Here is a 144,179-nt window from a genome sequence, read left to right on the forward strand (position 1 = left end):
GCAATCTGTTCCCTAAGTTTCTCACCTCTTCTGTAATTCTTAGTCTATCAGATCCTTGGCTGATTCTTTTACAAATTAGTATATGATACTTTACTCCAATTGGAAAACAGCTATTCACCTATTGGGCATCTTCTCCAATGATCCTCAGAGGCTGGGAGACTTCCATCCTAAGATCATGTACAGAACTACTTCCCTAGAGCAGAAATATAAAATTATAAATAGATGCCTATGAACTGTTAAACTCTTAAAGCCTGGCTTTTACTTTGTGACTGAAAAAGTGTTTTTGATGAGTCAAAAGGAATTGCAATATTCAAAGATGAGTGCTAAATGAATAATATTCAATAGAAAGTAAAAAAAAAATTGAAGAGCATTTTTTACCTCTGAATAGCTTTTCAGTTATATTACTTCTTTTTGAATTAAGAATTAGCATTCAAAAAATCTTCTGTTCATATGAAAAAAATAACTTTAGCTGCAAAGCAAACCTCACCTGCAGAATATCAAGTGTGATGCATGAGGTTGGCAGATTTGATTTTGCCTGAAGAAATGTGGCTTTTTCCTTTCTGAACCTCCATCAAGTAGGGTAATGGCTAAAATCATTTCTAAAATCCACATAATTATGGTGCTACAAATTATATTCACATTAGCATGAGACATTTTTACACAGATGATAAAAATGAATTAGGAGTATTTATACAAAACAAAAGGAATTGCAGTACTGGAATGTCAGATCCAGTAATTCTTCCATCAAACATTCATTCAAAACAGATGTCTGATCTCAAAGAAGCAGACAAAGAAGGAAGCCAGCAATTCTACCAGTATTAACAGTAAATTCTTTGGCAATGCAAGTAACAGAAGTCAAATTAAAATACAAAATAGAAAATAGAGGGGTGACAGATTCAACATGGAGTGTGGACCACAGAACTCAGAGAGGGACTGAGGTAAAATCTCAGGAAATTTCCCAACCCAGCTCTCAAAACCCTTCAGAATTCTGTTCTATGTTTCCATTTTTCTTGCTTCCCTCACTCTGTAGAGAACTAGATGTCAGAAAGCATCACAACAGACTATTCCAATTTTTAAAATAAACTGAGTTTAGCATAAGTTCCCCCCAGATGACAAAATCTGCCCTAGATTGGGTTCTGTACTGTCCAGTAGAATAACGTTGTCTGTCCAGGAAACCATACTACATAAAGATGGTATCCATGGGGCCCGGAGAGATAGCATAGCGGTGTTTGCCTTGCAAGCAGCCGATCCAGGACCTAAGGTGGTTGGGTCGAATCCTGGTGTCCCATAGGGTCCCCCATGCCTGCCAGGAGCTATATCTGAGCAGACAACCAGGAGTAACCCCTGAGCACCGCCGGGTGTGCCCCCCCCAAAAAAAAGATGGTATCCATGGAGAAAATGAAGAGATTATGAGGTTCCAGGAAGACAGTAAGAATATGCCATTCTCAGAGTGACCTGCTGAAAAAATGGATACCATCTTGTCAAGAAAGCTGCCCTTTGGGGCCGGGCGGTGGCGCTAGAGGTAAGGTGCCTGCCTTGCCTGCGCTAGCCTAGGACGGACCTCGGTTCGATCCCCCAGCGTCCCATATGGTCCCCCAAGCCAGGAGCGACTTCTGAGCGCATAGCCAGGAGTAATCCCTGAGCGTCACCGGGTGGGGCCCAAAAAACAAAAAAAAAAAAAAAAAAAAAAAAAAAGAAAGCTGCCCTTTGCCACATCAAAGATGTTCCCAGAGTTAAACTATGCTGAATGCAATAAACCAGGAGGTAAGACAAGCATTGCACAATCTCACATAACTGTGATTTGTGAAGGAAATGTGTCACCTAAATAAACAAGTTTTCAACTATAAAATCAGAGAGGTAGGAGAGCAGTAAACTGGAACAAAGAGAACTCACCTGTTGACAGGTTTAAGGAGTTGTTCTTAGTAATAGTCAAAATTACTCTGGCTCTACACTCATGGATCATGCCTGTTTGAGGCTTGGGAGACCAAAGGTTGCACTGGGAGTTGAATCCAGGGCCAGCATGTGCAAGACAAGCGTCTTTGGAGTGTGCCATAATTTAATCTAATTTTTATCAATATAAAAAGAAATTTGTTTCTATAGAGAAGTACCACATGGGGCCGGAGCAATAGCACAGCAGTAGGGTATTTGCCTTGCACGTGGTTGACCAAGGACAGACCTCGGTTCTATCCCTGGTGTCCCATATGTTCCCCCAAGCCAGGGGCAATTTCTGAGCACATAGCCAGGAGTAACCCCTGAGTGTTAACTGACAATACTCAAAGATAAACTTAAAAGAAATCAAAGATCAAATATGAGGCATCAAAATTTTAATGTAATCAATGAAAAAATACTTCATGTCATTAGATCATCAAAAAAAAATTACTTGCCCTAAAAATATCAAGAACAAGCAAAAGTAAAAAGAGAGTTCACTGGAATAGAGTGCAGGAGTGCTGAGCTAGACTGCAGGGTGATTCACAGGCAGAAGACCCCAGGTTCAATCCCCAGCACTGCATGATTTCTCAGGGAATCAGAATGAGAAACCTACAAGCACTGCCAATTGTGCCACTCCTCCCAAAAATCAGAAAGATAAAATCAGATTAATAACATTAAATCAAAACGTGTCCAAGAATAGGGTAAAGAAGGCATGGTACATAAATACAATGGGATACTACTCAAACAAAAAATAAAAGAAAGTCATGAAATTTGCTGTCACATAGATGGATGAATTTGGAGAATACTGTGTTACATGAAGTTAGTCAGAGGAAAAAGGACAGACACAGAATGACCTCACTCATATCACATGTGGGATATTAAAAAGCATAGTAGGGGAAAACCAAAGCCCAAAGGCTATAGAAACAAAGCAGTCCATAGTAAGAAACAAAACTGGTCCATAGTAAGAAGTTTACCACTAGGGAGTGATGGATTATATCAGGGGAAGAGGCCATTATGACAATGAGAAAAGGAAATGACCACTATGAACCAGGACACGTGCTGACAAGAGTTAAAGTGATATTCATGATATTCTATCAGTAAAAGTGTGGTAAATTCAATCTAATTTTTATCAACATAAAAGAAAATTTGTCTCAAAAGACAGGTATCATATGGGGCTGAAGCGATAGCACAACAGTAGGGCATTTGCCTTGTATGCGGCTGACCCAGGAGGGACCTGGTTTCAATCCCCAGCATCTCATATGGTCCCCCCAACCAAGGAATGATTTCTGAGTGTATAGCCAGGAGTAACCCCTGATTATCAATGGGTGTGGCCCAAAATTTAAAAAAACTTATTTTTTTTGGGGGGGTGCATATCCAGTGATGCTCATGGGTTACTCCTGGCTATGCACTCATCAATCGCTCCTGGTTTGGGGACCATATGGGATGCTGGGAATCGAATCAAGGTCTATCCCCAGTTGCCTGCATGCAAGGCAAATGCCCTGGCACTGCTCCAGGCCAATTGGGAGTAAATTTGTAGTTCATTTTGATTCAGTTGAATTGATTGATTCAACAATTGATTCAATTTTTAAAAAGGGGGGGATATCTACTGTGCATCAAAGAACACAATCAAGAGTAAAACAGGCAACCTTGGGGACCAGAGAGATCCTTGGAAATGCTGGATCACATGATTGGTCCACCCAAGGTCATGAGGCACTTCATATCACCATATGGCTGACCTTCTGACCTGAGTGACTGAGTATTCCTAGCAACGTATATGCCCCCAAATTAATTTTTTTTTTTTTGGTTTTTGGGTCACACCCGGCGGTGCTCAGGGGTTACTCCTGGCTGTCTGCTCAGAAATAGCTCCTGGCATGCACAGGGGACCATATGGGACACCGGGACTTGAACCAACCACCTTAGGTTCTGGATCGGCTGCTTGCAAGGCAAACGCCGCTGTGCTATCTCTCCGGGCCCCCAAATTAATTTTTTTATTTTAAAGAAATCATGAATCTGGGGCCAAAGAGATAATACTTGCATGCACCTCGTTGGGGTTGAATCCCACACCACATAAGCTTTCTAAACTCTGCCAGGAATAAGCCCTGAGTGCAGAGCCAGGAGTAAACCCTTAGTATGACCAACTGAGATCCAAATCTTCTTCTTCAAAAAAAGAGGAGCCAGAGCAGTGGCACAGCGGTAGGGCATTTGCTTTGCAAACAGTTGACCTAGGATGGACTGCGGTTTGATCCCCAGGCATCCCATATGGTCCCCCAAGCCAGGAGCAATTTCTGAGCACATAGCCAGGAGTAGCTCCTGAGCATCACCAGCTGTGCCCCCCCCCAAAAAAAAACAAAACCAAACCAAAAAAAAAATAAGAATGAATGTCAGAACTAATAGAAGCATTTGCCATACAGAGCAAAGCAACTTGCTTTAGAGATTGAAAAACAAGGTATGAACTAAAGCTATCTAAATGGTCAAGCAACACAGAATAGATGGTGGAGATCAATGATGAGTAAAATGCAAATCAAGATGAAAATAAAGGCCCCCACAGCCTCCCTCCAAAGGCTTCTTTCAACTTAGCAGAAAAAAGTGGCTTTGCCAAACTGTATAGTAACTCTGCACAGTAGCTGTGAGGTTGTCAGACATAACCCTGGTCCCAGCTGTAGCAAAAACTTTATTCAAGTTCAGCAGGTCCGATCTTCACTGCCAAAATTCATAAATGAGGGAAATAAGCATGCATAACTCTTAAGGAAATGGAGACATTTTAAATTGTTTTGATTTCTTAAAAAGTAACAAACCCTCAGCCAACTACAAGCCATAAATCATGAGTGATAATGGGATTTTTCCTGTTTCATTCACTTTCTATACATGAGCGTCCAATTTTAATCTGACACAATACCAAGAACATAATGCATAAAACCATCACTTGTCACTTTCTATATGTTGAATATCAAATCACCGGGCACTTTTGGTGAAAGTTTCATTTAATTCCAAATATTTTTCTTTTTTGATGTATCATCACATCATTCTTATCTCCAGGCTTCTTTCCTGCTATTATCTATATGCTGAAAATCATACATACTTACTGAATGGTAGATTTTTCCACGAAGAAAGATGTCTCACTTCCTGCAGCTAGGTAGGAGAATAAAAAGAACAAAGTATTTCCCATATACAGAACTGACAAAGGCCAGAGAAACAGATTAATGAATGAAATGGTGGCTGTGCTATTGGTTTAGGCACCCCAGGCCTGTCAAGAGTTGAATGCAAAAAGGCACTTACTGAAACACACTAAAATCTCCAGAAAAAAATCCCACTGAATTGAAGAACAGATGTCAGGCCTGTGAGCAGTTAGCAATCAGTTATAACTGTTGGCATAAATCCTTGTAATATACTTTTGAAAAAACTTTAAGTTGGGGCAGGAGAGATAGCACAGCAGTAGGGTATTTATCTTGCATGAGGCCAACCAGGAGGGACCCGATTCAATTCCCGGCATTCTAAATGGTCCCCGGAGCACACCAGGAGCACATAGCTAGGAGTAATCCCTGAGCGCCACTGGATGTGGCCCAAAAGCTAATCAATTAATATAAATAAAGTTTAAAAAAAAACTTTAAGGGGCTGGAGCAATAGTATAGTGGTAGGAAACTTGCCTTGCACGCGGATGACCCAGAACAAACCAACATTTGATCCCTGGCGTCCCATATGGTTCCCCAAGTCAGGAGCGATATCTGATCTGAGTAACCCCTGAGCATAAATGAATTTGCATCCCCCCAAAAAATCCCTTTACACTTACTTTTGCATTGAGAGGGCATGTAACTAGGTCCTCACACATGCAGGTTTCTACCACTGAGCACATACTAAGCCACTATAAACCAATCAGTTCTTTAGCATTAAAAAAAGGACATGTTTATATATGAGAAGAAAGAATCCCCTCCCCAAGTTCAATAATCTAGAGCAGGTGGAAATACACGGCACTGGTCCAGGCCTGAGGACTCTTCATTAACATTCCATAATAATACAAAAGGTGGCAGTGAGGAGAGAACTCAGGAGGCTACATGACAAACTTGGGTGTGGGTGAAAGCAGGCAACTAATTCATCCAACTGATCAATTTTCACTGGGAAACTTCATGTACCAGGGTGCATCCTGCACCATGTGAGTGGCCCTGTGAGATTAGAGCAGCCACAGAGCAAAGCGGAGCAGCTGAGCATTTCTTCCTGTTAGTGAGCCACAGTTCATCACTTAAAAAAAAATCACTAAACTGCAAAGGTCACATGGCTATTAAGCAATGCAAAACTCCTCCAAATTTAGTGAACACAGAAGGTAGTTATGAAGATCCAACCTGACACTTAAATAGCTTCTCTGAGAAGGACTTTAGAGAAGAAATACTAAGGATGTTCAAAGAACGCAAAGAAACCATGGAACAGGAGGAGGTCAATAAGATTTAAGAGGATATAAAAGTAGAAATGAGAAACCTTCAAACAGAAAAAATAGAAATAAAAAACTTGGTAGGAAAATTAAAAACTCACTGGAAGACCTCACCAGCAGAGTAAGAGCTGCTGAGGACAGAATCAGTGAGCAGGAAGATGAGCAGTACAACACTACCATACAAAAAAAGCTGAAAAGAGCCTTAATAAATAAATAAATGGTCATGCTGTTTTCAGCTGCCTGAGACTGGATTTCATCAGGGTTCCTGATGGTGATCCTGCCTGCTTCAGAGGTGGGTTGGGATATACACACACTGATTCTTGTTGATTTCGGCCAAGAGTCAGAAGGGCGCAGAAGGTATCTTGGGCCACATGATTTCCAGCTGCCGGAGACTGGATTTTATCAGCGTTCCTCCCGGCGATCCTGCCTGCATCAGAGGATTAAAGTTCTAAAGAACTTCTGGGAACTCAGATGCCAGCACCCCTATCTGCCTGTCTTCTGTGCTGTGCTGCATATTCGGCCTGATTTCACCCTGTTGTGGCTCATTTGCAGATGGCTTGCCTTCCCTGGAGCATTCCCTGGAGGTGAGTCTACATGCCCAGAAAGGGAAAGCCCCTGAACTCTGTTGGAACTCAGATGCCAGTATTCCTATCTGCCTGTCTTCTGTGCTGTGCTGCATTTTCGGCCTGATTTCGCCCTGTTGTGGCTCATCTGCAGATGGCTTGCCTTCCCTGGAGCATTCCCTGGAGGTGAGTCTACACGCCCAGAAAGGGAAAGCCCCTGAACTCTGCTGGAACTCATATGCCAGCATTCCTATCTGCCTGTCTTCTGTGCTGTGCTGCATTTTCGGCCTGGTTTCATCCTGGGTGTGGCTCATCTGCGGACAGGACAGCTTGCCTTCCCTGAAGCCTTCCCTGGAGGTGAGTTCACAGGGCCAGAAATGGAGGAGCCAAAGGAGCACGGTTGCTCCGCTTCACGGCCTTGCACATTATTTAGCCAGTTAATACAACCACAATGCATAGGAAAACCCACAATACAAGAGTGACAATGGGGAAACAATGCAGGCCATCGCCAGACATAGAGAATGACGATGGCAACTCTGATGATTTGAACATGACCAACCAACTAGTCAGTCTCTCAGATAAGAAGTTTAAGTCAAAATATAGAAGATGTTCAAAGAACTTAAAGAAGAAAACACTAACAAGAATCAAGAGAATATGAAGATAGAAATCAGAAAAACTCCAAACTGAAATTTCAGCTCAAATATCAGGTCTGAAAAACTCAGTAGATGAAAAACATGGTTGAGCTTTCCCACAGGTTAGCAGCAGCTGAGGATAGAATTACTACACTGGAAGATGAGATGAATAACAATTCCATACTGCAGAAGAAATTGGAAAAAAAATCCTTAAAGCAAATGATCAAACAATGGAAAAATTACTCAAAGAATGGGAACAGATGAAAATAGAAGTCAATGATAAGCTCAACAGAAACAACTTAAGAATCATTGGCGTCCCAGAGACTCAGCAAGAAAATCTCCAGAAAGAATCAATGGTCAAGAACATCATTAAAGAGAAACTACCAGAGCTAAAGAATACATGCGATCAAATCCTGCATGCCTGAAGAGTACCAACTAAAAGAGGCCGCAGAAAAAACACCCCAAGACAGATCTTAGTCACAGTGATGAATCCCACAGATAGAGACAGAATTCTGAAAGCAGCAAGATCGAAAAGAGAAATTACATTCAAGGGAACATCCTTGAGATTTACTGCAGACCTGTCACCGGAAACACTCAAGGACAGAAGGCAGTGGTAAAACATAGTGACAAAACTCAATGAAATAAATGCTTCGCCTAGAATACTGCACCCAGCAAAACTCACTTTCAGGTTTGAAGGAACAATACATGGTTTCACAGACAAACAACAGCTCAGAAACTTTACAGACTCAAAACCATTCTTAAAAGAAAAACTGAACGGACTACTTTAAGACAAGGCTGACCAACAGACACACCAAACTTCGATATAAAGATGGCACTAACTCCCAGAACAAAACTTTCTCTCAATGTCAATGGACTAAATACACCAGTTAAGAGACACAGAGTGGCTAAATGGATCAAAAAAACTCAACCCAACCTTCTGCTGCCTACAAGAAACGCACCTGAATAGTCAGAACAAACATAGATTCAAAATAAAAGGTTGGAGGAAAATCATCCAAGCAAATAGCACCCATAAAAAAGCTGGAGTGGCCATACTAATATCAGATGATGCAAACTTTATACTTAGGAAAGTTGTAAGGGACAGAGGTAGACATGTTGTATTAATCAAGGGATACATAGAGCAGGAAGAAATCACTCTCCTAAACATATATGCACTGAATGAGGGGCCAGCAAAATATTTAATAAAATTGTTGACAAATCTAAAAAATAATATCAATAAAAACACAATAATTGTGGGAGACCACAACATGGTATTGTCAACACTTGACAGGTCAACCAGACTGTAACCCAATAAGAATATACTAGACCTGAAAAGAGAAATAGAAGAAAGAGGCCTAGTAGATATATAGAGGACACTCCACCCCAGAAGCCTGGATACACATTTTTCTCTAATGTACATGGGACATTCTCCAGGATAGACTACATGCTAGCACATAAAACATACCTCCATAATATCAAGAGGATAGAAAGTTTGCAGGCTACCTTCGCTGACCACAAGACCCTGAAATTATATGTGAAGTACAAAGGGACATAGAAGAAAAACTTTAATACCTGGAAGTTAAACAGCCTAATACTGAATAACCAGTGGGTTCAAGATAAAATCAAAAAAGAAATCAAAACCTTCCTGAAAACAAATGACAATGGAGACACAAACTATCAAAACCTATGGGACACAGCAAAAGCGGTACTGAGAGGAAAATTTATATATAGCTTTGCAAGCACACATCAGGAAAGATGGGGCATACCTGAATAGCTTAATGACACAGCTCATAGAATTAGAAATTACTCAACAAAAGAACCCAAAAATAGGGAGACAGAAGGAAATAACAAAGCTGAGAGCAGAAATCAATGAAGTGGAAACCCGAAAAACAATCCAAAAGATCAACGAAAGCAGAATTTGGTTCTTTGAAAAAATAAACAAGATTGATAGACCACTGGCAAAACTAACAGAAAAGAGAAAGAAACTTGATAACTCGTATTAGGAATGAAAAAGGAGAGATCACTACTGATATGGTAGAGATCCAAAGGGTAATCAGAAACTACTTTGAGAAACTCTATGCCACTAAAAATGAAACCTGAAAGAAATGGATAAATTTTTGGACTCTTATAATCTTCCACGGTTGAAGGAATAGGATGTAGCATAACTAAACACACCCATCACTACTGAGAAATTAAGACAGTAATCAAATGTCTGCCCAAAAACAAAAGCCCAGGCCCAGTTGGACTTACAAATGAATTCTTTCAAACCTTTCAAGAGGAACTACTACCAATCCTGGCAAGACTCTTTCATGAAATTGAAAAAACAGGAACACTTCCAAATAGCTTTTATAAAGCCAACATCACCTTGATACCTAAATCAGACAGAGATGATACCAAAAAAGAAAATTACAGACCAATATCGCTGATGAATACAGATGCAAAGATCCTCAACAAAATCCTGGCAAATAGGATTCAATGCCTCATTAAGAAGATCTTCCACTTCGATAAAGTAGGTTTCATCCCAGGAATGCAAGGCTGGTTTAACATCCGTAAATCTATCAACATAACACACAACATCAACAACAAAAAATATAGAAATCATATGATCATATCAATAGACGCAGAGAAAGTATTTGACAAGGTCCAACACCCATTCTTGATCAAAACTCTCAGCAAGACAGGAATGGAAGGAACCTTTCTCAATATAGTTAAGGCCATCTACTACAAGTGAGAGGCAAATATTGTCCTCAATGGAGAAAAACTGAAAGCCTTTCCTCTAAATTCTGGCACAAGACAAGGCTGTCCTCTCACCACTCCTATTCAACACAGCACCGGAAGTACTTGCTATAGTGATTAGGCAAGAAAAAGATATCAAGGGGATCCAGATAGGAAAGGAAGAAGTCAAGCTCTCACTGTTTGCAGATGACATGATACTCTACCTAGAAAACCCTAAAGTCTCTACGAAAAAGCTTCTAGAAACAATAGACTCATATAGCAAGGTAGCAGGCTACAAAATTAACACACAAAAATTAATAGCCTTTCTATACACCAATAGAAATAAGAAAGAAATGGACATAAAGAAAACAACCCCATTCACAATAGTGCCACACAAATTCAAATATCTTGGAATCAACTTGACTAAAAATGTGAAGGACCTATACAAAGAAAACTATAAAACTCTGCTCCAAGAAATAAGAGAGGACATGTGGAAATAGAAGCACATACCCTGCTCATGGATTGGCAGGATTAACATCATTAAAATGGCAAACTCCCCAAAGCATTGTACAGACTTAATGCGATCCCTCTAAAGATACCCATGATGTTCTTCAAAGTGGATCAGGCACTTTTGAAATTTATTTGGAACAATAACACCCTAGAATAGCTAACGCAATCATTGGGAAAAAGAATATGGGAGACATTACTTACCCCAACTTTAAACTGTACTACAAAGCAATAGTATCAAAACAGCATGGTATTGGAATAAGGACAGGCCCTCAGATCAGTGAAATAGGCTTCAATACTCAGAGAATGTTCCCTAGACATACAATCACCTAATTTTTGATAAAGTGTCAAGAAATCCTAAATGGAGCAAAGAAAGCTTCTTCAACAAGTGGTGTTGGCACAACTGGCTAGCCACTTGCAAAAAAAAATTGAACTTAGACCCCCAGCTAACATCATCTACAAAGGTTAAATCCAAATGGATGAAAGACCTCGATATCAGACCCAAAACCATAAGATATATAGAACAACACGTAGGTAAAACACTCCAAGACATTGAGACTAAAGGTATCTTCAAGGAGGAAACTGCACTCTCCAAGCAAGTAAAAGCAGATTAACAGATGGGAATATATTAAACTGAGAAGCTTCTGCACCTCAAAAGAAATAGTGGCCAGGATACAAGAGCCCCCCAACTGAGTGAGAGAAACTATTCACCCAATACCCATCAGATCAGGGGCTAATATCCAAAGTATACATGGCACTGACAGAACTTTACAAGAAAAAACATCTAATCCTATCAAAAAATGGGGAGAAGAATTGGACAGACACTTTGACAAAGAAGAAATACAAATGGCCAAAAGACACAGGAAAAAAATGCTCCACATCACTAATCATCAAGGAGATGCAAATCAAAACAACTATGAGGTACCACCTCACACCACAGAGATTGGCTCACATCACAAAAAATGAGAACAAGCAGTGTTGGGCGGGATGTGGGGAGAAAGGAACTCTTATCCACTGCTGGTGGGAATGCCGTCTAGTTCAACCTTTATGGAAAGCAATATGGAGATTCCTCCAAAAACTGGAAATCGAGCTCCCATACGACCCAGCTATACCACTCCTAAGAATATAACCTAGAAACACAAAAATACAATACAAAAATCCCTTCCTTACACCTATATTCATTGCAGCACTATTTACCATAGCAAGACTCTGGAAACAGCCAAGATACCCTTCAACAGATGAATGGCTAAAGAAACTGTGGTACATATACACAATGGAATATTATGCAGCTGTCAGGAGTGATGAAGTCATGAAATTATTCTATACATGGATGTACATGGAATCTATTATGCTGAGTGAAATAAGTCAGAGAGAGAAAGACGCAGAATGGTCTCACTCATCTATGGGTTTTAAGAAAAATGAAAGACATTCTTGCAATAACAAATTTCAGACACAAAAGATAAAAGAGCTGCAAGTTACAGCTCACCTCATGAAGCTCACCACAAACAGGGATGAGTTTAGTTAGAGAAATAACTAAGTTTCGAACTATCCTAATAAAGAGAATGTACGCAGGAAATAGAAAGCCTGTCTAGAGTACAGGCAGGGGTTTGGTGTGGAGGAGGGAGATTTGAGACATTGGTGATGGGAATGTTGCACTGGTGATGGGTGTTCTTTACATGACTGAAATCCAAACACAATCATATATGTAAAAAGTTGTTTAAATAAAAATAAAGAAAGAAATGAAGAGATTAAAAAATTGAAATAACTAAACAGATAACAATGGAACTCTGGAACAAATTTAGCAGAAAAGACATAAGCAGCATTGTGGTCCCAGAGTATCAGGAAGAAATCACCATGAAGAATCAACAGTTAAATATATCATTGCTAAGAAGTTCCCAGAGCTAAGGAGTTTATGCACCCACATTTTGGATACCAAAAAATAATTAGCTAAAAGAGATCCAAACAAAAGAATCCCAAAACACATTCTATCACAATGATAAAACTACAGACGGAAACAAACTACTTAAAGCAGCAAGAGCAAAGAAGAAAATACAAGATAAGAAAGTATTCTTAAGATTTACAGAAGACTTGGGCTGGAGTGATAGTATAGCTGTAGCATGTTTGCCTTGCAAGTAGCAGATCTAGGATAGACCTTGGTTCGATCCCCAGTGTCCTGTACCGTATCCTGAGCCAGGAGTGATTTCTGAGTGCATAGCCAGGAGTAACCTCTGAGCATCACAGTGTGTGACCCAGAAATCAAAATAAAAAAAAAAAAGATTTGTAGCAGACTTATCACAAACAACCCTCCAGGCCTGAAGGCAGTGCTGCAAAATAGTGAGAAAACTTAATGAAATGAACACCTTACCAAGAATATTTCACCCAGCCAGACTTTCATTCAGGATTCAAGAAAGTATTCACACCTTCACAATAAACAGCAGCTAGGGAAGTTTACAGACTCAAATATAAATTTAAGGTTTAGGTTTAAACTAAACTGAAGGGGTTACTTTAAGGCAAGATAAACTCCAAAATCACACCCAAGTTTTACAAAAAGATGACACAAAATCTAATGATAATAATGTCTCTTAATGTCAATGGACTAAATGCAGTAATCAGGAGAGACTGGGTGGTGAAATGGATCAAAATATTGAATCCAAAATTTTGCTGCCTGCAAGGAAAATATTTGAATAGTCAGAGAAAACATTGACTCAAAGTCAAAAGTTGGAAAATAGTCCTTCAAAAAAAAAAACCCTTAAAAAAAAAAAAGGCTGGGGTAGCCATATTAATATCAAGCAAAACAGATGCCAAGCTGTAAAGTTTATAAGAGACAGTAAGGGTCATTATTTAATAATCAAGGAATAAGTACATCAGGAAAAAATCACACTCTGAAATATATAAGGACCCAATGGCCAGCAAACATTTGCGGGCCAGCAAACAACTACTAATAGTGTTAAAGAAAGATATCAGTAGCAACATAATAGTAGTGGGGGGCTTCAATGCCATCTTATCACTGGTTTTGAAGAAAGAAATGGAAGAGAGTGGCTTAGTATATATCTATAGGGATTTTCATCCGAAAAAAGCTGAATATACTTTCTCCTCTAATGCATATTGAGACATTCTGCAAGATAGACCACATGCTATGTCATAAAACATAAAATCAAAAGGACAGAAGTTGGATCAATTATCTTCTTTGATGCACTCGAAATTGAAGTGAATTGATGCCAGAGCAATAGACAGTGGGTAGGGCATTTGCCTTGCACATGGCCAACCTGGGACCAACCTGAATTCAATACCCAGCATCCCATAAGATCCCCTGACCCTAACAGGAGTGATTTCTGATCTTAAAGACAGGAATAACCTCTGAGCAACACCAGGTGTGTGCTCCCTTTCACGCCCCCTCCAAAAAAAGAAAGAAGTAAATTACAAAGAGAAATGGAGAGACAACTTTAACACCTGGAAATTAAACAGCTCACTACTGAACAACCAGTGTGTCAGAGATGAATTCCTGGAAACAAATGAAAATGAAGACACGTAACACTCTTAAATAGTTTCTATGAAGCTGACATCATTCTGATACCTAAAACAGACAGGGACACCACAGTCAAACACACACACACACACACACACACACACACACACACACACACACACACACACACACATAGGCTGATATCTTTGACGAACACAAATGCAAAGATCCTCAACAAAATACTAGCAAATAGAACCCAACACTCACCAAGAATGTTACACACCATGAACAAGTAGAATTCATTCCTGGGATGCAAGGATGATTTAACATATGCAAGTCAACCAATATAATACACCATATAAATAAAAAATCATGATTACATAAATAGATGTAGAGAAAGCATTTGGAAAGGTCCAGTACTCGTTCATGATATAAAAAAACTTCAACAAGATGGGAAGTGAAGAAACTTTCCACAATGTTGTCAAAGCCATTTACCATGCCTCTCCAGAAAGCATTATACTCAATGGGGAAAAACTAAAAGCCTTTCCTCTAAGATCTGGCAAGACAGGGTTGCCCCTCTTGCACTTCTATCCAATATAGTACTGAAAGTAAGCAAGAAAAAGATATCAAAGGCATCTACAGAGGAAAGAAATTATGTTCTTGCTCTTTGCAGATGACATGATATTGTATCTACAGAAGCCTAAAGTCTATCAAAAGCTTCTAGAAACAACAAACTTATATAGTAAAGTGGCAAGCTACAAAATATGCAAAAAATCCATATACACAAATAATGAAAGAGAAGAAAAAGATATTAACAATAATCCCATTCAAAATTGTGCCTGAGAGAATCAAGTATCTTGGAATCAATTTAACTAAAGAGTTGAAAGAAAGACCTATACAAAGAAAACTATAAAACACTGCTTCAAGAAACGAAAGGACACTTGGAAGTGAAAAATATATATCCTGTTTAAAGATTAATATAATTAAAATGTCAATACTTTGCAAAGCATTGTACAGATTTAATGCATTCCCAATAAAAATACCTATGGCATTTTTCAAAGAAGTGGATAAAACATGGAGCCAGACCAGAGCGGTGACACAGTGGTAAGGCCTTGCACGTGTCTGACCAAGGACAGACCACAGTTCGAACCTCTGGCATCCCATATAGTCCCCCAAACCAGGAGCAATATCTGAAAGCGTAGCCAGGAGTAACCCCTGAGCATCACAGGGCATGGCACGAAATGAAAAAAAAAAAAAAAAAAAAGGTGGATAAAACATTCTTGAATTCATTTGAAATAAATGATCATAAATAGCTAAAGCAATCCTTGGCAATTGAAATATGAGAAACCACTTTCCCCAACTTTATATTACAAAGCAATAGTCATTAAAACAGCCTGGTATTGGCCTAAAGACAGACTGAGATCAATGGAAAAGAGTTGAATATTCAGGACTATAGGTTTCCTATCAATTAAATTTTAATATGGAGCAATAAATACAAAGTGGAAGAAGGAAAAACTCTTCAATAAGTGGTGCTGAAAAATTTGCCAGCTACATGCAAAAGAGTTAACCCAGGCTCTCTTAATCCCATACACAAAGGTCAAATCACAATGGATTAAAGACCTTGATATCAGACCTGAAACTTTAAAATACATAGAAGAAAACATAGGCAGAATACTCCATGACATTGAAGCTAAGGGCATCTTCAAAAATGAAACACCACTGGCCAAGCATGTAGAAACAAAGATAAACATATGGGACTACATTAAACTGAGATGCTTTTGAACCTCAAAGGAAAAAATGACTAGGATACTAAGACTACCCATGGAATGGGGGAAACTATTCATCCAACTTTCCTCAGATAAGGAGCTAATATCTAAGATATACCAGGTACTGACAGAACTTAAAATAATCTTACCCCATCAAAAAAAATGGGAATGAACAGACACTTCCTCAAAGAAGAAATAGATGGCCAAAATGCACATGAAAAAATTTTCCACATCCCTAATCAACAGGAAATGCAAATCAAAACAATAATGCAGTATCATCTCATACCACAGAGACTGGCACACATAACAAAGAACAAGTGCCAGAATCAGTGCTGGCTTGACGCAGGGAGAAAGGGACTCCCCTTCACTGCTGGTAGGAATGTAGACTGAAAAAACAAAATGGATATTCCTCAAAAAACTAGAAATTGAACTTCCATACGATCCAGCAATAACCCTTCTATAGATATACCCTAGAAACCCGAAAACACCATGTAGTAAAGTCCTCGGCATTCCTATATTCATCACAGCACTATGTACAAAAACCAGAATCTGGAAACAACTCAAGTGCCCCAAACTGATAAGTGGCTATAGAAGCTGTGGTACATTTCCACAATGGAATACTGTGCAGCCATTAGGGAAAATGAGGGCATAAAATTTGCTTACACATGGATGAATATGAAGATTATTATGCTTAATGAAATGAGCCATAGAGAGGAAAAGACATAGAATATTTTCACTCAATTGTGATATATAAGATAAAAAATAGTACAGTAATAATATCCAGAGACAATAGAGATGAGGATCAAGACCAGTCCATGGTAGAAATCTTGTCACATATAGTGAATGTGTCACTGCAATTAGGGTACAGAAGGGACCACTATGACAAGGAAACTTGGAACTGATCACTCTGGACAAAAATGGGGTACTAAAAGGGATTAAGTGATATGCATGACCCATACTCCTTCATTAACAGTAATGCAAATCAGTGTGAAAGGGGGGAAATAAAAGGAAGAGAAATAGAGAAGAACAGAGAGAAGTAAGATGTCTGCCTAAAGGCTGGCAGGGGAGGGTGGGACACTGGGACAATGGTGGAGAGAAATGTGCGCTGCTGAAGGGTGGTGTAAATTATATAACTAAAACTCAATCATTAAACATTTTCTAAACACAGTGATTAAACTAATAAAAATAAAATTCTATAAAATTAGAATATAAAATAACAGAAAGCAAAAAAATAAAAAAAAAAAACTAATACAGAGGATGATGGAGGAAAATGCATGAGGCGTAAAAAAACCCAAATAGAAACTACTACAAAGGCACTAAAGTGTCAAAAATGGTATTAACATGGCTTTTTAAATCCTACTAGAACATATTCCTATTAAATATTAATGATATATTAAAATGTATTATATATTATAAAGTGATACAGGAACACTATTACAATTTCAGCAAAGTTTTTACAGCATTCAGATTTTTTTTTTGGTTTTTTGTTTTTTTTTTTTTTGGTTTTTGGGCCACACCCGGCGGTGCTCAGGGGATACTCCTGGCTGTCTGCTCAGAAATAGCTCCTGGCAGGCACGGGGGACCATATGGGACACCGGGATTCGAACCAACCACCTTTGGTCCTGGATCGGCTGCTTGCAAGGCAAACACCACTGTGCTATCTCTCCGGGCCCCATTCAGATTTTTTTTAATGTCTGGCCGATCTCACTTCTATGTAGTCTATAATGAACCAAAGCTGGTCCTAGAGAGACGACAGTAGGGAGGGTGCTTTCCTTGTACAGCCAACCTGGGTTCTATCTGCAGCAACCCATATTGTCCCTGAGCACCACTAGGAGCAATTCCTGAGTACAGAGCCAGGAATAAGCCCTGAACATCACTGGGTGTTGTCTAAAAATCAAAAAAGCAACAAAGCCGTGCGATGGAGCCTAATGATAAGCCCTTAAATTTTATTTTTTGGCTCAGCAGAAGTGTAAGTTTTTTCTTTTTTTAAAAAAATATTATCTTTATTTAAACACCGTGATAATGAACATGTTTGTAGTTGGGTTTCAGTCATAAAAAGAACACCCCCCCTTCCCCAGTGCTTTTGAACCTAGTGAGTGGGGACAAAAATGAATTAGAAGTGACTCTAATCAAGTGGTGGACAGGTTGGGTGCTCTAGGCAAAGTGAGGGGCTATTGTAATGCAACTTATATGGTCACTTAATTACCAATGGCCTCAATTCAATTTTTTTAATTTATATGTGGTATATATTTTAAGTGGCTTCTTTGTATTTCCAAAATAAAAGATTAGGCAAAAAATACTGATCTATTAACACATTTTTTTACTTTTATTTTCGGCACCACATCCTCCACTTAAGGATTTGTTTCCCACAAACACTACAGTCCCAGTGTTCCTCCTAAACTCTCCCAGTCTCTTAAGATTCCTCCTAAGGACAAGTTTTCAGATTCATAACATTTCTGAAGCAATTAAAACTATATAAGGGCCAAAGTGACAGTACAATCAGTAGGTAGGCCTTGGACCTGACCAACTCAAGTTCGATCCCTAGCATGCCATATGGTCCCCCAAGCAAGTAACCCCTAAGCACTGATGGTTGTGGTCCAAAACAAAAACAAAGCACCTATATCAATTACATCAATCAGTGATTTAAGTGGCACGAGTAAAGCTACTCAAGTAAAAATCTGATGATTTGTTCTGTAAGTCTTATTAAAATCTCCTAGAGTGGGGTTGGAGAGATAGTATGATGGATAGGGCACTTGCCTTGCAAAGGCTGTACCGGGTTCTATCCCAGTACCAGGAGTAATCCCTGAGCACAGACCCAAGAGTAAGTAAGCCCTGAGCACCACTGGGTATAACCTCCCAATCCAAAATTAAATAATAAAAATAACCCATGATATGAGTTATTGGTGGGGGTAAGCGGCACCCGGGTGGAGGTACTGCAAGGTTGCATGTACGAACTGTGTGGTAAGTCAAATAAAAAGCACATCCTAGAGTCTTGTTTTCATTTAAGCTGGCACCGAGTTTTTCTGCAGTAAAATATCAAAACAAAATCTGACACAATAACAAACACCTATTTCTTTTATTAAATACAAGCCTGAAATGCTTAGTAGCTAATACAGGTTCCAAAAAATGAGATTTTTCAGACTCCCCCAATTCCTGCTGGTGTTTTGACAACTAAAATGTTGCTTTCCCAAAGTCTTGAAAAAAATAAAATAAAATAAAATAAAAAGGCAACCAGAGGAGGCTAGAAAATGCAGACAAATCCCCAACAGGGAAGTTTCTTCTCCCCCCCAAAAAATATCCTTCTGAACCCCCAAAAGAGAGACTGTAAACAGTTTTTGTTTTCACGTGTTGGTAGCTTAAAGGAATGTGGAGATCACAGATTTCAGTGGTGGGACATGTCAAGCCTGTACATGCCCCCCCCTGGTACATGCATCCACGCTCCTACACGGTGGTTTCGTGTTTCCATAATCCAGTCCGCACATGGCCAGGAGTGCTGTGCATGCCCAAAGGGGGTCCATCCTGCGCCCCACTTTTGAGGGGTCCATTCTGAACGGCTAGATTGAGACCATAGGACTTCTGCTGCTCACTCTCTAGCCCCACGACAGTGGGTTTACGCACAGAGTCCTTTTTGCTGCTGGTGGACACGGGCTTTTCCAGGCTCCTGCTGCTTTGGGGAAGGGTGCTACAGGCATCACTGCTGTCTGGGTGCTGCTGGGACTGTGGCTGCGGCTGTGGGGGGTTGTAGGGTCGTTCTCTATGTGCCAGATAGGCCCTTCGAGTCCTCGAGTGGCCTTCGGTGCCACCTGGCCGGCTCTTGGGTACCCCATTCTGCACGCTGCCCTCCACACTGGTGGGTACATCATAGGCATATTCCCGGAGCACCGTTAGACGGCTAGCCCGGTGCCCTTTGCTCCTGTTCTTATGGTGGCGGTTGGGGTGCACGTTGGCACGAAACTGCACCTCCAGGGGAGCCACATGCATCTTGATGTCATTGTCCACCGAGTGCTCGGTCAGGCTGTTGTCCAGCTGTGGCGTGGCATGCAGCTGGAGCGAGTTGCTTTGGCATTGCACCGCTGCGGCCTGCAGGTTGGTCAACTTGCAGCCCTGTGATGATGAGTTCTTTAAGCTCGAGGCACTCTTGTTGGTGCCCAAGGATTCTGCGCTGCTGTTGTGGCACTTAGGGGCCTCCCCATTGGGTCCCATGGCAGAGGCCGGGGGAGGTACCGAGTTGACCCGCATTGAGTAGGAACTGCCACCGCCTGGGCAGCAGGTCATGATCCAGGCCAGCCTGACATCCTCACGGTTGACACAGTGTTGGACCACAAGGAAGGCACTGAGGCTCAGGCATGTGGCCCCAAAAAAGAAGCTGAACACCAGGTCCAAAGGGTAGTAGAGGGCCACAGCCAGGGCCCCGAAAAGCCACAGTGTGACATACAGGGCCAAGGTGAGGCTTGCGGCCAGCAGCTGGGCCTGGAACGTGTGTTCATTCTCCAGGACTGACGTGGAGATCAGGGACAAGGACAGCGAGTCCTGGGCATGCGTGTCGCCGTTCTCGGTGGCTGCCAGCCGCAGCTGCTCCTCCGTGGGCTCCTTGAGCTCGTACTTGCGCTCTGGGTGTCGTTTCAACTGTATGAAGATGCTCAGGAAGTACATGCAGTTGATGAAAGCGATGAAGCCGGCCGGCCCATAGAAGGCGCCCAAGGAGGGTTCCCATGCCATCCAGCAACTGGGGGAGACAGAGAGAGAGAGAGAGAGTAGTAAAGGCAGTCAGGCAAGTACACGTTTCTGCAAAGTTGCTTAGGAAAATACAGTGAATTTCCCATGCTAGGGAGGGAGGGAAAGTGGGAGGGAGGAAGGAGAAAGGGAGGGAATGAAAGAGGAAGTGAAGGAGAGATGGAAGGAGGAAGGAGAAATATAGGAAGTGGAGAGAAAAAGAAGAAAGAACAGAAAGAAGAAGAGTAGGAAGGAAGAAAGAAAAAGAAAGAGGAAAAGGGAGAGGAAAAGAGGGAAAGAAGGAAGAAAAGAAAGAAAGTGGAAAAGAGGAAAGAAGGAAACAGAAGAGAAAAGAAAGAAAATAGAAAGAAGAAGAGAGAGGAGAGAAAGAAAGAAAGAAGAAAAAGAGAAAAAAGAAGAAAAGAAGAAAGAAAAGAGAGAGAGAGAAAAGAAAGAGAGAGAGAGAGAAGAGAAAGAAAGAAGAAAGAAAGAAAGAAAGAAAGAAAGAAAGAAAGAAAGAAAGAAGAAAAGAAAGAAAGAAAGAAAGAAAGAAAGAAAGAAAGAAAGAAAGAAAGAAAGAAAGAAAGAAAGAAAGAAAGAAAGAAAGAAAGATATAGAAAGCAATGGGGGTCAGGTGTTCAGAGAATACAAAATACTCACTAGGGTGCATTTGGTCTGCTGCCATAATTCTTGATGTTTGCTGCAGCTGTTATTCCACAAACGATGATGGGAATGCCGCCACCGATGAGGTAAAACCTAGGAGGAGTGAAGAAATAAAAGCTCATTGCTCCCAGTCACTATAATTACGGACGGACACACACACACACACACACACACACACACACACACACACACACACACACACACCTCCCCTCTCTCTCTCTCGATTTTCATGGCACTCCCTGAACAGAATTATTCCCAAAATAATCATTTACGCCTAACTTCCCATTTAACACCCACCCCATGTGCTCCCCTTGTTTGCATTTCATTCCTTTCTTTTCTTTTGCCATAAGGAGAAAAGTTTGATCCACGTCTGCCACCGTGTGGACAAGCGAAGTCATAGCCAGGACAGGTAGGTTTGCATTCTACTTCCGGGGAGCTGCTAGAAGGCAGCTGTCAAGCCAGAAAACTCATCGAAAATATTGCTCACACATAATAGGTGATGAAATATTAATAGTGTACTCGTGTCTGGCAACTGCTGCACATTACAGAGCTACCAATAAGAGTGGCTTCTACTCCAACAAGATGAGAAGCTACTGACTTGGCAACTTCACACAGCACCAGGGGGGTGGGATCCCTGCCCCCTTCCTTTAGAATCCTTATGAAGAGGCAGAAAAATGACAGGGCGGTTAACACAGAATGGTGCCTCATCACCTGGAGGTAAACTGCTTTGATCCAAGTTGCTTTGAGCTTTCTGACAAGTCACAGGGGAATTAATTTTCCGGCTTGGTGGGGGGCCCCCCTCATAAAATCAGTATCTTAGTTCTGCATTTGCCCCTTTCTAAGATCCAGCCCAAATGCTGATCTGGCGTCATTAAGAAAATCCTCACTTTTTTTTTTTGCAGACCCTGTTTGAGTTATGCTTGTTCAGTCTCTAGACTCCTAAGACGTATCCGCATTACTGAAAAGTGGCTAATTCTCCCCCAAATCCAGAATCCCTATCTTCTATTTTTACAATTAAAGGAAGCTCAGCATAGAAGATAACCCCCCCCCCTTTTCCTGAAATGCTAAATCAGAGATGCTTTTGACTGTAAAGTTAATATTGTTTCCAAAATTGATCTTAAGTCTGCTGCTTGTACTTTAAGTCTAGAGATACACTCATCTCCCCCTCTTCTGGAATGTTCCTCATGCTGCACTTCTTTCTCACTCCCTCCAAGGGATAATTGGAAGCATCAATGCTTTTAACACCTTCCACGAAAGCCTTTTCTTCCTGCTTAAAATTCACTTTTCCATGGTCCAAGCATACGATCTTGGCAACTCTCAGACACCCCCCACAGATTCTGTAGTAGGGGCCCCGTAAGCTCTGGGGCACGAGGATGGAAGAGGTCTGGAATCTAAAATGCCGAAAGCTAGATGCGCAGTGGATCACTTGGGACTGACTGGCAGGGACCTTGGCAGCCAAACTGTTTATCAGCCATATGTGTGTACAAGTGTTTTGTTTGTTTGTTTGTTTTCTTAGCACTGCAAAGGGAAGGGCGGGTGCTTGAGGAAGGATCTCCAAGTGTTTCACTCAACTCTTCATAAGAAGGAATGAAGATCTCCCATTTCTTGTCCTATAGTCTTACTGGGGTCTAGCATACCTAATCCATTATATAGACCAGGGGACAACTGGCCCATGCATCTTGCATGTTTTTCATTCTTTCTAGCCACGTCTCCTATTTTCCTTCACTGATTCCTCTAGGAGACTGTGATCTTTATCATTGCATCAAAAAATGTGAACAGGGGGTCGAGGGAGGACAACACTAGTGGTGGGAATGCCCCTCACTCATTGTCCCTATGTACCTTAAATATTACTGTGAATGATTTGAAATTCACTTTGGTCACAATAAAAAGTCAAAAAGAATGGAATGTGTGATGGAAAAAGAAAAACATGTCTACAGGGAGCTGGAGAGATAGTCCTGCATGTATATAACACATATGACTGGACTCAACTTTGATCCATGGCTATTTTAGAGCCCAGTCAGGAGTAATTCCTGTGCAGACCCAGGAGTAAGCCCTGAACAGCTGGGTGTATCCTTAATCCCCCCCCCACACACACACAAATACACATATACAAGTGACTCCTGTGGTATTGGAGTAAATCTTTACCTATTGTAGATTTGTTTGGGGTTTTTGGGTGTGTGTGTGGAGTACTTGGTCATACCCAGAAGTGCACTTGAGACTCTAGGCTGTACCTAGCTGTTGGAAGCAAAGGGTTAAGACAGATTGACAAGAAAACAGAATTGGCTGGTAGCAGAACCCCAAAATCCTGTTGGTGCAAATGCAGAAAGCTATAGGGCCTGGGTTCTATGACTGTTTTATTTCTGTTCTTTCACTCAGAGGAAGCAACATTCATAAAAGTCCTAAAACCTTTGCCTCACAGAGCAGGTACTTAGATATATGAAATACCTTCCCCATTCCCCACCTTCCCTGTAATAATTCCTTAATCTAATAAATACAAAACATAAAGGAGAGTTCACAAGACTATTAACCCCTGACCCCCAACTTTGTTTCTGTCTTGTTTCCTTAATCCTCATTGGCCATGCAGCGTCAATCCTGGTCACCAGGACTGCTTTCTGGCAACTAGTAAAGCCAAGAAATCATGTGCTGGGGATCAATGGGGTCAACCCTGTGTAAGAGACGCACATTAGCCCCTCTCATCTCCCTGCAATCCTATAGCTCACCTCTGTCAATATTCTACAAAGGCATAGAGTGGCCAGAAGAACTAAACAAGTCACCAGCATGTGGGTACTTCCGGTTCCACTCTCAGCTTTTTTAGGAAGAGGGAAAAGGGCTGGGGTCTGAAGCAGCATACAGAAAAGCAAAAGCTTCATCAATCAGGCTTGTGCAGTGAATCATTCATAAAAAACAAGTTTGGAAAGTTTCTGAGAAGGTAAAGGAGTGAGACTGGAGCACTGAGGTGACTTCAAAATGTCTGTAAATTCCTTGTCCCTTTTCTCCATTCCTTACTGGCTCTTCCTTGTAGAATATATGGGTAAAGCAGTTAGTAAAGGGTTTCCTGAATTCTGTGAGTTGCTTTAGCAAATTCCTTTCACCCAAAAAGGGAGCCCTGGTGTAGAGTCAGTTGGTCAGGATTGCAGGTAACAACCCCAGAACTCAAGTGGCAGCTGGAAGTTGTTTGGAGCAAACTCTGATAGGAGAAAGCCTTGACCCACCGGTAGACTCTAATACTATCTCTGGGTAAATGGGATGAGAAGCAAGCTAAGCTAGACACCCAGCTGGCTCTGGATAGGAAGGTGAGGGACTCTACCCACTCACTGATCTAGGGTGCTGGAACTCAGGATAACACCCTCCCATGAGGTCAAATCATTCCCAGTTTATAGAGAAGGTGGGCAAACACAAGTCACAAGCCAAGGTCAAGATTCAAAGCCAGGTTGTCTCATCTCTTTCTGACACTCATGCAGCACTTTTGGTTAAGACCATGATCCAATCAAATCAACATGTGAACACTGAAATGAAAGCAAGTAAATGAACCCCCATACCTGAGCATGGGTCTTGGGGGCGGAGGTAGCTCGTCGGGGTCCTGGCAGCGTTTGGACTTTTTAGTGACTTGCTTATAGATATTGCGCGCGGTCACTCCCACCCAGAGCACTGTAGCAAGGGTGGAATAATGAAGAATTATTCCCACCTAGAAAGATGAGGGAAGAATACATAACTTAAAAGAGAAATAGAACTATTTTTTTTCAACCACAGTATCTTTGAGTCTGTGCTCAAAATTTGTCCCCGTCTGTGAAGGATCTCTTGAAACCCCAAGACCCCAAAAAGATAAACGTATATTCTTACTGGACAACACTATTTCCTGCTAATATCACAGAAATCTGGGAAAGATGAATAACAGAGAATTATGCCCTCAAATAGCCAAGCCATGGATGGATACAGAAGGCCCACCCAGTAACTTATACAACTGGGTTCCTAATATCCCATAAACTGGCTCCTGAACATGAAACCAAAGGATTTAGGGAAAAATAATACCCAGAGACAATAGAGATGAGGGCTGGAAGGACTGGCCCATGATATGAAGCTAATCATAAAGAGAGTTGAGTGCAGTTAGAGAAATAACTACACCAACAACTAGCATGACAATGGTAGTGAAAAAAATACAGGCAGAGGGTGAGAAAAGGGAGGGGGGGTTAATAAACAAAAACCAAAACCAAAGGTGTGTTCCCCATCAGGGAAATGTTACAAACTCAAGCTTAGTTGTTAAATTCCATTTTAGGGAGGAAAATAAAAGGAAAAGGTAAATAGAGGGTGAAAGTCACAGCTTTTAGAGTAGGTGACCTTAAGAAACCTTATAGACTGTCATAGGCAGGAGCCACTAATGGCTCTACAATAGGAAATGGTCTGATTTTCATGGTAGGACCCATCTTTGCCTGGATTCTGATTCTGGATTCAGTATGAGTTCATAAACCTTCTTTGTAAACTAAAATGAAAGTACTAATGACTGATTGATATCAAAGCACTGTTGAGTTTAAATAAAAGTAAGTATGTAGGGGCTGAAGAGGTGGCACAGTGGTAGGGCATTTTCTTTGCATGCAGCTGACCTAGGATGGACTTTTGTTTGATCCCTGGCATCCCATATTGTCCCCTAAGCCAGGAGCAATTTCTGAGTACAGAGCCAGGACTATCCCCTGTGTATCACCGAGTGTGCCCCCCAACAAATAAAGTAAGTGCATAGGCACTAGAACAAAAGCACAATGAGTAAGGTGTTTGCCTTGCACACAGTCAACCTAGATTCAGTCATCGGCAACACATATGATCCCCTGACACTGCCAGGAGTGATTTCTGAGCAGAGCCAGGAGTAACCACTGAGCGGTGCCAGATGTGGCCCAAAAAAGCAAACTTAAAAAAAGTATATATACATATATATATACATATATATATGTATATATATACACACACATGAAAATTATGTGGCATGTAGTGAATATTAATAAAAATTACTCGCTTTGTTTTTTGATTAAGATACGGTTCTAAGAAAATCATATCACCTCTTTGAGAGCATTTATACCATCTCCACTGCAGAGCAGATATTTTTTTGTCACCATCTCTAGGGATTTTTAGGGTTTAGATCACATCTCAGCATATCTGAGAGCTGATTGGTCATCAATCAGCAGGGGAGGTTACTGTGACCAATGTAAACATGGACAGTAATGAAGTATCTTCCCAGGGGGTGATGGCAGGCACACTTAGCACGTGACCTGTGCTTACACCAAGAGTTGGACATAAAACTTTCAATAAAAAGGGCCCAGAATGAAGAACAGCATGAAGAGTGTTTGCCTTGCATGCTACCATGACGGGCTTTGAGCTATGATTCCCAGCATTCCATATGGTTCCCAGAGCACCATTAGGTGTAATTCCTGGGCACAGGGTCCCCTAGTATTGATGGGTGTGGCTTAAAAGGCAAAACTAAATAAATAACAACTCTCAATGAAGACAGAATGGAGACTCTTTTTTTGTTTTGTTTTTTGGGGGGGCCACACCCATTTGACGATCAGGGGTTACTCCTGGCTATGCGCTCAGAAATTGCCCCTGGCTTGGGGGGACCATATGGGACGCCGGGAGATCGAACCGCGGCGGTCCGTCCTACGTTAGCACTTGCAAGGCAGACACCTTACCTCTAGCGCCACCTTCCCGGCCCCTGGAATGAAGACTCTTAAAAATTCTTTTCTTTTGTTTGCTTTTTGGGCCACCCATGATTCAAAGCTCAGCGTTTCCCTCTGGTTCTCTGGCTCAGGGGAGAATATAGTGTTGGGATTGAACCTAGACCAGCTGCCTGCAAGGCAAGCGCCCTACCTGCTGTACTATCACTCCAGCCCCAGAGGCTTAAAATTCGTGTGTGTGTGTGTGTGTGTGTGTGTGTGTGTGTGTGTGTGTGTGTGTGTGTGTAGATATGGGAGTGATAGGCGAGAAAACAAACTGGGACAATGGTGGTGGGAAATGTGTATAGGTGAAGAAATGAACATTGGACACTGTATAATTGAAACAATAATGAACACCTGTTCTGTTATCTCACAGTGACTCAAAAATAAATTTTTAAGAATTATTTTTGTTGTTGTTGTTTTGTTGGTTTTTGTTTGGGGATCACACCCGGCAGCGCTCAGGGATTACTCCTGGCTCTACACTCAGAAATCTCTTTTGGCAGGCACAAGGGACCATATGGGATGCCGAGATTTGAATCACAATCTGTCCTGGATCGACTGCTACTTGCAAGGCAAATGCTCTACCCCTGTGCTATCTCTCCAGCCCCTTTAAAAATTCTTTTATATGAAAAGAATGCATGTGTTACAGCACACCAAGAAAAAGGATTGTTTTCTTAGTTCACTGGTATAGATCATTTTGATGGTTTATTCTTTCAAATGATTATTAAATAAAATCCTCTTCATGAAAATCTCCTATTTTTTATTTTTTAATTCTAAAGAGATGACTCTCCAAATCAGGAAAATCACGCTGATTGACATTAGGAAAGCCATGTAAATATTGAAAACACAGCTGCAATGCAGAGTTCATTTGAATGAGAACATCTCATTTTCAGGAAAAACTTGGCAACCTGATAACAGTCTTACTGTGCGAAGTGAAAAATCCAAAGAAGTCACACTCTAGGATTATCTGGCCATAATTCTGGAGCTGCTGAGAGGATGGAACCAGCTTAGACACACTGGGAGAGTCAGAGCTAAAGGCTAAGGGGAGAAAAGGGACCCCGAAGGCCCTGTGAACTACACTGATTACACTGAGAAAACAACTTCACAGAAAGAAATGAAGAGAAAAAACATAAATTAATCTTTGAAATAACTGGACTCACCCCATTCACAGTACATAAAAATAGCATTTGGTGAGTGGAAACTCATAAATTCTAGGTAAATCCTCATATTGACTCCAAATGGTGGGTTCTATTTTTCTCTGAGAATGAGGTAAAAGATAGGAAAGGGGCTAGGGGCCCAGATCCCGGTTTGATCCCCAGCATCCTATATGGTCCCTTAGCCTGCCAGGAGTAACCCGAGTGCCACCAGGTGAGGCCCAAACTTCCCCCACCCCAAAATGAGGGGAGGGAAGGGAGGATGGGAAGGAAGGAAGGAAGGAAGGAAGGAAGGAAGGAAGGAAGGAAGGAAGGAAGGAAGGAAGGAAGGAAGGAAGGAAGGAAGGAAGGAAGGAAGGAAGGAAGGAAGATAAAGGACTAAGAGTAAAATATCTTTAATCCTTGGGCCATAGTGACAGTACAGAGGCAGGGCATTTGCCTTGCATAGAGAGGACCCGGGTTCAATCCCTGACATACCATACGACCCCACGAGTCCTGCCAGGCATGATTCGTGAAAGCAGAGCTAGGAGTTACCCCTGGCCATGACTGGCTGAGGCTCCCCAAAATAAATAAACCTTTCGTTCAGGAAATACAAGATTAAAAATTATTCTTTTGTTTTTTTTTATTTTATTTCAAGTTTGTTTTAATATTACCTATGATTTAAAAAAAATAATTTTTTGACTAAATCACTGTGAAATACAGTTATAAAATTGTCCTGATTAAGTTTCAGTCATACTCTATCCAACACCCTTCACCAGTGCATGGTTCCCACCACCAATGTCCCACTTACCTCCACCCTCCCCACTGTCTACATCTGTGACAGACATTAAAAATTATTTTTACATTTTTTCAGGGAGGGACTTCAGAGCATAAAAACCGGCTATCCTTTGCAAAAGCTGGCTCCCTGTGTGTGACACCAGGCGGGGAAAATCCGCGAAAGTACACCGGCCCAGTGGGGCTCAGCTGTGAAAGACTGTGAGTGTGACCTGTCTATGTCTGTCTACTGTCCTCTTGCGTGAAACTCTTGCGAGTGGGGCAAAAAGAGCCTCCAGAAACCTCGCTCGCCCAGACGCCATTTTCAGGGAGGGACTTCAGAGCATAAAAGCCGGCTATCCTTTGCAAAAGCTGGCTCCCTGTGTGTGACACCAGGCGGGGAAAATCCGCGAAAGTACACCGGCCCAGTGGGGCTCAGCTGTGAAAGACTGTGAGTGTGACCTGTCTATGTCTGTCTACTGTCCTCTTGCGAGTGGGGCAAAAAGAGCCTCCAGAAACCTCGCTCGCCCAGACGCCATTTTCAGGGAGGGACTTCAGAGCATAAAAACCGGCTATTCTTTGCAAAAGCTGGCTCCCTGTGTGTGACACCAGGCGGGGAAAATCGCGAAAGTACACCGGCCCAGTGGGCTCAGCTGTGAAAGACTGTGAGTGTGACCTGTCTATGTCTGTCTACTGTCCTCTTGCGTGAAACTCTTGCGAGTGGGGCAAAAGAGCCTCCAGAAACCTCGCTCGCCCAGACGCCATTTTCAGGGAGGGACTTCAGAGCATAAAAGCCGGCTATCCTTTGCAAAAGCTGGCTCCCTGTGTGTGACACCAGGCGGGAAAATCCGCGAAAGTACACCGGCCCAGTGGGGCTCAGCTGTGAAAGACTGTGAGTGTGACCTGTCTATGTCTGTCTACTGTCCTCTTGCGTGAAACTCTTGCGAGTGGGGCAAAAAGAGCCTCCAGAAACCTCGCTCGCCAGACGCCATTTTCAGGGAGGGACTTCAGAGTAAAAGCCGGCTATCCTTTGCAAAAGCTGGCTCCCTGTGTGTGACACCAGGCGGGGAAAATCCGCGAAAGTACACCGGCCCAGTGGGGCTCAGCTGTGAAAGACTGTGAGTGTGACCTGTCTATGTCTGTCTACTGTCCTCTTGCGTGAAACTCTTGCGAGTGGGGCAAAAAGAGGCTCAGAGGAGCACGGCCGCTCCGCTTCGCTACGCGGCCGTGCACTCTTTCTAAGGAAAGAACTCCATTGCAACAAGAAGGAAAAATCACACTAAGAACGGCGCTATATCACAGAAGCAAACATTTCTCTCTGGACTGTCTTCTCTGTTACATGCTCGGGCCTAAGATTTGACCCAGTGTGAGGCTTCATCCACGGAGGACTCCCCTCCCTTAGAGGCAAGTCAGCCCATCCAGAAAGGGAGGAGCCAGAGGAGTGTGCTGCCTACATCATATAGACAATGAATACCACTACAACACGTAGAAAAACCCACAATACAAATGTGACAATGGGGAAACAGCGCAGGCCAGCATCATAGAGAATGAAGATGACAATTCTGAGGACCAGATAATGACTGAACAACTAATCAACCTCTCAGATAAGGACTTTAGACTAGCAATATGGAAGGTGCTCAACAGACTCCAAGAAACCATGGATCGAGTTGAACAGAACACTAATAAGAACCAAGAAAATATGAAGGCAGAAATGACAAAACTCCAAACTGAAATAACATGTCAACTAACAGGCCTGAAAAACTCAGTAAACGAAGTGAATGACAAAATGGATAAGCTCTGGGACAGGGTATCAGAAGCTGAGAATAGACTTGGTGCTGTGGAAGATGAGATACATAACAATTCCATACAGCAGGAGAGATTGGACAAAAACTTAAAGCAAATGAGCAGACAATGGAAAAATTAGTCAAAGAATGGGAACAGACGAAAATAGAAGTCTATGATAAGATCAACAGAAACAACTTAAGAATCATTGGAGTCCCAGAGACCCAGGAAGAAAATTTCCAGGAAGAATCAATGGTCAAGAACATCATTAAAGAGAAACTTCCAGAGCTAAAGAATATATGTGATCAAATCCTGCATGCCCGAAGAGTACCAACCAAAAGAGACCCCAGAAAAACCACCCCAAGACACATCCTAGTCACAATGACAAATCCCACAGATAGAGACAGAATTCTGAAAACAGCAAGATCAAAAGGGGAAATCATGTTCAAGCAAGCTTCCCTGAGATTTACAGCAGACCTGTCACCAGAAACGCTCAATGCCAGAAAGCAGTGGTGGGATATTGTGACAAGACTGAATGAAATGAATGCTTCACCCAGAATACTATACCCAGCAAAACTCACTTTCCGGTTTGATGGAAGAATACATGGTTTCACAGACAAAAAACAGCTCAGAAACTTCACAGACACAAAACCAGTCTTAAGAGAAAAACTGAAAGACCTAATCTAAGACAAGACTACCCAAAAGACACACCAAATTTTGAAATAAAGATGGCGTTAAATCCCAGGACAATTCTTTCTCTCAACGTCAATGGACTAAATGCACCAGTTAAGAGACACAGAGTGGCTAAATGGATCAAAAAACTCAATCCAACCTTCTGCTGCCTACAAGAAACGCACCTGAATAGTCAGAACAAACATAGACTCAAAATAAAAGGCTGGAGAAAAGTTATCCAAGCAAACAACACCCATAAAAAAGCTGGAGTGGCCATACTAATATCAGATAATGCAAACTTTATACTCAGGAAGGTTGTAAGGGACAAAGACGGACATTTTACATTAATCAGGGGTACGTAGAGCAGGAAGAATTCACTCTCCTAAACATATATGCACCGAATGAGGGGCCAGCAAAATATTTAATACAACTGCTGACAAATCTGAAAAATAATATCAACAACAACACAATAATTGTGGGGGACCTAAACACGGCTTTGTCAACACTGGACAGGTCAACCAGACTGAAACCCAACAAGAATATACTAGACCTGAGAGAGAAATGGAAGAAAGAGGCCTAGTGGATATATATAGGACACTCCATCCCCAGAAACCTGGATACACATTCTTCTCCAATGTACATGGGACATTCTCCAGGATAGACTACATGCTGGCACATAAAACATACCTCCATAAGATCAAGAGGATAGAAATTTTGCAGACTACCTTCGCTGACCACAAGGCTCTGAAATTATTTGTGAACTCCAAAGGGACTCAGAAGAAACACTTTAACACCTGGAAGTTAAACAGCCTCATGCTCAATAACCAGTGGGTCCGAGATGAAATCAAGGAGGAAATAAAAAGGTTCCTGGAAACAAATGACAATAAAGACACAAACTCTCAGAACTTATGGGACACAGCAAAAGCAGTACTGAGAGGAAAATTTATAGCTTTGCAAGCACACATCAGGAAGGAAGAAGGAGCTTACCTGAGTAGCTTAATGACACAGCTAATAGAACTAGAAAATGCTCAACAAAAGGACCCAAGAATAGGAAGACAGAAGGAAATAACAAAGCTGAGAGCAGAAATCAACGAAGTGGAAACTCAAAAAACAATCCGAAAGATCAACGAAAGCAGAAGTTGGTCTTTGAAAAAATAAACAAGATTGATAGACCACTGCAAACCTAACAAAGAAAGAGAGAGAGAAACTTGATAACTCGTATCAGGAATGAAAAAAGGAAGATCACTACTGATATGACAGAGATTCAAAGGGTAATCAGAAACTACTTTGAAAAAACTCTACGCCACTAAAAATGAGAACCTGGAAGAAATGGATAAATTCTTGGACTCTTATAATCTTCCACGGTTGAAGGAAGAGGATGTAGCATATCTAAACACCCCCATCACCATTGATGAAATTAAAACAGTAATCAAATGTCTGCCGAAAAACAAAAGCCCAGGTCCAGATGGATTCACTAATGAATTCTATCAAACTTTCCAAGAGGAACTACTGCCAATCTTGGCAAGACTCTTTCATGAAATTGAACAAACAGAAACACTTCCAAATAGCTTTTATGAAGCCAACATCACCTTGATACCTAAACCAGACAGAGACGCTACCAAAAAAGAAAATTACAGACCAATATCACTGATGAATGCAGATGCAAAGATCCTCAACAAAATCCTGGCAAATAGGATTCAATGCCTCATTAAGAAGATCATCCACTACGATCAAGTAGGTTTCATCCCAGGAATGCAAGGATGGTTTAACATCCGTAAATCTATCAACATAATACACAACATCAATAACAAGAAAAATAAAAACCACATGATCATATCAATAGATGCAGAGAAAGCATTTGATAAGGTCCAACACCCATTCTTGATCAAAACTCTCAGCAAGATGGGAATGGAGGGAACCTTTCTCAATATAGTGAAGGCCATCTACCACAAGCCAGTGGCAAATATTATCCTCAATGGAGAAAAACTGAAAGCCTTCCCTCTAAATTCTGGCACAAGACAAGGCTGTCCTCTCTCACCACTCCTATTCAACATAGCACTGGAAGTACTTGCTATAGCGATTAGGCAAGAAAAGGATATCAAGGGAATCCAGATAGGAAAGGAAGAAGTCAAGCTCTCACTGTTTGCAGATGACATGATACTCTACTTAGAAAACCCTAAAGACTCTATCAAAAAGCTTCTAGAAACAATAGACTCATATAGCAAGGTGGCAGGCTACAAATTAACACACAAAAATCAATGGCCTTTCTATACACCAACAGTAATAAAGAAGAAATGGACATTAAGAAAACAACCCCATTCACAATAGTACCACACAAACTCAAATATCTTGGAATCAACTTGACTAAATATGTGAAGGACCTATACAAAGAAAACTATAAAACTCTGCTCCAAGAAATAAGAGAGGACACACGGAAATGGAAACACATACCCTGCTCATGGATTGGCAGGATTAACATCATCAAAATGTCAATACTCCCCAAGGCATTATACAGATTTAATGCCATCCCTCTAAAGATACCCATGACATTCTTCAAAGAAGTGGATCAGACACTTTTGAAATTCATTTGGAACAATAAACACCCTCGAATAGCTAAAGCAATCATTGGGAAAAAGAATATGGGAGGAATTACTTTTCCCAACTTTAAACTGTACTACAAAGCAACAGTTATCAAAACAGCATGGTATTGGAATAAGGATAGGTCCTCAGATCAGTGGAATAGGCTTGAATACTCAGAAAATTTCCCCAGAGATACAACCATCTAATTTTTGATAAAGGAGCAGGAAATCCTAAATGGAGCAGGGAAAGCCTCTTCAACAAGTGGTGTTGGCACAATTGGATAGCCACTTGCAAAAAATTAAACTTAGACCCCCAGCTAACATCATGTACAAAGGTAAAATCCAAATGGATTAAAGACCTCGATATCAGCCCCAAAACCATAAGATATATAGAACAGCACATAGGCAAAACACTACAGGACATTACAGGCATCTTCAAGGAGGAAACTGCACTCTCCAAGCAAGTGAAAGCAGAGATTAACAGATGGGAATATATTAAGCTGAGAAGCTTCTGCACCTCAAAGGAAATAGTGCCCAGGATACAAGAGCCACCCACTGAGTGGGAGAAACTATTCACCCAATACCCATCAGATAAGGGGCTAATCTCCAAAACATACAAGGCACTGACAGAACTTTACAAGAAAAAAACATCTAACCCCATCAAAAAATGGGGAGAAGAAATGAACAGACACTTTGACAAAGAAGAAATACGCATGGCCAAAAGACACATGAAAAAATGTTCCACATCACTAATCATCAGGGAGATGCAAATCAAAACAACGATGAGATACCACCTCACACCCCAGAGAATGGCACACATCACAAAGAATGAGAATAAACAGTGTTGGCGGGGATGTGGAGAGAAAGGAACTCTTATCCACTGCTGGTGGGAATGCTGTCTAGTTCAACCTTTATGGAAAGCGATATGGAGATTCCTCCAAAAACTGGAAATCGAGCTCCCATACGATCCAGCTATACCACTCCTAGGAATATACCCTAGGAACACAAAAAATACAATACAAAAACCCCTTCCTTACACCTATATTCATTGCAGCTCTATTTACCATAGCAAGACTCTGGAAACAACCAAGATGCCCTTCAACAGATGAATGGCTAAAGAAACTGTGGTACATATACACAATGGAATATTATGCAGCTGTCAGGAGAGATGAAGTCATGAAATTTTCCTATACATGGATGTACATGGAATCTATTATGCTGAGTGAAATAAGTCAGAGAGAGAGAGAAAAACGCAGAATGGTCCACTCATCTATGGGTTTTAAGAAAAATGAAAGACACCCTTGTAATAATAATTTTCAGACACGAAAGAGAAAAGAGCTGGAAGTTCCAGCTCACCTCAGGAAGCTCACCACAAAGAGTGATGAGTTTAGTTAGAGAAATAACTACATTTTGAACTGTCCTAATATTGAGAATGTATGAGGGAAATGTAGAGCCTGTTTAGGGTACAGGCGGGGGTTGGGTGGGGAGGAGGGTGATTTGGGACTTGGGTGATGGGAATGTTGCACTGGTGATGGGTGGTGTTCCTTTTATGACTGAAACCCAAACACAATCATGTATGTAATCAAGGTGTTTAAATAAAAAAAAAATTAAAAAAAAAAAAAAATTATTTTTATTTTAGATTTAAAAAAAACGGGGGGAAAAAAACCCAACCTTTAGATTCTGAAGTGTTATTTAATGGCATTTCTAAGTTTCCTGAGAAGTGTTTAGACTTGAAAAATAATGAATCCTTCCAAATAATTATACTGAATCTGATTAAAGAATAAATTAAGGTCAATTTTATTTGAAATAAAGAGTTGAATAACTTTAATTTTTCCCACTTATCAAGCCAAAAAAGTTTCTTCTTTTACTATCTCAGAGTTAAATATTTTTCTAATACCAAATGTTTTCATTAATAAATAAAATAACTATTTAAAACCTGTTATCAGAGAAAATCATTTCTCTTTCTACTAGCATCAGAATTTTATAAATAGTTTACATTCATTAGACATTATAATGCATGTCTGGAGCCCTAAATTCCCAAAGAAAAAGCTTCTTAAAGTCAAAGTCCTTAAGAATATATTCCAATTGTAAATTATAATTTTGCAAAATTTAAAATATATACAAAATATATATCACATTTAAAATATATATCATGAATATATTCATGTTGTAAAATGTTAGTGGAAGTATACATTTGTCTGACTTTTATTTGCATTTTTTGATACTTGGACCACAGTCAGTTCAGGGATTGTTACTCCTGGCTCTGCACACAGGAGTAACTCTGGGGGACCATATCGGATGCTGGAAGATTGAACCAGGGTCAGCTGCATGCAAGACAATCACCCTACCCTATGTACCATTGTTCTGGTCCTTTTGTTGACATTTAAAGGAAAAAAAAATAAAAGAAAGAAAACCAACAAGCAAACAAAAACACATTAAGCTAACATTTTCCCTTTCATATTTAACCTAAAAGATCAAATGCTTTTCTGAAACCATATTTTCCATCCATTCCAAGGTCTCCCTGCAACGTACCGCTTGGCAGACTGTGGCGTTCCTGGTTTGGGTCACTCCTCCCACAAACACCACACAGGTCAGGAAAATATGAAAACATAAGTTCACAAGCATGTGCCAGCCCTTGAGACTGATTCTAATCAAACTGTCAAAAGAAAAGGGGAAATATTCATATGCAGGTAAGCCCCAATGAAGCAAGACAATGTCAAATTCATCTCAAGTTAACCAAGCCAGTTGCTTAAGCAATCTAAATTTCAAGAGTTCACCTTGGAGCATTTTATTTTAAAAGCCACACACACACACACACACACACACACACACACACACACACACACACACACACACGAGAATTTTAACTCTAAGCAGCTTCTTCTCACAGTAAGTTGTACCACTAACAACATCAAGTAAGTCATAGATGAACCATTACACCCGCTAAAAGTTAAACATATTTAACATGATGAGAAACTTGAACTGTGCAGATGCTTGGTCACAGTTGAGGGGTTTACTGGAGTTTCCGCAGGAGCCAAGGGGATCTCAACTTCTGACTTTCTGGGATAACACAGTAGCCCAAATGCTGTGCACACCTCTCCTGGCCTCCCCAGTAAAATGCTAAGGTCTTCCCTCCTTTCCTTTTGTTTTTAATATCAAAACCTCCTTTTGTTTCTTAACTAAATGTCAATAAATGTCACCAATGTGCAGTTTAAAAATACATTCTAGCAAAAAACCTCTTTTCAAATGCATTTCGGCTTAGTGAACCCTTTCAGTTCATTGACTTTCGACCACAAAATAAAATTTTCTCTGGCTTTGCCTCCAATTGACAAAAAACCGCAGCATTTTCCATGCTCATGTGCCAGTGATTTTCTTAAAAATGACATCTAGAGGGTCTGGAGAGAATGTTATAGGGGAAGGATTTGATTTGTATGCAGGGGCCTGATAAAGGTCAGTTTCTGGCACCTGTGCGGTGACCCCCTCAAACTCATAGCCTGAGTAACAGAATACTGTGTCCCCCACTACCAAAATAACTTTTTTAATGTCATATGTAAAGTATCTCACAAAACAGAATATAGCTATAAAATAGACATAATTTCAAGATCTGAATTGGAAGTGACCCTTACCTGGGATATCTTACCTTCCCTCTCTTCCTTCCAAATACCCAATTATCCATTTGAAATGGCAAATTACCAGATGCAATAAAAGAGAAAAAAAATCCATTTCCCCTCCCATCTACCAAGAATTTATGGATTTATGGCTGCAATTGAAAGAAACAAAGGCTGTGTAGATGATATTGGGATTGTTATTTGCTGTGTTTCTATCTTGGACTAGAGTAGGTGGTGCCCAAGGCTGCTGCAAACGTGTTGTCTGGAAAGCATGAGGTGACAGGAATTAAACCCACAATTTATGCACTCCAGCTATTTGGACCATCTCCCTATCCACACCTTGAAAGTAAGCCTTCTTCTCTGGGGCAAAATAGCATAGCAGCAAATCCTAGTTAAAGCTAAACAGAATGAACCTCCTCCATCTCCATGAGCATACAGCAGGATGTTTGCCAGTCAATGGGGATTCCTGACCTGTGATGGTATATGTAGCTGACGATGACTGCCAGGAGACACAGGAGAAGAATAATGGCGGTGGTGTAGACCACAGGGTGTAGGAGATTGGCCACAGGGGTGTAGATTTCGGATCCTGCCAAATCCTATGGGCAGGAAGAAAGTATTATTCTACTATGCTTTTTATTTTATTAGCGAAGTTATAAAATATATTCAAAATATATATCATATAAATACATAACATGAATATATCTATATAGTAAAATGTTAGTTGAAGCATACACTTGTCAGACCTTTATTTACATATTTTTGATATTTGGGCCACAGTAAGGTCAGGGGTTGTTATTCCTGGCTCTGCACACAAGAGTAACTCCTGGGGACCATACTGGATTCTGGAGATTGAACCTGGGTCAGCTGTGTGCAAGGCAATCACCCTACCCTTTGTACTTATACTTCAAGCCCTTTTCTGACATTTAAAGAAGGGAAAAAAAGAAAGCATACAAACAAATAAGCAATTCTTGAGTGCAAACTCTTAAGACAGTTTCAAGAAAATAAAAGACACTGATTTAAAAAAATAATAATCCTGGTCCTTGCTTGTCCTTGTTTTTATTCAAGGACTAATGTTCATGTATTTTCCTAACTTCCATTGTGATACTGTGAAATACTAATTCGGTTATTTCTCCTTCTCCCACTCCTCTTTCCTCTTCTCTTCTTTTTCATAGCTTCACTCCCACATTTGCTTTCTAACTCTCTGTCTTTACTCTGCAAGGAGGGTAATAGAGAGGAAGAGTCATGCACTTGAAATCCAGTGAGAAAAAGTTCAGATTTATCTGATCCAATGAGAATTCAAGCATGCAATATGACATAGATTAAAAAAAGGTTTGAGACAACTAGTATGAAGTTGATGGATTTTTCTGAAGTTTTGGATTAAGAAAATAAAAGATGTGAAATTCAAGAAAAAATATTTTTCGCAATATTTGGACCATACTGGTGATTTTCCTGGCTTACTCTGGCCTTTTTCTCAGGGATCACACCTGGGGGTATTCATGGAACCAATTATGGTGCAGGGTTTGAACTGGAGTAAAAGTAGAAGTTGATTATGTGCCATAATTTCTATATTCTCTCTTATCCCCATCCCTGAACTTCCCATTTTTACAAGCTATTTCTTCTTTCACATAATTTTATTCAAAAGCAGGTATAATTTTTTTTTATCAACTTTGCCTTTATGTTATATGGGGATTTCTTTTTTCCTCCAAAGGTAAATTTTCCCAAAGGCTTCCTTCTTTCAGTGGGAGAAAATGTTTTCCCCTGAGCATGAAAGAGCTGAAACTCCATTTACAATCCCTGCCTCTGTAGTTAAACTAGGTCTTTTATTAAGCAGACCTTAGAGCAAACATCTTTTTTAGCATATTTTAGAAGTGCAAAGCTTCTATTTGGAGGTTTGCTTTTTACTCACCACTATAAAGTTTCCAACTCAGATTTCAATGTGTAAATGCCGTCTTTGATCCATGCAAATGTTAGAATTAGCCAGAGTTCCCAAAGATAAATATTTTTCTTCTTTACTGAAATTACGGTTTGTAAAAATGACTTACATTTCATCTAGGACAAATTTACAAAGTTCATCCTAACTTCTTTCTCAGGAAGTGCCTGAAAATGCTCAAATAATCAAAGCACTATCTTTTATCCAAAGTGCAGAAATAACTTTTAAGATGACAATGTTTAAAGGCCAAGTCTAAAAATTCTCCCTTACAGTCCTTTGCACGCGCGAGTTCACATGCATTTCATTTTTCTGCCTCTAGGTGGCACTATTATATTTAAGAAAAGTTGGAAGGATATTCATAGAAAAAAAATTCACAGTACAATATTTTAATTTCAGAGAATTGTATATTGCCTTTTTTTTAAAAAAAAAGATTAAAAGTATAGAGGATAAAAGAATAGCTTATTTCTCCTAGAAAAGGATTATACTAATTTAAATTGCTGTAGAACAGCAAGAAGTTCAAAAATAGATATTTTAAAATAGCATTCAATTAAATAAAAATAAAAGTTGGAGCTTAAAATGCTTTGAAAGACAGGAGGGCGGTAGACTAAGAATGCAGGAGAGCAAGCTATGTTTCATTTTTCTTGGTCAACTTATTAATAATCATACATTTCAGACAATCTTACTATCTATTATTTCTCCCTCAGAACTTTTTAGTTCCAAGTTTTTCATAATCACTTTCAAAATGAAAGGGAAAATGATTCCGCAGCTGAACACTTTAATTTGAAAGGTGACTATAAGATGATAAAAATGGGACCTTGCAGACCCCTGGCTCAGATGTGAAGAAATCAAACGTCTATTTGTGAAGAGACAGACAAAGCAGAAGATCCAGAATGATCCGCCCAAGGGAATACTGGTTCTCCTTAGAATTGCTTCACAGATCAAATCAAGTGGGGTGAAGGCTCTTTTTCAGGAAGAAAAGACTATTCACCAAAAGGTAAAGTACATCTTGATTAATAGACTTGGATAAAAAAATACTGTCTACATTAGAAATGCTGAAATGGAGGCAGGAATAAAATGTTCTTCTCTCAAGTACATTTCGAACCATCCAAAGACATGTCAGACTCATCTGTGCTAAATCCTTCTGCTACAATCTAAATGGATGCCTATATCTTATAGAAATTCTAAAATAAAGTAAAAACAAGAAGCTTGGTGTGTGGTTTGATGACCAAGAACATGAACTTTATGGTTGAGGTCCCGGGATGAGTCCCTGGTACCAAAAAGAACCTCAGTAACACCAATTGTGACCCTCCTAACAATAAACAAAAATAAAAACTAGCATGACTCGCAGCTTAATTTTCCAAATTCATTTAAATAAACCATCATTGGTTTTCCTGGCTATACAAGAATATAGGTCCAAACAGGTAGGTAAAATTTTGAGCCTCAACACACTATTCATGGAAAATTGTCTGAATATTCCTTGACTCAAATAAAAGTCTACTTCCCACCCCATCATATCAGAAAATTGGCCATGGATAAAGTTTGGCAGTAGAATACAGGACTTGCATGTATGAGGTATAGGGTCCAATGCCCAGAAGTAGTTTTAAGAAAAATTCATGCCAAGTAAGAATGTTCTATTTTTAAATAAGCAGGGGTAATCTGAAATAAAGGACTATTCTTGTGCGTTAATAACTAGTTACTTTTGGGACCAGAGTTATCACACAAAACGCAAAGCATTTTTGCCTTGCATGAAATGGAACTGGGTTCAATCCCTAACATCCTATATAAGTCCCAAACTTGCCAGGAGTGATTCCTGAGTGCAGAGCCAGGAGTAACTCGTGTGCAGAGCCAGGAGTAACTCGTGTGCAGTGACCGGTATGGCAAAGAACAAACAAACAAAACTAGTTACTTTCTCTAAATAAACAGGCCCGATTAAAGGTTAAAAAGAAAACAGATAATATGGAGCTGGAGTGATAACACATCCATAGGGCAATTTGCCTTGCATTCAGCCAATCCAGGTTGGATCCTCAGCATCTCATATGATCCCCAAGCCTGATTTCTGAGCCAAAAGTGTGGCCCCAAAACAAGCAAGCAAACAAACAGATAACAGTAATATGGCATTAAAACTGAAGGCTTTCTTTTGTGGCTCTGATATCAGAAGGAGGAAACTAAAATGACTGCAGCTACTCAGACTTCTAAAGGAACCTATAACTTACGATAAGACACTGGAAATGACTTCATGTGTTGAAGTCTGAGATTTGTCTCTGTGTATCTGACCAGAAGAAGCAAATGAATCATCTCATTCTAGGGAGATGGATGGAAGAGATCGAAGATGCCTCTAAGTTTAAAGAAGTCAGAGACTCTCTAAACAGATTCACTCAGAAGTTTTACTAATGATCCCTAGATCCAATTGAATCACAAAATTCACCTGGTGATAAGTCAAGCTCTTTGGAAACCAGTTCTACATCAAACATCACTCCCAGAATTAAATACATGTGCTGGAAAGATAGCACAGTGGATAGGTGATTTGCCTGGCGAGGCTGACCTGGGTTTGATCCCCGGCATTCCATATGGTCCCCATAATTTCTGAGTACAGAGCCAGGAGTAACCCCTGAGCTCTGCCAGGTGTGGCCCCCAAACAAACGAAAAAAAAAAGAGAGAAAAATATATTTGGCATCAGCAACTAAGGTAGGTTTTCTTTACAGTTAAGTAATTCTATTTAACTAAAACAAGACTGACTGACTATACATGAACTAGGTCCTATGTAAGTAAGAAGATCACTCTGAGACTGGAGAGACAGCACAGCATTTGCCTTGCACACAGCCAACCCTGGACAGACCAGGGTTCAATCCCTGCCATCCCATATGGTCCAGCAGTGGCCTGCCTGAGTGATTTCTGAGCCCAGAGCCAGGTATATAACCTCTGAAACACCGCTGGGTGTGGCCCACCCCCCAAAAAAAATAAAAATTAAAGGCCATGATCTAGATTACATAATTGAAAACAAACAAAAACCCCCAACATCTTCAATTGGGCTTAATGATGCAGACGTAGAAAAATGAGAAGAAGCCTTAGTGAGTGAGTGTTCTGCATGCAGTGTGCCAGTGTTGTACCATGAGAACGGCGTAGTTGCTCAGCGAGTAGCACTGGATGGTGGTGATATTCTCATCCGAGTAAGAGGATGTGGCACCCGATCGGATTTCCGAGCCTCCTTGTCCATTCAGCAAGTCGAAATCCCACTGGGGCAGCCACCGCATCTGCACCATGCGCAATCCGCCGCAGTGTCACATTCACCCGGGATGTGGTTGTGTGTCTACATTCACGCCATCTGGGAAAATGGGAGAAGAAGCATCTTTCTCAACCGTCAGACACGAGCATGTGCCCCAGCAAGCACATGCCAGAGTAGATCTAGTGCAATGACCCTTTTTTTTTGGGGGGGGCAGGAAGGGGGCTACTAGTGCTGGAAACAAAAGCGAGGATTTGCAGCTACCTTCGAGGTCAAATGCTCACCCCTGCCAAAAGCAACAGAGGCAACTGCACAACTCACCTATCTTGGTGAGGATCACGGGGGTCACCACTGTCCGCCTTTTGCCATCATCAGCCAGTTTTGTGGAATTGCCTGTGGCTGGGAAAAGCTTCCCATTGCGGAAGGCGATTAGCTGGAGCTTATAGAGAGACTCGTCTGTGAGCCTGACTTCTCGCTTCTGCTTGGTGAGAAGAGGGGATGGGAGGAGCTGGATGGATGCTTCCACAATGGTATTCTGCAAAGGCATTGTGAAAAACAAAAGAGTGCCAGATGAGCAAAGACTATGTTAGACCGCCATATTCTAATCATCTGCCAATATATACGTATATATTGTGTATATATATATATATTATACATATATATATTAAATGCACATATCCAAAATTGAAGAGTTCAAACCATCTCTCATTGAAGGGAAATATCTGGACCACACAGAACAGAATAGTTTCAAATAAAGAGAGATGCAGAAAAAAAAAAAAAGAATCTCAATCTTCAAGTCTTAAATCCAAGCATCATTTTAATTTTCCTCTGCTCTCATCTTTTGCCAAAGCAGATGTACCGCGCAGTTCGGAAGCTTATGACTACTCTCTCGATCGATTTTTACAATGATAAAATATGGTAAATAAGCACAAATGCAGCATATCACAAATGGGAGTATAATTAATTTGGGGTTTCTGGAACTTTAAGCTGATTTATGATGGAACCAACTTGTCAAATGACAAAAGAAAGAATTATGCGAGCTCAACAGAAGCTTCAATTCAGCAAAATCAGATGTTAGCAGAAGTTTCCCCAAGAGTAAGACACACTTTCTGTTTAGGAAAGAAAATGTACTTATGAACAGGAACAACAATAAAATACTGGCTGGTTTTTTTCATTAAGGATGTGTAAGTTACTCAGCATTTAATAAAAATAAAAAATAAAAAAGTCTCCTGAGGTTGGAGAAAAGTACAGAGGGGAGGGAAGGGTATTTGACTTGTTTTTGAGCACCCGACTCAGGCATCCCATATGGTCCCCAAGCCTGCCAGGTGTAATTCCTGACTACAGAACCAGGAGTATTTCTTGAGTATCACCAGGTGTCACCCTCAAAACCAATATAAAAATGTAGGTAAATAAACCTCTATATCAAAAAGGGGGCAATAATTAAGTTTTGTGGGTTTTATTTTTAATTCCTGATTTTAAGAGCTTTTTGCAAAGTCCTATTTCCCTGCTATCGCTCATCCCTTTCTCTCCACTGGCAATGCTGCCAACAGAATTCCTCTTCACAAACACAACTATCCAATCCTATTATCTCAGCTTAAATAACACATGGGTTGGCCAATGTTGAGTGAATACTGCTCCTCCCCATCTTAAAACATACTATGTAATTTTGACTACTATATGCATCCCAGATTCATTTTATTACTCTCCCTATACCACAACCAGCAATTTAGGGAAGCGAGATTAACGATTTTTTAAGAACCTCTACCATTTATGACCATTGCTCATAGAACATTCCAGAAACCCCAGCTAAAATATTCTGTCAGTCTTCTTGTCTGGAAATCTTGTGAGCTGGCTTGATTGGATTTTTTGAAAAATAAGTCTGTTGGTGATGTAAAAGGAGGGACCAGAATAAGGGTGGCTGACAGACAGGAGGAAGATTTTACAAAGTATTTGAAATAAGGCTTTAGGGGCACATAATTGTGTCTCCACAGCTGCTCCCTCTTTTCTTTTGAGGCAACATTTTGCACAATTCTATCATAACTGACACCTGCGCTATCACAGAGAAACCTACCATCTACTGATCTAACCAGATTAGGAAAATATCTTTAAGCACAAATAAGCTCATTTTCTTTGCATGACCCCAAGGTTAATAATAGTTTCAGACACTTGTATTTGAGAAAAATAGCCCATTGTCGAGAAAACTAATGAAAAAATCTGGGTGGCATGTTGAAACTTTAAAAAAGAACTTCATTCAAATGAAGAGTTAACTTTAGAACTCAGTTTTGACTTCTATGAGCACATTGTAGATATGCTGAATGAGAGTTGAATAAAAGTATCCATTGAATAAAAGTACTCTGGAGGTCTGTATGTTGACAGTTTGCATATTACTGTTTGGTTAGAAAGAAAAGTCCATAGAAACACATTATCCAAGGATTAGCCAGAGAGATGGCTCAGTTGACTGAGCACATGCTTGGCATGCAGAAAGCCAAGTAAGTCTCTCTCCATATGAGTGACCAATCCTCCACAACATGGAGCTGAGAGTAGCCTCTGAGAACGACCAAGTGTGGCCCCCAAACCAAACACACATGTACTGACACACAAAGAAAGAAAAGGGGATAAGAAGGAAGGGAAAGGGGAGGGAAGAGGAGAAGAGGGGAAGAAGAAACAAATGAGAAGAGAAAATAGGTAATAAAAGAAAAGGGACCAAAGATCTAGTATAAGTTTTAAGGCACTTGCCTTGTACAAGGCAATCTAGCCCAGTTCAGTCCCCATCATGACCAATGGCTTCCACCAACCCTATGAACAAGTGAACCCTGTTGAACAGTCAGGAGGAGTTAACCCTGAGCACCACCACCCTCAAAAAGGAAGAAAACAGACAGAAAAATATGTATCAACAAAACAAAATATGTGATGAGAAAATAAAATTTGCTATAAACTTCCTCATGAAGTTTCTTTGAAGCATATGAATTTCTCTTCAGCATGCAATCTATCAACATTAACTGTTACATAATGAATATCTAAATAGAAGCCCTATAAAACTCATAAAATAATTCTCCGTTGAACATAAAATCAACATGAAAACAAAGCTAAGCTTCCTGATAAGCATTACTTACAATATATCAAATTGATTTATAAAGATGTCACACCTAGTCTAGCATTTTCAAGAAGATAAGAAAGTGACATTTATCATTTCTAGTAGGCAAAAAAAAAAAAAAGATCTTCTTGTGAAGAAGTCTATAAAAGTTACCAACAACACATTTAAGAACTTGACCTATGGATAGACCATTGAGAGATGCAAGCTGTTAAATTCAAGGCTATTCTATATTAACAACTTCTAAAATACCCTGTAACATCCAAGAATATTACTAAATAATAATTATAGGTTCCCTGGTATAGAGTGGCCCAGGGGTGTTGCAAAGCAATCTTCAGCAATGTCAATCATGCTTACATCTTTGTACTTAAAAAGCAATCCCTGTATATTCCATTTAAGAAAAATGTTAATCATTTATTGTGGAAAAGTTGTAAAAAGAATAAAAAAAAATCACCCCAGGAGGAAGCTAGGATGTAAACACTAGTGAGGGATGAGTACTGGAAAATGGTATGATTAAAATGGAACCATCAATAACTTATTTTGCTCTGTATTTCATGGTGATTAAATTTAAAATAAATCACTCAAGAATACATACTGAATGTTACATTTATTATGATTATATGTTTTCTGCCCCTTGGCCTTAAGCAAAAACCATAAAAATGATCATTTCATTTAAATCTATATTTGATTTGAAAGTACAAGGATGAGAGCAAAGGAAATGGATTTTAACCCATACATTGTGGTCAATACATTCAAAGAATCTCTCTCAAAGCTTACTGTGAAAGCTATGAGTAGTTTTGTTTGCTAGGATGTTATGACTAAAAATCTCAACAAGCATGGGAAAGGAATGTGGGCTCTAGAATGATGCCCAGCTTAGCACTCAACAGCTGAGGAACCTTGCCATTCCGCTGACATTGAGTCTTACCTGGCATCTTTCTAGCAAATGTCACAGAGAATCAAAGGGATTGCGCTCAGGAAACCACAACCAGCTATTGAGCTGTGGGTGGTATTCTAATTATTATTGCAGCCATGTAGCAAGGAGTAGGCAGGAGGCTGAGGAATGAGGAAATACCTTCAAGTACTAATAGACCATAATCTCCACAGACCCTTACTCAGCTAACTCTACACTGATGTTTTAGGATCGACATTCATGCTCAAAGTGGATCCATTAGGACCATACATGAAGTGATCAGGATCAAAGGTCTTGGATTATTTTTAGGAGCCAAATCTGTTATTTTATGTGTGTATTTAAATTTGTGTATTTCCCTAATTTACAATGACATTAAACTAAGAAGCCCCAAGGTTCTTAACTCAAAAACGTCCTCTAGGTTTTCGTATCCTTCCTATAGCAAGTTAGATGTGAAACACTCTGTAATTTAAATGATTAAAATGCCCTAATGTCCTCATTTTGCTTATACCCATAGATTTCTAACACAAAAAGTAGAATGAGTCAAGGTATTCCCAAGAGCTGACTCCTCTATATTTTCTTGACTCCTCCATTTTAAACAGGCAGATGCTACGATACTCGCCAGGCCTTCCTTACCCAGCTAATCAGTTCATTCAGTTCATACCATCGTTTGATTATTAAACTGCTAAAGAATAACATGGAGGTTCATATTTACCTGTAGAAATCATTTTGTTTTTGTTTTTGTTTTTGTTTTTTTGTTTTTTGGGCCACACCCGGTGACGCTCAGGGGTTACTCCTGGCTATGCGCTCAGAAGTCCCTCCTGGCTTGGGGGACCCATATGGGACGCTGGGGGATCGAACCGCGGTCCGTCCAAGGCTAGCGCAGGCAAGGCAGGCACCTTACCTCTAGCACCACCGCCCGGCCACTAGAAATCATTTTGTAACTAAGTTTCATCATACATTAATCTTGGCACACAATGTGTACTGAATAAACACTTACTGAATATGTCCCTATTCTGGCCTGACACTACAGAGTCCAAACATTCACCATGAAATAATCATAATCTCTACATTAAAATATTCATCGTTTAACAAGGAACAGATAATAAGACTAAACATGAATAACTAACATCTATCAGCTGCTTGCTGTAGAGAAACAGATATGAATACTGATTTGCCTTATTTAATTCTCAAGAAATTTTGAGTTCAGTCCCATGTCCTGATACTCAGGAAGCAGAAAGAAACTGACACTTGGGTAAAGATGCACCTCTTAGGTTGCATGCTTTTAGTGGGGCAGCTGAGAATGAACCTGGCTGAGCATGAACCTGATGTCTAGGTAGAGAGATCACATTCCTGTGCACGGAACCCTAAGGCGCTTCATCAAATTCAACTCACCAACCCATCAGCATCTCCTTATTCCAGAAATAAAATAAAGATCTCTTTAGTATCAAATTCCAAGCATTGTCTTTACTGCTCCAGGGGCCCTAGGGCAGGACTGGATTGGCCATGGCTGGCCCTGGAATGGCTGGGCCTGAGCAAGTACCACAGCCTTGACCTGACATGGATTTGCCAGCCAACCTGGCTAGTAGCACCAGGAATGCCCCCTGCCCACATCTGAAATCACCCTTCTTCCTAAAGTCAAAAAAAAAAACCAGACTTTTTATTTTGCCTATGATAACCAAATACACCTTTTCGAAAGACAGAATCATTCACATTTCTGCATTTCTTGGCCAAACGCTGTGATAGATCTTGCCTGACCCAAAGTTCTCTTATCTGAAATCTCGACTTTGTTAATGGGTCCACTTGGGGTACAAGTATCTGGAACCTCAGAAATCAAGAGGACAATAAAGCTGAAGGCTACTGATGCTGTTTGAACATGCAATATCCATCTAATCATTCTTAGAGCACTACGTAATGTTTACTCTGTTGAGCAGAGCAAATGATTCAACAGCCTTGGGCCTGTAAAAGTCATTCCAGAGCCCTTCCAGGGTTGAAATTTCTTTTCAACTACAGCAAAAACAGAACCACTCTGCTCTGCAGTAACTTGCAACACAGTTTTTGTTTGTTTTGTTTTTAGTTTTTTCTTTTTCATTTTGTTCTTTTCTTTTTTTTTTCAAACAGAACCATGTAATTTGAATCATCTTGTTCTGCCTCATAAATTGAGGGCGAAGAAAATGGATGGTACCAGAATCAAACATTTGTATGAACATTGAGTAGAAATTAAAAAAAAAAAAAAAAAAGGTCTTAAATGCCAAACCCAAAGCCAGCGACAACAGCATCAATACCCAATCTTCAACAAGCTATATACAGAGGGGACCAGTTATACTAGCAATCTGGGGGGGGGGGGGCAAAAGAGGGGGATCCTGGGAATAGGGTTGGAGGGAGGACAACACTGATTCAATGTCACAATGTACCTTAAATATTATTGTGAAAGATTTGTAATTCACATTAGTCACAATAAAAATTATCTAAAAAAAAAAAATCTTCGAATACTCAGAAGGTTCCTAAGAGACAATGGTCTGACACGTACCTTTAGGGCCAGACTTGAAAACGTGTTGGACACATTGCATTTAAAGCTCAGCTGCTTGTCCAGGGTTCCCTCCGGGTCACGTCTTCCATAGTCAGAGAGTCCAGAGCGGTCCGAGGTGGCCACTTTCTGGAACACGGTGCATGTCATCCCCGTGAAGCCAGCAGCCTTGATGACATAAGCTTCCAGAGCAATATTGGGTGAATACTTCAAAAGTCAACCAAACAGGAGTGATGAAAGTCACAATATGGAACATGAAGCATTTGCAAAGCACTTTTCAGATCCAGAAATATTAAGTTCTGAGAAAACACTTTCTACCCAAGGACAAGGATTTTTATTTGTTTGGTATGGGCGGCTTGTGGGGTGCAGGACCCAGGCTGTGTCCTAAGCTTACAACTGGCTCTGTGGTCATCAGGAGTCACTCCAGGCAGTGCTGGGCAAGGGGAGTGAGATGAGGTGCAGGATTCTAGCCAGGACCTCTTGCTTGCAAAGGCAAAGGTTTGTGCTGAACAAAGACATGGTGGAATGAACAAAATAAAAGAGTAAGAGGATGGAGAAACAAAAGGAGGTTTTGAAATAGGAAGAACTATCAGGTGGAAAAGAAGTCAGGAGGCTCTGACTCTAATTACAATTCTAATTGATTTGAAAAAAACTTGGCTAGAAACTTCAAGCTGAAAGTAGAAGTGGACAATGTCCTTTAAAAAAAGAAAACCAGGGGCCGGAGAGATAGCATGGAGGTAAGGCGTTTGCCTTGCATGCTGAAGGACAGTGGTTCGATCCCGGCACCCCATATGGTCCCCCGAATGAGCCTGCCAGGAGCGATTTCTGAGCATAGAGCCAAGAGTAACCCCTGAGCGCTGCTGGGTGTGACCCATAAACCAAAAAAAGAAAGAAAAAAAAAACAAAAAACAAGGGCCGGAGCAGTGGCACAAATGGTAGGGTGTTTGCCTTGCATGCGCTAATCTAGGACAAGCCGTGGTTTGATCCCCTGGAGTCTTATATGGTCCCCGAAGCCAGGAGTGATATTCTGAGTGCATAGCCAGGAGTAACCCCTGAGCATCACCCGGTGTGGTCCAGAAACGAAGGAAGGAAGGAAGGAAGTGTAGTATATGAAAAAGTTTCCATAATATTATTCTTGGAATTGTTATATATAAAAGTATTTCCTTAGGATTGTTCTGTGACTATTGCCCCACCTAGCCCCTTCCAGGTGGGGCGCCTGTTGAGTTCGCAATAAATAGCTTGATGAAGAGGGAGAGGGGAGAGGGGGCCTTTTGCGGAAAACTGCTGCAGAAGGATTCTCTCGCTCTCTTTGCCCAATCCTATCCTTCTTGTCTGTGTGGATTATTATTTGCTGCGGATAAATATTACCAAGGTCTCCCCCCGAAAGGGGACATGGGGATGGAAAGTAATTTCTCATTCTGGGGACTGTTCTTGGATGCACAAATACCCAACAAAGGATTTAACAGCGAAGATACATTACAGGAAAGAAGGAGGGAGGGAGGGAGGGAGGGAGGGGGAGGGAGGGAGGGAGGGAGGGAGGGAGGGAGGGAGGGAGGGAGGGAGGGGAGGGGAAGGAAGGAAGGAGGAAGGAAGGAAGGAAGGGAAGGAAGGAAGGAAGGAAGGAAGGAAGGAAGGAAGGAAGGAAGAAGGAAGGAAGGAAGGAAGGAAGGAAGGAAGGAAGGAAGAAGGAAGGAAGGAAGAAGAAAGAAAGAACGAAAGAAAGAAAGAAAGAAAGAAAGAAAGAAAGAAAGAAAGAAAGAAAGAAAGAAAGAAAGAAAGAAAGAAAGAAAGAAAGAAAGAAAGAAAGACCAGAATGGTGGCACAAGCGGTAGGGTGCTTGCCTTGCACATGCTAATCTAAGATGGATCGTGGTTCAATTCCCTGGCGTCCTATATGTTCCCCCAAGCCAGGAGCAATTTCTGAGTGCATAGCCAGAAGTAATCCCTGAGCATCACCGAATATGGCCCAAAAACAAAAACAAAACAAAAACAAAAATGAGCTAGAGAAATATGCGGTCCCCTGCTCCCCTTTAGAGTTGCCAGGAAGGAGAACACAACTTGTGAAGATGACTTAGCAGTTGTTTGATCAATACCTTATGCCTTGGGCACTTCTCTCCTTTTATAGGAAGACAAAGTTAACTTTGTGCATTAAGTTTCTCTCATAAAAAAACGTCATAGACTCACTGCAAAGCTGATTACTCCTCCTGACAGGAAAGGGAAGTGCTGGTTCAAATACTGAAGAAACAGACTCGCTTTGTTTTGCTTGTTTTGGACTATCCCGTGTTCTTCAAGAACTATTTATTAGTGGCTGTTGGTCAGGGTGGTTTGCTTTGAGCTCCCAGGTTAGATTGAACCACCTCCTGCAGGCTCACCCTTGGAGCTATCTCTTTGGCCCAGTGAATGAATTTTATTTTATTATATTTTATTTTTGTTTGTGTTTTGGGGCCACACTCGGCAGGGTGCTCAGGAGTTACCCCTTGCTCTGAGCTCAGAAATTACTCCTGGAAAGTTGGGGGGGGGCCCATAAGGGATGTTGGGGATCAAACTCGGGTCTGTCCCAGGTTGGCAGTGTGCAAGACAAACACCCTGCTGCTATGCTATCACTCTGGCCCCCTGAGATTAATTTTGTTTTGCCTTTTCTTTGTTCAGTAAATGAATTTTATAAGTGAATCAATTCAGTCATAGATGGTACCTGCCTAAACGGTACTAAGAAATTTAAGAGTGAGAATGAGCTCAAGGCTCAGAGGTTAGAAGATACAGGACTAATGGCAATTTCAGGCTTCCTTCTTCCTGTCTTACAAGAAGAATAATGTCTACCATATAGATAAGTCACTTCCTAAGCACTATCTATGGACAAAGTCATCTTCTCATGGGTCTTAAAGAATAAAGGAATATTAAATTGATTAGAAATATTATTTTCATATATGAATAAGGTAGAATTTGCCTGGTAGCATCTGTAAAATAATTGGTGGAGGTGCCAGAGCAATAGTATAGTGAGTGGGTAGGGTGTTGCCTTGAACAATTGATCTAGGTTCGATTCCAGGCATCCCACATGATCCCCCGAGAACTACCAGGAGTAATTCTTCAGGGCAGAGTCAGAAGTAAGCCTTGAACACTACTAGGTGTGGCCCCAAAACAAAATAATAAAAAAGTTGGTAGAGCCCCAAGTTTTCAAGTCTAAGGCATCTTTGCATAAGTTCTTGGCACACATGACACATAGCAAAACAGCTGACAAAATCCAATTGTATTTGTAAGCAAAAATACAGATTTTTAAATTTCAATTTTGTATTATTCCAAGATACACGTAATCATGGCAAACCAGTGAGAACCTGAGTTTCCAAAGAATTAACCTTTCCTCAAACATGTGAGCCCCGAGTAAAAAAAGAGATGCTTCCCTTAATAGCTGATGATCAGAAGTAGACACAGAATTTCTTGGAAACTATTTCACAAATGATGTGCAATGCCCAAGATGGCCTATATCTTCTTAATTCTCAGCAACAGCATTAAGGCTGAGAGGAAAACATTCTTTCAACTGAGTAGCAAGACAGACTGAAGCATGCAAGGACTTTACAATAGCCTTCCATGCCGGGGGAGAGCTAAGGAAGAACCAAGCGATGCCAAGAAGTTGATTCTGAGAGCAAAACTTCCCTGAGTTCTGCAATTAAATCTCAGCCAGACTAGACCTCTGTTTTGAAATTCTAGAAAATAATCCTAAACCTAATTGAGCAAAAAAAGGCAGAATTAAAAAAAAAAAAGTACCATCATAAAAAGGATCTAACAGTAGAAAAACTAATAATCCTAAATAGTATAAAATCATAGGAAGGAAAATCAAATATTTTATGAACCCATTAAAATAATCAAGAAATAAAAATCATGGACCAAATCAAAATATAATTGCTCTAGGACTTATTTCTTACACTGAATACATTTTTAGAACTAGAAATAACAGGAAATGGCATGAAATTCGCTTGATTTAAGTATAAATAGAATTTATTACTACTCAACTTCATGATCATCAAATATAAAAACACTCTAGTCCAAGATTAAGATTCATTGACAGAGTCAGAGTGCTAGCACAGCAGTAAGGTGTTTGCCTTGCAGGTGGCCAACCCTGGAAGGACTCTGGTTCGATTTCCAGCATCCTGTATGGTCCCCCAAGCCTGCCAGAGGCAATTTCTGAGTGCAAAGCCAGGAGTAACTCCTGAGCACAGCCAGTTGTGTCCCAGTTGAAAAAAACAAAACAAAACAAAACAAAAAGACTCATTGACAATGTCAAGAGAAGGGGCTGGAGAGAGAGCACTGAGAATAAGATCCCTACCTTACACACAACTGACCTGGGTTCAACCCCTGGCACCAACACGTAAGGTTCCCTGAGCCCTGCCAAGAGTTAACCTTGAGCACCAGCCACCCAAGAAAAAAAATTATAATAATAATAATAATACAGAGTACAGTTCTTGAAAAGGGAACCTGAGCAAATCATCAGATTCTCAAATCAGCTTCAGGATCCAGAAAAGGCAGGCTATGGTGGCATTAGAGAAAACAGTCCTACAATGTTATTCTGCTGTAGTTTCAGATGATTCTATGATTATCATCATTATTCAAATTACAGATTGAAAAAAAAAAGTCATTTCCAAAGCTAGAAATAAAGACTCTCTGGTAGAGCATACATTTAGTAGGCAGTACGTCCTGGACTCAATTCCTAGCACCAAAACAGAGGTTGAGAATGGAACAGGGTAACAGTTCCAAATATTGGAGGAAATGCCTTGCAAATGGGAGTCACAGGTCTGAATTCTGCCCCTGCCTTGAGTACTGCTGGAATTCTCCAAAAATGTGCAGATAATAGTTGCTGAGGTGTTGCAGGTGTGACCCCAAAACCAACCAAATAAACCAACAAAAACAAGGACTCAGCAGGCTGGAAAGACAGCAAAGGGGTCAAGGAACATGTGTTAAATAAGGAGTTGATCACTGTTAGATCCCTAGCACCACATGGGTCTCAAAGCATCCCTCCATTTGAGGCCCTGGCCATACAAACCACCCAATGAAAACAAAGTATATTCTCTAATTACCCAGAAACTGGAGCTCTTTAAGAACAGAATTAGCCTTTAGAGTATGTACAAGTTGGGCCCTGTAGCACCATGAAAATGATCTGCAAGACCTCATGGGAAAAATTTTCTCCCTCTCTCCTCCCTCCCTCCTTCCCTCTGTCCCTCCCCCTTATTCACTCCTTCTCCCATTAGCGTACACTCAATGAATTCCTTTCCCCAGGATCCTGGCAAACTTACCGTGGAGTACACATGTGCCCCATTGGCCAGCCGGTAGGTGGCAATACGCTGGAGACACTGAACAATCCGACTGCAGGCTCTGGCTTCCCTCTGTGCCAGCCACAGGACGCGCTCATCGGCCAACATGATGTTACTAGCGATGTCCACCATGACATCCCCGAGCTGGTGGGGCGTGGGAGAGAAAAGACAAACTCTGAAACCAACAGGGATGGACAAGTAAACTGAAAGCATCAAAACATCCTAAGGAGTCACCAAAATTTGGCTCCAGTCTAAAATCACGGGCAAAAATACAGACATGTGGTATGATAAACTGAGGCATGTGGTGTGTGTGTGGTGCAAGGGCTCAAAAACGACATGACGTCAGCTGGGAATGGACGGATTCCAACTCTGGACAAATCCCAGTGTGTCTAAACAAACACTGCTTCCTTCCTGCAGATCTCTTAGCTCAGCAGTATTCCTAAGAAAGACCTTCAGGCAGTCTCATTAGGATCCACTTACATGTCAAATTCCATGGAGGCTCAGCTCTGTGAGCTGCCAGATCACATGCATTGCTCGGGTACAGCATGGTGGTCCCCAGCCTGAAGGAACAACACTCTTTCCTTCTAGCTCTGTGCATACTTTAAGATCTAGGGCCATAAAATCAGTAGTCTGAAGAGACTCCCTTTGGTCCCATTTGTTTTATTTCTTTCATTTACTGGATTCTTTGGATTAGCTCGGTTTATAGCTAAAGATCTTGCATTTCTCAGGCCATGCCAGTGTGACAAGTCAAAGACTCCTGTTGGTCCTGACTTACATGCTCCAAGCCAGACTATAGCAGGTCAGGCGAAAAAGACAGCCTGAGAAGTTAGGGGAAACTGAAGGTAGGGAGTAATATTTATAAGATCTATGGCAGAAGAAATAATAGAGGGGCCGGAGAGATAGCACAGCGATAGGGCATTGCAAGCAACTGATTCAGAATGGATGGTGGTTTGAATCCCGACATCCCATGTGGTCCCCCATGCCTGCCAGGAGTGATTTCTGAAAGCTAGCTGGGAGTAAAATTGAGCACTGCTGGGTATGACTCCAGAAAACCCAAAATAAATAAATAAATAAATAAAATTTTAAAAAATAAAAAAAGAAGAAATAACAGACGTATTCCAGAGGGAAGAGCAGTGACTCTTCTTACTATCAAAAAGTATTAATGTCTTAAGCCCCCAGCCCAGCCCATCAACTCCCAGGCCATTTCCAAAACATCTTTTGATCATCAATGCTGACCTTCTCCACCCTGTTCTGTACCCAAAACTCATTCTTTCCAGGACACAGAATCATTAGACCTGAAGAGGATTTGCACCAAGGTGAATCCACCCATTCGGAGTTCACTTACAAGTAAAAACTTGAGACACTCTCAGCTCCCAGACTGGGATCCACAGAGAGAAGGAAATGCTTCAAATCCAGTGGTGCAGTCTTTAAACCCTGAGAGCAGCTGGAATAACCACTCAGCCTCAAGGACCTTCCTCAGTTTGTAAAGCAAGAACCAAGTCTATCTATCTTTCAAACGTGAACAGTAAGTGATACTTGTAAATATGAAGACTCCTAAAAGTGTGCCTGGCATATAGCAAGCATTCAGAAAATGTTCATTCTTCTCATTATTTTATGATTCATTTTGCTTTCCCCTCCTTTATAACCATTTTAATCCCATAATATGCTTTGCCTTGAGGGTGTCAGACTCTAGAGGTAATAAAAGAGTGTTTAACACTTCAGTATTTGGGCTAGAGACAGCAGCGTAGATTAGGTGTTCATCTTGCATTCAGTTCAATTGGGTTTGATCCCCAGAATAGTATATGATCTTCCAGCACTGTCAGGAGTAAAACTGAGCCCCTACAGTTATAAGCAAAAAAAATAAAGGTTTATTTTTTTTTTATTTCTGCTTGCTTGATTTGGGGGGGCCATAGCCAACCATGCTCAGGGCTTACTTCTGGCTCTGTACGCAGGGATCACTCCTGGTATTTGGGGAACCAAATGAGATGCAGTGGGATCCAAACCAGGGTCAGTCATGTGCTAGGCAAAATCTCAACCTTTGCAGCATGTCTCTGGCCTAAAGACTTTTGCAGGTGGGAATACAGATTGACAGAATGCGAAAACCAGTCCACACTCACCATACATTCCTAAAGTTTGGTATGAATCAATATCTTTCTCTCTCCTCTCTCTCTTTCCTCTCTCCTCTCTCTCTCCTCACCCCACTAATCACACACACACACACACACACACACACACACACACACACACACCTCCTTACACTGCACCAAGTCGAGGAGTAGTTTGGCACAACTTGTAAAGGTAGCAGAGAAACAGAATATGGCTCTATCATCACCCTAAGGTGTGCACTTTCTCTCTCTAGGGCACAGTCTACACATTCCTGCTTTGGATTTGGGCACTTTTTCAGTTTGGAGACACCTATGTTCTCTCTTGAGCATCTCTTATTTCCTGAATAAACTCGTTTTACTTCACTATTTATCTCCTCCTGACATTCTTTTCTGTGAGGAAAAGGCAAAGCACCTGAAAAGCCTGGGTAAAATTTAGGACTGGTTTTCCTTTCCTGCAAAGAGCAATTCCTCACTCTAGCATAAGTCCAGGGCTCCCCCAAAAAACCAAATGGCAGTGATCATTCACAGCATAGACCCAAGTACCACTTGATGTGGTTGGTGAGACATGAGGCCTCAGAGAAAGGGCCCAGAGCAGACTCTCATTGGTCATGGATTTCCTGGGCACTTCTCAGCATGATGGAAGTAATTAAACACCTCTCTCAAACTCACGGACTGAGGGCCGCAAACAGCCCTTCGTACAACATTTTGTGGCCCTGCCCTAGAGGAATCCTTTTTTGTTTTGTTTTGTTTAGTTGTTTGGGTCACACACCCCAATGTTCAAGGCTTACTACTGACTTTGCACTCAAGGATCACCCCGACTTTGCCTCCTGCAGCCCCCAGGTAAATTGAGTTTGAGACCCCTGCGACTGTGGTTTCACTTCTCATCACTTCAGAGATTACTACTCTTCAGTAAATACAACATCTCCCACCAGCAACAATATTTTTATCATTGAATGATGCTGGATAAAATGATATCCAGAAGTAAATAATGTCTTTAAATCTCAAATAGAGGAGCTAGAGAGAATACAGGAGGGGAGGCATTTGCCTTGCATGAAGCCAACCCTGATTCAAATTCCAGTACCATGATGGTCCCCTAAGTACCACCAAGGGTCACTGAGGACAAAGCCAGAAATAGCCCCAGATGGTTCTCCTGTAACAAAAATAAATTAAATAAAATAAATTGAATGTAATAGTAATTTCAATAATTATAAGTCTAAATGCAAAGGCTAAAATAAAGTTTTTGTGAAAAAGTGGTAGGACAATTTCCATGTCTGTGTTCATATGTAAGTAGGATTGAGGCACACAGCAAAACTGTTTCACCTCTATCCAAACCCCTATTTAATCTAAGAAAAAAAAAGTTGACTCTGAATCTGCTCACATTCCACGCACAAAAATTAATCCACTACCAAATAAAAATGTGGAGGGTAGATGCATGTAAAATCATAAAATGCATTGAAGAAAACATAAGCAGAGCACACTATGACAGGAGTGTCCTTGATGCTTTTCAATACAACAGCAAAGGGAACAAAAGCAAAACAAAACAAAGGGGATTCCCTCAAGCTCAAATACTTTTACATTCTACAAGAAACCATACCAAACAGGTATCCTACTAAATGGGAGAAAACATTTGCATAACACATAACTGACAAAGAGCTAATGGCAAGAGCTAGAAGAACTCACAACATCCACCACAAAAAAATAAAAAAATGGCAAGTAGAGTTGAACTAACACTTCACAGAAAACAGACATAGTCATACTGTACATATAAAAACCTGCTCACTATGACTTAAATCAAGGGAATATAAACCAAAAGTACTAGGTGACATATATGCCAACTCACACCTATGAGAGTGCCCTAGATCTAAAGAACCAAATCAACGAATGCTAATGAGGGTATAAGAGAAAAGAATCCTTATTAGGCTCTATTGTTTTTTCTCTGTCCCATTGGTAAGAATGTAAATTAATGCCACTTCAATGGAAAATAGTGCAGACATTCTCTCAAAATAAAGTTAACTGATGCTGAAGAGAGAGTACAATGTGGAGATGGTTTGCCTTGCATGTAGCCGACCTGGGTTAAATCCCCTGGAATCCCATATGATTCCCTGAATATACAAAGAGTAACCACTGAGCACTCCTGAGTGTGGTTTAAACACATAAAAAGAACTATTATATACTCTAAACATCCGACTCCTAAGTTTTTATCCAAAGAACATTAAAACAGCAAATCAAAAAACTGTCTATTGAAGGGCTCTTTGCAAGGCTTCAGAACAAGTGAAGTGGCCAACCATAGAAAAGTGGGTAAAGATGTGGTATATATAAACAACGGAATACAGCTCAATTGCAAGGTGAAATACTGCCTTTGGAGATATCATAGATGGAACCTGAGGAGGACATACTCAGTCAAATTAATTCAAGGAGAAAGACAAACATGTATGATCTCACTCACCTATGAAAAGCAGAGAACACACAAACCAAACAAAACAAAGCCTTTGCCTCTGAGTGCAGAATTGAGGATGCCTAAGCGGGGAGGAGTACAGAGTGGGAAGAAAGGTGGAGAGTGTTGAATTAAATAATTAACGATTGATCTGGATGGCGATGGATGGTGAAGGATGGAGGCCTTTGTTCTTAGGCCCTGGCCACGTGGCTCCGCAACCCCATCCAGCCAGCGGGTCCCAGGCCCAGGTGATTGGCGTAATCAAGACTCACTCACAGGCAGGCATCAGGAACCATTAACTTTATTCATGCCCTATTCACCACATGTGTGTGGCCTATCTCATAACCTTTCAAGCACAGCCATACTTCGCTAGCCCTGCGTCTTAACCCTTTCAGCCATCTTCCCTTTGGCCTCCATCCTGGTTCAAGACCAAAAGAGGTAGAGCACCTAAAGCCCGAGAGCGCAGCAGGGCAGAGAGCCTTAATTCCCTGGCTTCAGGGTTTATCTACCTATTCCAAGACCCCTCCCAGGAATGGGCGGGGTTTTGCAGGTAAGGTTACACCTAATATCTGGTTCCCAAGACCCCTCCCAGAAATGGGTGGGTCTTAGGTATCTACACCTAAATCCAGGATCTCAGATAGGTATACCAACAGAGAGCACCCATTCAACTGTGGTTGACTGGAGGAATCTTGGCTCTTTGGCCTGATCTGTATAATGAAAGGTGGGGGAACAGAAGAAGCAGAGGAATATTTGAACAACTGGGATATTTATTGGGGTGAGCTCCTGGGCAAGGTCTGACAGTCTCTACAGAGGCTGCCAGAGTCATGCCAGCCAGCAGAATTCTATAGCAACAGAACTCTATAGCTTACAACTGGTTGAAAAGAGTATAGGCTGGAGAAAAGGTATATGATGACGTGTCCTTGAAGATCAGTTGATGGTCAGTCCTTATGACTTATGTATTATATGGGCAGATAGCCTGCAGTTAGTCCTTAAGACTTATGCTATGGGGAAACATTCTGTTTTTCTTTCCCAGCTCCAACCCTCATCTTGTGTTTTCAATCATCACCACCCCTTCTCCTGTTGAAGGTGGAAACTGCCTAATTTTTAACTCCTGTATAACATACATTTGTGAAATTATAACACTAAAACACACGAAGATGTGTTAGCCAACAGTTCCTCAATTTAAAGCAAAATAAATCAGAGCAATAGTACAGCAGGTAGGGCACTTGCTTTGCACAAGGCCAATAACACTTCAATCTTCGACATCCCATAGTGTCTGCCAAACACCATTAGGAGTGATTCCTGAATGCAAATCCAGATGTAACCCCTAAGGCTAAAAATATAAAGAAAATAGAAAAAGGGTAACTTGTTCTAATCCTATCTCTTTTTTTTTTTTAAATTGTTGGGCCGGAGGGTACCTTACCAGTGCTAACCTAGGACAGATTGCAGTTCGATCCCTGGCATCCCATATAGTCTCCCAAGCCAGGAGCTATTTCTGAGTGCATAGCCAGGAATAACCACTGAGTGTTACCGGGTATGACGCCCCCCCAAAAAAAAGAAAAACAAAAAAAGTGTTTAGGATACAGAGATACACAGTGGGTAGGGTACTTGCCTTGAATGTGACCAACCCGAGTTTGCCAGGAGCAATTCCTGAGTGCAGAGCCAGGAGTAACCCCTGAGCATCACTGGGTGTGGCTTCCCACCCCCCAAAAAAAAAACCCAAACACAAAGGTATTTGATTCAAAATTAGTTTGTTTGTTTTTTTACATATTGCTCTGCTATCATGTATCCTGCCCTTATTTTGCTTCCCAGGCAAATCCCGTAGGAGCAGGTACAATATAAAGTCCTGCTTAAATTTATATGCCTATTTACTAGATGATTTCTGGTATAGAAGCTCATAACTATATGCTATCTATAAAGCTACTGAATATTTATCGAGTATCCACGTGAGCCAGATGCTGTCCCAAGCTCTGGAGAAAAGGCAGTGAAAGAAATACCCAACCTCTACTTTTGAGCTGCCATAGTTAAAAGAAATAAGTGTAGGTATACCTTAGACATACTGATGAATTTGGCTCCAGACCACTGCAATCAAGTGATACTGAATCTAAGTAAAAATTTGAGTTTCCAGAAATGCAAAATTATGTTTGCACTAGACACATATAGTTTATTAAGTGTAATTTACTCAGAATTGTCAAATCATGCTTTATAGATAGTATGATATTCGGGAGGGCTTGGGGGGGCCACACCCAGTGACACTCATGGGTTATTTCTGGCTATGCGCTCAGAAATTGCTCCTGGCTTAGGGGACCATATGGGATGCCAGGGGACTGAACTAGTCCATCCTAGGCTAGCACAGGCAAGGCAGATGCCTTACCACTCCATGCCACTGCTCCAGCTCCAACAGACATAGTATGTCTAATATATTAATAATATAACATATATGACATCATGAATGTATGGGGTTTGGACCACAACCAATGGTGCTCAGGGATTACTTACTCCTGCTCTGCACTAGAAATTACTCCAGGCAGGCTCAGGGAATCATGTCAGGAATTGAACCCAGGTTGGCAGCCTGCAAGGCAAAGGCCCTACACACTTTGCAATAGCTCTGGCCACTATAGAATAATTGGGGGGCTTGGGACACACCATGGCACTCAGGGATACTACCAGCTCTGCATTCAGAAATTACTCCTGGCAGGCTCGGGGGACCAAGAGAGTCAGGGAATGAATCCAGGTCAGCCAGCCCACTGTGTTATTGCTTTGGCCACTATATTATAATTTTTAACAGAGATTCTGTGGTTTATATTACAGCTATTAATGATTTATCCTGCATATAATTTCAATACTGCAACCATCATCATATTTTATTATATCAAATAGAATAAGCATATAAATATAATAAATATGAATATAATAAAATATATTAAATAATGTAAAATAAATAACCCAAGTTAATATATACATGCATACAGTTATATACATCTATAAAAACTAGATAATATATATTAATATAGGAGCCTCAGGGGGACAGAGAGATAGCAAATTAGATAAGGGCATTTGTTTTGCATGTGGCAGACCTGGATTTGATCCCCAGCATCCTATACGGTTCAAGGAGCACTGCAAGGAGTGATTCCTAAATGCAGAACCAGGAGTAACTCATAAGCATCACCAGGTATAAACAAAAATTTTAAAAAATAGGAGCCGGTGAGGTGGCACTAGAGGTAAGGTGTCTGCCTTGCAAGCGCTAGACAAGGAAGGACCGCGGTTCTATCCCCAGGCATCCCATATGGTCTCCCCAAGCCAGGGGCAATTTCTGAGCTCTTAACCAGGAGTAACCCCTGAGCATCAAATGGGTGTGGCCAAAAACAAAAAAAAATTTTAAAAACAAACAAACAAATACTCTGTGGCACAGTATCTATATGTTAAAATCATCTGCTGTGAAGTTGCATGTGTAGGTTGGAAGGAAAATTACACCCTTTTGTAATTTAATATAGGTAGAACATAGTAAGTATTAAGACAGCATATACACTAAACTTGATGGCACTTATTTTAATTAATGTCATAGGAGTAAGGAAGAATATCAAGATGTTTTTGTGTCTTGGACGTCAGTCCCATTATGAGTTCAGACTGAAACTCTTTCATTTACAGTTAAGACATCTATAAGCATATCACGTAGCCTCACTGAGTCTCAATTTATACAGTGAGATCAGAAGCCTAAAAGAAGTGCTTGCAATGTCTCATTCTATGATAAAGTAAGGGGGGAAAGCAGGAAGAAAATGATCTTCATTAAACTCTCTAGGCTATGCTCAAAAGAAGCCATTGATTTGAGACCCTTTCCTCCATTTACCTTTTCAAGTATCATTGTCAAGTCCAATGCACGATAAACAAGAATGACATATATTCAAGTATCAGTGAAACAAAAAGGATGGTGCCTTGGGGGAACATGGATGGGAAGGAGGAAAGTTCTGGAACTGAGAAGGAACACAATGTAGACCAGCTAATGAGGTAGCAGCAACTGACCTAGCTTCCAAATATCTGTTCATCATTTTCTCCAATGAAGAAAAATGAAGCATCCTATAGAGTGCCCATCTCAAAGTATGTTAAGAACTAGCCAGCTTAAAATGAAGGAGTTTTTCAGCGTGGTAAACAAAGTATTTTATGTGTTATCTGTTGGTCTTAAGTAGATGCAATGTCCTGAGTGTCCGCTGTAGGCGGTCTCTGCAGCTTGCTTAGTTAGCAGTTAATTTATAATAGAGGCCCCTCATTAGCATGTGGGAAAAGAACTAATTTTCATGATATTACTGTGGTACTGGAGAGAAGATAATGATGACCATGAAGGGAGTGTCACGGGCAGGGTTGGTAAATGGAGAATGTATGAGAGGGGGAAGAGGGAAAAAAAGGCAAGATGTTTACAATTATTCTCGATTTCTTTTAAAAAGGAAGATTGGAGATAGCACAATGGAAACAAAATTATCTTAATTCAATTAAAGAATAAAAATAATAGGGCCCGGAGAGATAGCACAGCGGCATTTGCCTTGCAAGCAGCCGATCCAGGACCAAAGGTGGTTGGTTCGAATCCCGGTGTCCCATATGGTCCCCTGTGCCTGCCCGGAGTTATTTCTGAGCAGACAGCCAGGAGTAACCCCTGAGCACCACCGGGTGTGACCCAAAAACCAAAAAAAAAAAAAAAAAAAAGAAAAAAAAAAGAAAAGAAAAGTAATAGAGGGTTTAAGGCAATAATACAGTGTATAAGGTATTTGTCTTATATGCAGCTGACCTAGGTTCAATGCCCAGAATCATATAGTCCTCTGAGCCCTCCAAGAGAGATCCCTAGGCACAGAGCCAGTTATATCATTAGCACAGTTAGGAGGAGCCCCAAAACAAACAAAAGATAAGAACTGCAAACATTACACTGCTAAAATAGAACTGAAAAATTCTGTCCACAAAAAAAATAATTGGTAATGGCTAACCAATTTTATTCTGTTTTCTCTCATACAAATAGACTGCAACACTGTTACCTGAAACAAATAAATTAAAACAGTATATATAAATAAATTAAAACAGTATATATAAATGATATCTCAACTTTTTAAAAGTAATCATCAGTAGTTAGAGAAATAAAAGAATTAAGAAGAAAGTGAGACAAAGACAAATGAAAAACGCGCATCAATGGCAGTAGGGTAAGGCGATTCTTGCTGTGTTTCTAGACATGCAACAAAGACAATTTTACAAATAAAGGAGCATTTCCTCCAGGTATACCAAGAAGATTTTTAAGCAAATTATTGGATTATGAGAAAAGTATTCAAGAAAGGCAGAAATAAACATGACAGCTTAATTACTGCAATTCCTAGCATTCTTCTAGTGGAATGGAGTTTGTCTTTTTCAGATTACAAAAATGTATGTGACTTTGAAACTAGACAAGACAAAATAGCCTGGACAAGTCTACCAAAAAAATAAAAAATTCCAAAAGAAAATTTAAAAAAATATTCTTCCCTAACCCTGCCACTAACAGTGTTGAGATGGAATTCAGGGCCCAATAAATACATGCAAATTAAGCATTTGAACCTGAATATCCCTTTTCCAGGAAACAAGTCTTTTAATTCTATTTTTCTTTCTTTCTTTTTTCTTTTCTTTTCTTTTTTTTTGTTTTGTTTTGTTTTGTTTTTTTGGGCCACACCCAGTGATGCTCAGGGATTACTCCTGGCTATGCGCTCAGAAATCGCTCCTGGCTTGAGGGACCATATGGGAAGTCGGGGCTTTGAAGCGCACATGCAAGGCAAACGCCCTACCACTTGCACCACCGCTCCAGCCTCAAAAGAGGTCCTTGAAAATGAACCACTATTAGTCAACAAATCAAGACTCTAGAGGCCAGTAGCAAATTAAGCACAGGAATTCAAGATGTATTCATGGTGAACTCCAATGATACTATGTACTAACTGCACAGAAGGACCTAGCACTGTACAGAGCAGGTAATCCAAAGGAGAAGCATTCAGGACAAGTCTGCCTTTTAGCTCAAACCTAGGGAAAAAAAGAGGAAGCAAGGAAACTTGAGGGAAAATGAGAGAGTCCTAAAACTGATAACTAGTGGGTCTTGACCTTGGCTATAGAGATGGAACACTTTGACTCCTTCCTAGACAATTTGCAATACTCTCTGACCTTTCCACAAAGCTGGGTTCAGACACGACACTAATCCTCAGTGTAGAGAACCTCAAGGTGGTTCTCCAATCCTGCTATTGCCTCTAAATTCACATCAGTGTCAGAAAAAATGATTAACATCTTAAGCCAGTCTAAGTGGGACCTTTCGTCACTCATATAAAACAACACTGCTCTGAAGCTTTCATCAATATATAACTAGAGAGAAAAATATATAAAGCATCTTAAAAAGGAGGAGATAAAGCTATTCTTTTTTTTTTTTTTTTTTGGTTTTTGGGCCACACCCGGTAACGCTCAGGGGTTACTCCTGGCTATGCGCTCAGAAGTCGCTCCTGGCTTGGGGGACCATATGGGACGCCGGGGGATCGAACCGCGGTCCGTCTCCTAGGCTAGCGCAGGTAAGGCAGGCACCTTACCTCCAGCGCCACCGCCCGGCCCCGATAAAGCTATTCTTAAGGTTCTTATTTGACAGTATTTAAAAATTTTCACATAACTAAGTGAAAATGGATTCATAAGGGAACCGACCATGAGATCTACATTTTGTAAAAATGTAAAAATCAAGAAAAATAAAATATGGACTAATAACTGGATATTTAGAATTGAAAGCTCCTTTTGTAATAGTATCTAATAGATAAATAATGGCATCATGGCTCTATTTTAAATTTCTATGCATTTGAAAAAAAATTATGAAAAACTGCAACATCCAGGATGTGTTACTAAATGTTCCAGAATTGAGGGGGTAAAAGGAAAGTAAGAGATGAAATGCAGAAGGAAGAGAAAGGGCAAAGCATGGGGAAGAAACGAGAGGAAATGGCAAAGACATGAGGGAGGAAATAAGAGAAAAGAGAAGGGCTGGTGGGTTGGAGTAATAGCACAGCAGGTAGGGAGTTTGCCTAGCACATGGCCAATAAGGGTTTGATCCTCAACCTGAGTTCCATCCTAGGCATCCCATATGGTCCCCTAATCCCTGCTAGGAATGTATCTCAAGCACAGAGCCAGCAGCCAGGTGCAGCCCCCAAAACAAACAAACAAAATAGGGCTGGTAAATAGAACAGTTGAAGCTTCACAAAATAGTTATTAACGAGAGCATCCTCTTTCCTATACTTCTGGAATATTTCCCCTAAAATAGTTTCTGAAAAGTTTTTAAAAGGTTGAATCCAAAAAAGGTAAAATGAGTGGTGGAGGAGAGAAAAATAAAGGTACCACAGTGGTCCTAGAAGGCTGTGCAGACACCTGCAGTGTATCACAGGGAAAATAACTAGAAAAATCAATTCTCATGTCCTACCCAGGTCTTCCTAATTCAGAAATCAGGAGCTGGAGCTTAGTAATGTGTTTAACAATCCCTCTAGAATTTTCTAACTCATACTGGTTTCAAACTATAATGTAATAGAAAGTATTAAAAAAAAAACAACAACCAGAAATTGCAACTTTAAAGAGCCTAACCATTCAAAAAGTCTGATGTGCTGATCTGGATTGATAAAAACTTTTTTTTTAATATATTTATAGGGGCCAGAGCGACAGTGCAGTGGTAAGGCGTTTGCCTTGCACGTGGCTGACCCAGGACAGACCTGGGTTCGATCCCTGGTGCCCCATATGATCCCCCAAGCCAGGAGTAATTTCTGAGCGCATAGCCAGGAGTAAACCCTGAGCGTCACTGGGTGTGCCCCCCAAAAGAAAGTAAAAAAGAAAAGTATTTATATATTTATATATATAACAGATATATAAAGTGATTATATTTTAAAATTTAGAAATGAGGGGCTAAAGAGAGAGTACAATAGGTAGAGACTTGCTTGACACATAGTCAGCCTAAGTTTGATCCCCAGCACCCCTTATATTATCCCAAACACTATGGGAGTGATTACCAAGCACAGAGCCAGAAGTAAACCCTGAGCACCACCAGGTGTGGCCCTAAAACCAAGAATACATAAGTGAATAGATACATCATGAAGATGAAAGAACATTACACTTCTGAGGATCAAGGTCTGCACTGCTAATTCTTGATCCAATGCAAGACACATGATGCTGGGGAACCCCAGAAAACCCCAGCAGAGCTAAGAACTTCCAGAATGAAATTAGCGGTGCTCTGAGGATCTCAGTCTGTATAATCTGTCCAATGAACATGCAGAGAATTTGAATTGAGGTGCAGGCCTAACTCACCATTAAATCCAGAACACATTAATCAAATAAAACCCTACAGACTTTCTACCCACCTAACATGCATAGATGCTATTCCACAGGAATTCTTCTATATAGTTACATAGGAAACAGATACTGTGGGGCCTGAAAGATCACCCCCAGTTGTATCTAAATCCTAATGAGGGTCTGAAGAGAAAGTATAGTGGGTAGGACAGTTGCCTTACACACATTTGACATGTATTTGATTCCCAGCATCGCATCCCATTTAATTCCCCAGCATCCCCAGGAATAATTTCTGAGAGCAGAACCAGGAGTCAACCCTGAGCTTCACCAGGTATAATCCAATAAATACTCAACTAAATTAAAATAAAAGCCCAAAAAGGGGCCAGTGAGAGAATATAGGGGATTGGTACTTGTCCTGCACACAACTGACCAGATTCAATACCTGGCACCACATATGATTCCAAGCTTGGCCAGAAGTGATCCTTAAGCACTAAGCCAGGAGTAAGCCCTGACCACTTCCAGGGAGGGCCCCAAAAGTTCCCCCCCAAAAATAGATAAACCCCAAAGAATATACCATGAGGGCCTGGGAGCCTGGAGACTTTCAGCTCTACTCCAAGATAAGCAAGACCACATGTGAAAGAGCAACTGCCAGGCAATAATTTCATTACAAATTACCCAAAGCAGAGCAGCCCTGAATATAATCCAAACATCCATTGACTTGTACAACTATAGGATAATTTTAACATCAATTTATGCTGCAGTAATTACCTTAAAATGGAGCCTCTAGATCTCATCAGATGCTTTTTTTCTTTTAATTGTAAATAGTAGAGTTTATGGCTTGTGGTTTAAGTTTCTAAAGAATCTCAAACAGCTGTCACTACATCCAGTATAATATCCTACTTATACTGCCCATTATTCAATCCCAGGTACTATCCCCTCTGTTCCTTCTATTTATGTGAAATAACTTGGCATCATTTGTTTGCACTATAAGGAAAATGGCTAAAGCAGTTGCAAGGAGATCTGGCATGTGTGAGGCCCTGAATTCATTCTCAGCATATCTTAGGCCCAGCCTGGCCCACACACTACAGGACACGACAGGACACAACATGACACAACACTATGCTATGCTACACTATACTACCACTATACAATACCACTCTACCACTACACTACACTACACTACACTACACTGCACACACACACACACACACACACACACACACACACACGGGCAAAGAGTCACAAAACTAAGATATATGCATACACACACTAATGAATGAAAACTTAATGCCCCTGAATACGAGGAAATATTTAGTTATCTTTACACATAAAAGATTATGTGTAATGAGATTTTCCTCCTGGGTCAGCCAGTGAAAGTGATGAGTTTCCTTCAGTTTCTAGAAAACAAAAGCATTCTGCTGATAAAGGAAACCCAGCCTGCCAATCGTTAGCTTCTAAGATGAAATGAGTGTCCCATTTCCAAATCCTATAAAATACGATATATATTTGTGTTTGTGTGTGTATAGATGTAGGTATGTATCTTAGTTTTGTGACTCTTTTGTCAGTTCCGCTCCTATTTTCTTTGATACCTACAAACTCTGCAAGATAAACAAATCAAGTATTAACTCTGTATGGAATATCTAGCATCTGAAATTCATGTAACTATTCCAGTTCTGCCTCAAGATACTTCGATCTCAGAACCCAAAGTGAAAACTTTGTCCTACACACAGACACACAATGGACTGTACCCCCAATCACCACAAATGCCCTTCAAATCAGACGGGGTCAGCATGGGAAGAAACAGGTGTAGCATGATACAAAATATTTTCTCTTATCTGTATTGAAGATGTCATTTCAATTATTCTTATGACTATAAACATCCCACTTGCATAAATGACTTATAATCATGTGGGCAGTTAACCTGTGATTATAATCAACAATGGAGAGCAGTATGACCACAGAGTCTAGGCCAGCAGCCTCTAAAAATTCAACACGGGAATCAGGATGAAACCCAGACATCCTTGAGCAGCAGGAAAACTCATTAGAAAATTGTGGTTAACAGTTCAGATGCTAACATTGAAATATTGGCTTACTATCAAGTGGTCCACAGAGCAGCAGAGTACCCTTTAGAGAAACAGAACTACTTTCCTTTTTTTATCAGCTATGATGTATCAATAACTAGGAGATTAGGCTACAGTCTCAAATCGAGTGCCCCAAATGCAAACTAATAATATTCTGCATGAATTTAAAAAAAAAAAAACTCCTGGCTTAGAGAAAGAGCACAAGCAAAATAATCTTTGAACACAACTGATGCAGAGAAGTCCAGTATGAAAAAATGTACTAGATTGTTTAGTCTGTTCTACTTCAGCCCCATAGTTGTACAGAAAGTATTTCCAGAATACCAGCACAGCACAAACCATCTGAAAAATCAAACATAATCAGTAGAAAACTTCCAGATCAGAGAATCAGGGTTCTGGGTTTCTGGTTTCTTTTTCTTTCTTTTACAAAAAAATTTTTTTAATTTAATCACTGTGATTACTAGGTTATTCATAATAGTTTTTACTTTTTCATAGGTACAAAGCTGTTCATGATTGAGGGTCAGTCATACAATGTATAATACCCTTCACTAATGCTCAGTTCCCTCCAATGTCCCCAATTGTACCCCCTGCCTCTAGGACAGATCTCTCTCTTCTCCGCTCCCTTCCTTTCTCTCCATCCTTCCTTCTCTCTCTCTTCTTCTCCTTCTCTCCTCTCTTCTCATCTTCTCTCTCTCCTCTCCTCCCTATATTCTCCCCCTTTTTACCTAATTTCTGCACTCAATTCTTGTCCAGAGTTATCATTCCCAATTATCACAATCATATTGCTCTCTTCTCTGCCCTAACTGCACTCCCCCTACTACTTGTGGCAGGTTTTCTCCAATAGACCTGTTCTCACCCTTGTTTCTATTGTTTCTTAATATTATAACCATAAAATCTCTTGTTTTATATTCTGGGTTATATTTCTAACTTTGCTCTACCTAATCAGCTCTCTAACTCTGGGTATATTATTTCATTTCCTTTGGACTTCCGTTTATGACTTGACATAGATATATTTCATCTTCTACCTCAAAAATCCAAGCAAGAGGCCATAGTGATAGCATAGAGCAAGGTAACTTAGATAAGCCCTATGCTCTGCCAGGTTTGCCCCTTCCATCCCCCAAAAAATCTACATAAGACTTTGTATTCAAAAATAATCAGCGCATATAATAATCAATGACCTCACAAAGCTCAAACACTAAAAACATAATACATTATATACCTTATTCAAAACATTTGCTGCCTGTTAGTTCTACAATTTTTGTTGTCAATGTTTTCCCTAAAGAATATGAGATTGACATGCAAATCATCATTATAATGAGTCCCTTTTACATTATTCCTCTTTCCAAAGTCATGAACAATAAATGTTCAAGATTTGTATGATCCATTTACTTGCAATTTTTCAAAAATTCTTGCAATCGAACCAGAGAGACTATATGAGTAAAGGGTTTGCCTTGCATATGACTGACCCAGGTTTAATCCTCAGCACCCCATATAATTTCCTGAGTTTTACCAGGAGTGATCCCTTAGTGCAGTGTCAGGAGTAAGACTGGAGAACTGCCAGGTATGGCCCAAAATTAAAAAAAAAATATTCCTAAGTAGTTCTTTTCTTCTCTAGGACATTACAGAAATGTTAGCAATTTACAACACAGCCCTGGTGACTGAATGAATGCACCATACAGAAGTTGTAACTTAGCTGTGAAGAAAAGTCTAGTGACCCACACATGGATGTTCACATGGCTTTTCCCAATGAATCTCCCTCTACCAGAACCCCAGCTTCCAAAGCCAGAGGGGTCTCCTTACCTTCTCATCAGCAAACAGAAATTCTCAGCTACAGTTTTGGAAATGAACAAATGAACTCAATGAAAATTCAGGATACACATACAGCTTTCAAACTAGAGACTCAAGACCCATGATGAACTTGACCTCTCTGAGCTCAGGAGGACCCTCCCCCACTGGCACCTCCCACCCCTATAAACAAAACAAAACCCAGACCCCGCCCAATCCCATGAGCAGCTGCTGACACATGGCTCCCTAGGTTCGATTTACAGTACTCAGCTGAACTTGAAAAATACCTCTTTTGATTTCTCCTCTTTGGTAAATCTTCCAAATTTTTCTATCATTTCAGCCACAAATATAACATCCATCTTGTCAGAAAAGTTGGCGGCCTCCACGGTGTAAGCCAGCAACTGCCGGGCCGTGGCGATAGCATTGGTCAAATTTAGGGGCATCTACATTTAAAAAGGGGGAAACACATAGCAATAATGTCAAATTCTTTATCAATTTCTTTTGCTTACATTTCTTTTGCAAATCTGAAAATATGAGAATTAAAAAAATAAATTAATATGGTAGTTTGGGGGGAAAGGGTTGGATGAAGAATGACAAATATTTCATGAACATCAGATTATGTGTATTGTTCCATCTCGTCCTCAATTCACCCCATTTTTACACGACTCTATCCAGAGCTTAGTAAAGTCTTTGTGAGTATTATAACTGGGAAATCAATGCCCACTACTGAAACTCCCACTTCACAGGAATAAAAGCCACTTATTTAACATTTACTGTACTGCCTGTATGGCCAGCAATGTTTTATATGGATTTATAAACTTCAAAACACCAGCCACTATTAGGGGGGAAAAAGGTAGAATAGATGCTTTAAGGAGCAAAGGAAAATACAATAAGAAAATCATCCTGGGATCGAAACTGTAGTACAGTAGGTAAGGCACTTGCCTTGTATGAGGCTCACTCAGACTCAATCTCTGGCATCCCACATGCTTTCTTGAGCCCACCAGGAGTAATCCCTGAGCTAGGAATAACCTCTGAGTATTCCTGGGTATACCCCAAAAATAAAAACAAGAACAAAATTTAAAAAAATAAAGAAAACAAAAATAAAGAAAGAGAAAACTGTCCCTCCTTCAGATCCTTCTTTTATTTTTTTTTGTTTGTTTGTTTGGGTTTTTTGCCACACCGGTGGTGCTCAGGGGTTACTCCTATCTCTGTGCTCAGAAATCACTCCTGGCTTGCGAAACCATATGGGATGCTGGGGATCAAATCCACATCCATCCTGGGTCAGCTGCGTGCAAAGCAAATGCCCTACCGCTGTGCTACCACTCCAGCCCACCTCCAGTTCCTTCTAATCTGCTGAAATTTATAAAGTTTCACATGGTATGTGCAGAGAGCTTAAAGGGGAGGAATTTGCATGGTTTCCACTGGTTAGCTCCATATTTCTGGAGTTTGATATCTGATCCCTGGCATGCAAGCTTCCCCCAACTCTGCTGTACTGTACTGAAAACGCTGGTGTTCCTGATTCACTGCTGAGGAGACCAAGTGGTTCAAAAGGCCCATAGGGGCATCTAGACACAGGCCCAAGGATTGTTAAAGATGGAGATAACATATATACAGCCTTGAGTCTCTGGGTAAATACAGGACTGTCCATGAAGACAGATGTGGAAATATCAATCCCCCAATCCTTAAGTTAGCTAGTACATACCAATGTAATTTTCTTTCTTTTTTTTTTTTTGCTCTTTTTGCTTTTGTGGGCCACACCCAGTGACACTCAGGGGTTACTCCTGGCTATGTGCTCAGAAATCGCTCCTGGCTTGGGGAACCTTATGGGAAGCTGGGAAATCGAACCACAGTCCGTCCTAGGTTAGCACGTGCAAGGAAAACACCCTACCACTCGCGCCACCACTCCAGCCCACAAATGTGGTTTTCTAATCTGATTTGAACAACACATGTCACAGGTACCCTCAGCAGTAAGAAGTCTCTCCTTACCTGATTGAACATATAGAGCACGCGGGTGACATCGTTTGCATACTGGCATCGAGAGTAATTGTCATCGGCCCAAAAGCCTCCACGGTCACAGCGGCGCCAGGCTTTCCTTGTGTCCTGTGCAGTCCCAGGAAAGATGCCACTGCTAGGGCTGTTCCGTGTGCACTGCAGGTATGCAGTGATGCCTGCCAGTGTCCGGGGCCACCTAGGCAGAGGGAACAAGGCACTCTCAGAGAACTGCTGAGTTGCTTTGTTTGTTTGTTTGTTTTTGGTTACACCAGGTGACGCTCAGGAGTTACTCCTGGCTATACACTCAGAAATCGCTCCTGACTTGGGGGGCCATTTGAAATGTGGGGGATCAAACCACACAATCTATCCTGGTTCAGCTGCATGCAAGGCAGACGTCCTACCACTTATGCCACCACTCCGGCCCCTGCTGGGTTGCTTTTCATCAATGACCGCAGAGGGAAGGAAAAGGATTCAAATGTGTCACATACAATGAGAGTTGGACATAATCACTAGGACAAGAACTGGGTGCTGAAAGGAGAGTAAGTGATAGCCCTTTCAGTAACAACATTGTAAAGCACAGTGTCTAAAAGGGAATGGAGAGGGAGAGAGAGGAGGATGAGAGAGGCAGAAAGGAAAAGGTTGGGAGAAGGAATGGGAGAAAGATAGACAGAGAAAGAGAGGCAGAGAGGAGTGGAAGAGAGAGAAGAGGGAGAGAAAAAGAGAGAGAAGAAAGAAAAGTGTTTGCCATAGAGGCAAGTGGGGGTAGGAGATAAGGTGGGAGGGAAACTGTGAACTCTGGTGGTAGGAAATGTGCATATATAAAGGGTGTTGGACATGTAAGACTAAAACTCAATCATGAACTACTTAGTAACTGTGTATCTCATGGGTGATTCAATTAAAAAGTTTTTTTTTTTTAAATATTACATATAGGGCCACAGAGAGAAATAATATGGCGGTTAAGAAACTTCACTTGCAATGCAGTAAACACCACATTTAACATTTCACATTTCATCCTAGACACCACTTATGGTCCCCCAGTTCCACCAGGGTTCACTCTTGAGAACAGAAGTAGGATATGCCCCTGAAGCCCTGCCAAGTGAGGTTCCCCACAAAACAAACCTAAATGGTATGTCTCAGCACAGAAAGGAAGACACACAAATGTCCTTTGAGTATAAAAAGCAAGAGACCAAAGCAATAGCACAGCAGGTAGGGGCACTTGCTTCACATGTTGCTAATCCAGATTCAATCCCCAGAATCACATATGGTCCTTAGAGCCCACCAAGAGTGATTCCTGAGTTCAGCAGAGCCAAGAGTGAGCACAGCTAAGTGTGGCCTCCCCCGCCCAAAATTTTTGAAATGGACTACACCATTTTAAGCCATCAGCCAAACACATATCCTTTTTTCATACCAGTATATATTTGCAACGTCTTCTAAACTTTGCTACTGATAGACTAAGAAATTGTACTGCATTCAGTTGTGTTTGTTTTTAAAGGTATAACAAATGTCGGGGCAAGTAAGATAGCACAATGGTGAGGCATTGGCCTTGCACATGGCCAACCGGGGACCAAACTGGGTTCGATTCCAGGCATCCCATATGGTCCCCCTGAACCTGCCAAGAGGTATTTCTGAGGGCAGAGCCAGGAAAAAACCCTTAGCACCACTGTGTGTGGCCCCAAAACAATAAATAAATACATAAATAAATGAGTGAATGATGAATGAATGAGTGAATAGAAAAAAAATAAATGTATAACAAATGTAAATGGCTGGAGAATGGGGGTCAAACCAACTACTACAATTCTGTCCACTTCTGTAACCACTCCATAATTAAGAATCTTGTCTAAGTGACTGATTCTTTCTTTCTTTAGTAGCAGATTAGTACAGAAAAGGCAACTAGGGCAGCTCCTAGACATATAGTGTTGTTCTTGGAAGGTCCTTGCTGGCACCCCAGAATGTGGGGCCTGAGTCATTCCCATGAAGTTTCCTGCTGCCACGACAATTTGTATAAGCACTAGGGTTTATCCTGAGCATCTGCCTTCTTCCCAGGAGTCAGAAATGGGAGTTTCTACCTGAGATACTGTACCTCCATGGGGGTGCTGAGACAGGAATTTAGTAAACACAGCAAGGAAGTTGCTGCCTTTCATGGTCAAAGGTGGAGAGGGAATAAAATCTGGGCAGATGTCCAGAGCATCGATGCAACCTGGGTCCTTCCCTCTGTGGTCCAGCTCTGTTCTTCACTATCTTTCTACAATAACCATTAGGTGTTACTTCAACTTTCTGACAAATCCTGTCATTCCTGGGACATATTTCCTCACTTGGAGGGTCCTGAGGTGTCCCATACATGAGCTCCTCTCCCCTCAAAGGCCACTCATAATGCAAGGGGCCATAGAATCTCAGAAACAGAAAAAAAAATCTGTTAAATAAGCTCTATTTTTCCAAAAGTGGGGAAAAAAATGGAGCACATTTAATAAAAGTTACAGCTGACCCCTCACATGGGAACGGTCAAATGAGATTATCAGTTACAGCAAAATATAATTCATTGCCAAAAAATTGCATAAATAGTTCAAGCAACACTCAAGTGAATGTTAATAATGCAGTGGAAATTTAATTATGTAATACTTTGAAGGGTGTCAAAGATAAATAATTCATTCATCAATTAAATAGGCATCTTTTTCACATGTAAAATATATTTGAAAAGTCAAAAGAGACAATCTAGCAGAAATAAAAATCATAGTACAATTATAAAAATTGTTGAATATAGAAGCATTTTAACGGCTGTTACCTATTTTACTTTTACAGTGTGTGTTATAGATTAATGGTCCATCTACATAAAAGACTCATCCACTGACAATGATAAGTGCTATTTTATCTATGCTGGCAACAAGGTTTTAAAGAAAAAAGGAATAATAAGACAATAACTCCTTTTGAGAAAGCAATAAAGCAGCTAAACTGAAAATAGATAGAGTCATTGCTCTCTTTTTTTGAATAAGAAAACCCAATGCTAAATTAGTTTTCTTCCTCTTACAAAGCTGGACTTAGGGAAAAAGAGACAACAATTGTACCAATCCATTCAAACTAATCAATGACCATAACACTGTGCTTTGATATTTGACAATAAAGTCATTATTAAAACCCTAGATTTAAAGAACATGAAATAAATATTTCAAGCATTCTAAAGCAAACCTTCAGAAACTGGTCTAAGATAAAAGTGGTAGTAACCCCATATAAATGCTGAACTTTCTACTAAGAAATTGTACGTTTTATTCATTTTATTTATCTTAACACAGCCAAGTTTCAGACCATCCAACAGTCATTGTTTTCCTAAGTCCTATGTATTTAACTGCCAGAAGACTCCAATAGGAGAATAAAATTATATTTGTTTTCATTACTATAATGATTTTGCATCTGTCATTAGTTACATTAAAGGAACATGGACTACTGAAACTTCATTTATAGAAGAGCTAACAATATCAGCCTGTCCAAACTTTGCAGCGGCCTAGTAGAGTCATGATTCTAAACTTCAGTCACAAAACCAGCTGTTTAAAAAGAGTACATCTTTGGGGCCAGTGATGTGTTTCAAGTATTAGGGTACATGCATATCAGAAATGGAATTCAAACCCTAGTACTTTTCATCTACTTTCATCACTGGGTGTGGCTACAAAATCAAAAATAAACACTTGGGTTATGACTTCAAGGATATAAAGTAGAGCTCAGGTATCCAATTTGTTTTAATCTCCATAAATAATTGTGAAAACATTGTTCATAAAGGATTTCTTTGTGGACAAAAATATTTATGTGCCTACAAATACAATTTTTAATTGAAGAGTCCAACCGGGTGCCTTGGAGAAGAAAATAAGACTTGGGGCAAATCCAACTTTTCCAGAACATTCCATCTCACTGACCTGAAATCACCTTTGTTGTTCACCACCCGCTCAGGCGGACAGTACTGAGCAGAGCTTTCTAAGACCACAATGTCCACTGTTCTCGTATTGTTGCCACGTTTGGTCTGGACATGACAGCCCCAATTTCCGGTCGATCCAGCCTGAATATTAGAAATGGTTAGGGCACTGCATGAAGAAAGATTTTAAAAAGAGAGAAAATACGATTAGGCAAAGAAAGGGGCAGCAATCTAGACCTTTACCTTACATTAACAAATATATCTGCAATTTATACAAGGACCCAGCCCTTTGCTTGCTAGATAGAAATACATTTTTAAAAAGATGTCTCCACAAAGAATTTATGTATCAAGTCAAGGCAATGGCCTCTTTGATTCAGGAAACTCTTGAATAAAATCAAATATGTCTGATATGATGTCTGAAAAAATGTTTTCCAAATAAAAGCACTGCAGATAGGAAAGCAAAGCAAAGAAAAAGAAGCTTTTTGGCATAGTGTTCAACAAAATGATGGTGAGGTTACCAAGTTTTATCTACATCCTCACTTTCTAAAGAAAATAGTCAAGTATGAGAAAATGCACCTCTACGTAAAATAACATGTGAAATTACACATTATTAAAATATATACATAAAAGTATAACATATTTATATATTTATAATATATCTTATATTATATACTTACAATATACATATACATATCAAAATAACATGTGAACTTAAAAAAATGACATGAGATATTAAAAATAAATATTCAAAAAATATTTGAGGTGGGGGCCAGAGAGATAGCACAGCAGTAGGGTGTTTGTTTGCCTTGCAAGTAACCAATCCAGGATGGATGGTGGTTCGAATTCAGGCATCCCATGTGGTCCCCCAAGCCTGCCAGGAGTGATTTCTGAGCACAGAGCTAGGAGTAACCCCTGAGTGCCGTTGGGTGTAACCCAAAAAAGGTAAGTTTTAATATATGAAAATCAAACTACCATATAGAAAAACTCTTCTAAGAAAAACTCATTCAAGTCTCTAACGAGGATTCACTAGATTATCAAGTATTGCTTGAGGAACAGGGACTCTCCCTGTAATGGTATAGTTCAATTTATAATTCAGCTGTATTACTAAATAGCTTTGAGTAAATTCAATTTTTAAGATGAAATCATAATTTAATATATGTCATATGTAGTATAAATCCTATTAATGAAAGGGCAAATGTGGAGCCTTCAATTAACCTTTATCCTCCTCCCACATGATCTCCACTATGTTTTGCTTTTATATAGATAAAACTGATAAAAAAAATCATCAGTCATAAAGCATGTACCATTTTAATTAACATACAAAATTATATCTTGAGGTTAATTCACTTTATTTTGTCTAGTCTCCTAAATCATTAATGGCTTCACCACAACAAAGCATCTAATAATGTCTTTGAGGAACTGTTACAGTAAATCACTGAAAATATTTATAATCTTTGCTAAGCTAGTAAATAAACCAATACACAATCATTAATATATGAAAGATAAAGTGACACAAGAGTTTGACATAAAATGTAAATAAATCAGAATGTCTGTCAAAATATTCTACTTCACATGGCTCTAGTCAACTAAGAAAAAATGTAGTAATGTTTTCTTCCAGGATGCGCTGTGGCCCAGCGATACAACATTTCCTTACATGTATGAATACATGTATGCATTTTAAAATAGAAAGCAAAAATAAAAAATTTTGCTTGCCTAAAATTCTCATTCTCAAATCCCATAATTGGTTCACAAATTCTAACTAGGGTAACTGGTCTAGAATGCCCCAGGTCACCCAAAATACAAGGGTCATGGTTACTAGATTAAAATTTAATTATGCATCTACATCCTACTAACATCAGAACCATTTGAAAAATCTAATTCACACTTATTTTTTTTAATAATGTGTTAACTTCAGGGGTCAGGGAGATAGTACAGTAGACAGGGTTTTTGCCTTACACAAAGCCAATCCAGATTCAATCCCTAGCATCTCATATGGTACCCCAAGCCTGGCCAGGAGTGATCCCTGAACACAAAGCCAAAAGTAAGCCCTGAGCACTGCTGACTGTGGCCCAAAACCAAACAAAATAATATGAAGCTGGAGAGACAGCACAGCAGTAGGGCGTTCGCAGCCGATTCAGGATGGACGGTTGTTCATAGCCCATATGGTCCCCTGGGCTTGCCAGGAGCGATTTCTGAGCTCAGAGCCAGAAGTAACCCCTGAGTGCTGCCAAGTGTGACCCCAAAAATAATAATAATAATAATAATAATAATAATAATAATATATGTTTTAGTTTCACTCGTAGATGATGACAGCTATTTTCCTCATAGGTCCTGTGTGGTACTCAGCACTCAAAATTATTCTAAACATCAAACTCTACTGGAGAAGGGTACCACTTTCCCCCATAGTAGAGTGATCAGGCCAGTCATCCTCCAACATGACACCAGCACACACCATGAAACAATGAAAGTTGACAACAAACTGTCCATGTGTCACATGGTGTCCAACTCATGTCCAGGGCTACTATACTGGCACAAGCCCACCCTTGCCAATTAACCATGATTCCCAGGACATGTCAGCTCATCCCCTGAAAGTTATGGTACTCAGATAAACTAAAAACACCCTCTATGAATGTCAGCAATATTTTCATGATCCAAAACCAATTATTGAAAATTCACCTTTTTGTTTTGTTTTGGGGGTCACACCTGGTGGCGCTTAGGGGCTACTCCTAGCTCTGCACTCAGAAATCACTCCTGGCAGGCACAAAGGACCTTTTGGGATGCCAGGATTTGAACCACCATCCATCCTGGATTGGCTGTGTACAAGTAGACTGCTGGGCTATCTCTCAGGCCCTGAAAATTCATCTTTGAGGAAAACTACAAACCCTAATTCTTCCTAATAAGGATCAATGACATGAGTAATCAATAAGATGTCAGATTAACAATTCAGTGAAAAGAGACATTCTTTAATGTGGATACGCAGGAAGGAGGCGAGACTGGGTCACAACCAACAATGCTCAGGGCTTACTCCTAGATCTGTGCTCAGAGATCACAGATCAGAGATTATGGTTGGCATCAGGGGACCATGTGGTTCCAGGGATCAAACCCAGATCAGCTGCATGCAAAGTATTCCCCTTATCTGCTGTCCTATCTCCCTGGTTCCATTTTTCTTTGGCTACAACTTCCTTGTTTTTATGAGGCTAAGCATAGGTTAAAAAAAAACTCACAGTCTTCCTATGAAAGATTTTCAGTTCACTCAAGTAGCTCGAGCATTAGATAAAGTTGTTATCTTAAGAATTAACTTCTTTGTACTGCTGTAATAAATTTAAATTAAAATATGATGCAGAAGTTAATTTACAAAGTTAATCTAGTTACTCTATAGTCACATATTTTTAGTTATAAATTAATTGAGCCCTTATTCAAAAGAGCTTATAATATCCTCAAAGTATTATTTAGCATACCAATTATTGCCTATGCAAGAATCTGCTGAAAGCATATAATTTGATGTATTGGTATATGTATATATATTTTGAAAAAATTTAAATCATCACCATGGTAACAATACTGCAACAATTAGGATCATCTTCCAGGAACTTAATCACTTTGAATAATCTTATCCTTAATAAAAAAATCCTCCACTTTTGGTAGCTGCATCATAGCTTTGATCAAACTAGCTTCCCTTCCACTAGGAAATATAAATTTTGGAAGCTGGAGAAATGGCACAGAAGATAAGATACTGCCTGGGCCAACCGGAATTCAAATCCTACAGCACATATGGTCCCCTGAGCACCACCAGAAATGACCCTTGAGCAAAAGGCCATGAATAGGACCTGAGCAGGGCTGGTGTACCCCAATGCATCCCAGTTCCATCAACAACTCCTTTAAGGTGACAGTTCAAAGGTCTGTACTCCAGCATGCTTAGCACACAGATGGCCTGGAATCAATCAATACCTAGCACATGTTCTCCTAAACACTGTTAATAGTAACCACCCTGACTGCTACTGGGAGTGACCCCAAAACTAATAAGGTAAAAGGAATAAAAACTGAATACACTACAAAACAATAATTGCACACACACATGAATCCAAACACCTGAACATTAATCCCAAGCGGGGAAACCAGAGGGAAGTTAACACAAAGAAGGGCTTGGTGCTGTTGTACAAAGGAGGAAAATATCCTTTCATGGTTCTATCCCAGGATACACCTTACTCAAATAGAAACCTACAATATAACTGGCTGAAAAATAAGACAAGAGGTAGGAAAGATCCTGGCTGGGAGCCCAAATTGATGTATATAAAAATCCACCCAGGAGCTGAGTGGCAACTCAATGGCATAGCACAGGACTGGCATGTTAGAGGTCCTGGGTTTCATTCTCAGAATCTCTACCCACATACAAAAAAAAAAAATACCCTACAAACCATCCAGATTTCTATAGGAAGCTAGGTTAATATAATAGGAAAATAGCAAGCTAACTTAGAGGCAGTCTACCATAAAAAGAAAAAAGAAAAGGAAAGAGGGAAGACAGAAAGCGAGTTTAGACATACAAGTGCCAAAAGAAAAACTATCTTCAAGAGAACCAAATAATCTAGTCAAAGATAAGCAATTTCTTTCTTCTTCTAAGGGTAGACAGGAAACATTTTAGGCTTTGTTAGCCATGGAGCAACACAAAAAGAATTTTGTAGATTTTAAATAAAAGTCTAAAGAGTGGAGCTGACACAATAACACAGCAGGTAAGGTATTTGCCTTGCATATAGCTGGACTAGATTTGACCCCTCCCACAGAGTCCCCTGAGCCCTCCAGGAGTGATTCCTGAGTGCAGAGTTAGGAATAACTACTGAGCACCACCAGGAGTAGCCCAAAACAAACAAATAAACAAAAAACCTAGAATAGCCATTTTAATTTGTAAGCAACGTTTCTAGCTCTTAGATTCAGTACAGCAACTGGTTTCACAGCTATCACTGCCAACTTCTCTACAATGTATCACAAGCAATACTGAGGCTAAAACCTAACATTACTAAACAAGTAAGTAATATTTTTCTCCATACAATTAAAAATTTATGTCATATTCAAAATTAGTAATGATGATCCTAACATGTTAGCTAGCAGGCAGTGATTTCAAAGAACTACTATAAATATTCTAAGATGCAAATTAAAAAAATTTAGAATAGGGCTAGAGAGATAGCACAGCAGTAGATGTTTGTTTTGCTCGTAGCCAACCCAGGACGGGCCTGGGTTAGATTCCCGGCATCCTATATGGCCCCACAAACTTGCCAGGAGTGGTTTCTGAATGCAAAGCCTGAGTGCCACTGAGTGTGGCCCAAGGAACAAAACAAAAATAAAATTTTATAATAAACATAAAATGTATACATCTTATAGAATGCTCTATCCCCATAGTTTCAACTCCCATAGTTTCAATTCACAGCACATTGAGATTCTTGGTAATGTTCTCATGAGACTTTTGTGGATTTGTTGTGATGCTACTAGATGGTTTCTCTAGCAGAATATATAAGTTATAGATCTAACTGATGTATTCAAGTTCTAGCTTGAAGAAATTGGTAAGCAGACTACTAATAGCCATATACAATAAATCCATAACCAACATCATAGACAAGGGGAAAATCAACTGAAAGTCCTCCCTCTGAGATTAGGAACAAAGCAAAGTTTACCTTCTTCACAATTATTCATACAGTCTGGAAGTTCTCTCTACAATATTGAAACGACAACAACAACAAAATAAAATCAGAGATCCAAAATGGAACATATGAAATTAAATTACAATTATTTGCTGATGAAAATATCCAGAGTTTCCTAAGGATCTAAAACACTCTTAGAAACAATACTAAACAAAACAAGTACTAAACAAAACCAAGTAAAACAGCAAGTATCTAAGAACCAACTGAAAAGATATGAAAAATTTCACAATGAAAACTCTTAAGTCCCTATTTAAAGAAATAAAGAGGATCAAAGAAAATGCAAAAATATTACCTATTCATAATTGATTGGGAGAATTAACGGTGCTGAAATGATCATTCTATCTGAAGCACTATTTAGAATCAATGTAACCCCATTAAAATTCCAATGACAGTCTTCAAGGATTTAGAGAAAATGCTCCTAGAATTTCTACAAAATCATAGAGCTCCTTCAAAGAGTAAAGCAATTTTGAGAAAACAAGTCTAGATGGGAAGGAAGCATTGCACTCCCTCATACTAAATGATGCTAGAAAGCTATAGTAATCAACACTGTGTGAGACGGTAATAAAGGCAGACTCTCAGATCAATGGAATTGAGAGCTTAGAGATAAGCCCTCAGATTTATGAACAGTTGATCTATGAGAAAGAAGCTGGGTGCATAAAGTGGAAAAAGAAAATCCTTTCAACAAATGGTGCTGGGAAAACTGTATATCCACAAACAAACAAACAAAAAAAAAAACAAAGAAAGAAGCAGGACCCCTATCTCACACCATATGCAAAAGTTAATTTCTAAGTGTTTTAAGGACCTTGAAGAATTCAAACCGAATTAGACTAGAATCCATAAAATACACTGAGTGAAACACTGGCAGATCTCTCAGGATATGGCCCTCCAAGGCATCCTTAATAGGTTGACTCCACTGGCAAAGAAAACTAAAACAAAAATAAATAAATGGGAATCTGTCAAATTGAAAAGCTTTTGTAAAGCAAACAAAACTCAGACTAAAATAAAAAGACACTCCACAGAATGGGAGAAAATACTTGCCTCTCATATATCATAGGAAGGGCTAGAGTCTAAAACATAAGAAACTCACAAAGCTCAAATAGCCACCGTACAAAAACCCAATAACCCCATCAAAAAATGGGGAGAGATGAATAGAAATATCTCCAAAAATGCATCCAGAAGGCCTATAGCATAAAACAAAGCAGTCTCTGCTGCTTAGTAGCAGGGAAATGCAAAACGAAACCATGAGCTATCACCTCACACCTCTAAGAATGACATTTATTTAAAAAAATTTAAATAAGCAATATTGGTGGGAAAAGAGCACTCATTCATTGTTACTATGAAGGTTGTGTGATTCGGTCTCTTTATGGAAAGCAGTATAGAGACTTCTCAAAACAGAGTTCTGAGTTCTCTAAGCATTGTTTCTGTATAGCCCAATGACTCCACTTCTTGGCATTTACACCCCAAACACAAATACATTAACTAGAAAGATATACACACCTATGTTTATTGCTACACACCGTAAAAAAAGCCAAAATATGGGAACAACTCAAATGTCCAACAGATGAATGAATACAGAAGATGTGTTAATATATACACACAGTGGAATGTTATGCCATTAGAAAGAAAGAGGAAGTTGGGGCCAAAAAATAGCACAGTAGGAAGGCATTTGCCTTGAATACAGCCAACCCAGCACGGGCTGGGATTTGGCATCCCATATGGACCAGGAGCAATTTCTTAGTGCAGAGCCAGGTGTAACTTCTGAGCGCTACCAGGTGTGTCCCAAAAACAAATAATAAAACAAAACAAAAAAAAACAAAAACAAAAAAAAAAACGAAGGAAGGAAGGAAGGAAGGAAGGAAGGAAGGAAGGAAGGAAGGAAGGAAGGAAGGAAGGAAGGAAGGAAGGAAGGAAGGAAAGAAGGAAGGAAGGAAGATACCCACTTTTGTATTATGTAAAATTCATTCAAATCAACTATTTAGAAGCTCACACCAATCCTGGGATTGAAAAAAGCATCTTTTAATTATAACACAATTTTAATTATAACACAATTTTAATTATAACACAATGAAAGGTACATGATTTCTAAAAGCAAAAGTATAAGATAGCAGCATGAATGTCTGGCACTGGAAGTTTCTATTTTCTTTCATCCTCAAACATTCAATAAAGATTCTCCAAAACCACCTTTACGTTCAATGTCTTTTCTTTCCTCCTAAATCTTAATGGAAAGATGAGCTATTTCATTTTAGAAGATGAGCATCGATTAGGAAAACACCACATGTTTGCGTTTTGAAATGTGAGAAGATAAAAATCTTCATGCAAAGTGCAGCTTAACCGCCCAATTCGAAAACAATGAATAAGATTTACAGAGACAATTCCTCATCTCCCAAAGGTTACCTGGCAATCAAGGAGCAGTTGTGAATCATGTTCTTTTCAACAAAGATACCTTGCGATTCATCCGTTTCAACTATTCGCCCATCCTGGTACCACAACACTTGCATGTCCTGATCAATATAGGAAGCCATGCACTGGAAAGGAAGGCTGTCTCCTTCGAACACCACTTGGCGATGGGATGGAGTCATGTAGAAAGATGGCAATTCAAGGGGAGGATCTAGACACAGTAAAGCCAAGACTGAGTTTGCAGTCCAGAAGTAAGTGAAAGCAATTCCAGTGTAAACATGAGTGACAAAGAGCCCTCATCAACCAGAATTCCAGAGCTACTGCCAATAAAGCTGCTACTCAAATGTATGGGCTTGAGATGAAAAAAAAAAAAAGTAAAATTAAAACAAATCCATGTCACCATCTGATTGCAGGAGTGGCTTTCTTCTGGTACTATCATACAAGATCACATGATCACCAAGTCAATACAAAACAAGAAACGCGTTGCAAAGCGGTACTTAACCTGGCAGTATTTAACCCTCCAGAATGGAACTGCAAGTAAATGATGACATATACACAGTTTAAAATATATGTTTGGGACTACATTATGTTTGGTTAAGCCACTGCTTTAGAGTTATTATTATTAAATAATGTATAGTGAAATATTTATGGAAAGAAGAAATAGATCTTCTAAGATCCAGGACTTATGATCATTTTCAAAAAGTAATAAATATTTCTGCCCAGTTAAAAAAAGGGGGGGGGTTGTAAATATACACAAAAATGTGTATAATACCAAGAGTTCACTAATCAACTTTATTTAGTTCATTTCTGTAAACTATTATTCTACTTTAAAGAATAAAAGCAAACTTATATAGATATCTTGATAGAGCAAAATTATTTCTCATGCTGTTTATATACTGAGAAACTATTAACCTACACATATGGCAATAAGGAAGTTAACCTACTGTTATATGCATTTGATATATACATATATTAGGATTGCTGTTATCAACTCATAATTTATAAAGTTTCATTATTTCTAGGTTAAAGGGTTATAAAATATCAATGGACTTTTAGGTCAAAAAATACTAGAAAAAGTTGAAACAATACACCAAAGCACCTGACTTTTTTTTTTAATTCAAGTGTTAATATAATCATGGGCATTGTTTTATGCTTCTTTCGTTTTTGTTTCTTTATATAAATATATATATGTATATATATGTATACACACACACACACAAACACATATCCCTTAGCTGTATACAGGCCTAACAGACAAATAAGTTCCAGTTCAGCATACATACACATGATTTCCTTTTATAAATCTTAATGTACACCCACTGAGCATATTTATCATGTGAAGTAACTAATAATGACAAAATGAAAAAGGACAGATGCCCTTTCTAAGCACAAGGAATAAATTAGAATCTTTACCATTCTAAGAATTTTTAAGTTTCATCCAGGTATTTTTTCAAAATCATAATTTTCATATGATTTCACTAACTGAGACAATAGTAATCAAAACAATCGCCATGTGCATTCTAGATATAGACAGTTCTAAAGATTTAGATAAGTAGTTAATCATTTCTTAATAATTTAATTTCTCCTACTGAATCAAACTTTATCAATCTTTAAAAGAGCACTAATACCTATGGCCAAACTGTACCTCAAAAAGATCCTACCCACTTATAAACCCAGCAAGAAACATTGAAGTGGGCGGAGTAATAGCACAGTGGTAGGATGTTCGCCTTGCACATAGCAGACCTGGGACAAACCCAGGTTCAATCCCCGGCATCCTATATGGTCCCGAGCCTGCCAGGAGCAATTCTGAGCTCAGAGCCAAAAAGTAACTCCTGAATGCCTCCAGGTGTGGTCCAGGAAAAAAAAAAAAAGAAGAAGGAGAAGGAGAAGGAGAAGGAGAAGGAGAAGGAGAAGGAGAAGGAGAAGGAGAAGGAGAAGGAGAAGGAGAAGGAGAAGGAGAAGGAGAAGGAGAAGGAGAAGGAGAAGGAGGAGGAGGAGAAGGAGAAGGAGGAGGAGGAGGAGGAGGAAGAGAAGAAGAAGAAGAAGAAGAAGAAGAAGAAGAAGAAGAAGAAGAAGAAGAAGAAGAAGAAGAAGAAGAAGAAGAAGAAGAAGAAGAAGAAGAAGAAGAAGAAGAAGGAAGGAAAGAAGGAAAGAAAGGAAGGAAGGAGGGAGGGAGGGAGGGAGAGAGAGAGAGAGAGAGAGAGAGAGAAAGAAAGAAAGAAAGAAAGAAAGAAAGAAAGAGAGAGAGAGAGAGAGAGAGAGAGAGAGAAAGAAAGAAAGAAAGAAAGAAAGAAGAAAGAAAGAAAGGAAAGAAAGAAAGAAAGAAAGAAAGAAAGAAAGAAAGAAAGAAAGAAAGAAAGAAAGAAAGAAAGAAAGAAAGAAAGAAAGAAATCTCCCTAAAATGTGATTTTACAAATAAAAAATATGCACTCATCATTGAAATTTATTTTATAAAAATGTCAATTAAGGATCTGAGGACCTTTAAACACCTATCCCAAAAAATGTTTTTAATATAAATTGACTTAACTGTTGGCATTAAATCCATGCAGATTTATGATTAGATACTTAGCTCCCTCCAGGGGTAGAGAGAATTTCATAATTTGTCAGGGAAAATCGAGAGCTAGAGAAGCTGCTAAGCGCTGATTCTTCCTTTCTTCCTTACCACATGTTAACAGCTCCTGCTTCACCCCTGTGATGGGCTGGGCCTGCAGAGATTTGGGATAAACACAGCGCGTGTCCCGGACTGTGATGTTCCTCTCCTTTACCCAACGATGCATCCATAATATGTTACAATCGCACAGAAGGTACTCGGTCTGAAACTCTCTGGGGTGTAACAAAAGACACAGTTAGTCCAATTTAAGAGCATTTTGCTTTTACACACCATCTAGTGCTGCACACTATCTCGTTACAAGCTCCTACGTGTGCTCCTTTGGGTCACACAGAGACCAATGAGATGATGGGCAGAGTTGGATCCAATAAGTGGCCCCAGGATAGACACTGCTTTCTAGCAAAACTGGTCCATTCTTGAAGCAATGGACACCTTCATTCTGGTATCCTGCAGTATTAAATCTCTATCCATCCTTTTATTCTGGAATATGGCCCATTTATCATAAGACCTGTAGGACTAATGATGCATATCGAAGCTTCCTGTGACTTTTTTCAGCATCTCTGCAAGGTTCTTGGTTTCAGTGTCTACAAATTCTCCTATATTTGCAAAAGAAAGCACTATAGAACTCTTTCTCAGACTTACATTCTATCCCACTAAAATCAAAAATCTGGGGAGGATTATGTGTGACTATGTTGTCATTATGTTCAAAGTTAATATCATAGATATTCACAGATTAAAGAGATGCTAGTCAAGGGGCCAGATTGGCAGCACAGTGGTAGGATGCTTGCCTTACAGGCAGCTGACCCAAGACGGACACGTGTTCGATCCCTAGCATTCCCTATGGTCCACCCCCCCAAGCTTGCCAGGAGCGATTTCTGAAAACAGAGCCAGGAGTGAGCACCACCAGGTATGGCCCCCAAAAAACAAAAAACAAACAAACAAAAAAAAACAATAAAAAAGAATACTAGTCAAAATATACATACTAATCAAAAATATACAAACAAAATGCATATGAAATAAAGAGAATTCTCCTTATTTAAAGAAAAAAAGTCTTCTAATTAAAACTTCCAAGAAACAGATTAAAAAAACATCTACAGAGATCAGATTCAAACACAAGGATATTCTGACTATGTTTTTTCACGAAGCACTAACTACTTAACTGTAATACAAGACACTAAGTCCAACTAACAAAAATACATAAATACAGATACCCTCCTCTTCTAAACTGGGGACATTATTTCATTGAGGTTTAAAAAAAAAGACAGTGCACGGGGTCAAAGCAGAGCAATAGCACAGTGGTAGAGCATTTGTCTTGCAGGCAACTGACCTAGGACGGACCTGAGCTCGATCCCTGGCATCCCATATGGTCCCACAAGCCAGGAGCAATTTCTGAGTGCAGAACCAGGAGTAATCCCTGAGTGTCACCAGGTGTGGCCCAAAAACAAACCAAAAAGGCAGTGCAAAGATGGAATGCTGTAGTCAGGAATACAACTCAAAGGCCAGAGTACATATTTGGTACCCTTAACACCAAAAGATGATCCTCAGCTGGGACAACTCCCTGAGAATCACAGGGAATGGCTTGTTGGCATTCAGAAGCCATCATTAGGGCTGAGTACTCAAACCACCATGTCTGTGGGGACCTCACTGTACAACAAAACTGGGAGTAGTCCCATCCAGGCACCCAAACATTTCCTCTTCAAGTGCTTCCTCTACCTCAAAGGAAATAAAATACAAACTGTTTGATATAAACAAATCAATAAAGATCAAATAGAAGCATCACTGCTTCGAACTAGCATGTGCACTCTGCTTTCATCTCATTGCATCCCCCCCTTTTTTGGGGGGGGGGGGCAAAGAAATTGAAGGCAGGGTAGAATGCATGAGAGCAAAGGGAAAGAAATTTTAAAAATCAAAAGATGACAAGCTAATTCTAACTCCTGAATACCACTACTGGTTTGTTTTTTAGTACCACTGGGCAATACCACTCATAATTATTCCCCATTTTCAAATGAAAATATGATCACCAACCCTGTGATCCAAGGGTTTCAAAAGCCAAATTAATCTTTGCAATCTTCCTATTGCCTCAATTGCAGAAATGATTGACCTGAGCTCAATAAATGTGTGAAAAGATGAGGTTTGCAGGAGTTGTCTGCCATGATGATAAGGCATCAGTACAACACCTAAGCTATTAGCTAACGCACCAGAACAATGAGATTTAAATAATAAAGTATGCAAAGAAGAGAGAGGAGTGAAGTGATGAAAAGGAAAGCAGGGAAAGGGATAGAAAGAGGGAAAAGCAAAGGACTAGGCATATAGTTGACAGAGAGGACATTTTCCTTGGAGGAAAAATATAATCAATCCCTTAAATTATATATAAGAAGTATTGGGGTCAGTGAGATAGCACAGCGGTGTTTGCCTTGCAAGCAGCCAATCCAGGACCTAAGGTGGTTGGTTTGAATCCCGGCATCCCATATGGTCCCCTGTGCCTGCCAGGAGCTATTTCTGAGCAGATCGCCAGGAGTAACCCCTGAGCAACACCGGGTGTGGCCCAAAAACAAAAAACAAACAAACAAAAAAAACAGAAAAAAAAAAGAAGTACTTGAAAAGCAGAGCATTTAACTATAATTCCAAAACTATAAGCATAACCTATAGTTTGAAAAAGATGGAAGAATTATGTGAAAAATAGCTTTTAAAAGTAATGCCTACACAATTGCCCACTTAATAAAACTGTTGAAGGTATAGGTTAAGTGGTTGAAAGCCAATTCTAAAACTAAGCAGAATTATATGTATTAGGATCTCTTGGTAACTTCATAAAGCAGGCCTTCAGGTAAACTTTACTAGAAGTGTCAGTAATAAGCTAAGTTGTAAATTAGGTGTGGGAAAGGGAAATAGGTTATAATAAACAGCCTATGTATAAAATGGTCTTAACCATAAATTCTTCATAGAGAGGGATATTTATACTTAGAGGACTTAGTCAAACAACAGATAATTTCTAAATTGAAAACAAAGCCAAAGAAAAAGAATTATCTATTAATCTAAATATAAATTTAGATTTATATATACTCCAAATGGGGAGAAAAATTGTGCTCTAGTCAAAAATACATTCTAAAGGCTTAAGGTATACTTCCCAAGGTGGATAAAAGCACTCGAGTGAGATTGCAATTTTCAGAAAATAACATTTTCCTCATGAAATCCCTCATGCCATATAAAAACTGCTTTTAATTTTTGAAATCTAAAGCTGTACTTCTCAAAGCCAGAGGACTAAAAATAATCATCATCATCATCTTACTTACAAAAACCGTAAGGAGCCAAGATAATCAAAAGTTCCTTGCGATAATGAAGAAAACAAATTCCCGGAAAGGTTTCTGGAAAAATAAGGAAAGAGTTTTACTTTAAAAAGATATGAACAAGTTGGCATCATCTTACCGTAGTGCCTATTTGTTAAAGTGTGAATTCAAAGATGTTAACAAAACTGACTTTTTTTTTCCTATGAAGTAACAAGTAAACCTGAGGGGTTTGTGATTGAATTACATCCTTAGACACGTTCCCGTTACAAACAGAACTACTTTTCATGTCTGCCCTTGGTATCATTTAAGAAACTGAAATTTTCAAAACGAGGGAAGCAAAAGAGGATGTAAAAGATGAACAGCCACAACACATAAAGGTGCAAAAATTGTTGAGCAGAGAGCAATGAGTTCATGATTTAAAATGCACCAGGGGGACACAATTCACTGTATGAGTTCAACAAATAACTTAACCAGCCCAACTTTCCACTATCAAAGGGCTTTAATATATACCCAAACCCTAGGAGAGTTGTTTGAATTAAAACACAACACTTGCGCCGGAGAGATAGCATGAAGGTAAGGCGCTTGCCTTGCATGCATAAGGATGGTGGTTTGAATCCTGGCATCCCATATGGTCCCTCGTGCCTACCAGGGGTGATTTCTGAGTGTAGAACCAGGAGTAAACCCCTGAACGCTGTCGGGTGTGACCCAAAAACCAAAACAAACAAACAAACAAAAAAAGCACAACACTTGACACTACAACAGGAGTAGTTTGTGACAACCATGAACATTTCACCTGAGTAGGACTCAACTAGGAGCTTCTGGGGGAGAGAAAACTGTGGGTGTTACTTAATGGGGTACCTTTGCAAGCCAGCAGCATGCTAAGATAGACAAATGGTACTCAATAATGAGCTGATGACAACATGTGATTGTATCTTGAAAAAAATTCTACACTAGAAAAAGTTGGAGGGTGCTGAGAGAAGGGTATGGTCTAACCCCATACCTGTGACAAGACCAAAAATAAATAAATAATTGAGGCCAGAGCAATAGCAGTGGGTAGGCTGTTTGCCCATATGCAACTGACCCAGGTTCAATCTCTAGCATCCCATAGGGGTCCCTAAGCACTGAGTAAGCATTACTAAGCACAGGAATAATTCTTGAACACAAAGCCAGTAGTAACCCTGAGCACTGCCAGGTGTGCACCCCCCAAAAAATTATTAAAAATAATTTAGACCCAGCATTCAAGAGCAGAGCAAAGTCCCAAACCTCGCCAAATAAATGTAGCATGCCTCCAAATTCTAGAATGAATACTTTACTGGGGGCAAGAAAAGAAACATCAATCAGTGCAGTCTTCAGAAAGAAAAGTGAACTTGAGGTGGGGGGCAAGGGGAACGGGGCAGGAGAAAATCTGAGACACCTGCAGCAACTTACCCCTCCATGGGAAAACAATACTAGACAATTGGGGTCAGATTGGATTGGATTATCTTTCAACAATTAGATTATCTTCCAACAATAAATATGCAATGAGATTTTTTAATGCTCTAGTGAGGTACCATTGACATGAAACATAATGATTTCCAACAAACAGTGACACAAAATGTCATATTTATATAGAATTCAAAATGCAGATAAAGTAGAAGAGGGCTGGAGTGATGGCACAGCATGTAGGGCACTTGCTTTGCATGCATTCCCTTGCAGGTTCAATCCTCGGAATCCCACATATACACCCCAGCCCCCCAGCACCATCAGGAGTGAATACTGACAGCCAAGTCAAGAATGACCCCTAAGCACTGTAGGTATACCCTAAAATAAAACAAATAAGCACAGAAGAAACAAATCAGGCTCCCCTGGAATGACTCTGGAACAATCCGGGGGTACAGAGTGAAGGCGTGGGGAGCTTTTTGTTTGTTCACTTGAACACAGATATTCAAGGGGTAAACTGAAGGTTTTTTTCCCTGAAAAGGGAAGCATTAGGTCAACTAAGTTTGGGAGACTTACTATCTTCCAAATTGTTGAGGTTTTCTAACATAGTAATCAAAATAACCCTACCCCCCAAAAAAATATTGTGCCCTAGGAAGTATTATCTGATTGAGCACATTTGTTTAAAGAACATTTATTTGCTCAAATTTATTTGGATCAAAAACTATGCAACCACCTAGAACTGAAATAAACCAAACAGGAGATGTGTAGGACTGGAAAACAGGAAACAAATGGGGATGTGGGGGTTGCAAATTATGAAGGAATATGACGATTGGGACCCAGTGTTGAAACATCATATGCTGATATCCAATCATAAATAACTTTGTAATTCACAGAGACTAACTAAAAATAATAAAAATTAAAAAGAAAAAAAATACAGTAGGACTGTGGGCTCTTTTTTCACGACTTGAATCACAACTATCCCAAATCATCACAATGTTTTTGTCATGGGTGCCTCATTTTGCCAATATTTAGTCCAGTCCTCAGAACTAAGGTGAGAAACTCCAAGACAATAAAATTGCTCTCCAATCAAGAATTTTTTTTCCAGAAATGCAATAAAGTTAATTAATATCAAGTTATGAGAAAAACCTGTACACCAAGCCTATCTTTTTGCTTTAAAAATATTAAGTTAGAATATCTTCCCTTCTCTCAAAGAAGGAGGCACCCTGAGAAACTCTGTTGTCTGCTGTCCAAGCTTGAGTACTTCCATTCTTCACCAACAAAGTCTATGATCTTCCTTCCTGGAGAGTTGCAAAAATCTAGCTGTCCCTTTCTTTAGTATTGCTGCAAGGTAACTTGAATAAAGTAGCAAAACTGCTCTTATTTTCCTCTCAGCCAGGCTTTATTTTCCTTTCCAATCCAGCACTTTGCAATCTTCTGAACTCTCCTGCCCCCAGTTTAACTACTTGGAAGAAAAATTCCCAAGCAAGTGAAGCTTTTAATTTCCTCCCCTTCAGCCTCTGTACTCTCCCTAGTTGTGTCTTTCAGTTATCTATATAAAGACACACACACACACACACACACAACACACACACACACACACACACACACACACACACACACCCCCGAATATTCTGTGCTCTGATGACAGGCTCTTGCCATCATTTTCATTCTAGTTCCTTAATCTCTGTTTCTGTGGCTGCCACCAAGGCTAAATTCTTGACCATCCATCACACCGAGGGACCTTGTTTTGGGGACCTGAAGCAAATGCTGTCTTTGAGGGTAACAGAAAAGAAACATGTACTTACAGTCTGACCAGATTGGTGAGTCCTCGAAAAATATCTGCATTGAGACATCCTATTCGATTATTTGTGAGATCCCTAAGGGGACAAAAAGGGAAAGTATCTCAAACTCATCTCTTTTGATTAACAAACACTCATTCTTTTGGCCTCATGCATTCGATATTCAAAACGGACTTTCTTTTCTGTGTTTCTGCACTTTTAGGTGGATAAGATCAGCACCACAAAAAGGGAGGGAGGGGGGGAAACCCTTACTTTCACTTACTTATTGACTAAATGATGTTTAATTACAGCATCCTCTATCTCTCAGTATTGGATCCCATAAAATGACTTAAGATAAACTGAAGTAGTGAAAATGAGACCCAATCAGTTTTACAGTCTGTGATATAACTCGAAGGTACAGTTAATTCTGCCAGGTGGAGGTAGGAACAAAGTCCCATCTCAGGTAATATCTAATACAATGGGTCAAAATGTTCACTATTCAAAGTTCTAGAACTTTCATTTCCTCAATTGCATCTGAAATAATGTTTTCTGAATTTATTCCATACATACTCAGAAATGCTGACAGTAATAAAAAAAAAACTCAGAGTTAGCTTTAACTTTGCAAATACATCGATCGGTCAATTTGCTCTCCAATACTGAAGTAAAGGACTACATATTATTTTCACTCTGATGTCTTATACTCTCATATAAAAATTTCTAACTAGTTCTCTCTATCCAGGAACTGTCCTTTCAACCTACGTAATGATTTTCGTAAATACTTGGGTGTCAATCATTCTTCCTTAGCTTCACAACAAAGACACCACAAGCAAAAGCTTCTATGAGAAGCAGGGTACTTTGTTGTTTCGGATTGGAAAGAAAAAGCATCATGTCAGTCTACAATGCAGCTATTAGGAAAAATGAAGTCATGAAATTATACTTGGATGGATATGAAGAGAATTATGCTGAGTGAAATGAGCCAGAGGGAAAGGTATAGACATAGAATGATTACACTCATTTGTGGGATATAAAAAAAATACAGTATGGTAATAATATCCAGACACAATAGAGATGAGGCCAGGAGGACCAGTCCATGAAAGGAAAATTGACACATATAGCAAAGGAGAGCAGAAAAAGGACTATACATCTAACCCAAGGTCAATCTCCAGCATCTTATGTGGTTCCTTGATCCCTAACAGGAGTGATTCCTGAGAGCAGAGCCAGGAGTAAGCTCTAAACCATTGCTGGGTGACCCCCAAACAATAAATGAAAAAAAAATAAAAATAAAGTAAAAAGGTTTGAGGCAAGCTAAATCAAACTTCTAATTTGTATTTGTATTCCATGTTCTTTAATGTTCCTATTATTCTCTACAATGGGGAATATTATACTCTGATTTACTCTGAAATAATTGATACTGCCACTTTTGAACTAACACTACTGGATTATGAATGGCATACTTGATAATAGCAAAAAATAGACTGAACTGACTAGAAATAAGGACATAGATTTAAATCAGGCATCCACCTACCCTCTAGTATTTCAAAGGCTACTCAAGTACTTCTGCTGTTGTAATATTTCATAATTGACATTTTATCTCATTTTATCAACTTTTATTTTGTTTTATTTTATGTTATGTTATTTTATTTTATGGCAGAAACTGAAACTAGGGCCCCATACACACAAAACATGAAATCTACCAATGACTAGGACCATCAGCCCTTTCTGGGACAACTTCTGATGGAAGAATAATATAATACAATGTTACATACAACACAAATTTAAAGGCAGCACAAAATTTTTATCTGTGCTTTTACTGCTCCAACTAAGTTTATTTTTTTAAATCATGTGGGTTTTTTTTTGTGATTTTACCCAATTTTCCTTTTATTTCTAGGCTTTACTATTTAGGAAAGTTAGGCATTAGGCGTGAAATGCTGCTTGAACAAGCATTTCTGGGTTCTATTCAAGTTTTGAGCATTAAGTGGTGTAATTATCATTGATTTTCTGGGAAATATTTTATTACAAGCTACACCTATCTACAGCGGTGTTTGGGTATTGGTAAGGGGTTTTCGCTTGGTTTGAGAATCAGTTTGAATTTGTTGATAAAGCAAGAAAGTCTAAATAGTCTAGGTTTTACCTACTTCTGTTTATCCTTCAAAAAGTCAATTTTCTGGATTTAAATGATCTATCAAACAAAGGCAAAGGCATGGGATGTGTATGAAAATACTTCATAGTTATCAAGTGAGATGCATGATAGAAATAAATGATATAAAGGTACCACAAGGAATGTTTCCTGCATCTGGAAGCAACTAGCATATATTAAGCTCACAGAATACCTTTATATTGAGTTTCCATCTAGGACTCTTTCTGCTTGCATACAGTATATGATAAGTTCAATTACAAGTCAGCTCTTTGGAATAAAGAATGTATTTTTTGGTAGAAGAACATAATAAATAGCATTTACCTCCCTAGGCAAGAAACACAAGAGACCACTGAATGTGTAATGCAAAGGAAAAATGGGAAGGCAATGGCTGCTACAATATCAGCAATTAAATGCTACTATATGAGATATTTTGTTGTTTTTTTTTTAAACTTAATTTGGGTAACAGTAATTGAGAAACGATTTACTGGAGGATAAAACACTAGATAGAAAAGCATTGCTCCTCTGCATTATCTTCAAACATTCTGGTAAAACTTTTTCAGAACGGTCCAACTGCCTACCATCTCCCCATCATCTGAGTGATAGAAACAACGAGCATCTACAACAAAAGTCACTACTAAAATACCCTTCCTTATGTCTGCCTCGTGTTTTAATCATTTTTACAAGATGAGATGCAAATCATCAGACTTACACTACTCAATCTTCAAGAACTGTGAGTTTTAAGATTGCCCAAGACAGAGAGCTGGAGCCATAGTACATAGGGGAATATGATTGCCTTGGACAGGGAAGGGAAGAGAGGAGAGGGTGAGAAAAGAGAAGGAAAGGGGGAGAGGGGAAAGGAAAAGAAAAGGGAAAAGGGAAAGGAAAGGAAAGAGGAAGGCATGCAAAGTCTAAACAATTGAATCTGACTAAAAAGTACTAGGTTTGAGGCTGGAGTTATAGTATAACTGTACCGACTTGGGAGAGACCCAGGTTCGCTCCCAGGTATCCCATATGGTCCCTTGAGCCTGCCAGGAGTGATCTCTGAGTGCAGAACCAGGAGTAGACCCTGGGTGTTGCCAGGTATGGTCCAAGAACCAAAAAAAATTAAATTAAATTAAAATTAAAATAAATAATAAAAAGTACTAGATTTATTGGTTTGGTGTGGTGTCAGGGGCTGAATCCAGGCCCTCAAACCTGCAAAGCAGCCCTTAAAGAGATCATTCCTACCCTGGGACTATGAAGTTTTGTGCTTTTGTGTTTTTGGGAAACTCAGGAAATGAAAATGAACCAACATGCAGGAAATGCCTTCAGAAGGGATGAAGGACAATGAAAAAGTCCACATGGCCAAGTAAAACACTTAAATTCTCAAAGAGGAACTTCATCATGCAGTGGCCATACATTGGCATCACTTGGGGAGCCAAGGAGCTGCCTGGCTTCCAAAGAGAGCTTTGGGAAAAAAAAAAAAACAGCACAAATATAAATGAAAATGGCAAAACGTCAATTATTTTTAGAAATCAAAGAGATAGGGAGGCCTTGATAGATAAGACAATGATGGGAGATACTAATTGAGTAATTGAGTGCATTCATAACTTCAAAATCATTTACAGATGGTAAGTATAAATACTAACAAAGTCAACAGGGTAATAATGATCTTATTAAATAGAGAGACACAGCCAGGATCAGACATTGGCTCAATGGTTAGAGCAAACACCTTGAGGTGTGAAATACTGGATTTAATCCCTGGCATTTAAAAAAAAGGTGAATGCAAACATCTAACAGATCATGGTACTGCGTAAAGTAATTATCTTCTTTGTATTGTGGGGTATTATTTTTCTGCTGTGAATGTGGCTAGGAAAACTTATAATCTTTATTTAGAAAAACATTTTTAGGGCCCGGAGAGATAGCACAGCGGTGTTTGCCTTGCAAGCAGCCGATCCAGGACCAAAGGTGGTTGGTTCGAATCCCGGTGTCCCATATGGTCCCCCGTGCCTGCCAGGAGCTATTTCTGAGCAGACAGCCAGGAGTAACCCCTGAGCACCACCGGGTGTGGCCCAAAAACCAAAAAAAAAAAAAAAAAAAAAAAAAACATTTTTAAACCTGTTAGGTAAAAAAAATTGTTACTTTACAGGTACACACACATAAGTGCATAAGCAAGGAATTCAAGTACTTACAATCTTTTCAGCGATGACAGTCCCCAAAAGGCACCTGGATCTATACTACTAATAAGATTGTTTCGGAGATCCCTATAAAAAAAAATTAGTACATATTAACATTATAACAAATATTTAGATAGCACATATTTCATAATGATCACCTGCAAAACAGAATAATAATAGTAATAATAATGTGGTTAATCCTTGACTACTCCATTAGGAAGTGGCAGAGTCAGAATTGAAATTCAAAATATCTGGTTCCAAAGTCATTTGTTATCATCATATAAAAGTTTAAGGAATATGTTTAAAATGATAGCTCTCCCAAATATTAGATTTGGTCTGATCATTCGAAGCTATCACTAAATTATGATCCTATATACTATATCTACAATTTCTTCATTAGTCTATGATCCTTTAAACCAGCAGAATCTTTGTTATAAGTATATTCTAGCAAACATTTAAAGTGATTTTTTAAAAACATTTGCAAAAATATACTCTGTAAAATGATTACGTATGTATTTGAGGCTATTTCTTTAATTAACACTTGCTCCTTCCTGGGCTTCTATAGTTAGATTTCAACAAAACAAGTAGGTGCAAATTCACAATATATGACTCCAAGTAATATATGACTCCAATGATAAGTGTGGAAAGGCCCCTCCATGGTTCCCAGGGTCCCAAGAGTATCCCAGACAACAGTGAAGGGCTAGCAGTGATGACCAGAGTATCATCTCTCCTAGGATAATCCTGCTGCCTGCTAAAATATTGAGCTTAGCTAGGATACTGAACCAGGAACCAGATCTAGATTCTGGTTATTGTGAATAGTGTGTTGTAAAACATATAAGAGTAAATGCCTTTTCTGCATTATTTTGGGCTTCTAGGGTCAGAAGCAACACAAGTGCTGAGAACAGTTGAGTTAATAAAGATACTAAGGTATATCTAGACAATGGAATACTATGCAACTGTTAGGAAAAATAAAGTCATGAAATTTGCTTATATGTGGATGGATATGGAAAAATGAGTCAGAGAAAGAGGGGTAGACATAGAAAAATTACAGCCATTTGTGGGTTATATAAAAAAAAGATAGTATGGTAATAATATCCAAAGATAAAAGAGATGAAAGCCAAAAAGATAAGTCCATGGTAGGAAGCTTACAACAAAGAGCCAGTAGTGCAGTTAGGGCAGAGAAGGGATCACTATGACAATGAGAGTTGGAAATGATCACTCTGGACAAGAACTAAGTGCTAAAAGAAGGAAAAGTACTATGCATGACACCTCTTCAGTAACAACAGTGCAAACCACATTGTCTAAAAGGAATAACAAAAAGAAGAGATTGAGAAAGAGAAGAAAAATATCTACCTCAGAGGCAGGTGGAGGAGCAGAGGAGGGCGGGAGGGAAATTGAGGACATTGGTGGTGAGAAGGATATTGTACACTGAATGACTGACTTTCAATCATGACCAACTTAGTAACTGAAAAAGAACAACTGTATTATACACAACCTTGAAACCACAGTGTTTAAATAATTGTTTAAATTGATTTAAAAATAATAATAATTGGGTCAGCTACCATAGTGCCTCAAATCACTGGACAGCCAGGCCACACCTCAAATCTTCACTCAGGACTCATTCAGAACTGGTGTCCTGAGGGGCCTCTGATGACTAATGGGGCACAGTATCCGGATGCCTCTTAACCCTACCAGATGAGGCCACAGATGCGAAGCAGGAGTCAATAGGATCGACTACCACAGTCCAGTTGCACACACACCACAGACCTGGCAGGTCCCTTGAGTCACATCTGCATTTCAGGTGAGCTCCAGAAGGCCTTCCAGAAACGAAAGATTGGCCTGACTAGAATGAACAAGGAAGTGGCCATACAACCAGGTCAAGCAACCCAGTTTTCAAGTTCCTCGGAACCAGTTAAACATGTGGTGCCACAGGACCAAACACCAACTGATATAAATACAAACTTTTCCAGTGGTGTAGGGACAAAGGTAGAGCCCTGGTGCTCCCCTGGTATGGCACAGCCTGGCCACTAGAAGAATCTCCTGGGGAGAAAGCACTGAATAATGTCACTTCTCTGGCTCTCTCAGAATGCCCAGAACATTTGTAGCCCAGAGCAGCAAATGCTAATGAGGTATGCAGACCTCCTCACATAAGCCAGGCCTGAAGGTAGTGCAAATAGTACCATTACCAATGGATATCCTGGCAATGGAAAAAGAAGTTGTTGGATTAGGTGAAAGTTTTGAAAGCTCTTCCAGAAAGCTCAAAACCTCTCATGAGAGATGGGTGCGGGAGTACAATAGGTAGGGCCTTTGCCTTGCATGTGGCCAGCTTAGATATGATCCCTGGCATCCCAAATGGTCCTCAAGCACCACCAAAATTAATACTGAGTGCAGAGCCAGGAGTGAGCCCTGATCATTGCAGGTGAGCCCAAAATTTAAAGGAGAAAAGAAAAGGAAACACACACACACACACACACACACACGCATGCACGCACACACATGCACACATGCTCAGGTTCCTTCATGTGGCAGCTATGCCTCTCCTCTTATCTCCCATCTCTTTCTCTTTTTATCTCTCTCTTTTTCATGTGGCAGCTATGCCACTCTCTTCTCTTTCTCTCTCTATATATATATAATATATATATATAATATATATATGTATCTCTATCTATCTCTATCTCTTTCTCTCTCCCTCCTCACCTGATATGGCACCTATGCCACTCCTCCAAGCTGCCATGAGGTTGAGCACAAGCTGTCTGGAATCTTGTATAAGCCCCTGTTTGGGTTCTTAGGAACTTGGCTTGCCAGTTCCTATTACAGTGTGTCACTCTCTCTAAGGAAATTCAAGACTGGATAGAACAGGGGGCAGTCAGTTCCTTTGTTCTAAAGAGCAGATGGAAGTGATTCTCCAGCAACCATTACAGAGGCGACTGTCTGATGATGCCACCCAAACAGGAAATGAGAAGACATGATGAGTTCTGGATTCAGCCAAGTCTGAAGTCCAACTTCCTTTTTCTTCCTCCCCTTTTTCCCCAGCATTTTGTGTTAGTTTTGGAGCCACACTCAGTGGTGCTTGGGGTCTAATCCTGGCTCCATTCTCAAGAATTCACTCCTGGCAGGGTTTAAAGAACCATAAGGAGTATGTTGACCTCATTCAAGGCAAGAGCTCCATGTTCTGTACGGTATCTCGGGCCCCAGAAATCCAGCTCTTAGGTTCAGGCTTCTCCCATCTCTAAATTGAGGGAGCTGTTCGTTTTCATTTAGCATCCCTTAAGGCTTCATAAACAGGGTTAAAGGAATAGTACAGAGAATACGGCTCTTGTCTTATACCCAACCGGCCTGGGTTCTTTCCCTGGTATCCCATATAGCCCCCTAGAGCAGTGGAGAGCCAGGAGTAACCGCTGAGCATCACTGGGTATAATAAAAATAAAGAAATGAATGGATAAGCACATTTAAAATGTTTTTTTAATATTTTTATTTATTTCCTTTGTTCTCTCCAAAAAGTGATGATACTCTTCATAGAAAGGATTCTATGGTCTGATCTTATCCTACCTATTTCAATTCTCTCTTCCCCTCCTTCCTTCCTCCAGCACACAATGTCCCTCTTTATATAGGACTGGCTCACTGAGATAGAGAAGTTCTTATAAGACATGATATCTCGGGCCGGGCGGTGGCGCTGGAGGTAAGGTGCCTGCCTTGCCTGCGCTAACCTAGGACGGACCGCGGTTCGATCCCCCGGCGTCCCATATGGTCCCCCAAGAAGCCAGGAGCAACTTCTGAGCACATAGCCAGGAGTAACCCCTGAGCGTCACAGGGTGTGGCCCAAAAAACCAAAAAAAAAAAAAAAAAAAAAAGACATGATATCTCATTTCTAGAACCCTACACAGTACCTCACCTGGATACAATCTTCCAACTGTGAACCCCGTAAGTTCATAACCCCTGCCTCTCCCATAAGAGTCATTATTAACATATTCCATTATTCATGTCCCAGGTGCCAATATGTCAATGTGAAGAGATCTCCCCAGCACTGAACCACTATGGCTTCAGGCAAAGAAAGACAGGGGCCCACTCAAATCGACAGTCAGCTTCACTGCCCCAAGGCCTTGCTGCAGAAGGGAAATTAAAGGAGTCTTTAACCCTCAGGGTTACCAGGTGCAGAATTTTGGAAAAATAAACCAATTTTTAAGGGTGGGGAGATAGCACAGCAGGGAGGGTGTTTGTCTCGCACACAGTTGATAGAGGTTCAATCCCAGAAATTCCAAATGCCACCCAAGCCTGTCAGAGTGTATGTCAGGATCCTAGAGCACAGAAAAAGCCAGAAATAAGCCCTGTGCTAATTCCTGTCACACACACACACACACACACACACACACACACACACACACACACACACACACACCTCAAAATAAAACAGTCTTCAAAGTTCTGCTCACTCACTGACACAATTCTTTGTTCAGAATTAGAATTGTGGGCTGGCAATTACCCTAACAGCACTTATGCTCTTCCTTTCAAATAGAGCAGAAACCAGCCCTTCTTTAGATCCAGATTTCTTCTAGGTTGTGACCCCATGTGGGCATGAAGCAAACTGGGGTAGGGTGGGGAAAAGAGGCAGAAAACTTCCAAAAGTTGGTGACGATGAAAAGTAGTGGAACAGGGTCAGGACAATAGTACCTCGTGTAGGGTGTTTGCTTTGCATGTGGTCAATCTAGTTCAATCCCCAGCATCCCATCTGTCCCCTGAACCTGCCAAGAGTGATTTCTGAATGCAGAGGCAGGAGTAACCCTAAGTACCAGAAGGTGTGGCTCAAAAACAAAAATAAAGAAAACTTTCTGAGCATCAGCCATAATAATGGATTCAAAATCAACCACATCAGGGATCCCATACTGCATCTTGGGTGAAAAAGGAGAGCAAGTAGAAAATGTTTAAGTGGCTTAATAAATAATAATAAATAAATAAATAAATAATAAAACTACTCTTAGTAATGTCTGAAGATCTTGTTTTTCTCCCAATCCCAAATCCCAATATCAAAACCCCAATGCCCAAAGGAATGAGTCTAGGGTTTCTGAGAGGTGAACATATGCAAGGGAAGAGACCTGAGAAGTGAGATGAATGCCCTTTTACTGTTTGTTTTGGTGTTTCTTTTTTACCATGAAATTACAAAGTTATTCATGAATGGTTTTCAGGCATAGGATGTTTTAACACTGATCCCTTCACAGTGTCTACCTCCCACCACAATATACCCTTATCCTATTTTTTTTAATATTTCTTTCCTCGTTTTATTTTTTCAAATTTTTTATTAAATCACTGCCCCTCACCCCTATTTTTCCCCACCCACAAGTCTGCCTCTATGAGAGGCACCCCTTATTTTAAAGAAGTTTTTGCACTGTGGTTTCTGGTACTGTTGTTGATAGGGTTTCATACACAAGTTGTTACTGCCTATTGGCAAGTACTGTTGCTGTTAAGGTTTCATACATAACTTTGCCTTTCTGCACCCCTTCACCTTCCAGTAGAATGCTTCCCTCCATCATAGACATTGTCTCCTTCTTTTCCTATCCCCCAGCCTTCCAGCTTGCATATTACCTACCAAATACCAGTTCTCATGTTCTCTGTTTTCCATTGTCTTTGGGCATCTGTTATTCCACCATTATGTTTCTTATAGCCCACATATGAAAGAGATCACTCTGTATCGGCCTCAAGAGAGGAAGGCCCTTTAAAGGGAGCAAGAATGCTAGTCCAGTGGGTAGAACGCTTGCCTTGCACATAGCCAACTCGGTCCTCCGAATTGGTCCTCGGACCAACCCTAGGTCCTCCGAATACTGCCTGGAGTGTTTCTTGAGCACAGAACTAGGAGTAACCCCTAAGCTCTGTTGAATGTGGCCCGCAAAATTAAATCAATAAAAATAGAGGCGACTCCAAAGAGCCCCAGATCCCTCTATCACATAAGTCAACCCACCAGGTACAGAATCTATTTATGCCATGATCTCGAATGTTCTGACCTTTCTAACTTTGATAGGAAATAAAGATTTTCTAACCAACCTATCCAGTTTGCTAGAGTAACCAAAACAGAGTAAGACTGATGGACAATGGATGAGAAATGGAAACTATAGGTGAGGGACAGAATGAAATGTCCCGGCCTTGACATGAAAATTGTTCTAGTAAATTATGAGGTAAGCCACAAAATCATTAGGACCATTCAAGTTTCAAGTCAGATCATGAAGATGGCTGCTTCTCCTCCATAAACACTTACATTCTGCAGGAAGACAAGAGGTCAGAATGTCTGTGACTGGCCTACTCTGTCAGCCAGTGGGTACCAGTAAATTTCGATATGGGAGTTGGGGGGGAGTGACAGCCACTGTTAATGATACCTGGACCTGGAGCAGTGGGAGGGTGACATTATTCTTTCTGCACCTTTATTTTCTGCCTCTTTATTTTTTTCAGAATAAAGTATACCTTTTGTATGAAAGCATAATTAATATTCAAGTCCTGCTTATTAGTTCCTATTTCTCCTTTTCTGCCAACTTCAAACTTAACAATTCCAAGAGATATGAGGATTGTAGGGAAAAATTCAATCAGTACATATTTTCTGTTTTGGTTTTGACTTTTGGTTTTTGGATTACACCTGCAGTACTCCAGAATTATTTCTAACTCTGCACTCAGGATTACTCCTAGGAAGTTCAGGGGTCCCTATGGAATTCTGGGGATAGAATCTGCGATGGCCATGTGTAAGGTAAGTACCCTATTAAGTGTACTATCGCCCTGCTCTGATCAGTATAGTGTGTGTGTTATCCTGTAATGCATGAACCAAAAGCTCGGCAAACAGAAATATATAGTGTCAATTTCATTCCTTTAAAACATATGTTTTACCTTTCATATTTTAAACAGAAACTCCAACAGGAACTGATTTAGCTAAAGCAGTACATAAATCTTGGGTCAATGATGTACTGCATGTTATTCTACAAAATTCTTGCCTGAATAACTAAGTGCCATAATATGATTTAAAGATACACTTTTACTTTAATCATAAAAAATCTTTGACATATTAGATAATATTTAATAACAGCCATATTAATCAGGACTTGCTAAAAATATTTATAGTCAGATTTTTTTTCTTTGGAAATCCACCCTTTTTTTCTTCCTCCCAATCATGACTTCCGTAGTGAACATGATCTACCTTTATGATGAATAGCTAGATATGAACATACTGGATCATTAAAATGTAAAGAAAAAAAGAGCACAAGAGTAGCTTAAAAATTATAGAGGAATGGTCTAAAAGTTCTTGGTACAAGAGCAAAGTCCTTTAGAAAAAAAATACAGTGCTATCAAAGGAAGATGCTTTCTAACTGCAAGTAGCAGAAACCTTCACAAGAAAAAGTAGAAAATAAATTTAAAAAAACTCCCTTGCATTACTGTAAACCAAGAAGTTGGACACACTAAGGCTGGATCCAGCATCCAGAACAGAATGTCAACTTGGCCTTCAAGATGGCCTTCAATCAGATGTGATAACCCAGGTCCAGAAAGCACATCCCACAATGCAGCCAAAAAAAAAAAAAGATTTCATAGGAGTTGAAAATATAGTACAAGGGCCTTACATGCAAACAACCTTGATTCAATCCTTGGCATCACATACAATCCCTAGGCACTAACAAGTGTAAGGCCTGAGCCCCACCAAGCTTGGTCAGAGGGAGGTGTGTGTGTGTGTGTGTGTGTGTGTGTGTGTGTGTGTGTGTGTGTGTGCGCACCAGGCTTGGGAGGAGAGGGGTGTGTGTGTGTGTGTGTGTGTGTGTGTGTGTGTGTGCACCAGGCTTGGGAGGAGAGGGGTGTGTGTGTGTGTGTGTGTGTGTGCGCACCAGGCTTGGGAGGAGAGGGGTGTGTGTGTGTGTGTGTGTGTGCACCAGGCTTGGGAGGAGAGGGGTGTGTGTGTGTGTGTGTGTGTGAGTGTGTGTGTGTGTGTGTGTGTGAGAGAGAGAGAGAGAGAGAGAGAGAGAGAGAGAGAGAACATGGGTTTTTTAGAGTAGAGAGAGCCCCAGTACACATCCAAGAATTACAGGTAGAAAGTTTATATCTCAAGAGAAGAGATGCAGGGAACACAATAGTTCAAGGTGATTGGGCAGAACCTGCATACAGATTACACACATGCTCAGGCAGTACACACATGAGGCAATTTTTCTCTACAGTTGTACAGCATGTGATACCTCACTGCTTGTTGATCAGGACTGGCTAGAACAAAGAGACTGGGGGATCCAGCCCCATCACTGAAGAGTGATGAAGATGAAGAGAATCTTGGGACATCAGATACACTGATCTTGAGCTAGTCCTGTGTCAGGGGTGAGAGTATGTCACTATAGGCAGACCAAAAGGTCAACAGCTCGCAAAAATGACAGTGGAGCAAGATAAGAGGAATATGGAAGGGAAGAGGGAGTGAGGAGGATCGAGAAAGGATACATATATATATGGAAATAAAAAAAAAACATACCCCAGAAATACCCCAAAAATCAATGATATCTTGGAAATTCTTTTTTGGTTTGTTTTTTGTTTGTTTTCTGTTTTTATGGTATTTTTTGTTGTTGTTGGGCCACACTTGGTGATGCTCAGGGGTTACTCCTGGTTATGCACTCAGAAATCACTCCTAGCTCAGGGTACCACATGGGATGCCGGAGACCGAATCAAGATCTGTCCTGGATCCACCATGTGCAAGGCGAATGCCCTACTGCTGTGCTATCATTCCAGCCCTTCCTTTTTTTTTTTTTTTTTTTAACATAACAAGCTAATTTGTTGTTTTTGGTGTTGTGTCGGGGCCATATCTAGAGATGCCATAGGGTTACTCCTGACTCTACACTCAGGGAACACTCCTAGCAGTGCTCAGGAATGCCAGAGATTAAATCCAGGTTGGGTGCATGCAAGGCAAGTGCCCTACCCACTATTTTATTGCTTTGACCCAAAATCTTAAGAGAATATTTTACATGAGAAAATACATCATAAACCAGGCCAAAAAAGGTCAGTCATAACAGGCTTTTACAATTGTCTAGCCTGGACTTCTTTGATTAACAGTGCAAAACATTTTCTAGGATGATCACTAAGTAGGAAACTAGACACAGAGGGGATCACTTATTTGAGCAGCCTGGGGGGTGAGGGTGGGAGATATGGGATGCAGGATGGGAATGGGGATGGAGGGAGGACAAATATGGTGATGGGAATTCCCCCTGACTCAATGTTAATATGTACCTAAAATATCACTGTGAAAGATATATAAGCCAATATGGTTAAAATAAAAATTATATATTTAAAAAAAAACAACTAGGAGCCCTTTGTTGATGGACCAGTGATGGAGCAGAAGCAATGGAGGCTAGTAAAGGCCAATGTGGCCATGTGTTCCCACGTTCTCATGTGGCCCACACCTCATGCCAACTCAACAAGGCAAGTTCTTGGGTGAATCCTGGCCCTCTGTGCCTTGCACTGGCCACCACAGTCCTTTCCCTTCCTTGGAACTCCTTGCTGTCACAAAAACAGTCCCCTGCAGGCATCTGACCTCCTCCCTAATCTGCAGGCTCAGAACTGGGCAAAGTGTCAAAGGAAAATGCTGAGCACAGAGCCTATGTGAACAAACATGAATGCATCTAGGTACACACAGATATGTACATGCATACTAGATAATTGTGGGTACATGTGCATGTCTATTGGAGTCTAGGCATACAGAGGCTGGTAAAAGTACACTCCAGAAATTGAGGGAAGGGCCTTGCAGACAGTCTGCCCTGCATGAAAATGAGCCCAGCACATGTGTCCATATAGCCCAAATTATTCACAATATAGTAGACCACGCTGCAGGCAAAGACCTTTAGTTTGCTTTTGCAAGTATCTGGCTTTTGGCTCTTTGCAGTAGACTAGTATCTTTTGTTTCTTTTAGCTTTGTTCCCCATTCTTTTCTCTGACCCTCATGGGCTACCACCTTCACCCTCGTTCATTGTCACATGGACCCAGTCACATAGACCAGGCAAATAGAAAAAGCAGAGGAAGCCCTAATAAAGTTGCTATTGATCATCAGTCAGTACTCCACCTCTGTCTGTAGTTCCAGCTCCATGCACCAGGTACCCAGTACCACTGGATGGGTCACATGTCCATGGTAGTCAGAAATAAAAAGGTGAAATGCAGGCATTCAGGTACAAATGGGCCATACCTGAAAAGCTTTGTAGCTGCATCTAAATAACATCCAACATGTTTAAGGCAACATGACAGGTTTCTCACAAAGACACAGATCAGCAAATGCTAAGAATAAGGCTTGAGACAATGGCAATTAAAAAGTGAATCTAAAAGGGAATAGCTCACAGCCCAGCAGAAAACACCAGCTCTACTGCCCATGTGTTCCAGGGTAAACAAAAAAAGAGTCACAGTTTTCTCAGATCCCAAAATAAATTCTATTTCCCAGCACAGCAGACGCCGCTGACAAACTTTCCTTTGAATGAGGAAGACACACTGATTCTTCCAATAATGAACTGAACACCTTCTAAATGCCTGACAAGGTGCCACCTGTTAAGAATATTCATCATCCACAATGAGGCTTCTTGGCAAGGGGGGTGCCGCAGGTGGATGCCAATGAAGGCCCCCTTTGGCAACCTGACGGCCCAGCTCCATGGCCAGGTGCCAGCTCCAGGCAGAGCCTTCAGCAGGACTGGCTCTAGACCAGGAGAACAAATGTCTTTCGGAGAGACAATGAGGAAGTGCTCTTCGCAAAGGGCCATCGCAAGTCTCAAGACAAGTGAGTCAGTTCAAAATACCCTGTCATGAACCAATGGTCACAGAACATGTATAAAAGGACTGTCCATTATCTTACAAGGCATGGCAATGAAAATCCTGAACAAAATGACGGGAAGGCATGAATGGAAAAGAGAGGGAGGGAGGAAGGGAGGGAGGGAGGAAGGGAGGAAGGAAGGAAGGAAGGAAGGAAGGAAGGAAGGAAGGAAGGAAGGAAGGAAGGAAGGAAGGAAGGAAGGAAGGAAGGAAGGAAGGAAGGAAGGAGGAAGGGAAGGAGGGAGGGAGGGAGGGAGGAAGGGAGGGAGGGGGGAAGGGAGGAAGGGAAGGAAGGAAGAAAGGGAGGGAGGAAGGGAAGGAAGGAGGGAGGAAGGGAGGGAGGGAGGAAGGAAAGGAGGGAGGGAGGAAGGGAGGGAAGGAGGGAGGAGAGAAGAAAGGGAGGGAGGAAGGGAAGGAAGGGAGGGAGGGAGGAAGGGAGGGAGGAAGGGAAGGAGGAAGGGAAGGAGGAAGGGAGGGAGGGAGGAAGGGAGGGAGGAAGGGAAGGAGGAAGGGAGGGAGGGAGGGAGGAAGGGAGGGAGCAAGGAAGGGAAGGAGGAAGGGAGGGAGGGAAGAAAGGAAGTGAGGGATGGGAGGAGGGGAGGGAGGAAGGGAGGGAGGAAGGGAGGGAGGAAGGGAGGGAGGAAGGGAGGGAGGGAAGAAGGAAGGGGAGGGAGGAAAAGAGGAAAGTGAGAAAAGAGGAAAGGAGGGAAGTAGAGGGGAGGGCAGAGGAAGAAAGGGAGAGAAGAGGAGGGAAGGGGAGAGGAGGGAAAGGGAGGGAAACAGGGAGGGGAGGGGAGGGGAGAGGAAAAGAGGGAGGGAAGGGAAAGAGGGAGAGGGGAGGGAAAATGGAGTGTAGAGGGGAAGAGGGGGGAGGGAAAGAGGAAGGGGAGAGGAGGGAAAGAGGGAGAGAATGGGAAAAGGGAGCGGAGGGGAAGAGGGAGGGGAAAGAGAAAGGAATAGAGGGGAAAGGGAGAAGGAAGGGAAGAGAGAAAAGAAAAGGGGAAGGGGAGGGACAGGGAAAGAAGGACGGGCAGGAAGATGCCTCACAGGCCCTGTAAGAGTAAAAGCTGCAATCTCCAACCTTCTCCCACCTGCGGACAAGCTCCTGTTCTGCCTCTGAACCCCTGGACCTGCAGCTAAATCAAAGTAGAAAACCAGAGCTTGCAACTCTTCTCCACCTTCAGAGCACAACAGCGTGGGAGCCGTGAAGATCTGAAGAATTTCTGTGAGAGGAGAATCAAGCAGAAGAACAAGAAAAGGCCACCCAGATATAGTGAGATATAGAAAAGGCAAGCAGATATAGTGAGGTAGAGCAAGGAGAACCTGGAGGGTCAACCGAAATGGGGACTGTCCCCTGGGCTTCCTTACTCACTCAATAAACATAGTGGTGGGAATGTAGCCCTGGTGAAGGGGGGTGTTCATTTTATGAATGAAACCCAACTACAAACATGTTTGTAATCATGGTGCTTAAATAAAGATATTAAATAAAGACATTAAATGAATGAATGAATGAATGAATAATAAACATTTTCCAAAACGGAAAAAAATCCTAGGGGCTTTTTGACTTGCATTCAGAATTGGGCAAATTCAATATCCACAGTCTAAAATTCAACAAGACAATGTGTGCTCTAAGCAATATCTGCTCCTAAGTACAACCAGGCCTCATTTCTAAGAAAAACAAAAAAATGATCACAACCATGTCTACATAAAGTTATTCATATTCATTCACCCCTTGACATTTTTGATTGAGTGTAGCATTTGATACAGAGAAGACGAGCACATTTCATGAGAGAATTTCCAAAAGGCCTGTAGTCAGTGAATGATCTAGCAGGGTTTATTTCTCTGCTGTCTAGTCAGCTTTCACATGAAGGCAGGCAGAAGTGAGTCACTGCGTCAGACACATAGACAGCAAAAGGCCTAAATTATTTATTATCTGGCCCTTGGCAGGAAGTTTGGCAACCTCCACTTACTTACACGTATTTTTGTTTGCTTTTCTCTCTAGCTCTTGAAAAAAGTTCACAGTAAGAAGCTGTGAAAACTCAATTTTCATTCTTGAAAGGCTGGGAGGTTAGTAACAAACTTAAAATGAAAATGTAATATTTTTAAATCTGATTAAGTATTTATTGATTAATAAATTAATAAATTCATAGTATTGTTAATAATACAATATAAAATATTTATACTATAATATGTTTTATATATTTATAATGATATAATACATTTATTATGACTTATTAATAGACTTTTTTCATTTAATATAATTTATAATTATTATTATTATTTATTTAAATTATTAAATGATTAAAATATTTTAAAAATTAATAGGTGCCAACCAGAGAAATAGTACAGGGATTAAGGAATTAGCTTTGCATGCAATTGGGCCCAGTTATATCCCTAACACCTCAACATTGCTAGGAGTGATACCCCCAAGCACAGAATGGAGGGGAGTTCCTGAATAGTACCACTGGGTGTGGCCCAAATTCAACCTCCCACCCACCCACCCCCCAAAAAAAATAAGAAATACTAATCAAGGAATACTCACAATCTTTCAAGAAGACTTAATCCAGAAAATGAGCCATTCTTCAGCTCGGATATCTTATTGTTACTCAGAATCCTAGAATGATAAAGGGGGAAAAAAGTCAGTTTTCTAATATATATATATATCCCATCAGTATCATGAGTAATTTGGTTCATTATTTGAGAAATATAAAAACTCATTTATTACTCAAATTTTAGAAGTTTGACAAGAGAATGCTCTTTGTGAGAAGCTGAGAAACTCACACCTTATATTGTTCCTGCCACATTTTAACCAATATTCTAAAAATGAGAAGAGGGATAGATAGTATTAGTATAGTACAGCATCTAGGACAATTTACCCTGCATTCGGCCAACCAGGGTTAGATTCCTAGGCAACTGTGCCAGAAGTAACCCATGAGAACAGGGCCAGGAGTAAGCCCTGAGCACCACTGGGTATGCCCCCGCCAAAATCTTTTAATAGAGAGAAATCTATATGAATGCTCACCAACACTTATTATCAGAGAAATGCAAATCCAAACCACCATAAAAGAGCACCTTGCACCTGGGAAAATGGCGACTACCAAAAAGAAAAAATATGAGACCAAAGCATTGGTTCAATGGGAAAAGTGCTTGCCTACCATGCCGCCAATCCAGATTCAGTCCTATGGTCCCCCTAGGACTATTCAGGAGTAACTCCTGAGTGCAGAGCCAGAAGTAGAATCACTGAGTGTGGGCCTCTCCCCCCAAAAGATTAAGGAAACAAGCATGTTCATAAGAATATGGAGAGAGACCCTCTTGGGGGGGGGGGGGATATAAAACAGTTCAGCCAGTGCTGATACAGAAGACTGTTCCAAGCCTTGGGATCCAGCAACCCCGCTTCTGACCTCATTCCCATCTAACCTATGCAAGGAGCATGAAACCCCTAATTTGCAAAAACATACACATTTCTATAGTCACTCCATCACTGTCCACAATAGCCAAGGCATTGACACATGTCTACCAATAAACAGATTGATCAAGAGGTGGTTATAATAAATACATGATTAAACTCAATCATGAACAACATTGTAACAGTGGGAGAAAACAACTGTATATGACCAACCTTGTAAACCATAGTGTTTAAATGAAGTAATTGAATAAAAGGTGGTATAATTTGCTACAGAAGGAAATAATGGCCGAATATATAAAAAATGATGAATCTTTATTTAACCCTATACTAAGATCCTCCCCACATGGGGAGTTCCTTTCCCTTTCTCCTATACTTGCCAATAAACTTTTCTACCATCTTAAAAAATAATTATTGTGGCCGGAGAGATAGCACAGCGGTAGGACAATTGCCTTGCATGCATTATATCCAGGACGAACCTGGGCTCGATTACCGTCAACCCATATGGTCCCCCAAGCCTTATAGGAACGATTTCAGAGTGCAGAGCAAGGAGTAATGCGTGACCACTGCCAGGTGTGACCCAAAAACCAAATAATAATAATAACAATAATAATGAACCATGCCTTTGGCCACAAGATATACCATGAGAGGATGATGTTCAGATAAAGAAGTTATCAATGGAAGAACAAAGTCTCAAAGACAAGCATATGACTTTGCTTGCAAAGAAACATCACTAAGGAACAAACACAAGAGGGGCCAGAATGCTAGCACTCCAGGTAGGGTGTTTACTTTGCACACAGCCAATCCGAGTTTAATCCCCATCATTCCATATGGTCTCCAAGCACCTTCAGGAGTAATGTCTGAGTGCAGAGCCAGGTGTAACCCCAGAGCATCACTGGATGTGGCACCCCCCAATATAAAGAACAAACCCACTAATTCTGACAACAGACCAGACCATAGGGAAAGGAACTGGAGGTGGGACTGCTTGTCTGAGGGGTGAATGGGAAGGTAGGAACTAGTACTGAGTCGGGTGTGGTAAGACTAGAATTTAGTGCTGGAAACCAGTGTTAGTCTCAGTAAAGGATAGAGCAACAGAATTGCAGGTAAGGCACTTGCCTTGCACAGGGCAGACCTGGTTCGATCCTGAATACCACCTATGATCCTTCCCCCCAAACCCCACCAGGAGTGCTCTCTGAGCACAGAGTCAGAAGTAAGACCTGAGCACTGCAGGTCTCTCTTACACACACACACACACACACACACACACACACACAGGCTGAAGTGGAGTAAGCACAGGCAGAAGCAAACTGCCTCACGTAAGGCCCTAAGAACTATCAGAACACAGGTTTGATGCAACCCACAACCCACCATCCACCAGCATGCCTCTGTGAAATAGCAATCCTAGCTTGGAAGAGACTGCTTACGAAAAAAAAAAACAATTCTCAGTGACCTGACTTTCACATTTCACTTTAGGTAAAAATCAGAAATTAGCAGAGGACAATTTATGTCAGAGAAAGAGGTTGACTATGATACATAAAACAGCAATAAAACTGCACATGCTAAGATAAAAGATGATTCAGAGGAAACAATGAAAAAGTAACTGCTTTAATCCATTAAAACTCCATTGACAGGGATCAGGGCCAAGTTGCTACAGCACCTGCCTTGCATGTGGCTGACGGGAGTTGGATCCTCAGCCTCATACATGCTCCACCAAAATCCAAGAATCAGGTGTGATCCCTGAGCACAAAACCAGAAGTAAGCCCAGAGCTGGGTGTGCCTGAAAGTAATATTTTTTATTTTAAAAACAATTTGAAGATTGAAAAATAAAACATTTTGGGCCAAGATATAGTATAGTGTTTAGGGTGTTCATCTTGCATGTGGCCAACATGGGTTTAATTTCCAGAATCCCATATGGTCTCCCAAGCCAGGAGTGATTCTTGAGTGTAGAACAAGGAGTAATTCCTGAGCACTGCAGGCTATAATCCAAAATGCAAACAAACAAAAAAAAATTTTAAGCAATTGTTAAAATTTATACCACCATTTAAAAAAAAATCTAAGCACAAACACATTTTGGGGGGGGGGGTCACACCCAGCGGTGCTCAGGGGTTACTCCTGGCTGTCTGCTCAGAAATAGCTCCTGGCAGGCACAGGGGACCATATGGGACACTGGGATTCGAACCAACCACCTTAGGTCCTGGATCAGCTGCTTGCAAGGCAAACGCCACTGTGCTATCTCTCCGGGCCCACATTTTCATTATCTTAGTGAAGAAAAAACAGCTGACACTTCTCTTTTATAATAAAGAGCACATTTTGTTATCTCTAGGACTCGAGTCTTACTTTTTCTCCTGAAGAAACTAAGAATACAATGAAGTTTAGATTGGAATGATATTACTTCGATATCATAATAGTGAAGGATGAAGATTTATAGTCTTTATTTATATTTAAAAACGGTTTTCTCAGTGGCTGTTTGCAACATAAGAGTTGCTAAAAGTTGGGGCCAGAGTAATAGCACAGTGGTAGGGCGTTTGCTTTGCACACGATCGACCCAGGATGAACCTGGGTTTGATTCCCGACATCCTATATGGCCCCCTGAGCCTGCCGGGAGCAATTTCTGAGTGCAGAGCCAGGAGTAACCCCTGAGCACCGCCAGGTGTGATCCAAAAAAACAAAACAAAAAAAAAAAATTGCTAAGGTAGCACAGAGAATGATGGTGTTCATCAAATCCAGAGTCCAGGACTTCAATATGCTCCCTAGTAACTTTTGGTTTTCATTGGGCTGTCTGTCCCATTACTTTTCCAATGGGGCGCTTCTAAATTTTATCTTTAAAGATCAGATCCAAAATATCACATTATCCCCTCCATCCTTCAATCTTTCAATCTTTCCATTTCTACTAGCATTCATTCAGGTAACACTGCAAAATATGGTGACCGAAAATAGCCAGGCAATATACCAACAATAATAAAGCATAAAAGGGGCCGGAGAGATAGCACAGTGGTAGGACTTTTGTCTTACATTCGGCTGACCCAGGAAGGACCCAGTTCGAGTCCCAGAATTCCAGATGGGACCCCAGCCTGCCAGGGGTGATTTCTGAGTGCAGAACCAAGAGTAACCTCTGAGCACCACCAGGTGTGGCCCAAACACCAACCAATCAATCAAGTTAGAAAGAAAGAAAGAAAGAAAGAAAGAAAGAAAGAAAGAAAGAAAGAAAGAAAGAAAGAAAGAAAGAAAGAAAGAAAGAAAGAAAGAAAGAAAAAGAAAGAAAGAAAGAAAGAAGAGAGAAAGAGTGAGAGAAAAAGAAGAAAAACGGAGAAAAGGGGAAGAAAGAAAGAAAGAAAGAAAGAAAAAGAAAGAAAGAAAGAAAGAAAGAAAGAAGAGAGAAGAAAGAAAGAGGAAAGAAAGAAAGAAAGAAAGAAAGAAAGAAAGAAAGAAAGAAAGAAAGAAAGAAAAGAAAGAAAGAAAGAAAGAAAGAAAGAAAGAAAAGAAAGAAAGAAAAAGAAAGAAAGAAAAAGAAAGAAAGAAGGAAGAAAGAAAGAAAGAAAGAAAAGAAAGAAAGAAAGAAAGAAAGAAAGAAAGAAAGAAAGAAAGAAGAAAGAAAGAAAGAAAGAAAGAAAGAAAGAAAGAAAGAAAGAAAGAAAGAAAAGAAAGAAAAGAAAGAAGAAAGAAAGAAAGAAAGAAAGAAAGAAAGAAAGAAAGAAAAAGAAAAAAGAAAAAAGGGAAGAAAGGAAGAAAGAAAAAAGAAAGAAAGAAAGAAAGAAAGAAAGAAAGAAAGCACAAGAGAACTGCATAATCCACTGGTTTCGAGGACATTAGCCTGTTCCTGAAATTCAAACACAGAAGGAGCCTGAGAAAAAGTTGCAATACAACTTCAGTCCCTGCTATCCAGCCCTGCTTAGGCTAAAGAACCGTCGTCGTCGTCGGTGCAGCCATAAAAGCTTCAAGCACAATAAATGATAGATTTTTATCGAGGCGTTCAAAAGAGACATTTCATCACACTTTAAAAAGTTTTAACTGTAACCTTGCAAAGAGAGTTTACAACCTCATATTCATATATTTAGGCGAAACACTCCTTGATGTGTATAAGGATTGTGTTCCAAAAAACAGGAGCCAGTGGAATACATAAATCTACTCTGTGGACAGGTTTTATGTCCAATTTTGATATGGGGCACAGCGTGGCAGATAGTAAGTGCATAATATCATGTATCATTATAAACCTCCAGCCCATTCATAATCAGTGTTTTTGCTGACATCTTTGAAATTTCCAACTTTTGAAGCAGGAATGAAATGAAAACTATAAAACTTGACCGGAGTTATCAGGCTTCTGTGCTCCCCTTTCTTCTCTCCCCTAATCCTGTTCTTGCCACATCAGCTACAAAGTTCAGGAACAGTGCTTGGAGTTCACTTTTCTCGAATTGAGCTTCTGTGTCAAAGGTTTACTGTCCACTGTCCTTGTAGGAGGCAGCACCGGATGAGTTCACTATTGTCATTTATGCAGAGCATGCAAAAAAGTGAGACATCATGTAGAAATGTTAGTTTTATTGTTGTTGCTGTTGTTTAATCAAAACTTTATGGAGCCAAAAGAAATCAAACTTAAGTAGAGACAGTTCTCTGTGGCTGGTGTTGGAAAAAGTTTCAGGATGGGACATGGTTATTAGCAGCTGTTTCTTTCTAGAAGGAAATCTCCAATGAACAATGAAACTAGCTCACTGTAGTGGGTTGGAGAGGCCTTCCAAAATTCTAGACATCCTTAGCTCCTCTAAATAACACCTTGATGAGAAGAGTGTTGGAGGCTGGAGCAATAGCACAAGTGTATACAGGGTGCTTGTCTTGCAGGCAGCAGACCTGGTTTTGATCACTGGCAAACCATTTGGTCCCCCAAGTCCACCAGAAGTGATACTGAGCACAGAGCCAGAAGTAAACTCAGAAAATGACCAGGGGTGAGAAGGGTTGGGGAAGGGAGAGCATAAGGGGCAAAGAGATATTTCAGTTAGGGTGCATGCGTGCTGACCTACAACTGATTTGGGATTGGTCCCCAGCACCACCTAACGCCCTGCATGCTATCAAGCGTGACCTGAGAGGGACTGAAGAGATACTGAGTGTTTCCTGAATAAAAAATTTGGCTGAGAATTGGCAGTGGAGACCTCAGACCTCCTGAACACTGCTTGGGAGCTCCCCATTTCCCCTGCAAAAGGGGTGTCTGCAAGGGAAGGGTTTGAGGAGTGCAGCCCTCTGGATTGAAGTGAGTTAGACAACCAATGACAAGTGTCCTTAGAAGAGGAAGGACACAAAGTCAGAGAAGTTCTCAAAAGACAACACACGAAGAAAACAGACAGGAGACCACTGCCACAAAGGTATTTCTAGAACAAAGGAAAGGAGCAAAGGGGACTATATCGTAAAATGTCGGCGAGAGTGATAGTAGAATGAGTGGGATGTTTGCCTTGCACAAGGTTCCATCCCCGGCATCCCATATGGTCCCAAGCCCACCAGAAGTGACTCCTGGGTGCAGAGAGAGGAGTAACACAGAGCCTGAACACCACCAGATGTGGCCCAAAAACCAAAAACATAAAAAATATAGTATCTCGGGGCTGGAAAGATAGCATGGAGGTAGGGCATTTGCCCTGCATGCTGAAGGACGGTGGTTCGAATCCCAGCATCCCAATGGTCTCCTGAGCCTGCCAGGAGCGATTTCTGAACACAGAGCCAGGAGTAAACCCTGAGAGCTGTCAGTGTGACCCAATATATATATATATATATATATATATATATATATATATATATATGTATGTATATGTGTATATATGTATATGTGTATGTATGTGTATATATGTATATACATATATTAGTATCTTGTAATTCTGATCATCTTAATTTTTAAATCCATAAATTGATGTTAAAAATGAACAATATATACAACTCTATAAAAATAAAAGAACTAAGTTCCCAAATATATAAAGAACACTTTAAGAAAATATAGCCAGAGATAGGAATTACGGTACTTCCCTAGAAAGTGACCTACCCAAGTTCCATGTCTAGTACCACCTCTAATATCCACAGCCATGTCCAGAGTGATTTCTGAGTACAGAGCCAAAATCAATCCCTGAGCACAACCATGTGAGGCCCCAATACCCATTCCAAAAATAAAAGGGGTGGGGGTAAAGCCAAAGAAACAGTCCAGGGTTAAAAAATTAGAAATAGTCCAAAGATTAAGACACTTGCCTTGCACTTAGATGGCATGATTTAGATTCCCAGCACCACATATCTAAATTTTAGATAAACTAGAATTTTCCAGTCCTTACTATTTATAATGGGCATGAGTAACAGAAATTGAATTAATGCAAATTCACTCTGTATTATCTGTGGTGTAGAGAAAGTCTTGGGATCACTTCATCTTAAGCAAATATATATTATATATATATATATATATATATATATATATATATATATATATATATATATATATATCTGGGTGTTGCTTCTGAGTCACTAACCTCAATGGGCTGTTCCTTTATAACTACCTGAGATAAGTTCAAACCAGGAACATTAACTCCTCAAAATGAAGTTTAGGGTGAAATAGTCAGTACACAGGGATTCCAATGCTTGCCTGGCATGTGGCTAACCCTGCTTCAATCCCTTGCAGTGGAAATGATCCCCAGATAACAGAGCCAAGAGTAAGTCACAGAGACCTTCCCCCACACCAAGCAAATAAAGAATTTTGAGTGCTTTGCTACATGTAATCATAAGGAATACTACATTCATATATTCATAAGCTCTCTCTCTCTCTCTCTCTCACACACACACACACACACACACACACACACACACACACACACACACACACGGGAATTTTTAGTGTTTTGCTACATTAATTTCACTAACAATAGTGAAATGGTCCAGGCCAATGACAGCCAACTCACTGCCCATTTTCCTGGTAGCCCATGAGCTCTATGAATAAGTTTTGTAATTTTTCTAGCCATTGCAAGAAAATAAAATGTTCAACATCATAACAATGTGAATGAATGAGGGAAGTGGAAAGCTTGTCTCAAGTACGGGCCACGGTGGGGTGGGGAGGAGGGAGATTTGGAACATTAGTGATGGGAATGTTGCACTGATGAAGGGGGGTGTTCTTTACCTGACTGAAACCCAACTACAATCATGTTTGTAATCAAGGTGTTTAAATAAATATATTAAAAAAAAAAAGAATGAGAACAAGAAAAAAACTTTTCAACACCTTGTAAGGCCAACTTAAACATTTAAGTCTGATGAGAAGGTGGCCCTGCCTGTTTGTTCATAGGCCACTGGTGCCATAGTCCTATAAAATGGTAGAATTGAAAGTAATGAGGGAGACTGGCCAGCAAAGCCCCCAATATTCACAGGCTCATCTTCTACAAGAAAAAAGTTTGGAGAGATCCTATTTTCATACAATCTATCCCTGTTTACTCTGTCATGAGAAGAGAAGAGAAGGAAAGGGGAGGGGAGGACAGGAGAAGAGAAGAGAGAAGAAGAGAGGGGAGAGGGAGAAGAGAAAAGGAAAAAGCAAGTGCTCATTTCTACAGTTTCCCAAGAAGTCTCTACTCAATTTCAAAATTCAACTTCATTCTGAACCCTCTTTCTTCACTTATAGCCACATGTATTTCAGCTTGCAAGGCCAATTTCCTACACGTTTACCTGAGTCTTATGTATCCAATTGCCCCTACCGGCTCCTCACCAAAGGTATTTTGTTCATTTTTGCAGAGAGAAAAACTTCCTTTAAAAGCAGAGATGCTGCTTTTAAAAACAACAATAGTCTGGGGGAGGAATAGTATAACAAGTAAGACATTTACTTGCCTTGCACGTGGTCAATCTGGGTTTGAGCCCCAGCACCACAGCTCACCCCCTGAGTCCTGCCAGAAATGACCTGAGTAGAGGGCCAAGAGTATGCCCTAAGCATAGGTGGGTGTGGCCCCAAATCAAACATCTCCCTTCAATCTGTCAATATTGTTTGTTTGCTTGAGGATCACAGCAAGCTTTGCTCAGGTTTACTTTCAGTTCTACCCTCTGAAATCACTCAAGGTGCTGGGGGACCATATGCAATGACCCAGGATCTGAGTTGGGTCAGTAAAAAGCATCTTATCCCCATACTATCTCTCCGACCCTTTGTCCTTAGAGTTACCTGAAATCACTCCTGTCCATTGAGCCCAACCCCAAGACATAATAAACTCATCAAGTGTAGAACTCCAATGACCTGTCCATGCTGACATCTCCAAACACAGAAAAAAGAACATCAGGCCAAGAGTCTGGTTACCTCATGTAATCTCTCATCACAATAATGCTCATTAAACAGTGCTCCCCAAGGGAATCACAATTGATATAACAGCAAACTACCTACCTACTATACCCTCCAAAACAGCAGGAATGTGCAACGAGAATGGAACATGCCTAAATTTACACTCAAATCCAGTGGCTGAGTGAAAATGCATACTACAGGCACTGGAGAGAGTACAATGAGGAGTTGTGTGCCAGGCAAGCACAGTGTCCTACCTTGTGCCATACCCAAGTATGCAGCCAAGCTGAGCATGCCCTACAGAGAGTCCCCCAAATCCCCAACAGGAGTGATCCCTAAGAGTAGAGCCAAAAGTAAGCCCTGAGCACCACCACCAACTGTGGCCCCCAAAACCAAAGAAATAAATAATTTGCACAATGCCTCATAGTAAAGAAATAGCTTTTTTTATTGCTTTTTGGGACACAACCATTGACACTCAGGGGTTACTCCTGATTGGTTATGTGCTCAGAAATCGCTCCTGGTTTGGGGGACCATATGGGACACCAGGGGATTGAACCATGGTCTGTCCTAGGTTAGAGCATACAAGGCCCTACCGCTTGCACCACCACTCCAGCCCAGAGAAATAGCTCTTTAGACTACGGAAGTGCTCTGGAAAAGTTCTCTGGGAGACAGCAGTCAGCTGTCTGAAGATGTGCCTCAGTTTCCAAGCAGGCCAACACTGGATAAGAACTGAGCACAGCTGTAGAAAGAGGGTTCTCCCTTCCTGGCTAAGTACTGGCTCCCCAATGGTCAGTCTCCACCCTAGGCTGCCCAGTAAGCTAGCACAGATTTTCCCAGGCACGGCATGGGCTAAGACCTCTTCAATGCACTGACCATCCATCCCTCTTCTCTGCTCCCAAGGTCCCACACAATGTTTAATGGCTTTCCTGTCCCAGACTTTTGCTTCTCAGCTCCCTGTATCTATGAGCATATATCCCACCCAGAAAGTCTCTTGCATGCCACCCATCAGAGATGCTTCCTAAGAAACCCAATGGATGTATGTTTGTTCGATAAAGGTGTGAAACACAAATGTGGTGAGATCTAAAGTCTGAAGTTCAAAGATTGCTCTTTGAGGATTTATGAGCAGCATCTTCACTACAGAGAGATCTAGACCCCCTTACACTGATCACACACCTATTGACCCAAGGCTTGAGGACATTTTATTGTGGAAAGTCAAAAATCCTACCAATCATGAACCAGAGCTACAGCAAAGTGGTAAGGCACTTTTTGCCTTGCACCCAGCCAATGGGGGTACGATCCCCAGCATCCCATATGGTACCCTGAGCCCACCAAGAGTGATTTCTGAGTGTAGAGCCGGAATAATACCTAAGCATTACCAGGTGTGGCTCAAAAACAAACAAACACACACACACACACACACACACACACACACAATTCTACCATTCATAATGGGGTGCTATGCAAGGAGATAAAATGATATGCATGATATAATACTCAGTAGCAGAACTGCAAGCCAGAGCACCTAAAAGGAAAAAAGAGGGTGAAAAGAAAGACGCACTTGTCAAAGGCAGGCTGGGGAAAGATAGGAGGGAAACTGGGGACACTCATGGTGAAATGAACTGGTGAAGGGATAGAACATTATATAGCTGAAATTCAATTATCAGCAACTTGATAATGTTATCTCATGGTGATTCAATTAAGATATTAAAAATAAAAACAAATTGGGGCTGGAGAGATAGCATGGAGGTAAGTCATTTTGCCTTGCATGCAGAAGGACGGTGGTTCAAATCCCAGCATCCCATATGGTCCCCTGAGCCTGCCAGGAGTGATTTCTGAGCATAGAGCCAGGAGTAACCCCTGAGCGCTACCAGGTGTGACCCAAAAACCAAATAAATAAATAAATAAATAAATAAATAAATAAATAAATAAATAAATAATAAAAACAAATTTATTTTACTGTCTATTTACTTCCTTAGATATTGCAACACAGGAGGATCCACAGGAGGATCCACCAAACTATTTTTATTTGGGGAGATTTTGTTGTTTGGGGAGCTTTTCATTTGTTTTTTATTTTTTAAACATTTATTTATTTTGGCTTCGGGGGGCCACACCCAGCAGTGCTCAGGAATTACTCTCTGTGCTCAGAAATTGCTCCTGGCAGGCTTGGGGGACCATGAATCAAACCTGGGTCCATTCGGGGTTGGCCACATGCAAGGCAAATGCCTACAGCTGTGCATTTGCTCTGGCCCTGTTTATTTAGGCTACATCTAGACTTAGATGCTCAGAAATTACTCCTGGTGTGCTTGGAGACAATATGAGATTCCAAGAATGAATCCAGGTTTTGCCACATGCACGGCAAGTGCCCTACCCACTGCACCATCATTCTGGCCCCAATCCACCAAAATTCTATATTACACTATACATTCTATTTATACTTTTGTCCAAAGTATAAATAACTCATTAAAAATTAGGAACATCTTAAGATCGGTATTATAAAAAGTTTTTCAGCTTCCAGAAAAAGGAATTTATTATGAATATATGAGTATCTGTCATTGTCCGCACCTTCACCAACTGTGGCTGAATTATAAATCTGGATTCTTAATTACAGTATAATGTTTATACATTATACTTTCACCATAGTACTGCACTAAAATAAAAGGTTGTGTAAAAGAAGACTGCACATTATATGACACTCAGCGTAATTAAAGACAGCAGAAATGTTCAATCTCTCAGAACTAAACATTTCGTAAATTCTGGTAGGATCCTTTCATGTGTCAGAAAGAACCATCACTCAGGCAACTCAAATCTATTGTAAGCTGCCATTTCATTTATAAGAGAAACATGATTAAATTAACTCTGGACAGGGATAAAGGCTGGCTAAATTAACCAAGTAAACAGGATAAAGAAAAAAGACCTAATACTCTTCACAGACATCTATATTATATTATTTAGAAGAAAGATGCAAAAAGCAATGTCAACATTGGCTTTAGGAAAAGCTGAGGAAGAGCCAGAGAGATAACACAGTGGTGGCGCATTTGCCTTGCATGTGGCCAACCGGGGAGAGACCCAGTTCAATTTCCAGCATCCCACCCCAGCATGCCGGGGCGATTTCTGAGTGCAGAGCCAGGAGTAACCCCTGAGCACCACTGGGTGTGGCCCAGAAACCAATCAGTCAATCAATCAATCAATAAAGTTTAAAGAAAAAGCTGAGTGGGGGTAAAGAGATAACACAGGTGCTTGGCTCAATCCCCTTCCCCCCGACCACTGCTGGGTGTGGACCTGGTGGCTCCAGCATCACAAAAGGGCCCCAGAGCACCACAGCATGGTACCCAAGCACAGAACCACCAGTCCCACTAACCAAGCATCACCCAAAGTGGTCTCTAGGTCCCCGAGAACCATGTGGGCAGCTTAAAATCAAAAATGAAAAAAACTCAACATTCTCTTGGTCATCACTTCCATTCTCCTGAATTTCCAGGATTCTGTTTCTAACACGTAAGTTCTGCCTTACTCTCGTTTTTGTCTCTATTGGGATGAAACTTTTTCTATTGTGGGAACACCCCCTTAAGTATGATCTTAGAATGCTACTTAGAATGCTTCTCGAACCACCCTCCTCTATGGCCAATCCTAGAAGGTAATAAGGGTTTGTTCCTATGCCCTCTGTCGTCCTCAACAAAACTTGGGACAGAAGTATGTGGTTCAGTATCTATGCTCCCCTGGGGAGCACATTTCCTAGAAGCAGAGTCTTTTCTGAATGATAAGTGGGCCAGGGGCAGGTTGGGGTGCTCATTCATTCCCCACTCTACATGCAGAGAGGCTAACATCGCCCTTTATGCATCTACCAAAACCCAGAGAAAAACTCCAACTACCTTCTCTCTCAGAGAATAATGACTTCGGTTCACAAAATCACAGTGATCTTGTTCAAAGAGAACATCTCATAGGTCAAGAAAAGTCAAGCCCAGGTCATAAAGTGAGCCACTTTTAGGTACAGTGTTTCTAAACTCAACCATTTTTTCTATTATTTTTTAATTCAATTCCAGTGGAAAGCAAAGTTACAACATTCATGACTGAGTTTCAGTCATATCCTTCGCCAGTGTATATATCCTGCCATCAATGTCCCTCCTGCTTTCTCTCTCCTTCCTTCCTTCCTTCCTTGCTTCCTTCCTTCATTTCCTTTCTCACTCCCTCCATTCTTCCTCCCTCCCTCCCAGTGTACATATCCTGCCACCAATGTCTCTCTTGCTCTCCCCAGTGCCAATATTTCTCTTTTTCTCTTTCTTCTTTCTTTCTTTCTTTCTTTCTTTCTTTCTTTCTTTCTTTCTTTCTTTCTTTCTTTCTTTCTTTCTTTCTTTCTTTCTTTCTTTCTTTCTTTCTTTCTTCTTTCTTTCTTTCTTTCTTTTCTTTCTTTCTTTCTTTCTTCCTTTCTTCTCTTTTTCTTTCTTTAATTCTTTTTTCTTTCTTCCTTTCTTCCCTTTTTTCTTTTTTCTTTTTCTCACATCTCTCTCATCTCTCTCACTCACTCATACTGTCACTGAAGGAATATCATACTTACTACCTTTCAGCACTCAGTTCTTGTCCAGAGCAATCATTTCCAACTATCATTATCATAGTGGACCCTCCTCTCCCCTGACTGCACTTTCCCCTTTGCCTCACAACACCTGCTCCCACTTTGTAGCAAGCTTCCATTCATGAACCAATCCTCCAGCCCTTGTTACTACTGTCTTTGGGTATTATAAGCCAACCATTTTTAAGGACTTCAGTCATTCTGGCATACCAGTGAATCACCAGAAGCAAAAGAGGGAGATGGGGTCTGAGATAAATTCTAGTTCTGTCCCAAACCCGAGAGTCTAACTCACTCTTTAAGGGAGTCTTTGCCAATCTCCACTCAGCAAGAAACACTCAGAGTGGCAGAGAACAGAATGGAGCCAAATCTGAAGGTCCACCCGGAAGCTCTGGGTGACTTACTGTCTAGACCGTAAATCATCCTGGGCCTTCAGAGAAAGGACATAGGGCTTTGACCCACTTGCTCATGTAGCACAGTATTTACTCTGACAAACTGGAAAGACCACACAGCTGCCAGCAACATAGACAGAAAACAGTGAGGCTTGGAGCATATGCTTCCATTCACCCAGCTCTCAGACCAGGGCTGCCTTTCAACCAGATACAGCAAACCAGATCCGACACCCAGATAATTCTCCTGACTGACAATTCAGTGCACCACAGTCCATGAACATAATTCCAAAACTGGGTTTTCCTATTTTAAGACACTGCTAATATAAATAAAACAAATTAAAACCCCATAAGTTCACAGATGCTGCTAGCCCAAGTATTTAAAAATGAATTCAAGGGCAAGAGTGATAGCACAGAGGAGAAGGTGTTTACATTGCATGCAGCCAACCCAAGTTCCATTTCCAGCATCCCAGGGTACCCCCAAACTGCAGGAGTAATTTCTGAGCACAGAGCCAGAAAAAAACCCTAAGAGCCACTGGATGTGCCCCCAAAAAATAGTACAAAAATTTCATTCACAAAGACATATGCAGGCCATTATTCATTGCAGCACTCGGTATAATAGCTAAGTTAAAGGAACCAACCAAGGAGCCCAACTATAATGATTGGATTATAAAGCTGTGGTGTATATAGACACAAAGGAATACTACGCAGCTACAGGGAACAGTGAAATTATGCGATCCATTGCAAATAGGTAAGGACTGGAAGATCTTGTTTGAGTGAAATAAGCCAGAAGTAAGACAAACACAAGATTTATCTCATTTATCTATGATATATAGAAGAACGGACTGAAGAAATAGAATGCACTAAAGGGGAATGCCAAGATCATCCTTGATCCCAGAGTATAGGGAAGATGGCAGAGAAGAAAAGAAATCAAGAGAGGAAGAAAGATGATAAAGGAAAGTAATAAAGGAACAGAAGTCAGGGGCCTTAGATATGTGGTATAGCTATACATCCAAGATACAGATTCAACAACACTGAAAACATAAGATCTAAACTCCAAACACCAAACTTTGAAATGTGCCTGTCAAAATGACAGAAGACTGGGGAAGAGGGGGTTGATGAAGAAGTAACACTGGTGGAAGGAATTTGACACTAGTGGTGCGTTTGCTGTTGGAAAATTTTATACCTAAGACTCATCTATCTGTAAGTAAATTTGCAAATCATGGTTCTTTAATACACTATATTTTTTTTTCAAAAAAAACAAACAAATAAATGGAAATAAGTCAAATTATGGCAGTCTGTTAGAAATAACTGTACAGGGCTGGAGAGGTAGCACAGAAAGTAAAGTGCATGTAGCCGACCCTGGTTCCAATTTGCATCAAAAGCATCAGAGGGTTCCCCAAGCCCTGCCAGGGGTCACTCCTAAACACAGAGCCAGGAACAATCCTTGGATGTGAATGCAGCTCAACCTTCTCTTCCACAAAAAGAGAAGCAACGGTAGACAATAGCAATAGGGCTGGAAGGTCCAGGTGAGAGCAGTTAGAGATACTGACAATGAATGAAAGAATGAATGAGGGAAGTAGAAAGCCTATCTCAAATACAGACAGATGCGGGGTAGGGAGGTCGGAAACTCGGGGCATTGGTGATGGGAATGTTGCACTGGTGAAGGGGGGTGTTCTTTATCTGAATAAAACCCAACTATAATCATGTTTGTAATCAAAGTGTTTAGATTAAGATATTAAAAAAAAAGAAGTAACAGTACTACTGGTCTACCAGGATGAATTCAGAGATTGGCACATTTCTTAGGTTGAGAGAAAGACTATTTTCACAAAGAAAGCCACAGAGCAAACTGCAAAGGGTTCAGGAAATAATCTCTCAGGGATTTGTGGACAAAGTCAAGCAGGCTTCTAAGAGATTCACAGGATCATTCTAAACTGAAGATACCTACACTTGCTTACCAAATAGTTCTTAAATAGATTTCACCACAGAGCAGCACAAAATTAGGAGTGCCTGTATTTAAAAAGACAAAAGACGACAGTACCTGAGGCCTAAATATTTCCACTGGCCTTCAATGGCTCCCTTCGCCCATCCCTGGCAAAGATACTAGTTACAAATATAGCGACATATCAGCATCATGTAGGAAGCTTTATAAATACAGCCCACTTCTACGAGCCCTGCCACCACACTCATACTACTCTAAAAGCAATTAAGAGGTTTGGTCCAAATAATATGATGAAGAGGGCTAGGGACAGACAAAGAAACTAATCACTTCAGATGACCCAGAAGCCAGTAAGAGCTAAAGAACAAGGAGCCAAAGTGTCCTTTACATGAACATGGAACTTTTCAGTGGGAACATAAAAATCACACTACACAGAAACTGAGGGAAGGGGGGAAGGTGCCTGCAGGTATTACTGACTCAAGGATTTTATAATACACATTTACACGTTGGGGTGAGGGGATGATCTGACATGTGAGATTGCTTAGAAAAAGTAAAGAGAAGATAAAGGGAAGAGAGTTACTCCTGAAGAAAATAATCATTAACGGGACCAAAGTGATTGTACCACAGGTAAGGAATTTGCCTTGCATACAGACAACCAATGTTCCATCATCCCCAATATTCCTATCAGTATCTCTGAGTACAGAGCCAGGAGTAACTCCTGAGCATTGCTGGGTGCAGCCCAAGAGAAAGAAATATAGTTAAAAAAATAAAAAAGCTGGAGAATGGGCTAAGAACAGGAGTTCTGGAAGGGAAGAAGAAACAAAGAAGCCACTAGAATGAGAGAAACACAAGGAAATGAATGTTTCCAGAGGCCTGAGAATGGAGCTTATATAATGGCAAAGTCTGAGGAAGGAGGGATGGGGAGTTATTATTATTTTTTTGTTTTTGTTTTTTGGGTCACACCTGGCAGTGCTCAGGGGTTACTCCTGGCTCTATGCTCAGAAATCACTCCTGGCAGGCTCGAGGGACCATATGGGATGCTGGGATTTGAACCACCGTCCCACTGCATGCAAGGCAAATGCCTTACCTCCATGCTATCTCTCCAGTCCCGGGAGTTATTATTTAATGGGCACAGAGCTCATGCTGGTAACAATGAAAAGGTTTGGGGTATATGTATTTGATGATCGTCACACACCATTTCAAGCATCTTTAATACCACAAACCCATACACTTAGAAATTTTAAAATGAGGGGCCAGAGAGATAGCATGGAGGTAAGGCATCTGCCTTTTATGCAGAAGGTCGGTGGTTCAAATCCCAGCATCTTATATAGTCCCCTGAGCCTGCCAGGAGCAATCTCTGAGCAGAGAGCCAGGAGGAACCCCTGAGCGCTGCCAGGTGTGACCCAAAAATCCAAAAGAAAAAAAAAAGAAATTTTAAAATGAGCAATGCTTTATATAGTCTTCCACAATCAAAAGAAATTTCTGATTAAAATTTGCACATAAATATCCAAATATGGGGTGAAAAGAGTAGCTGTCCCTTGTGCAAAAGACCAAGCATGAGCCAAGCAAATGAATGGAAAATATTGTACATTTAGCTATTTTCTAGAACAGTTTCTGAAATCCATGATCAAGAAAGAGATCCCAGATTGCTTCCAAAAAAGAAATGAAGAAGGGCTTGTTATGTGTTTGTTTTTGGCGGGTTAGGTCTTGTGGCTTCACGCAGTGTTGCTCAAGGCTGACCCCTGACTCTGCCCTCAGCAAATTCGTCATGGAAGGGCTCCAGGGACCAACCATCTAGAGTACTGAGGATCAGACCTAAGTCAGCAAGTGACTTATCTCCTGAGCTATCTCTCCAACCCCTTAACATGGGTTTTGTAATTTGTTTTCACTTTCTATAAAGCAGTCAGCTGGAGTCGGTTCCAGTATATTCAGTCTGCCCACTAGCACAATAGTCCATTCAGTTGCAAGCCTTGCAAGGTGAATGATTATTTAAAACAAGACAGCAAGTCATAGATATCAAGCTAACATGCTCTTATTGGGTCACAGGCCGATTTATCACAAGATACCTCAGAATAAAAGGAAGTCCCACTATTAATGACACCAAAACAACAGGTGTCACAACCTGGGTGTGCAGTCACCGGAAACCATGCACAATGGGTCCTTAAACAACCTTTCAGGGTTTGGACTGTTGAATCAAATTCCTAACATTTTAAAACCAAAGTTATCATTGAATTATCTTAGACTCTTTAGTAAGCTACTTTACAAAGTTTTTTTTTAAAAAGAAAGCAATATCTTTAATTTATATAAAACTCAACAGTAGTTAGCTGATTAAAAAAAAAAAGCTATTGAGTTTTTAATGGCATCGTCGTTATCTTTTAAGAAAGCCTGAAAATACAAACACATCAGCTCCATGATATATGGCAGCCCATTTTTCAAGGTGTCCACACACACATCATAAAAAAATACTGGACATTTCTAATCTATGAATACATTAGAACCGAGTTTATCTAGCATTTTAATCATGTAGAGACCTTTATACTGGGACTATACTGATATTCTTTTAGGATTGAATCTGTTTCTATTTTTTTTTAAGTTTTTGGTTTTTGGGCCACACCCGGCGATGCTCAGGGGTTACTCCTAGCTGTCTGCTCAGAAATAGCTCCTGGCAGGCACGGGGGACCATATGGGACACCGGGATTCAAACCAACCACCTTTGGTCCTAAATAGCCTGCTTGCAAGGCAAACACCACTGTGCTATCTCTCCGGGCCCTGAATCTGTTTTTAAAGCCTGATGATGGACCAACTTAATATTTGAGTAACTGCTATGAATTGAAAGTGACACTAGGCACAAAAGTATTTTTTGTGGGCTCTCTTTCAAGAGCTCAAGGAGCTGAGTTTCTTCTTAGCATAGTTAGATTCAGTTCCCAACATCTGAGGACTATGAGGAGTGATTCACACGACCACAGATCAAGAGTACCCACTGAATACCAGGTATGGAACGAAACCCTTCCTTCCTATGAAAGGATAAAAGAAAGACCTCAGGGAGTAGCCACTAAGCTTGAACCTAAGTCAGAAAGCCCCAAGAGGGATGCTGAGCTTAAGCAAAGAAAACACAGAAGGTTTAATGTTTCTGAAAGGGGTAAGTGTGGGAAATATTTCTGAACTTCCCTTCTTGGCATTTATCACATCTGATGACTGAAGAATATAGACAGGTTTAAAGATCCTGTTTGTTACCAAATGTGTGCAGCCAGGTAAACCAATGTTTTTTTAAAGAATTTATCTAGAAAATAAATTGTAAAAATTAGGGCCAAAGCAAAAGCAAAGAGGTAGGGCATTTGCCTTGCATGCAGCCGATCTGGAACAGACCCATGTTCAATCCCCAGCATCCCATATGGTCCCCAAAGTCTGCCAAAAGTGATTTCTGAGTGCAGAGCCAGAAATAACCCCTGAGCACCACCGGGTGTTGCTGAAAAAAACAAAACAAACAAACAAACAAAAAAAAAAAACTATGTGAATTAGCTTTTTCTCAGCCATTAAAATAGTTAATGTCCTTTTATTATTTTGTTGATGTGGCAGTACTATCTATATTTTAGTGATGAAACTTTTGCATCATTTAGCAACTGTAGCTCCAACTTAACGTAAAACAGACATACAGTCACTCACAGTTCAATGTGCATAAAATGGACTTGATGAGAATCATGCACTTTTTTCCTTGTGTAAAAATATTGTCAGAGACAAGACTCTGAAATAGTATATACTGGGTTAGAATCTGGCCTTAGGAAAAGAGATGCTATTATTTAACCCGTTGGTGCTAAAGATGAGAAAGTCCTCAAAAAGCCATGTCAAGGGATTAATGGAACAAATAGATAGATGCTGATGTGTGTTCATCTGAGACTTGAAATATTATGATGACTTGTCAACAGAGTAGAAAGAAAAAAAACTGAGGTCTGGGCAATAAGAAATGAAGTGGAGACTGGAGTTAAGGTAGTACAGTAGTAAGGTGCTTGCCTTGCACACAGCTGACCCAGGACGGACATGGGTTAGATCCCTGGCATCCCATATGGTCCCCGAGCCAGGAGCAACTTCTGAGCACAGAGCCAGGATATACCCCTGAGCACAGCTGGGGGTATTTCAAAAAAAAGAAAGAAAGAAAGACAGAAAGAAAGACAGAAAGAAAGAAAGAAAGAAAGAAAGAAAGAAAGAAAGAAAGAAAGAAAGAAAGAAAGAAAGAAAAGAAAGAAAGAAAGAAAGAAAGAAAGAAAGAAAGAAAGAAAGAAAGAAAGAAAGAGAAAAAGAAAGAAAGAAAGAAAGGAAAAGAAAGAAAGAAGAAAGAAAGAAAGAGAGAAAGAAAGAAGAGAAAGAAAGAAAGAAGAAAGAAAGAAAGAAAGAAAGAAAGAAAGAAAGAAAGAAAGAAAGAAAGAAAGAAAGAAAGAAAGAAAGAAAGAAAGAAAGAGAAAGAAAGAAAGAAAGAAAAGAAGAAAGAAAGAAAGAAAGAAAGAAAGAAGAAAGAAAGAAAGAGAAAGAAAGAAAGAAAGAAAGAAAGAAAGAAAGAAAGACAGAAGGAAGGAAGAAAGAAAGAAAAAGAAAGAAAGAAAGAAAGAAAGAAGAAAGAAAGAAAGAAAGAAAGAAAGAAAGAAAGAAAGAAAGAAAGAAAAAGAAAAAGAAAGAAAGAAGAAAGAAAGAAAAAGAAAGAAAGAAAGAAAGAAAGAAAGAAAGAAAGAAAGAAAGAAAGAAAAAGTGATTGGGGGCCAGAGAGATAGCACAGCGGCATTTGCCTTGCAAGCAGCCTATCCAGGACCAAAGGTGGTTGGTTCAAATCCCAGTGTGCCATATGGTCCCCCGTGCCTGCCAGGAGCTATTTCTGAGCAGACAGCCAGGAGTAACCCCTGAGCACCACCGTGTGTGACCCAAAAACCAAAACAAGAAGAAGAAGAAGAAGAGGAGGAGGAGGAGGAGGAGGAGGAGGAGGAGAAGGAGGAGAAGGAGAAGGAGAAGAAGAAGAAGAAGAAGAAGAAGAAGAAGAAGAAGAAGAAGAGAAGAAGAAGAAGAAGAAGAAGAAGAAGAAGAAGAAGAAGAAGAAGAAGAAGAAGAAGAAGGAAGAAGAAGAAGAAGAAGGAAGAAGAAGAAGAAGAAGAAGAAGAAGAAGAAGAAGAAGAAGAAGAAGAGGAGGAGGAGGAGGAGGAGGAGGAGGAGGAGGAGGAGAAGGAAGAGGAGGAGGAGGAGGAGATTGTTACTTAGCAAAAAAAAAATAGTTTTAAAAAGAGAACAGAATTCAAAGGGCATACGGGCAGGGGAAAATCCTTTTAAGGAGAGACAACCACCCCTAAAAATATGTGCTAGTTTTCTCTGCTGAGTAACAACTGTTTGCTGAGCTCTGGGTCAGAAAGAAGATAGTGGCTATATTCAACTCTAATGAGCCAAAGAGATCAGAGACACCAATAAAGAAAGGTTCAGCTCCAGGGTAAAAGAATGGGCTGAAGATAAAGAAAGAGTGGGAAGAGAATCAGAAAGCAACCAGAAAGCAGAAACAGGTGGACCCTGAAGCCCACCCACCTACACTGCCATTACACCTTACACATTGTTAGGGTCCCACATCTAGAAATTAAAAATTTGGCCACAATGCAGAGCCCCTTCTGCACCCATCCCAATCTTTAACTGTTTCACCAGAAAGAACTGTTTCAGAAGAGGCTTCTAAAATGCTAAGAACAGGTAGCAGCAAACTTGATTGCAAAATGTCAGCGAATAAATATTTTAGGCTTTGCAAGCCAAGAGGCAAAGTGAAGGATATTGCATTTCTACTTACACAAAGAAGAAAACTCACCCTCCTTGATTTTGTAATTGAGAAAATTAACACAGTAAACATTAAGAAGTTTAACGGTAATGCTTGACAAAACTCCCTTCTTGAAGAATAGGAGAAATCCACATTTCGAACATAGGACCTTGAGTTTGATGCTCAGCAGCTCCCCATATACAGAATACTGAGTACAATCCCCACAGCACTGCTAGGAATTTTTGGAGGGGGTGTCCCCACCACCACAATAAGAACTCAACACCCAGAAAACACCATAACCAACTCTGGAGTACTGCCATCAAGTATGTACTAACCCTAGTGACAGCAAAATCTATGGAAGGGAGAATAAACCAGAGAATAAATAAAGCATGACAATAAAATAAATAAATAAACTAATAAAGCATGACAATAATCTAGAAATTAGATGAGAGACATCAAGACGTGATTTCTTGAGGTGATTTCTAGTGTGGTGCCACTATATTCACAAACCAAAGAAACGGCTGAAAACCAACAACTGGCGCTAGTAGACTTGTACTGCCCTAAGTCCACAGGCCTAAGAATTCTAACAATGGACCCTGTAGGCCTGGGAGTATTTTTTATAGGACATCTGGTTTCCAGGCATGATGAATTTAAGGTGTGTTTCTAGTTCAGGCTGCAAACACATCTGAAGGCCTAACAGGCAGACATATCCTCATAGAATATGGTAGGCAACTGGCCCCATGCCCAAGCTCTCTCTGACTTTTCTCCAAAGGCAAGTAAGCAAACTCTCCGAGCCTATGGCCACCCATGCCAGAGCTCAGGTTCCCATATCCCAGTTTCAACCTGAACTAAAATAGTGTCACAAAGTCTGCCTGAGTGGTTTATTTTTTTGGCTCTTGTTCTTCCTGGATTCCACAATAGCTATAAACCAGACCTTTGCATTGTGAATGGAGGCTATTGGGCCAACTTAAAATGCAGTCTTTAGTAGGGAGGGCACATATTTAGTACTTATGATCGCTTTTCAAAGTGTTAGCATGGCCAAATGGTGCCACAAAGCATGCAACTTTGCATTCACTAGACTGGCTACTGGATTCTCAGTGTCCTGACCCACTTCAAGAGGAAAAAACCAGCTGTGCTCAGGGGCTATTACCAGCTGTACTCAGAGATCTCTGTAAAACTGGGTCTCCAACCAGAGCTTCTACAGATGACACATGTGCTCTATCCCACTGATCCCTACATCATCTCACGTGTGCATGTGACCTCGATACCCAAGGTCTTGGAGAGCTCCGTCTATTTGTGTTTTTAATAATCCTATTTTCTTGTTTGAATGAGGGAACAGTTTTCTTTCTGAATGAGGGAAGTAACTGAAAGTTTCAATTGGAACACTAAAAAAAAAACCTTAAACAAATCAAAATTCTTCAAAACCCTGGAAACCATAGTGATAGTACAGAGAGTAAGACACCTGCTTTGCAAGAGGCTGACCTGGGTTCAATTCGGGGATCTTGAACCAGCCAGGAGAATTCCTCAGGACAAAAATAGGAGTAAGCACTGTGTACTGCTAAGTGTGGCCCAAAACAAAAACAGACCAACAACAACAAAAAATGCCTGAGGAGGCATTTCATATTGAAAGAACAATTTTGAAACAATTTTAACTAATAATACTATCATAAGAGTCAAAGCTACAAACTGTACACAAGAAGAACAAGCCATTATTTTCAAAATGAACAAAAACAAATAAATATTAAACATATATGTTACATATAATATATAAGCAAACAAATAAATAAAGCAAATCCGGCCTTCCCTAAGCAAGGTGACCTCAAGAAAGCCCAATAATAGACCAGAGGAAACTTCTAGAAATTTTCAAACTGATTCATCACTATGACAGTATCATAGCCACTGTGGAAGCAAAACAGAATTGATTTAGGCAAGAATGTCAAAGTTTGGGGCTGGAGAGATAGCATGGAGGTAAGGAGTTTGCCTTACATGCTGAAGGACAATGATTCAAATCCCGGCATCCCATATGATCTCCTGAGCCTGCCAGGAGTAATTTCTGAATATAGAGCCAGGAAAAACAACAACAACAAAAAAAAAAAAAAAAAAAAAAAGAATGTCAAAGTCTGCCAAACACCAGAAAGAAAAAAAATATTATATATATTTATATATAATTATAACTTATGTTACACATATATGCATATACAATTATACATACTATATGATTATATATAAATAGTATTTTATATATCTTTTATATATATTTACATATATCAATAAACTCCATCACATAAAAATATAGGGCATCTATGAGCATTGTATTGGTGACTAGAAGCTGAGCAGTGAGACAGCATCACACCCTATTATGAATCTGCCTGCCCTTTGGGAGGCCCAAGAACTATTCATAGACTCTGTAAATGCACACTCTGGGCTGACACCCACTCAGGTGTAGAACCTAGAGAAAGTAATAAGTTTGGATGCCTCAGGCACTTCCTAAGGTACAAAGGAGGATCAAATTATAATGACCTCATCTCACTGGAATGATAAAAATGAACTAATAGGACACTTAAAACACATAGGATAGAATCTGGTGTACTCAGCAACCATTACCTGTTATTACCAGGCCCTATTTCTGATGACCTGCCCTTTCTTTTAAATCATGTGTAGGTACTTAATATACATGCTCCCAACGTTCTATGGGCAAGGGGTACAAATGCTGGGATTTCTCCTCAATTAGAAGAGTCCTGGGGGGTGGGGGAGGGTGGGGAAAGAAGAATCCTGGAGACTTGAGGGAGATGATCCCCAAGAAATGAGATCAGGATTTTGGATGAGTGCAGAGCTCACTGCTATGTGCAGAATGTAAATAATTCCACTGATAATAAACATCTGCAAACCTTTTGTAAATTTTTGTGTGTGGCTGAGATACTCTTTTAAAGTAGCTGTTGAAAGATTTTTCTTTGTATGTCTTGTCCTGTTTTATTTCTTTTTAAAGAAGCACTTTATAAATTATCTCATTTATCTATGAGGTCTTTTATACTATTGGTGAGAGGACTGGACCCCATTGGCTATCTTTAGGAGCTACTCCTGGCTCCGATCAAGGGTTACTCCTAGCAGCGCTCAAGGGGTTATCCGTAGAGTCAGGGGTTGAACCAGGCCTGACTTGCAAGGTCAAAAGCTTCAACACCTTAGATTCTATGCTATCATTCTGACCTGTTATATAACTTACAGAAACAATAACTATATACAGACTGGATTTTATAATGTATTAAGCATGATCATTAAGAATCACGGGGGAGGAGAGGGATTGGGCAGAGAGTTTAGCACATTGGTAAGGCGTTTGCCTTGCATGCAGAAGGTCAGTGGTTCAAATCCCAGCATCACATATGGTCTCCCGAGCCTGCCAGGAGGCGATTTCTGAGCATAGAGCCAGGAGCAACCCCTGAGCATTGCTGGATCTGACCCAAAAACCAAAAAAAAAAAAGAAAGAAAAAGGAAGGAAGGAAGGAAGGAAGGAAGGAAGGAAGGAAGGAAGGAAGGAAGGAAGGAAGGAAGGAAGGAAGGAAGGAAGGAAGGAAGGAAGGAAGGAAGGAAGGAAGGAAGGAAGAAGGAAGAAAGAAAGAAAGAAAGAAAGAAAGAAAGAAAGACAGAAAGAAAGAAAGAAAGAAAGAAAGAAAGAAAGAAAGAAAGAAAGAAAGAAAGAAAGAAAGAATCACAGAGGGATAAAATGAACAAAGGTCAGTGAACTGCTTCTTCTCTTTATCTCCCAGCAATGTTTTTTTTTGTTTGTTTGTTTGTTGGTTGGTTGGTTGGTTTGGTTTGGTTTGGGGGCCATAGGTGACTCTCAGGAATTACTCCTGGCTAAGCACTCAGAAATTGCTTCTAGCTTGAGGAACCATAAGGGACGTCAGTGATTCGTCCTAGGGTAGCATATGCAAGGCAAACGCCCTACCGCTTACACCACTGCTCTAGTCCCATCCCAGCAATGTTTTTGCAGGTAGGCTAGGAACCTGCGATTCCAAGAGACTCCGTGCATTTGCCTTCCCAAACACTCATACTCTAGGATTTCATAAAAAAGATTTCTTCAACACCTACTTATCTCTGAAGCACATGGTGACCACAGGACAATTGCAACTTAAAAGATTCCCTAATGGGCTAGAGTGATAGTATAGCAGGTAGGATCTTGCCTTGCATGAAGCCAAGCCAGTGGTTAAACCTGGCATCTCATATTGTTCCCAAGCACACCGGGAGTGACTCCTCAGAGCAGAGGCAGGAGTAACCCTTGAGCTCTGCTGGGTATGACTCACAATTTAAAAACAAATCAATAAAGGTTTTATAATCACTATAACAGAGAAGAGAAAAAAAATCAACATTAGGGCCTAACTAAGACCATTATCAAGTGTGGAGAGGGGGAGAGAGGGAAGGAGATAAAGACAGAGGGAATTAGCAAGACCTAGCATATCTGAAACATTAAGAATCTCACATAGAGAAGAACTTGAAGGCCAGAGGAGAGTTTAGGAGTAAGATACTTATGTGACTGACCCCAGTTCAATCCACAGCTCCCCAATTGCTTCTCCAGCACCACAAGCTGCAAATCCTAAACAGAGAGTCAGGGGAAAAACCCTAAGTACCACTGAAGAGTGTAGGCCTCCTCACACACCCAAAAAAACAAAACAAAGAAAGAAAGAAAGAAAGAAATGACATCTTGGTAGTCCCAGTCCAGGGCTGTTCACTTCTAGTTAAATTCAAGGACAAATTTATACATTTATCTCTAGAGGAAGAACTCAAATAAATTTTCTTCTTCCTTCAGGAAGGAGATCTGAAAACAAGCCAACCAACCATATTAAAACAGCAAACTAGGGTTCTTGTTAAGTGCAAAATTCTCAAGCAGGCAATCTTTATCTCTCATGGCCAAAAACAGATGACATCTATTCTCAAAAATCTCCCCTCTCTAGACGAATACCTGTACATGCACGCACGCATGCGCGCGCGCACACACACACACACACACACACACACACACACACACACACACACACACAGCACACTGTGATTCTCAAGTCCCTTTAGCAGGCAAACCAGGCAACCAAACAAGCCATTCCCTTGGAAGCACTATCAAGCTCCGACTACATGAAATGGCCAAACCCCAATAATTAACAGAGCGTGAGGACAGGCAGGACAGCCAGCAAGCTACAAAACCAGAAAAAATGCCCACACAATGGGGAATGAGACCTGGGCTAGCTTCAGGCAGGGCACAAAGCACAATCTACCAGCAACATGAGGAGAGCTAGTACAATGGATGCTTGCCTTGCATGCAGCCAACCCAAACCTACTCCCCAGCACCCCTGTGATTCCTCAAACTCTACCCAGAGTGACTCCTGAGCACAGAAACAAGAATAAGCCCTGAGCATAGCCAACAAAGAGTGAATGAGTGAGAGAGAAAGAGAGGTATAAGAAAATGAAAAGTTAGGGCCCAGAGAGATAGCACAGCGGTGTTTGCCTTGCAAGCAGCTGGTCCAGGACCTAAGGTGGTTGGTTCGAATCCCGGTGTCCCATATGGTCCCCCGTGTCTGCCTGAGCAGACAGCCAGGAGTAGCCCCTGAGCACTGCTGGGTGTGACCCAAAAGCCAAAAAAAAAAAAAAAAAGAAAATGAAAAGTTAACTTATTTCTTAAGAGGCTACCCTAAAAAGAAAAGAAATTGACTCCTCCAATTGGATTCCACAAGAAAGGGCATCCTCATGGTTGTGTGCCCTTCAGCAGCACAAAACTGGAGCAATAGAGACAATTCACATGGTCCCTGCTCAAGGAAGACACAAAATTCATGAAGTGTTTCATTCTTTGTTTTCGGGGGGGGGGGGGCACACCAGGTGATGCTCAGGAGTTACTCCTGGCTACGCACTCAGAAATTGCTCCTGGCTTGGGGGACCATATGCGATGCCAGGGGATCGAACCTAGGTCTGTCCTAGGTTAACAGGTGCAGGGCAGACGCCTACCGCTTGTGCCACTACTCTGCCCGCCCTTTTTTTTTCTTTCAGCTTGGGGATTACATTTGGCAGTACTTAAGCATTACTCCTGGCTCTGCTCTCAGGAATCAGTCTGGTAGTGGTCAGGGAACTATATAGGTTGCTGGAGATCAAATCCAGGTCGGCTGCATGCAAGTCAATTGTATTTCCCACTGTGCTATCACTCTGTCTCCATCTGACCTTATTCTATGTTTATTCTTTATAACACATAGCCAATGCATCAGGGCTATGCTGAGACAGTTCAAAGCAGAATATCCTCTACAAACTCTTCCCATATTGAGAATAATGCCAGGTTCCTTCCTTGAGAAAAACCAGGATTGAAAATGAGGGCTTCTGTGTATGAAGGTTACCGAGTGCTTACATGTGAGCCACTGAGAATACAGAGATGAATAAATAATCACAATCTAATAAGAGAATGAGCACTGGAAATAAATAACCCCAAACAGCAAATAAAACAGGATGAGGTCTCTCCAGAAGACCACCACTGTCTAAGGAAGCCACAAAAATCTATAGGTCAGAAAACTTCTGGGTTCCAAGCAAGTCTTGGTCATAGAAGTTTTCACTAAGGGGGCCAGAGCTATAGCCAACATTAGAGCAGTTGACCCAGGATAGACCCTGGTTTGATCCCTGGCATCCCATATGATCCTCCAGCCTGCCAGGAGCATGGAGCCATGAGTAACCTCGGAGTGCCGCTGGGTGTAGGCTAAAAACCAGGAGAAAAAAAAAAAGTTTTTACTAGGTATGATTTAAAAAATAGATAAATAAAAGGCAGGTTTGGAGTCACCTGACCAAAAAAAAAAAAAAAAAAAAAAAGAAAAACTAGATCCAGCCCATGACTTCACCAAGAGTCAATTTCTCCTTGTCTCTCAGCAGAGAAAAAAAAAAAAAAAAAAAAGCCTTGGGAGGAATTGCATAATAAAACAAGGAATGCTTTTAAGTCTTATCTTGATGGGAAATGAATCCATTTAATTAGTCTTAGATTCCAGCAGGCTTCAAGACAGAAAAGTGTAACAACTGCACTAGAGACTCTCTCTATTGGTTACACCTTTCAAGTTTCTCTAAGTTTCCCTCCATTAAATCTCAGCAGGACTCAAGTGTCCGCTGCCCTTAAACTGCCAATCTGCTTCTTACTGGCTCAACAGGAAGTCACTGAAGCCTCATGTCTCTTGTTAGGTGCTGTATTTGCAGGAACAGAACTACAACCCTCTGACTCCAAGAGCATTAAGAGTCTAGGGGACACCAGGTCACATATTTGAAACTGCTTTTTCTCCCACTCAGCACCATCGTCAGATAGGGAGTGAACTGGATTCACAACTCCCAGGCATACACTATGCCTTATGCCCTAAACTGTCAGATCAGGGTTCAGGGGAGGTGAGGCACTCACATGTCCTAACAGGAAACCTCCCTTCTTCCCAGGGTCTATATGGAGGGGCCATATACCTCTTCTGGGGAGACAACTTGGCTTGCAAGTACAATTCTGAAATGTGCAGCAGCTGCACTTGAAGGAGGTGTAGTTAGCAGACCTGACCCAGATTTGCTTCCCCCTCCTGACACTCCTGACACTCCCCTAAGTGGGTTTCAGGGGCTGGAGAGAAGAGATTTTACTGTGAGAAAGGTGCTTGCCATGCCTGCAGCAGACCCAGATTTAATATCTGGCACCTTTATGGTCCCCTGAGCCCAACCAGGAGTGATCCCTGAGCAGAACCAGGAGAAAGCCCAAAACGCAGATGTGATGCCCAAACTAACAAAATAAAGTAAAAGGATTTCTCCAAAACTCAAATCAACAGTAGATTATGGGTATGTTGAGTAGGGTGTTTGCCTTGCACATAGTCACCTAATTCCATCTCAGGTATCCCCATATGGTTCCCCACAACCCTCACCCCAGTACTACCAGGTACGACTGCTGAGTGCAGAGCCAGAAACAAAACCCCTGAGCATCACCAGGTGTGGCCCAAAATACAAACAAATAACAAGAACCAAAAAAGTAGATTGTACCACTGAGGGACAGTTTGTCTTCTTTTTGAATAATAGTGTAATTCTCAGACCTGGCGGCACCCCACTTACCACTAGGGTGACTGCTCAAGAAACAATGGAAAGGTTACAAATGCACACAATTCACATAGAATGTTCCTTAAGCTTAAAGGAAAATAGAAGGAAATAAAACAGGGTGAGACATGCGCATAGGTTTTTTTTTGTTTGTATCTGTCGGTTGTTTTGATCACACCCTGTTCTGCTTAGGGCTTACTCCTGGCTCTGTGCTCAGGGATCATTCTTGGTGGGGCTCAAGGGACCCTAGGTGGTGCCAGGGATCAAACCCAGGTCAGCAGCATTTAAAGTCCCTTTACTGAGCCTACGGCTTTTTTCTTGGTATTGGGGGGGGGGTCTCAGCCAGCAATGCTCCAGGGTTACTCCTGGTTCTACAAGTGAGAATCACTCCTGGCAGGGTTTGGGGGACCATTTGGGATGCTGGGTTGGCCTTAATGTGTCAGGCAAGAGCCCGACCTACTGTGCTATCACTCTGGGTCCAAGTGTGTGGGTTCTTTTTTAAACTTTACTTAAACTAAGATCCCAAAATGTAGCCATCTCAATTAGAGCTCAAAGCAAGTTGGTCGATCTCAGTCTAGAAGAAAAATTAGATGCTCAAAAAGAAGAACCTCTATCCTGCTCTGACCCATAACCCCATTCACCATAAACCCAGAACTGCAGAGGACAACTCCCAAACCTGACACCCTCGCCCCCTCTTTACCACCTACACACAACAGGGGCTTCCCTCTCAAGACATGCAAATGCCTGAAAACTCATTCCCAAAAATCTAAATCAATAATCACATGGAAACACTGCTTTTTCCAAAACTCTCTTTGGACTAAGACTGCCTGCCTTTGAACATAAAGGCAGACAAATCCACACACAAAAGCACTGAAAGTCCATTTAAGTTTTCAAATACATTTCCTCAGGCAAGAATGGGGAAAAAAAAACCCTCTCTGAAAAAGTGTGTCCTGCTTAACTTCCTTAGCATGGCCAATTCGGGGTTCAGAAGCTAGGCCCAGTGAAAAGAACGCTGCATCCTAACTTTTGTCTGTGTGGAGGAAAAATTTTGACACCATTTAAGCTAGTTCCATTCCCAAAGGTCCAGACTGGGAACAGAGCCAGTCCTGAAAGCAATTGCTCTGCCAGAAGCAGACGAGGGGAGAAATTTGGATTCTCTTATTGAGAAATCTTGGGTCACCTTCTGAGCTCCCCTCAAGTGTTTTTTCCTCTCTACAGGACTCCTAGAAACAGAGGCTATAGCCCTACAGGGGCAAAGATCTGCTGGCATTCCTGCATGCCTATGTTTTGGGTAGCTTTGCTTCTGGTCCACTGCCAAACCCACCAGCCTCTCTCCTTGGTTCCCAAGGCTCCAAGACTCTAAGCAGACAAGAAGCAACAAGATGTGAAAGCTGGATTGGCCAAAACCATCTCATTAGATGGCAGATGCTTTGGATTCATGTTATGATTCGCAGGCCTCAATGGATTCCCGATTCTGCAATACTTCAGAGCAAGGGTCGGACTCCCTCCTTTGACCTGTCTGCTAACCACCCCCATTGGATTGCATGAGTGGAAAATATGAGTGATATATGGTTTATATATGAGTTATAAGTGGCTGCATGATATATGTTTTACCAACAGAGGGGCTGACATTTCATCCACATAGGAAATGTGGATCCAAACTTCATCCACACTCTCATTTGCTATCTGAGAGTGAACATATGACTTTTCATCCTTCTCCCTTCTTCCATTTCTCCAGGCATGTAGCAGCCCCTCTCATCCAGAGAATAATTAACATGGACACTAACACAGCACCCACTTGAAGGGGATGCGCATCATGAAGATGACACCAAGAACCATCCTCTAAAGTGTCAAAAAAGCAAAGATAATAAAGGGACTAGAGCAAAATAGTACAGCAGGTAAGGTGCTTGCCTTACATGCAACCACCCAAGTTCAATCTCTGACATCTCATATGGTCCAAAAAGTCCGCCAGGATTGATTCCTGAGTGCAGAGCCAGGAAACTCAGAACCACTCAGCACCATTGGAGGTGACTCAAAAACCAAAATAAATCACTAAAATCATCATAAAAATAGAAGACTGTAAGTCCTCCCGAGGTTCAGAGAAGGGGAACAAGTGAATACTCCAGAACTAAGCAGAAGTCATAGCTGGGCTGGATACCAAGACCCGGAACTTATCAACACAGGGACACCAGGGAGACATGAATGGTCTTAGCCAAGCCATGTAGAAAGCAAAATACAAAACACAGCCCAAGCTCCATTCAGGACAGTGAGAAGTACACACAGGTTTGGTTGAGAATTGAGGGTCTAATTCTTGTATAAAAGAAATCATTTCTTCTCACTTTAATCTCGAGACAGTTAAAACTCAGCCCTGTACTCCCATCAAG

At 40.5% G+C, this 144,179-nt stretch overlaps 1 protein-coding gene across 1 annotated transcript; it reads right to left on the reverse strand.

Moving 5' to 3' along the window:
* Positions 1-19,327: 19,327 nt before the first annotated feature.
* Positions 19,328-112,022, reverse strand: ADGRA3 (adhesion G protein-coupled receptor A3). The gene is given in 20 exon segments (XM_049790045.1): positions 19,328-20,721; positions 21,369-21,464; positions 24,911-25,056; positions 36,540-36,663; positions 38,087-38,211; positions 42,653-42,781; positions 42,783-42,833; positions 42,836-42,867; positions 43,087-43,300; positions 49,294-49,497; positions 54,572-54,733; positions 71,571-71,726; positions 73,270-73,471; positions 77,175-77,339; positions 85,255-85,468; positions 87,920-88,080; positions 91,156-91,227; positions 94,374-94,445; positions 98,655-98,726; positions 111,961-112,022. Coding segments are annotated over 16 exon segments (3,420 nt in total). The 5' UTR covers positions 88,035-88,080; positions 91,156-91,227; positions 94,374-94,445; positions 98,655-98,726; positions 111,961-112,022; the 3' UTR covers positions 19,328-19,436.
* Between the last annotated feature and the right edge of the window lie 32,157 nt (positions 112,023-144,179).

Source organism: Suncus etruscus, chromosome 16 (assembly GCF_024139225.1).
Source record: "Suncus etruscus isolate mSunEtr1 chromosome 16, mSunEtr1.pri.cur, whole genome shotgun sequence".
Lineage (NCBI taxonomy): Eukaryota > Metazoa > Chordata > Mammalia > Eulipotyphla > Soricidae > Suncus > Suncus etruscus.